Source organism: Amblyomma mixtum, chromosome 3 (assembly GCF_055824585.1).
Source record: "Amblyomma mixtum isolate Tamu chromosome 3, ASM5582458v1, whole genome shotgun sequence".
Classification (NCBI taxonomy): domain Eukaryota; kingdom Metazoa; phylum Arthropoda; class Arachnida; order Ixodida; family Ixodidae; genus Amblyomma; species Amblyomma mixtum.
The window spans coordinates 135661357-135805535 of record NC_143014.1 but is presented as its reverse complement, the minus strand read 5'-3'; the positions used below and the strand labels follow the sequence as shown (position 1 = coordinate 135805535).

General features: G+C 45.8%; 5 protein-coding genes across 5 annotated transcripts; 2 read left to right on the top strand and 3 right to left on the bottom strand.

Annotated features, from left to right (window-relative positions):
- Window positions 1–8132: 8132 nt before the first annotated feature.
- LOC149352040 (uncharacterized) lies at window positions 8133–9968 on the bottom strand. The gene has a single exon (XM_089577112.1). The coding sequence runs from the start codon at window positions 9587–9589 to the stop codon at window positions 8255–8257; it is 1335 nt and encodes a 444-aa protein (XP_089433238.1). The 5' UTR covers window positions 9590–9968; the 3' UTR covers window positions 8133–8254.
- Window positions 9969–36467: 26499 nt separating this feature from the next.
- Window positions 36468–91584, bottom strand: Hr39 (Nuclear hormone receptor FTZ-F1 beta). The gene is made up of 12 exons (XM_089581270.1): window positions 90976–91584; window positions 66871–67055; window positions 65756–66049; window positions 61957–62140; window positions 55934–56148; window positions 54493–54712; window positions 51768–52139; window positions 49836–49979; window positions 47185–47332; window positions 43036–43231; window positions 42323–42575; window positions 36468–40704 (listed from the first exon to the last, which is right to left on the bottom strand). Exons 2-12 carry the CDS (start codon window positions 66976–66978, stop codon window positions 40415–40417), a joined length of 2424 nt encoding a protein of 807 aa, XP_089437396.1. The 5' UTR covers window positions 66979–67055; window positions 90976–91584; the 3' UTR covers window positions 36468–40414.
- Window positions 60400–61009, top strand: LOC149352039 (uncharacterized). The gene has a single exon (XM_089581272.1). The coding sequence runs from the start codon at window positions 60403–60405 to the stop codon at window positions 60946–60948; it is 546 nt and encodes a 181-aa protein (XP_089437398.1). The 5' UTR covers window positions 60400–60402; the 3' UTR covers window positions 60949–61009.
- LOC149352037 (S-formylglutathione hydrolase) lies at window positions 91484–111355 on the top strand. The gene is made up of 7 exons (XM_089581273.1): window positions 91484–92224; window positions 92326–92424; window positions 95293–95417; window positions 95951–96015; window positions 100529–100748; window positions 103556–103657; window positions 111035–111355. Exons 1-7 carry the CDS (start codon window positions 92065–92067, stop codon window positions 111107–111109), a joined length of 846 nt encoding a protein of 281 aa, XP_089437399.1. The 5' UTR covers window positions 91484–92064; the 3' UTR covers window positions 111110–111355.
- A 110-nt stretch (window positions 111356–111465) lies between these two features.
- Window positions 111466–129994, bottom strand: LOC149352036 (aldehyde dehydrogenase, mitochondrial-like). The gene is made up of 12 exons (XM_089581271.1): window positions 129750–129994; window positions 126211–126315; window positions 125585–125725; window positions 124608–124734; window positions 121115–121176; window positions 120666–120908; window positions 119426–119528; window positions 117852–118036; window positions 112774–113099; window positions 112300–112374; window positions 112200–112239; window positions 111466–111725 (listed from the first exon to the last, which is right to left on the bottom strand). Exons 1-12 carry the CDS (start codon window positions 129786–129788, stop codon window positions 111693–111695), a joined length of 1479 nt encoding a protein of 492 aa, XP_089437397.1. The 5' UTR covers window positions 129789–129994; the 3' UTR covers window positions 111466–111692.
- Between the last annotated feature and the right edge of the window lie 14185 nt (window positions 129995–144179).

Below are 144179 nucleotides of genomic sequence, written 5' to 3'. Positions count from 1 at the left end.
CCGTCCGTTGTGTCTGACAGGGACGTATACTGGATGGCAGGGCGGAGGTTGCACTATGCCAAATGTCAGGTCGAGTTCCACACAGTCCTCTTATAGTCTCAACGAAATATACAATACCTTTATTTTTCTCCATTATCCATTAAAGCCTCTTTCCTTCCTTTCCGGATAGCTACTACCTGTTCCAGCAGGATCTATCACCTGCGCACACAGCCAAGGTTGTGGCAAGCATATTGGAGGAGCGAGGCGTTATATATCTCGCATATGGTGCCCAAAAGGTGCCGATCTAAGTATTACGGAGCACGTTTGGGGCCTTATGACAGTCAACCTTTCCAAGCACTCCTTGGACTTGGCCACAATAGCGAAACTCTGGGAAGCAATATCAAGAGTACTGGCGGCGCCTTCAGCAAGACACTGCGTTAAGTCTTTTTATCCTTCTCTGTCTTCGAGGATGAGGCGCGTAATTCAGGCCGCCGGTGTCATGACGCGCTATTAGGATATCCACTGCAAGGAAGCGTAGTAAGCATTGACAAGAGTGTTTTTTAGCAGTGCTTTTATATAACTTTTTTTCACACCCACAGACATCAATAAAAAAAATGGCTGGTGGTTTAGTATTGCGAAGCAAAAGGCGGAGGAGGAAAAACATTATTTCAGGCCTGCTCTAAGGCCCAGTGAAGAAGAGCGCTTGTTCCGCCAAAGCCCGCTGATAATGCCGAGCTTGAGTGACACCAAACACTCCAAGGAGGTGCAGGGTAAGCGAAATAAGAAGAGGTTGTCATGATATTGTGGGCGGCTTGATGGTTGGTTGGCGCCGAAGTTACAATTAATCGGACCAGCCTGCCCACCACTGCATTCTCCGTCAGTTTGGAAGGGGAGGAGCGACAAACTTCACCCCGCGTGCGAAAAATGAGATTAGACTGCTTACCGGCGGTAGGGGCACGCCTGATTAGCCGTTGACCGGAGGCATGAGGCGTAGATAAGTTCCTTAACAAACCCCTTCAATTTGGCAAATAACAAAGACAAAAGGTTACAAAACAAGCCCAAGCAAAGTTAGCGTCAATACACAGGCGCAACGCATGTAGCAAGCACAAGATGAGGACGCAAACTATTAACATGAGGAAAAAGCCGCCGCGGTGGCTCAGTGGCTATGGTGCTCGGCTGCTGGCCCGAAAGACGCGGGTTCGATCCCGGTCGCGGCGGCTGAATTTCTTTGGAGGAGAAATTCGAGGCCCGTGTACTGTGCGATGTCAGTGCACGTTAAAGAACCCCAGGTGGTCGAAATTTCCGGAGCCCTCCACTACGGCGTCTCTCATAGCCTTAGTCGCTTTGGGACGTTAAACCCCATAAACCAAACCTAACATGAGGAAAACATCACGGCAAGAATATACAACAACGTTGCAAGATCAAAGCAATAATGCACAAAAGGTTAGGGCCGCACTGCGACATGTTTCTGAAAAACAGAGGCGCCTTGCCTACCTCTGCTGCACAAGTAAAAGACGTACAAGGCAAGCATGACTTTGTGACAGAGGTAATGGCAATGTTACATGAGTAGATGTTTTTTAGTCGCCTAGTTAATCCATTCATTGCTATGTTAAAGAGCAAATGTGAGATGATTGATCCTTGTGGTGTCCCTCTGTTTGGCGTCAAATATCAAAGATTTATAACATTCAGTTTATGCGGACGACATAACAGTGTGGACGACAAAAGGATCGACGGGAAACAAGCAAGAAATACTGCAAAGAGCGGCGGATGAGATCGGTCAATTTGCTTTATTTAGCGGGATGCAATGCTCCCCAGAAAAATCGGAATTTATTAGACTTCACAAAAACAAAGCGGACAGAGGAACGATAGAATTAGAGATAGATGGTATGGGGGTTATTCTTGTAGTAACGCTCAAAGGGCTAGAAGCAGTTGTCGCTCTCTAGCACCAGCGTGCCAGCCCTAGCAGTCAGAGCTGTGACCCCCAACCCGCGGTGCGGTGAGTCGCAACCACGGCGGGTTCGGGCCAGAGGGGACAAACACGAGTATGCTACTCGGAGGAGCGTTTATTGCTCCCGAGCAATACAATGCAGCAGCAACAATACAACCGCCGTAACGAGGGCGAGTGTTCCGCTCGCGTACGGGGGTGAAAAACACAAAGGGCAGAACGCACGCAAAAATGTGGGGGAAGAAGGTTCCGCTCACCTCTCGTGGTTCCTCGCTCACGGCCCGCGGCGGTCAAGTCACACACGGTGGCCGGGCGATAAGGGCAGCGGTCTCCGTGACAGATCTCTGATCCGTGCGTGTGCACGGCTCCCGCCAGAAGACGAGCGAGCCTCGGGAGAATCGCGTCTCCTCCCGGGCTGTGGAGAGGAGGTCTCTCCGTTGTAAGAGGGGAAAGAGGGAAAGTCTCCGCGGCGGGGAGCGAAAGGAAGCGGAGGTGGCGAGAGTGCCCTCCCTCGCAAAACCTCCCGAACGGCGCGCACATAGCATCGCGTGATAATTACGCGCGGCCGTTACAATGGGGCAGGTAATTCATGTGTATCCCCACATCCCCCCCTCCTTAAAACTGCCCTACGGCTGAAAAGTGACCGCGTTCACACAAAAGGGTATACCGAGTGGGGCCGGCGAAACGCCGTTTAACTTTAAAACGAATTAAGAACAGATTCAGCTCACAGCCAGCAGTGCCGCCGTCGAAGGCCGTGGACGCCAGGGCAGGAAGGCAGTGTAGACGACCGCCATGGACGACCGTGGAGCCCAGGGTTGAAGGGGGTCGATGACCGCAGGTCCCGTGAGTCGGCCAGGGCAGCTTTGCCGGGACGCGCGGGCGGCAGGCAGGCTCAGGGCAATTACGCACCGTGTCGTAGCGTACGGCAGGCCCCCACTCAGCTGGATGAACCGCTTGCTCTTGGCTCGCCCTCTTTTCCTCTCGTTGGGGGGCGACAAAGGCGCGCCGACCCATTTTCCCTCTGCCGCAGAGGACTTGCGAGGCGGGCCCAGCGGGGCACCAAGCTTCTCTTGCGGGCGAAGCCGCTGCCGCGGGGACAGGGGGACTCCAAGGCGGCCTCTCTGCTGCAGTTTGCGCCATGGTAGACACAGGCCCCGGATTCTCCGAATTCTCGTTCGCTCGTCCCGCGGCCGACCGGAAGCTGTTCTTCTTCTACGCAACTTGGTGGCGACAGCGGGCTCTTGGCTCCGGAATGCGGCCGCCTTCCAAACGGCCTGGCCCTCGGTGTTCGAAGCAGCAACGGTCGTTGCGGCGCCCGCTGGCTCTCCTCCGGGCACGCTGTGAAGGCTGGCCTGCGGCTGCAAGGCTATCTTTTCTTTTTAGTTACATTACCAATTTACACATTTTTTTTTTTTTTTTGAGCTAGTCTAACCCCGCTCGGTCTTTTCCGACGAGAAAGCGTGTGCTTGCTCCGGAAGCCGTGCTGCGAAATATGGAAGGGGTGTTCCGTCCATATTAAACAGGAGAAATTACTCCCTGCGCGTTGGTCAGAGTTGTTTCTGCCGTGGGCGCAAGTTGTAACGAGGCGCCGGGCTCTGTTGTCGAGCCTTGCCTCTCGGTGCGGCTGCCTGCTGGCGGGGGAGGGTGTTCTCCACAGGCCACTCGTTCCCTCTGTCAAAGTAGGGTTTGAGATCACAGACATGCACTGGCCCGCCGGTCGGTCTTAGCGTCAAGTCCGCCAGCCTGTAGACGAGAGAGGAAAGTTTCTCCCGAACTACGTATGGTCCCGTCCATTTCGGCGCCAGAGAAGCAAAAAACCGCTTACTGGCATCGCTCAGAACGTGACTGCGCCTCAACACCAGGTCACCCGGTTTGTAGTGAACTTCCCGGTGAGAGCGGTCATACTGCGCTTTCTGCTGGGCCCGAGCAGTGCTCAGATTCCGGCGTGCTTTGTCCAAAGCCTCCGTCATCCTCGCGCGCAGCCCGGTCGCATAGTCGGCGCGTGCCGACCAAGCAATCGGGGTGTTGCTGCGAACCTGTAGAGTAAGTTCTAACGGGTTCGGCAGCTCCCTGCCAAGGTTGAGAGCGGCAGGTGTGTACCCAGTCGAGCGGTTCACGGTCGACCTGAGAGCAAACCCAATCTCGGGGAGACAGGTGTCCCAGTCGATGTGCGTCTCCGCAAATGCAACGAGCATGTGCTTGATGTTGCGGTTCACGCGTTCCGTGGGATTCGCCTGGGCGTGGTACGTGGTTGTTCTCCTGTGCTTAAGGGGACAGGGTAAGCAAAAAATCTGAAAACTATCAATTTTTAGTTTTTTGCTAAATATGAAATTACATTCTTTTCTGCATCGTTTGATGTATCACACTTCATCCTGGGCAATTTATATCAACCAGAAAAAGCTATCTGAAAACAAAGCGGTCAGCGACACACCCCTTTACCAGCGATTTGTTTTTTTCCGTTTTTACTAAAAACTAAAGAAACACGAAATGTTACGGAATTTAGCTGCAAGAGAAAGCTCTCCGGCAACCATCCAAGCTCTCTGGCTACCATTCAAGCTGTCTGGCAACCATCCAGAACTCAAACGAGTCCTTCAAAAACGTCGTATGAGAGTGTGCTCAAAAAAATGTCTTTGCGGGCCTACAGACAATGAAGATTGCTACATTAGATGTTGTTCTGACCTTCAATGATGGCGCCATCGCAAGAACTAAAGTTCTTGAGGAATGTGGACTAAGTCCGGGCAACAACACTGTCCGCTGGCTGAAGCAAGTCGATCAGCGTCGAGTTTACTTTGCTGATCGAGCTACGCAGCAAGTGACAAAACAGGCACGAGAAGCTAAACGGCAGGAAAAGAAGCACCAAGCTGACCTAGATGATAACTATGCAGATGGTGCCTACTGAATAAATTGGTCAAAATGAGTTGGCTAAGTCGAAATCTTGGGATTTAAGGTTTTGTTTACTTTAAACTCAGTTTTCTCAAAACAAGATTTTTTGTTACGTCGGTACCATTATTTTCTAAACGACAATAGCTATCAAGCTGATTTTTTCTCTGTATACAGTAAATATATGTGGCAATTTACTGTACCAAAATTATCAGCGTGGAAATAATATTGTTTGTTTTAAAATAAAAATATATACAAAATTTGGTCCAAATTAGGGTGTAGAAAGTAAAAAAATCATTAATAATTTCATTTCTTGTATACTAAAATAATTTTGGTACAGCGGCTAGAAGATGAAATTCTGAAAAAAATGACATAATTACCTTGCTGCTATCTTTATTAGTTGTTGAGAAAAGTGTACCACAATATGCCCCAAAATACATGGGAAAGATGGAGCTTACCCTGTCCCCTTAATGCCAAGGGCCGCACAGGAGTCCACGAAAAGTTTGGCAGTGAAGTACGATGCATTGTCCGTTATCAACTGCCCGGGGTAGCCGAATCGTGTGAACACCTCGATCAGCTTCCCCATGATTACGCGTGCCGTCAGCTTTCGAAGTGGGAACAGTTCCACCCATTTGCTGAAATGGTCTGTGACAACGAGCAGATATTGGTTTCCACTCGGAGTCCTGGGGTAAGGTCCCATGACGTCACAAGCCGCAATTTGCCAAGGACCCTGGCTATTGATCGGCTGCATGAGCCCAGGTGGGCGTCCACCACGTGGCTTGACCCTTTGGCACACGTCGCACGAGCGGGCGTAGCGTATCGCATCCCGCTTCATGCCAGGCCAGGTAGCGAGGCGGCACAACTTGAGGTAAGTCTTAGGGCCACTCGCATGCCCAGCGATGCACGTGTCATGAAAGTAGCGTAAAAGTGCTCCTCTCAGCGTGCGTGGAATCACCACCTTGAAGGACTCGTGTGTATCCTTCTCGGAGGGGATATATCTCAGCAGGATGCCATCGGAGTCGAGCAGATAGGAATCCATCGCGCTCACAGCATTACCAGCTGTGTTCGAGCGCCCCGCACGGACAACAATACCAGTTGCCTCCATGTGCGCCGCGGCCGCGCCGCCCGGCTCCCTGAGCCCGTCGAACAATTTTCGACAAAATGGATCCTCCCGCTGTGCCTCCAATAGCTCCCTTCTGCTGAAAACGCTCACCACTGAACTGATGCCTTCAAAGTGGTTTACGCTTTCGCCCTGGGAAGGCGGGGTGTCCCTTCCCTCGGGGCGTTGTGTGAGCTGCGCGGCAGTCGCGCTGCTCTGGCTGTCGGGCGCGGCGGAGTGGGCAGTGTTGTTACTTCCCAAGCCGTCAACGGGTGCGCGCGAAAGTGCGTCCGCCACCACGTTGTTCTTGCCTCTCCTGTAGCGCACGGTAAAGTCGTAACGCTGGAGGAGTAGCGCCCATCGCGCTAGGCGTCCGGACGGCTCGCCTAGGCGTCTCAGCCAAGTGAGTGCCATGTGATCAGTCTCAATCACGAAAGCGACTCCATCGACATAGTAGTCGAACTTCCGCAGAGCGAAAATAATCGCGAGACATTCTTTTTCTGTCACGGAATAGTTTCTCTCTGCGGGAGTTAATGAGCGGCTGGCGAACGCCACCGGTCTCAGGCTACCTCCGTGCTCTTGAAGCAGGACTGCTCCTAAGCCCAGGTCGCAAGCGTCCGTGTGGATCACAAATTCCCTGTTCAGGTCAGGCAGCCTTAGCTCTGTGGTCTCCGCGAGCGCGCAAGTGAGATGGCGTAGTGCCGCCTCTTGCTCGGGTCCCCAATGCCACTTCACACCTTTCCTTAACAGCGCTGTTAAGGGGGCTTGCAGAGCTGCGCAATCTGGGATAAACTGTCGATAAAAGTTCGCCAGCCCCAGAAAGCGTCTCAGTCCGCCTATATCTGCCGGCGACGGGAACTGCAAAATAGCCCGCAGCTTGTCTTCGCACGGCAGAAGGCGTCCTTTGTCTAGCGTAAACCCCAACAGTGTTATTCGGGTCGCCGCTATCTGGGTCTTGTTCGGGTTCAGAGTGATTCCCGCAGACCTCAGCCTTTCCAGTACATCCCTGAGATGGCGTAAGTGCTCATCAAAGGTTTCCGAATACACGACAATGTCATCCAGGTAAGCAAGAGCGTGGTGCCACCTTGCATCGCCTAGGACACGGTCCATCAGACGCTGGTACGTCGCGGGCGCGCCGACCAGGCCGAACGGCATTCGGGTAAACTGGAAAAGTCCCCGGTGACAAGTGAAGGCAGTTTTCTCTCGATCACTGGGGGTCATCTCCACCTGAAAGTATCCTCTGCTAGCATCGAGCGTAGTGAAGTACTTCGCTCCACCAACATTGGACACTATCGAGGGAATGCTCGGAAGTGGGTATGCGTCCTTCCGTGTCACCTCGTTCAGGCGTCGATAGTCCACACAAAGGCGGGTTGTTCCATCCTTTTTGGGCACCAGCACCACTGGAAACCCCCAGGGGCTGTTTGATCGTTCCACAACGCCTGTATCGAGAAGCTCGTCCAGTGCGTTATCGAGCGCTTTCCTCTTAGCCAAGCTGACTGGTCGAGGATTGCACTTCCATGGAACAGCGTCGCCTGTCTCAATTTTGTGCCTAACCAGCGTAGTGCAGCCAGGCCGCTCCGTGAATACGGCGTCGTACTCGTTTAGGAGCAGAGACAAACGCGCTTTTTCCTCCCCCGACAAGCTGTCTGAGTTGTCCAGCAGCGGGTGGGGAGGCCTGCATGCCGCCGCGGCACAGAGTGCAACCGCAGGGGGGACAGGGGGTCGCGCGGGAGGGGAGGGGTTCCCTTCCGCGCTTTTCCTCTCGACGCAGTCGACAGGCTGGTAGTTCAGCCGGGCCGAAGGCGTTTCGAGGCTCTTTTTCGGGCGATCGTTGCGTACGTCTGCGCGCGAAGCATCGGAAAGCGAATGTGCTTTCGACGCTTTTTGGGGTTGAACGAAAGGTTTCAGGGTGCCACATGCTCGCTCCCTATATCCTCCGTTGCAGACGTCAATAACAATGCCCGTCTTGGCGAGGAAGTCTCTACCAAGAATAATTGGAACCGATAGGCCGGGGAGGTGAGCGAAGCGCTGGCGCCTCACTCTTTTCTCCCACCGCACCACAAGCCGCGCGGCACCGCTCGCGTGCGCAGTGCCGCTGGCTAATCGGAACGTGAGGTTGCTCGCTCGCAGTCGGAGTCCGTTCCGACGGAGATGCTCACATACCTCGTCGCCAAACAGGGATGCGCTCGCTCCTGTGTCTAGCAATGCCATGAACCTACGTTGTGCCACTGTAAGCTCAATAAGCGGTACTGGCGTGTCGCTGGGTGGTTCCAAACGACAAGCCAGCGGGGCTAGGAGTTCGTGTGACTCACTGAGCACCGCTGTTGACGCCGCCGGCTGCGAAGCGTTGCTTACCGGCGGCTGCGTTCGTTTCCCGAAAGCGCGTGCTCTCGGTTCACGGGGCGTCTGCACTCCCGGGCGTAGTGCCCTCGTTGGTTGCACCGGTAGCAGAGGGTATTCGGCCATTGCCGGGCGGGGCAGTTGTCGCCTCGCGCCGGCTGACCGTTCCTCCCTGCCGGGCGAACCGTCGCAGATGCCCTTTGGTCTAGCGTCCTCGGGTCGGCATGTCGGTCCCGATTCTGCATACCTTGGCCACGCGCAGCGTGTGCTGACCGCATAGCATACGTGTACGGGTCGAGAGCTCGGTCTGACAGTTCCCAACCGTTTCTCAATTGCCCGTCACTGAATGCAACCATTTCGGCTCCCCGGGAACGGTTTCGAAAAGTGTCTCCGTTCCAGGCGCATCGCGGCTCAAGTGCCTGCGACGCTGGCGGGGGTGGCCGATACGCGCGGGAGGCGAGTATGTCCGCCTGTATGCGCTTGGCTGCCGAGGCGAGTTCGTCCAAGTCCCTGAACGGTACGCCTCGTAGGTAGGCTGCGAAGGTAGGGTGCGCTTGTCGCGTGACACGCTCTACCTTCTCGCCGTTCGAAGCTGAGGGGTCTGCAAAACGATAGAGTTCGTCCATCGCCCTCACGTACTCAAGCAACGATTCGTCCGGATGCTGAGTACGCAGCTCCAACTCGCGCCGCAGACGACGCTCGTAATCTGCGGGCAAGAACTCCTCGCGAAACCTCGCTCGGAACTCCTCCATTGTGCGAGACCGATGGCCAGTAAGGCGGAACCAGCGGGCAGCCTGATCAGTCAGTGAGATTGGCACGACACGCGCCAGAATCTCGCCATCGGAAAGCCCTGTCGCCTGCTGGTAGGTCAGCATGCGCTCAAGGTACTCGTTGGCACTGACAAGATCGTGATAGCCGCCGTAGCTGGGAAGGTCCACCCTTAGCCTCGGACTCGCCGCTGGAGCGGGTGTTTGCAGGTTGTTCTGCACGATACCCGTGAGGCTCTCTATGAGGCGCAAGGCGTTGCGCAACACAGCCTCTTGGGCCTGGCCAGGTAGTTCTGGCTGAGGGGCCCCGTGGGATGAGCAAGATTGCACATGTCGCGCCATGCTCTCCCTACCTGGCGGCATAGCGCTTGGCGAGAAGTGCCTAGCGTCGCCGCTCGTCTGAGCCGGTGTGTCGTGTGAAGCACCGCTCGGCTCAAACGATATAAGATCACAGGGGCTAGCGTCAGCCTCTGGGAACACACCTGCAGTAGTTGTTACTGCCGTGCCAAGATGTTGCTGCTGAGAAGCCGTATTGGACAACCACAGCAGGGACTGGATGTCAATCCCGCTCGCCGCCATGGCTAGTCTGTGTGTCGGCAGTCGCTCACACAGACACTCGGTTTGTCACACCTCTGGCCCCACGTTGGGCGCCAAGAATATGGGGGTTATTCTTGTAGTAACGCTCAAAGGGCTAGAAGCAGTTGTCGCTCTCTAGCACCAGCGTGCCAGCCCTAGCAGTCAGAGCTGTGACCCCCAACCCGCGGTGCGGTGAGTCGCAACCACGGCGGGTTCGGGCCAGAGGGGACAAACACGAGTATGCTACTCGGAGGAGCGTTTATTGCTCCCGAGCAATACAATGCAGCAGCAACAATACAACCGCCGTAACGAGGGCGAGTGTTCCGCTCGCGTACGGGGGTGAAAAACACAAAGGGCAGAACGCACGCAAAAATGTGGGGGAAGAAGGTTCCGCTCACCTCTCGTGGTTCCTCGCTCACGGCCCGCGGCGGTCAAGTCACACACGGTGGCCGGGCGATAAGGGCAGCGGTCTCCGTGACAGATCTCTGATCCGTGCGTGTGCACGGCTCCCGCCAGAAGACGAGCGAGCCTCGGGAGAATCGCGTCTCCTCCCGGGCTGTGGAGAGGAGGTCTCTCCGTTGTAAGAGGGGAAAGAGGGAAAGTCTCCGCGGCGGGGAGCGAAAGGAAGCGGAGGTGGCGAGAGTGCCCTCCCTCGCAAAACCTCCCGAACGGCGCGCACATAGCATCGCGTGATAATTACGCGCGGCCGTTACAATGGGGCAGGGGATTCATGTGTATCCCCACAATGGACAACCCGTAAGAATGACAAATAAGCTTCGCATCTTGGGAATGTGGCTGCAGGAGAAAGGCAAACGGGACCGTACCATCCAGCTCTTGGAACACTCAACGAAACAGATATGCAGGATGCTAAGCCGGATTACGAACAAGAGAAAAGGGGTGAAGGAGCGAGATGCGTTACGGATCGCTTCTGCGCTCATCATACCGAGGATGACGTACGCGCTTCCGTACCTACAACCTAACAAAGGGGAAAAGAACAAAATGGAAACATGCATCAGAAAGACGTATAAGCAAGCCTTAGGCGTCATGACCTGTGTCTCGACAGAGAAGCTGATGAACATGGGGGTGTACGGCACCTACGAGGAGCACAGCGAAACCATGCTCAGATTTCAACTGGAAGCCCCAACTCCAACGACACATCCTGGGCGTACGCGCTCAGCGTCGGCGCTCTTGGCGTACGCCAGAACAGGTCTGCGCATGCGCACTGCAGGAGACGCCAGCGAACCTCGGCGAGGCGCCGATATCTGTCCGTGCTAGATATCGGCGTCAGCGCACGGGCGCTGGCGCACGCGTCGGAAGCGGGGTCCGGCTGACAGCAATCGGAGGACCGCGGGGCTCTCGGGGACTCTTTTCTTCATAGCTTCGTGTTCCCCGAACTTTTCTTCGCGGTTTAATTCGTCCCTTCAGCCCCCCCCCCCCCCCCCCAGCCCCTTTTCTTCACGGCTTGAAATTCTTTCCTTCCACTCGAGAGGGGGAGCCAGCCAGCACCGGGGACTAGAGTTACTGTAACTCTACCGGGGACTAAATTTAAGTGGCTTTACCGGGGACATACCGACTGTTGCGTAAATCAGAGAAAATCGGAAAAAAATTCTCTCGGTCTAACCGCACGTTTGTTCGGGCTCAAATTTCGCACAGAGGTTGCATTTGGCGGTCAGTTTTGTTTTATACTACATTTAGGTGGGGTACTTGCCTGATTCGGTCAGAATTATTTGGAAATCCCCATCGTCTGTGGCGACGGAGAACCAAAATCGAAAGACTTCGCAGCAATGGTACGCGTTGCGCCATCTCGTAGCCACCGGAGAAACGAGCCCTCTACCGAGGACGGCTGCGCGGTAGAGGGCTCGTTTCTCCGGTGGCTACGAGATGGCGCAACGCGTACCATTGCTGCGAAGTCTTTCGATTTTGGTTCTCCGTCGCCACAGACGATGGAGATTTCCAAATAATTCTGACCGAATCAGGCAAGTACCCCACCTAAATGTGATATAAAACAAAACTGACCGCCAAATGCAACCTCTGTGCGAAATTTGAGCCCGAACAAACGTGCGGTTAGGCCGAGAGAATTTTTTTTCCGATTTTCTCTGATTTACGCAACGCGCGATAGAGATGCATGCCTCTTTTCGACGCCCGTTCCGGCGTACGCCAAGAGCGCCGACGCTGGGCGCGTACGCCCAGGAAGTGTCGTTGGAGTTGGGGCTTAAAAAAAGAACAGCCGCTGGCCGCGCACTACTGTTAAAGCTAGGATGCCCGGCAGAAGACGAGGGCGAAGATAAGACAGACATTGACAGCCAAATTAGGAGCACTTTCTTGGTTAAACCAGTGCCCAAAAACATGGACCCGAAGAACCACGAAGAACCACCATTTATCACGGGCGGCGAGATCATCATCATCATCATCATCATCATTTATTGTCCCTTAAAGGCCCCTGTCGGGGTATTACACAAGGTTGATGTGGAAAAACAAAGGTCACAAAAATATAACAATGCAATATAGGAACATAAAGAGAAGCAAAGAACGCGATAGTTAGAACGGTGCAGGTAAAAAATGCCTTTAGGCCACAAGCACCACACACGTCGGCGAGAGGTTAGGGCAACAAAACTCAATACAGGAAAAAGAATTTCATATAAACACAAATCGAAAAAAAATTATCGGAGTTGGACAGGTTCCTAAAGAAGAAATAGATGGTTTTGTATGTTGACGCGTCCAAGTACAGAACGTACAGAACGGAGGAAAACGCTAGGGCGGTAGCAGTAGTGAACGCCAAAGGGAAGATAATTACTGGTGCATCAGTGCGCACAAGCACAACACAAGCAGCGGAAGAGATCGCCATAGCTCTAGCCCTGACTGAAGCCAATCGCCAGGGACTGAGTTACTGGATAGCGACGGATTCGCAGGCTGCAGCGAGGGCATACAGAGACGGAAGGATCGGCTGAAAAGCCGCAAGGATCCTTTTCGAACAAAATCAACACAGACATGGATCAAACAACACAAACATTCAACACACCATCATTTGGGTCCCTGACACTGGGGCTGAGGGAAATCTCACGGTAGACACCGTTGTCCGAGGGTTCACGAACCGGAGGGCGGGTTTGCCGGTCGAACCCTTCAGCACGCCAGAATATTACGGGGAGGCAATGAAGGCGTTGTTGGGAGCGCGCAAGAAGTACTCGGCTCCGGCGGATAACCTCAACAGAGAGCAGGCCACCACGCTCAGACGACTACAAACAGACACCTACCCAAGCAGAGCCATGTATCATAAAATGTGGCCGAACAGATACACGAAAGAGTGCGTGTGGTGTGGGGGCTACGCCACAACGTACCACACCACCTGGGGCAGTGAAAAAAGCCCTTTATTACCAAAGATAAATAGCCCTAGTCTAGAGCAGTGGGAGGCCCTCCTAACTGACTCCGACCCGAGCACACAGCTTATGCTGGTGACGAGGGCCAAGGCAGCTGCGGAGGCCAACGGAATCCTGGAATAGGGAAGACCGACCACTGATGCTCCACATCTATCTATCCCCCACCCCCTTCTCCCTAACTCTTCCTTTTTCAACAATAAATGTTTTTACTACTACTACTACTACTACTACATGAGTAGAGAATGTGTTCTATCTCTGCCTTGATCTCTGAACAGTTGGGACAGTGAGCTGTGTCACGCCATCCAGAGCTGTAGAGCATTAGTGGGGTGAGGAGAGTGTTAGTTTGAACTTTGCGAATAACGTGTGATTGTTCCGTGTTCAGTGGCAGGTGAGGTTGCCGAAAAAATTCCGCGATTTCCCTGGTGTTCTGGTATACGTGTTCAGCAATTTGCTCTTTGTATGTTGCGGCGTTTTCCATTGACGCTGGATTTGGCCAGGCGGTTGAAGGCACCCGGATTTTAATGTCGCGGGCCCCTTGGTGAACCAACTCATCCTCGATCCCAGCATGACCAGGTATCCAACGAAGGATGATTTTATTTTTTTGAAGGAACCAAGTTGCGCTATAAAAAGACAGCCACAGGAAAAAGCCAAGGAGACAGACAGAGCGCAAACTATCAACTGAGTTTATTTGTGTGAAAGTGCCTTATATAGTCAGAATCACAGCAAAAGAACAAGGGGAATGAGAGAGGGGGTACAGCCAATCAACTCCTGGTCAACAACAGGTGCGCAGAAAATAGTTTTCCTTATTATACAGTTTGACAGAAGTGTCGCTTACACATTTATCACCGTTTTCTTTTATGTGATAGGCCTTTATGTGATATGCCTTATGTGATAGGCCTTTATGCGGCCGAGAATCTTCTCAGGAAGATAAAAAGAAGAAGTCGAGGTAGTGTGGATGAGCCACTGCCAAAAAAGAAGATCGTGGTGGTGCCTTATATACACAAAGTGGCGCACAACGTAAAAAAAAAAGTGGCCAAGAGGCATGGCGTCCCTGTTGTTTTTTCTGCCCCACGGAAACTCGCAGCCTTGTGCCCGAGAACTGGGAACCAAGGAGCTAGAGGCAGTGGATGCGACATAAAACATGCCGAAAAGTATGTGAAATGTGCCACTGGAGTGGTGCATGAAATCCCACTCAAGTGTGGAGGCGCCTACGTGGGCCAGACAGGGCGATGCGTGAATGAACGCGCAGGGGAACATGCCCGATCCATTCGGAATAAAGAAGGAGCGAACTTGCCTGCTCATTGCCTTGCTTGCAGTGGATGCGAGCCTCTGCTTAAGCAGATTAAAATTCTAGGAAGAAGTAAAAACAGCGCGGGAGCTTTTGGAGGCCTATCACATAAAAGAAAACGGTGATAAATGTGTAAGCGACACTTCTGTCAAACTGTATAATAAGGAAAACTATTTTCTGCGCACCTGTTGTTGACCAGGAGTTGATTGGCTGTACCCCCTCTCTCATTCCCCTTGTTCTTTTGCTGTGATTCTGACTATATAAGGCACTTTCACACAAATAAACTCAGTTGATAGTTTGCGCTCTGTCTGTCTCCTTGGCTTTTTCCTGTGGCTGTCTTTTTATAGCGCAACTTGGTTCCTTCAAAGCAATGCACAAACTTGCCCAACAAGAAGTTCTTCTAAACTAGGTGATTTTATTGTTCGGATTTCTGTTATAGGATTCTACTAGAATGTCATGTAGGTGCATGGGTTTCCAGTAGTCTGCGTTGTATATTGCGGATGGCTTTGCTGCAGTCGGTATACAGATGTTGATGTTAGTGGTCTGGTGTTTTGTGAGTAAAGATGCGTCCTGTAGGCATATATTATCGCGTGAGTTTCTCGACTGGTTATGTTGGGAGAGTTGGAAAATGTCCCAGCTGTGCGGGTGATTGGTTCTGTCTGTCGGGGTGCATATAAAGCATACGCGTATGACCCCATATTAGATCTTGTGGCGTATGTGTACATCGTTATACATGTGCTGTCTCTGCGGTGATGGTTTGCATGATGGTTTGATGTGCTTGGCGTCGACCGTCATGGAGGTGTGGCGTCATGTTTATTGGTACGTTTGGAAACGCGATGTTGTGCGGTAGCTGAGGGCATTGACTAACTGATGTCAGGTTGAGGGGTATGATGCCTGCTCGGTTCAGGATGTCGCATCCCTGCCAGTTATACCAGGGAACCAGTTATGCGCCTTTTCTTTCCTCAAAATCAGTGGATTGATTAATAGATTGCAAAACATTTCATTCGTCGGAAAGAGCTTGGTGCTAAGAGGTCGCGTTAAGCGGTCGAGAGTACACAGCCCTCGACGACTTTATCAGCTCACTTCACCGCCAGAAGTTGGGTTCTGGGGTCAGAGCCAGCTAGCACGGTATCCCACGCTCGAAAGAAGGATTGCTAACTAGGTCCCCTACGACGTTGTCAACGCCAACGCCAATGAATCTGTAGCGAGGGCTTCGTCCACACTGCAGGATAAAAAGAGACGTGCTGACAGCGTGGACATTCCGAGCAGACATTTTATTCTTCACAAAACAGAAACGAATTCGAAAGGAGCGCGGGGGCAACGTCGACCCTCGACCTTGCGGTCAGCAGCCTAGCGCCAACGCCATTGGCATACCGAGGAAAGGTAAAAGAAAAAAGATTAGATCTGAGTTTAGTGCGCTTCGCGCATTAATCAGCGAAGGTGGACTGGTATTAGCGGCCGAGACGTTTGGAGTGACAGACCCATTTTGACGTTTCACAAGTGGCTACCCGGCTGTCTCACAGGCCCGTTTTGCCGTCTATAGGCTCACGTCATACTTGGCCTTCTTACGCTTGCTGTTTTCGGTTCGACCGCGTTCCCGGCACACTTCACGGACTCCAGGACCCGCTTACACGAGGCAAATAGTGTAGTTCCCAGTGTTTTCTTATTGGCAGTCTAACCCCTCCGTTGGTTTTGAGGAAGGGAAAGGCGCACAATTGGCTCACTGGGTCAATGGACACCTGATGATATTGATGATTAAACCTTTTATTTCCACCGATGTAGGAGGCCCGGCCCTACTCCACGCCCTTGGCACGCTGGCCTAGGGGACGGGGGCCAAGACTTCCGCGACTAAAGACTGGAGAAGATATATTGGTTCTTCGCGGCTTTATCCGCCAGGCGGATAGCTCGTTGCTGGTCGGTAGGGACCTCGCTCTGCAGCAGGGCCCCCTCAGACTTCTCTACCTTCAATATTGTCACGTTGTAGTGACGGTAGTCCAGCGGTCACGAAAACACCAACAAGACTTGGAAACGAAGCTCTTTATTTGGGCTGACTTGCGCCCGCAAAAGAACTGAATCACTCGGCGGCGGCGTAAGCAACAAACGTGCTCGTCAGTTCGAACTACGAATGCCCGCTGCTCGCGGCATCGGTCAATTTAAAGCCGGCAAGGAAACTTCGAGATAACAGGTCGAGATCATCTAGAGTAATCTGGAAACACGTAGATGCAGCTCTTCATGGCTGTGATCAATCAAGATTAGTCCGGTCGCTTCTCGCGTCACGAACAAAAATGATAACACCCCTTTCCTGCGGCCTTGCGAGAACGAACGGACACTACATTGATACGTGGCATTACCCCCCTCCCAAAGAAGCATCGTCTCGATGCTTTAAAATGAAAATAAACACGGAGAATGCAAACTTCGAGTCCTTTAGCGTTCTTAATATGGCTTCAGGCCTACGACATGCACGACTTCCGGGCGTGTGCGGCGTCGCTGAGATGCTGTCGTGCCGTCGGGGATGACTTTATAGTCGAGGTCACCGATGCGACGGAGAACCCTGTATGGGCCAAAGTAGCGTCGCAGCAACTTTTCACTCAATCCACGGCGGCGAACTGGCGTCCATATCCAAACACGATCACCTGGCTTGTAATGAGTGTCTCGTCGGCGCAGATTGTAGCGTCGGGCGTCGGTGTGCTGCTGGTCTTGAATGCGAAGCCGCGCAAGCCTTCGGGCTTCCTCGGCGCGATGAAGGTAGGCGGCGACGTCGAGGTTGTCTTCGTCGGAAACGTGCGGGAGCATTGCGTCGAGTGTTGTCGTGGGCTTCCTGCCGCATACCAGCTGGAATGGGGTAAACCTGGTTGTCTCCTGAACGGCAGTATTATAGGCGAAGATCACGTAGGGCAGAATGGAGTCCCACGTCTTGTGTTCGGCGTCGATGTACATGGACAGCATGTCTGCGATGGTTTTGTTCAGACGCTCTGTGAGTCCGTTGGTTTGCGGATGATAGGCAGTTGTCCTCCAATGGCTTGTCTGGCTGTAGTTTAAAATGGCTTGTGTCAGCTCCGCTGTAAATGCCGTTCCTCTGTCTGTGATGAGCACTTCGGGGGCGCCGTGTCGCAGGAGAATTTGTTCGACAAAAATTTTGCGACTTCTGTTGCGGTACCACTAGGCAACGCTTTTGCTTCAGCGTAGCGGGTCATGTAGTCGGTGGCCACGATGATCCACTTGTTACCTGATCATGAAGTCGGAAGGGGCCGAGGAGGTACATCCCTATTTGCTGAAAGGGCTTAGTTGGAGGTGGTATGGGGTTCAGGAGTCCTGCTGGTCTAGTCGGAGGCATTTTGCGTCGCTGACACTCACGGCACGTTCTCACGTAATGGGAAACGTCGGCAGCTAGCCGCGGTCAATAGTACTTCTCCTGGATGCGGTGAAACGTGCGAGCAATCCCGAGATGCCCTGCAGTCGGCTCATCATGTCATGCCTGCATAATTTCTTGCCTGAGATTTTTGGGCACGACAAGAAGATGCACTGTCCTGTTGGGCGCGAAGTTCTTCTTCACGAGGACATTATTGTGAAGGACGAAGGACGACAGTTGACGCTTGAACCCTCGGGGAGGCGATGCGGTCTTGCCTTTCAGATAATCAACTAGGCTTTGCAACTCAGGATCCGAGCGCTGCTGCTGCGCGAAACTGCTGGCGCTTACCGGTCCTAAGAAAGCGTCGCTGTCTTCCTCTTCCGGTGCTGTGTCGACGGGGGCTCGCGACAAGCAGTCTGCGTCGGAATGCTTGCGGCCAGATTTGTAGACTACAGTTATGTCGAATTCTTGAAGGCGCAGGCTCCAACGAGCAAGGCGGCCGGAGGGATATTTCATATTGGCTAGCCAGCACAGAGCATGGTGATCGCTCACAACCTTGAATGGTCGTCCGTACAGGTAGGGGCGAAATTTCGACGTGGCCCAAATAATGGCGAGACATTCTTTCTCGGTGGTCGAATAGTTGGCCTCGGCTTTCGACAGTGAACGGCTAGCGTACGCGATAACTTTCTCCTGTCTGCCATTTTTCTGAACGAGGACCGCTCCTAAGCCCACACTGCTTGCATCGGTATGAATTTTGGTTTCGGCGTTTTCATCAAAGTGCCCGAGCACAGGCGGGGACTGTAAGCGGTGCTTAAGCTCTTTGAAAGCTTCCACTTGCGGCGTTTCCCATTTAAAGGGCACGCCAGCCTTGGTAAGTTTGGTCAAAGGTTCAGCGATGCGCGAAAAGTTTTTGACGAATCGCCGGTAATAAGCGCACAATCCAAGGAATCTGCGTATAGCTTTCTTGTCATTAGGCTGGGGAAACTCTGCGATCGCAGCCGTCTTCTGAGGGTCTGGGTGAACTCCATCCTTGCTTGCGACGTGACCAAGGAACAGCAGCTCCTCGTAGGCGAAGTGGCACTTCTCTGGTTTCAGTGTTAGGCCTGAAGACTTGATTGTTTCCAGCACTATCCGAAGCCTTCTGAGGTGGTCTTCAAAGCTTGAGGAGAAGACAACAACGCCATCTAAGTAGACTAGGCAAATTTGCCACTTCAAGCCTGCGAGCACCATATCCATTACTCGCTGGAACGTCGCTGGGGCAGAGCAGAGGCCGAATGGCATCACTTTGAACTCGAAGAGTCCGTCTAGTGTGATGAATGCAGGCTTTTCGCGATCTCTTTCGTCGACTTCAATTTGCCAGTAGCCGCTCTTCAGGTCCATCGATGAGAAGTACTTAGCGTTGCATAGCCGATCCAATGTGTCGTCGATGCGGGCGGGGGAGGGGGTAGACATCCTTCTTCGTAATGCTGTTCAGGCGGCGGTAATCGACGCAAAAACGAAGGGTGCCGTCTTTCTTTTTCACTAGGACGACTGGTGCTGCCTAGGGGCTCCTCGATGGCTGGATGACGTCGTCACGAAGCATTTCCTCAACTTGCTTGCGGATAGCTTGGCGTTCTAGCGGCGATACGCGGTAGGGGCTCTGTCGCAGTGGTCGGGCGTGTTCGTCTGTGACAATGCGGTGCTTGGCAAGCCTGGTTCGTCGCACATTCGATGCTGATGAGAAGCAGTCGCTGTACTTTTGAAGAAGACTCCTTATTGAGGTCTTGTCTGCTCCGGGTTAATGCTGGGTTGATATCAAAGGTGGGTTGATGGCCTTGGTCAGATGGTTCTACGGGTTGGTCAGGTAGGGCAAATATGTCTCTGATGTCTGCCAGCTCGTCGAGAAAAGCAATCGTCGTACCTTTGTTTAGATGCCGGTATTCTTCGGTAAAGTTAGTTAGCAGCACTTCGGCTTGGCCATTCCGGATTTGGGCGACTCCCCTTGCGACGCCCATTCCTCGATCCAGGAGTAACTGGGTGTTGCCCTCGACGACGCCTTCGGCAGTTTCGATGTCTCCAGTACCTATGCAGGCGACGACACTTAATCTGGGCGGCATGCTCAATGCTTCGTCGAGGACGTTTAAGGCAACGTGATGAGTCGCGCTCGTCGTAACAGGTATGGCTTTGTCCGTGGAAAGCTTGATCGACTTAGATCGAAGGTCGATGATCGCCCGATGTTCATTCAGGAAGTCCATTCCCAAAATCACGTCTCGCGAGCATTGCTGCAGGATCAGGAAGGTTGTAGCATAAGTTCTCTCATTTACAGTAACTCTCGCGGTGCAACGTCCTGACGGCGTAATCAGGTTGCCAGCTGCGGTGCGGATCAGCGGGCCATCCCAAGTTGTTGTTACCTTCCTGAGTCGGACAGCGAGTGGGCCGCTCATGACAGAGTAGTCAGCTCCCGTGTCGACCAAGGCAGTAGCCGCGTGACCGTCGACCGTAACTTCAAGGTCACTTGTTCGCGTTCTCGTATTGTACGTTGTCTTCGGTGTCCGATCTCGGCTTCGTCGAGCAGTGAGGCTGCGGTGGGCGTACCCCGACGTTACTTCACTGAGCAGCGGTAAAAGCTTGAAGTCTGGCCGCGTCGTCGTCGTCGTCGGTGTTGTCATCGTAGCTGAGGCATGGTCTTGCGTTTTCGTCGATGGAGGATCTTTGTTATTGCGCTTAGAAGCACCTCACCTCCAGAGGCTGCTTTATTCAGTTTAACCTTCGGGGGCTGGGGGAGCGTCCACGCACGGCGTAACCTCGGCTAGGAGATACAAAGCGCGGGGACGATGGCGACGGGGAACGTGATAGGCGGCTCGGCGATGAGCATTCTTCCCGACGCAAAAACTCTTCGATTTCGGCTGGTCGCTGGCCGGGTCGGGGTCGTGGGGCGTCGTAAGAGAACCCGCGGATGCCCATTCTCCTGTATGAGCAGTACCGGAGAATGTGACCGGCTTCACCGCAGTGGAAGCACAGTGGGCGGCGCTGGTCGGGTGTTCTCCACTCGTCGCATTTCCTCGGCCGTGTGCGACTTTCGTAGGACGGGCGGGTTGGGGCGAGAGGGCGGCGGTCCAGCGCAGCTGGCTGAGGGCGATAGGGGCTTGGGTCCCGTCGTCGAGGTGCAGGACGGCGCACTGCTGCGGCGTAAGTCATGGCTGGGGGCTGCAGAGGCTGCGTGGATGTCGGCGTCACACCCAAGGCCTGTTGAACCTCGTCCCGGATTACGTCAGTGAGCGGTGTAAGCTGCGGCTGCGTTCCTGCTGGCAGCAATCGTCGGAGCTCTTCTCGCACAACTTGACGTATAACCTCCCGCAGGTTATCGTTGTTAGCGGTGTCCAGGCAGCTTGCTGAAAATACGCGCTGCTGGCGGTCGTATTGGCGGGCTCGGGCATCAAGAGTTTTTTCCATGGTGGCTGCCTCTTCTACGGATTCCGCGACGGTTTTCGGTGGGTTCCCTACGAGGCCAGCAAAGAGCTGCTCTTTAACTCCTCGCATAAGCAGCTTTACTTTTTCTTCTTCCTTCATATTTGCGTCGGCACGCCGGAAGAGACGCTTCATCTCCTCAGTGTACATTGCAACGGTGTCGTTTGGATGTTGTACGCGAGACTGTAGCAGCTGTTGGGCTCTCTCCTTTCGCACGACGTTCGTGAAGACCTTCAGAAGCTGCTCCTTGAAGGTTTCCCAGTTCGTGAGGCTAGCTTCCTCATTCTCAAACCAGATCCTTGCTGGTCCCTCCAAGGCGAATAAGACGTACCATCTTTGTCAAAAGTAACCAGGCTGCATGGTTTGCTTCTAGCTTGTATAGTTGAGCCTACGTGGCTTTCCTAACGACCGAAAGGTGTTGGAAGGTAAGAAGTACCCCAGTCCTTACGCCTAACGACCATTTCAGCTTCAGGTAAGCTGTAAGGGCTCCACTGTACGAGCTAGACGCAAACCATGCAGCCTGGTTACTTTTGACAAAGACTGTACCTAAGTTTCGTAGCATCATCCCAGTTGTTGAAGACAGCCACACGGTCGAACTGTTACAGCCATTCTTCGGGGTTGGCGCCAGGCGAAGCGTCGAAGGTTGGTGGCACCCGGGGCTGGTGAAGAATGATTGGAGTCGTCGTCTGGGGCAAGCTCATGGTGGACGTTGCTACTGGCTTTCGCTTCCGGGTAAGGTAAGGCAGAATCCCGAACTCAGGTGCGTCTCCTAGCAGACGTCGGCTTGCGCGGTGGACTGGACTCAGGTCCTGCGGTAAATGACTCAGAGGGCTGGCGTCACGACTTGTAGAGGGTGTCGGAACATGGGAGGCTACCCAGCACCTCCACCAGATGTCACGTTGTAGTGACGTCAGTCCAGCGGTCACGAAAACACCAACAAGACTTGGAAACGAAGCTCTTTATTTGGGCTGACTTGCGCCCGCAAAAGAACTGAATCACTCGGCGGCGGCGTAAGCAACAAACGTGCTCGTCAGTCGTCGAACTACGAATGCCCGCTGCTCGCGGCATCGTTCAATTTAAAGCCGGCAAGGAAACTTCGAGATAACAGGTCGAGATCATCTAGAGTAATCTGGAAACACGTAGATGCAGCTCTTCATGGCTGTGATCAATCGAGATTAGTCCGGTCGCTTCTCGCGTCACGAACAAAAATGATAACACGCCTTTCCTGTGGCTTTGCGCGAACGAACGGACACTACATTGATACGTGGCAATATTGTCCCCAGCGCCAGGGGATCCAGGGCATTCCCAAATTATGGGATCGAGGGTCTCCCTCGCTCCGCAGGTTTACATTTATCGTCTTTCCTATCGTCTGCCTGGGTGCGAAAGAATCAGACGGGGTTTGCAAAATTTTCGGCCTGTAGTCGTCGCCAGGCGACGACCTTTTATTGTTTAAGCTTGGATCCGTTGGTGGCATCAGACGTCTTCCTAACCTATAGTTCTCGACGATTTCCGCGTATGTTTGCAAACATTCGCCCACCCCCTGGCAGTCGGAGGGCTCTACGGTTACCCGGAAGTAGAGATCTTGGGCTAACGCGCGGGCCGCCTCGTTACCGGGGACGTATGTGTGTGCTGGGACCCAAATTAAGGTCATCTTGCGACACCTCAATCACGCCGTGAGGTGGCGGTGGTGTCCACCTACAAATTGAGGCAGTTATGCGCCTTTCCTTTTCTGAAAACTAACGGAGGGAGAGAGAAACAACTTTATTTGCCACTTAAGGCTTGGGAGTTGTGAGCCGAGTGTGGCCCCCAGGTAGGGGTGACGTCTTGCATGGGCCCACGAGACGAGTGCCAGTTGTGTCCTTTTGTTGGTCTTGCGAAATGTTGGTTCCAACCCTCTGCGGAGGGAGCTGGCGGTAATGTTTGTGGAGGCGTGTTACCATCGCATTCCCAGAGGATGTGTGCCTTAGTGGCGAACACTCCGTGGTCGAGATTATAGGACAGACGGGGTCGTATTCTCCGCCAGTGATGAGATAGTCTAGAATGACTAAGAATGGAGTTGGTCCGCAGTCTGCGAAGCATGGTGGCATGCGCTTGGTCGCGGTCGGGCTGTGGAGGCGGGTACACGCGTCTCGTCTCCTTGTAGAAGTTGATTTCAAGGAATGGAGGGCCTCGAAGAGAGAATCCGAATTCGAGGGGCCGGCCGCCCGGTTGGTTAGGCCTCGAGCTAATCTGCCGACCTCTTCGTTCCCAGAGTTCCCTCTTGGGCAGGTAAGCGTACAGTGCGATCGAGAGTGAAGCCGCGGAGGATGTGTGCGACGGGGAGACAAATTGAGTTTGTCGAGAAATTTTGAATGGCTCGTTTAGAGTCACTGATAACCGTGCGTGTGCGGGGATATGCGATGGCCAGCGCGATCACGACCTCTTCAGCAGAGGTGGGGGAGTGTGCACACTGTGGCGGCGTTGATGAGGTTCGTGGTTGGTGTGGCTACGAAGGCCACGTATGTGTTGGAGTCTCATTTTACCGCGTCCACGTACAGAGGGCAAAACACATGTCTGGAACCACCTAACTGTGTGTTCCGCAGCTCCCAAAGCCGCTGCGAGCAAGAAGGCAAAAAATGTCGATGAAATTCTATGAGTTTAACTGCATGCTTACATCCAGACCATCTTTGACCAAATGCATCGCTAGATATCGCGTGTTCAGCCCGAAACACCCCAAAATGTGTTCTAGACGAGCGTTTTGCCCTCTGTACATGACGTGTTCGTCGGCGGGGTAGATATCGTCTAGTAGTAGCAAAAACATTTATTTCGGAAGAGTTAGGTTGGTTGGTTTATGGGGTTTAACGTCCCAAAGCGACTAAGGCTATGAGAGACGCCGTAGTGGAGGGCTCCGGAAATTTCGACCACCTGGGGTTCTTTAACGTGCACTGACAACGCACAGTACACAGGCCTCTAGAATTTCTCCTCCAAAGAAATTCAACCGCCGCGGCCGGGATCGAACCCGCGTCTTTCTGGTCAGCAGCCGAGCACCATAACCACTGAGCCACCGCGGCGGCTCGGAAGAGTTAGGACATTGGGGGAAATATAGATTTGAAGCTTCAATGGTCAGTTTTTCCCTATTCCAGGATCCCGTTGGCCTCCGCCGCCGCCCTGGCCCTCGCCACCAGCATATAAATTGTATGCTCGGGTCGGAGTCAATCAGGAGGGCCTCCCGCTGCTCTAGGCCAGGGCGTTATCTTGGGTAATAAAGCGCTTTTTTGACAGCCCCAGGTGATGTGGTACGTCGTGGCGTAGCTTCCACACCACACGCACTCTTCCACGTATCTATTCGGCCACATTTTATGATATATGGCTCTGCTTGGATAGGTGTCTGTTTGCAGCCGTCTGAGCGTGGTGGCCTGCTCTGTTGAGGTAGTACGCCGGAGCCGAGTACTAGAGCCTGGGCCTTGAGTTGGCGGGGCGTATCGTGGCGGCCGGGCAACATGTTCTTGGACATGGGCTTGATGACCAGCCGACTGTATACTCGAATCGGGAGGGGAGCAGTGGAGTGGATTTCACCTGTAGGATTGATGAAGACGGTCGAGAATGTAACCACCGTACTTGGTGCTATAAAGGCGGTGTATCTGGGCAGTGTTGTGTGATTCGATAAACTCTGTGAGGATGTTGTATACTCCGAGCAGGATCGAGGAGACGCTGCGTGCTGGCGAACTGAGGCACTCCCATTGACGCCTTGTACGCCACGAGGATGATGCTATTTACCGCCTCTTCGTCTTTGGGCGGAACTGGTAATAGGGGAGTGAGTAGACAATCCAATAAGGAGGGAGGCTTGTGTGAGGCGGCAGAGGTCAGCCTCCCGCATGCCTCTGCTGGGAGTGGCGATGCGGCGGACGAGGCCGTTGATTTGGCGGGCGGTGGTTCGAAGGCGTTGGATAGCTTCCGAGTTCTGCGTGCTGTTCTGCACCAGCGTGCCTAACACGCGGATGGCCTGCACGGGGGGGTATGAGGTGGATGTCGATGTGTAGCGTGATCGGCTCTTCGCGGTCGGGGACAGGTCGACGAACCCGTCTATCCCAGATGAGTAACAGTTCGGATTTAGTAGGCGAGCAAACGAGTCTGTTTGCCAGCACGAAAAGCGTGGACGGTGTCGATTGCCTGTTGGAATGAATCTTGTATCTCCCCGTCCAAGCCAGAGTTGGTCCGGAGGGTGTCCTCGGCGTAGATCTAGTCGTTGTTTGTTGTGGGGTATGGTGTTCAGAAGTTAGGGGAGGCCTCGCATAGTGATGTTGAAGTGGAACGGGGACAGGACTACTCCCTATGGTGTCCCACGGGTGCCCATGGTGATTCTGTCGACGAACAGGCCCCCAAAGTGGTGTTCTGTAGTGTGATTGAGGAGAAAGATGGCAATATAGTTGTAGGTGCGGGTGTCTACATTCATATGGGAGAGGCTGGTAAATACAGAGGCGTGCGACACGTTGTCGAAAGCATTACTGAGCTCGAGACCGAGAATGGTGCATGTGGCCCGGATGGAGCACGGGTCGAGTATGTATATGTCCTGTTGTATCTGCCACATAATGCCCTGGGTGTAGAGTCCAGCCCGGAAACCAATCATGGTGGGGAGAGGAGGTCCTCCTTGTCTGCGTGGGTGTGGAGTCTGCTGAGATTACGTGCTCCACAACCTTCCCCAGGCAAGACGTGAACGAGATGGGCTAGGTTTCCCAACTCGAATCGCTTGCCTGGTTATTGGGTATGAGGATTACCTTGGAATGCGTCCAAGAGTCTGGAGGTGACCTTCATGCCAGTGGTGGTTGAAAAGGTCCTTATAAGTGCTGCGACCATCTGGTCGTCGAAGTTGCGGAGCATCTTGGTGATGCGGTCGTCGCCGGCGGCCGCGGTAGTCGATGTGGTTGAGGGCTGAGGGTGGCGCGGACTTCCGACGCAGTGACGTCTCTATCCTTGCCTGGGTTTTGGGAGCCTGTGTATTCCGAGGGGATCAGAATGTCGGAGGAGGTGCCTTTCAAGGTAACGAGGAGTTCCTCGTTGGTGCCTTGAAAACGCGTGTATAACGCTGTTGAGGTTCTTGTGGGATGCAGACTTGGTGTGCATCAAGCAAGTGCTCAAGCAGAGCCACGTGTTCTTGCATCCCAACTACCCGTCAAGGAAAGGTGGGGCACATAACTGGCTCCTTGGGTCAGCGGACATTACAATCATGCTTTGAGGTACGTAGCGGTGGTGTCCACCTACAAAAACGCGTTACGTATAATTCGCGTTCGTTGTACGCCCCAAGTTGCTTCTCCTAAATGGCTTGCACAAAGCTGTTGCAGCTTTGGCTGTAAAAGTTACAGAAAGGCGAGACCAGCATACATGGCTGAAGAAAAGCAGAGTGAGCGGAGCATGCAGAATGTGAAGACATGAAAATAGCGCGAAGCGCATTCGTGCCGCAGTTTCATTCGAAGGAAACCTTTAATTGCAGTCTTCACTTCATATACCACGCGGTTAGTCACTCTCGAAACAAACCGTCTACCTGCAAGTCTTGGCCTGACATCAGGCCACGACTTTCCTATATATTCCACTCTGCAGTTCATAATAAATTGTTGCAGGTTAGCGCTCGTGTGTTCCTGCCTTCCCCGTCCTCGTCTGGTTGTGCGCTAAAACTTTTGTCATGTTACACCAACACGCCCAAACTGCAACGGTGCACCGAATTTGCGTTAGACGAGACCCAATCCTGATCACCAGCAAAACACAAACATGCACCCATGCACTTTCGCTGGAAGCCAAGCGGTTCCGGCCGCTGCAGCCGTTTTCCGCCCATTTTTTTTTTTTTTTTCAGTAACGCATCACGATGGTACAGCCTTTGTCAAAAGTTTAGAGCCCAGGGGGTCTGCTTCTGGGCCACATTGCTTTGCTCGTAATGCGTCCTCAGCGTCCATAATCTCCTGAAGGTAAGAAGATTTTTGGCCCTGCTCCCTCCGATGCGTGGACTTCCATTAGGGCTACAGGAGTGCTACAATAGTCCTTAGAAGCAAACCCCCTGGGCTCTAAACTTTTGACAAAGGCTGTACATATAGCAACCATGACTCCCGTGGTGCGTTGACATTTGAAGGGCTAATTACAGACCTTTCCATCAGGCGACAGAGATATCGAAATTCCTCTCCCGGCTTTTGTAAACAGATTCCGCTGCCACGCCCGCCGCACAGCCCAGCTAGCTGCACAACTATAGTTGTGCAGGCAAAAGGCGGAACCGTCTCGTTTTTTTAAACACAATTAGCGATATCCCGACATTTAAGTTGCGTGCGGTTGGGTGAGCCGCATGGCAGAAGAAAGGAAGCGGAATAATTAAGTTTAGACAAGTGTACGCGGTCAGATAGGGGCAAAAGCGATGAACCCACGGTCCACGGCGTCTTGTATTAATCCGCTGCCCAATCACAACAGTAAACGAAATCAGCTTTTTAATGTTTGACCCTATCAACAATCCACATATCAAAATTCTAGAGCTCATGATTTTTTTTCTTGTGATAAGCTTCTTGTTTAGGTAATAAGAAACGTATTAGCAGCGAACTACTTTTTTGTCGTTCAGCTTCTAAATTCAGCCTCTGTGCGCAGAGGCTGAATGTGGGCGGAGCTGCCCTGCAGACATAAGTTGTATCCGACAATAGAATTTCATTTCTGCATAGAAATCTGATAGTTTGCACCTCTTCACCCGCACGGTTGATCTTCAATCGCGCGGCGAACAGTGCAAGAATCAACGCTTGTAATTCGTTTGCGTACTGTCGGGCTATCATTAGAAGTTTAGACTGTGGTCGTAAATTGAACGCAGGGGCCCCTTTTCAGATGGCAATCATCCGGATTACGTGCCTGGCATCTCTTCGCACAAAAAAAGGCAAAACTTCAGAGTTCATACCGCTAACCACTAAGCGCGATGCTTGGTTGGTTTATTGGGTTTAACGCCCCAAAGCGACTCAGGCTACGAGGACGCCGTAGTGAAGGGCTCCGGATAATTTCGACCACTAGCGGTTCTTTAACGTGCACTGGTGTCGCACAGTACACGGGGCCTCTAGCATTTGGCTTCCATCGAAATACGACCGCCGCGGCCGGGAACGAACACGCATCTTTCGGGACAACAGCCGAGCATCATAACCGCTCAGCCAACTCAGCCACCGCGGCGGCTAGGCGCGACATATGCAGCAGTAGACTCGGGTAGTAGTACATACGACACGTATTTTTTTTTCCCCTCTATTTTCACTTTCGCGTGCCTGGACAGGTGTGCCTTTTCAGCACCGGTCCTAGAAGGTGATTTAGCATCGCTGTTATCGGCAAAGTCACGCAGTGTTATTGCCTGCATTTTTCCATTGCAGGTCGAGCAGAACCTGGCAAAAACCGCCCAAGCCACTCGATCAAGCAGAATAAGGCGCGTACCTGAATCCAAATTTTAAAATAAGCAGAATGACAAAATATATTTAGCTCTGCAGAGCGAACGCAAACTTCATTGGAAGCTCGAGGAAAACGCCTGTATGTATGCGCTTGTGTAGTTATCCAAAAGCCAAGAGAACAAAAAAGCATTCTTGCGGACATTACAAGTGGAATGAGATCTCAAATTCTGCCACAAATGTCTATTTCGTCAAGAAGAATAAGGCATTTAAATTCGCTGTGCACTCGACAAAGTTCCAAAGAACAGAGAAGTCGCATTTGCCTTATTCAAAGTAATTGTATGACAAGTGTCCAGTAACGTTCCGCATTTTCCAGGGTGAAGTGGCTCGAAGAAAACAGGAATCACATCACAACCCAGTAAAAAAAAAAAAAAAAACATTAGGCCCAATTGGATTTACAACTGGTTCCAATTGGGTTTCCAATTGGTGAGCCCAATTGGTCTTACCAACTGCACCCAGTGTGTCCATATGAATGTTTGCATATATTACAAAGCACAACTAATATGGTTCTTATAATAAGAACTATCAGCAGCTTAAATTACTAAATTGTATTCATCATCTACCACCACTGTGGTTGAAATTAAATGACTGGGCTCAGTGGGCAAGCGCCACTGGCTCCAGATGTACATATTGAGCTAATATATGCAACTAGTGTCTGAAAATGTGTAGCGTTCCTTGTGTGTAATGTGTTCGTATCTGTTGGCCTAGATTTCAAAAGCACGTGAATTTCAATTTCATAGTAAAAATGTTAATCGGCACCAGGCAGTGTCTCCTTGCAGTCCTCACAAATTAGAAGTTGTAGAAATATTTATCCTACTGTGTATTTTGCAAAACTTAACTGCATGTTATATTTTGTGAATATTTCCTGGATGCAATAACTGCCTGGCCTAATGTGTCCAATTAACTGGAACCATTTGGTTCCAATATTTTTATTGACTGGGAAGGTTCATGTGAAACAGCTGCTTTGCGCCGTCCTACTTCTTGCAATTAGCAATCGGGTATGCTGTATCGGCCCAGAAGTTGAGACTGCAGATGATTAGTTTCCCTGTATACCTTGTGGCTCGTCGTGCCACGCTGTTGCTGCCAACTAGGAGCAGAGAATGAAGTCGATGCAGCGCTCCGCCTGTCAAATCTGTTTGGCGAACAGGTTGAAACAGTGCAGAACTACTCTCTGGGGATCTACAGAAATGTTTCTAACCTCATGCGACACACTCGCTTTGAAATATTTGCATAGCGAGTTGGTTTTGATAGTAGTATAGGCATGTTGGGTTTTTGCCTACACCCCGCATCACTGCCGACCGCAGCGCCGCCTTTGTTTACAAACATAACTATTGGACGAGGACAAGGAAAGCGGAATGAGGGGCTCGTTATAAATATGAGAGAAGCCAACAGCCAAAGAAACCAAGGGGCACAGGGGATTTTTAATTTATTTATTTTGTGGTGTTGATCAATTTATAATATTACTGAATATGTTATCGCTTAAAGCTAATTGATTAGAAAAGCAGAAGAAAAAACAACCACATGCCGCCGGTGGGATCCGAACCCACGACCTCCGAATTACGCGTCCGGTGCTCTACCACTGAGCTACGGCGACGGCTGTCAAACCTTCTGCTTTCGGGGGTATTTATGTTTACAAATAACCTAACCTTGGGAGTGTTCACCAGCGTAATTCGGAGGTCGTGGGTTCGGATCCCACCGGCGGCATGTGGTTGTTTTTTCTTCTGCTTTTCTAATCAATTAGCTTTAAGCGATAACATATTCAGTAATATTATAAATTGATCAACACCACAAAATAAATAAATAAATTAAAAATCCCCTGTGCCCCTTGGTTTCTTTGGCTGTTGGCTTCTCTTATATTGGACGAGGATGATGTCGAAATGCCTCCTCTTTGGGCTGTTGCCAACCAGTTTCGCTGCCGCTTCCACCGCGCTAGTGCCAAGTGGATGCAACAGTCCAGCGAGCAATCTGGCAACGCCCAGGGAGTCCTCAATGGTAAGGTCTACAGCTAGTGACATGCACGACAGGTGCAGGAATATGCAAAAGTGGTGCTTTGTCGTCAGAGCTGGGTGCACAGCACCAATGCAGCCGACTTTCGGATATTTTTAAGGCAGCTTGGGAAATATTTTTAGAAATACCCCGTGCAGCACTCATATACCATTGACAAATATCGGCTGCTACTCCCTACCTACCTTCAGCTGCTATACAAATTTACAAGAATTTACTAGACAAGCATAAGTGCTGCATTACCCGACAATTTCAAATATGGAAAAAAATAAAGGCTAGATGTAAACAATTGCACAGGGTTATCCAGCAGTATCTAATAAATAAGGGTTTGATTATCCAGTTCAAAAATAATTTTGAGGTATCGCTCCGCTACCTTGCACACCTGTGCAAACTGGGAGGCTCCACCTCACCACCAGATGTCAGCTAGCATACTGCCGTTTAATGTCATCGCTCAGTAAGGGCAGTTACTTGGTTAAGCACAGTTTCCTACTGCATGAGAGTACACTTGAAACCATGCATAAGTGTCATGAAAAAGTGCCATGCTCTGGCAACTACGACAGTTCAGTGGCAGTTCCATCACTGTCGCCAACATCCGGACCATGGATTCCCCACACCCTTGCTCAACATCCTAGCGATAACTTGGCAAACCACCAACTTCCACTTTTTTTGTTCAACGGTTCTTTCACTTAACTTCCGATACATTTTTTATTGGTGACAGCATTTCCTTGTGCAATTAAGCACTGCTATAAGTGCTTTACCAGTAATTAATGACCACAAGTACATTAATTACAAGCAAACTGAATGCTCAGGTTAACAAAAAAGCCAAGTCGAAGTGAGTTTAGACCACAAAGGTGTGCCACATACAATTGAAAAAAGAAACAAAAAACTGATAACTGCATCTGGAAATAAACACAAAAAAAGTCCACTGAGTTTTCAAACAATAAAAATGAAAAGTCCACAACTCCTGCTTATAAAGCACTGAGAATAGGCAAACTTACCTAACCTGGCCATTTCAGAAGTGATGGCACCACACCCTTACATTTGTGGAGGCATTCAACTGCATGGCAGATCGAGAGTGCCCTGCCACGGTGGGCGTTGCTCCGAGGTGACCAGTGGAATACGTTCATCCTGCCCAGGTTGACCCTTGGAACATGCATTTTGTCATGCAGGAAAGAAAGGCTGCTAAAGACAGACTGGTGGAAATCACATGTTTTGAGGGCACAATACTGTGGTGTCATATGGCGCACAGGGCATGGGGATCTTCACAAAGAGGTTCCTCTGTGAGCACCAGGCATAGGCCCCAGCATGACATAGACATAAAGCACCAACCACTGCAAAGCAAATCTTTATTAAATTGGGTTAGGCCCCACAGTATACAAACTATAAAAAAGTCCAGAAAATAAGTGTACCATAGGCACACAGTTTCTAAATTCTTTTGCTTCGTTTTTTTTTCTCTCTCTCTCTCCCCACGCTGTTACCACTGTTATAAAAACACAGGCTCGGCGGTATGTCATTCATATATACAGATTAAAAAGACAAAAGGATGCTTCAATGATATGAAGAAAACAACAGGGCTGGTAAAGAACAGCAGGACGGGGCATAGAGATGTGTGTGAGAAGATTTTGATTTCTGATACACACTCCTCATACACATGCACTTGTGCACAGAAGAAAGAATGGGGAGAACAAGCTGCATTATGCACCACAACCACACACAAAGATTTGCGAACCAAGCAAAAAGAAGCACGAAAAGTAGAGGATATGCAAAAAGGCACCTCTATCAAAAGAAAATTCATGGTGCAAAAGGGCACCTTTATCAAAAGAAAATCCAGCGTGCATATATTAGCTCAGCAAAGACATCTTGGAGTTTAAGTGCACATCCACAAAAATGTATTGTGAACATGGACTGACACAGCGCACCTTGTAACCACAAATTTCAAAGCCATTTCTCACTACAGAAAATAGTGTGCCAAAAATACTTTGGCACATGCTCCAGTTGGATCCCTGCCCCTCAAAGAAAAGATAAGGCTACAATAGGCATAGGCTGCGTAGCTCAATACTCAACCAGACTGCTCGTCCTTTTTGAAAATCTGATACCGCTACTACGACTCCTTCAGGAACAGTATGTTTCAAACAATAGACCTTGGCATTTGATTAGCGCCACTACCTGTGTGCAGGTAAAAGTGTACGCATAAAGTTGCCCAACCAGGAAAAACCAGTGCTATGAAAGGTCACAAAGATAATTTGAAAATGTGAAGCCATGGTAGAAAGTTTGAAAGATGATGCTGCTTTCTGCATATCCTCATAACAGCACATCTATGCCAGTGCATTTTTCCATCATTATTCAAACAGCTCACATGTGACAGTAAAAAATGTCAGCACATGTGCCTCTTAAGAGGAGCAAAGAAAAAGACAATAATAGTATCAAAAAACAGCCACTGAGATTCACAGTTCCAAGCGACAACAATGGTATTGTGTTCGTTTCTAGATGCACAATATGCCAGTACAGAACACCCCCCCCTTCCCACACAAATTAAACATCAGACATGTAAAGAGGCAATAAGTTAGAGAAGTAAACAGCCAGCAATTACATCCCCCCTGAACGAAGAAATAGTATAACCTAAGTGCATATCACAATAAACAGGTCAATTCTGCACTTCGTTAAACATCTTCGGAATGAACACTCGACACCTACACAGCTAAAAACAACAACAAAAAAGAAGACAGGGGAAGGAGGGGAATATTAACAAATTTGTGGCACTACATTTCACGTAATTCCCTAGCACCGTGCTGCAGCATGTCACTGTCGCATAAATTTCAATGTGAATGCAATGGCTGCTCAACCTGTACAACAGGTTTCTGTGTTCACACCTTCTCCGAGAAGCAGTGCCTCTAGAATCCAATAATAATAATTATAGTAATTGTGAAAGCACATGCTCGCAGATTTAACTGAAGGCAGCAATTTCAGTAAGAACATGCACACACATACACATACGCACACAAAAAAGCTGCCTTATAAGCCAATAAAGCATGGGGAAAAAATTAAGCAAAGGTTTTGTAGAATAAGGCAATATGTCTGGTTCCTCAAATTTCCTACTGGCAGCCCTCGCATTCACACTATCAGGTCTAATTGAGAAAATCTTAGAAAATCTCCACGACTTTCAATGGCTTCTGACATGTATGAAAATAAAATATCAATAAGGAACAAAAACATGCACCGGGTCATTCATTTTCACTGGGATCATTCACCATGCATAAGAAAATGAAAAAATATCTTGCACTATTTTGCAATTGCGTTGCACCAACAAAGTCTTGAATGACATGTTTGCTCACAGTAATACTGTTGTTCAGGCCAGCACGGTTACTACACAGCTCCATGGACTGTTCAAGTGTACTTTATCAGCAAATAAGGCATTTCTTCGCATTACTATCAAATACATTTTCCCAGCCACACTACACAGAGCCAAGAGTTAAAGCAGAGCATGCATTTCTGTCTGCCCAATAACAGTTTCGTGCTTCCCATCTGTAACCAGACCCAATGCTCCATGCCCCTGCACAACTTATGGCTCTGTACGATGCTGGTAGGGCAAGGTGGCAATGATGCAACCAACTGAACATTGCACTCAATGATTGGTCTAGTGGTGCTGATGAATCAAGGTCACAGATCAGCAAACAAATACCGCAATCAATTTGCCAGTTTTAAAGCACACAGCCTGGCTTAAACTTTTATACTACCGTATTTACTCGCATAATAGGCGCACTTTTTTTCCAGAAAATCCGGCTCAAAGTTCGGGGTGCGCCTATTACGCGGGGTAAAATTTCCGGGAATGTTTCGACTCTCAAAATTGAACACACCGCGTAAACGCACTCGTGTACGGGCCGCACCCCGTTTTCCCGAAGAAAATATTTAAAAAAAAAAGATCCGTGTAAGGGCCGCACCGAAACTTTCCACGACCCAGGCGGGAATAGCCTTTGGAATGCACGCGCCGAGGCCTCTGCGATCGGCTCCGGCGGCGCGCAACGGGCGCTTGATCGTGGAGGCCACACACGCGCACAGGAGCTTCCAGACGCCACCCACGGAGGGCGCCCGATCATCATCATCAACGTTTTCCTCCGCTGCGAGCTTTAGCTATCCATATCGCCATCAGCATCTCCAGCTCGTTTTTTTTGTTTTGTTTTTTTGTTGCTGTCAAGTGCCGGGATCTACGGTCATGGAGGAAAAAAAACTAAGGAGGGAGCATGACGTCACGCGGCCAGCGTTCGCAAGCCGAGTGTTTTGAAGTCGTTTTCTCCCTCAGTTTTTCGCTCTCCGAGCCGGTCCTTTATGTTTTGATTCCGGTATGTTTCAGTGCGCGCGTATGCGCGACCCGCGGCGCGTTCGTCTACAGCAAGGAAGTTGATCTGCAGTCAGTCTGCCGCGCTAATCGGCGCATGCGCGCGCAGCGGGGCTAGACTTTACCGCACGCTATCACGTGGTGCGATCACGGAGGGGGGGGGGGGGGGGGGGGGGACACACTTTTTTTTTTTTTGCTATATCTTTCCTTGTTAAGACTAGGCTTCAAGGTTGTCGCCGGACGCTCCCTCCTCAGTTTTTTTTCCTCCATGTCTGCGGTAGCGCGATAGTTCGTGGTTTATGGCTTTGCCGCAGCTTATCATCATCATCATCGTTTTCCTTCGCTGGGAGCTTTCGCTATCCATATCGCCATCAGCATCTCCAGCTCGTTTTTTTTTGTTTTGTTTTTTTGTTGCTGTCAAGTGCCGGGATCTGCGGTAGCGTGATAGTTCATCGTGGTTTATGGCTTTGCCGCGGAGCGTTGCTGTTTTAGCTCGACGGCCAAGCACCTTAACAGCTACACGGCTGGGAGTTTGCTCTCGAACACGGCTAGCGTGCGGCAGGTCGGAAAATACGACGTTACCGAGAAGTGCGGCAGTTGCGACTGAGGCGTCCCTAAATTTTCGTACGCACTCCAAGCGCAGAGGTTTTCGCGGGCCTAAGTCGGGAACGTTTCCGGCTGGAGATGAAGCTTTCCAAACAGACGTTTAAAGTGAGCATCCCTGAAAACTGTGTGCGGCTGTTCTACGCGATGTCGTTGTACGTGCTGTGGGTCCGCAGCAGCACTAGTGAGGACTAGTAGTCAGTTCAGCGAAAACTTTGTTAAAATAAAGATTGGGGAGCGGGGGGTGGCGAGGTGTCGGCTTGCAATCGTGTAAATACAGTATTGATCACAGTGCCAAGTTCGGGGTGCGCCTTTTATGCGCGGAAATAAAAAAAATCTGATTTTTCGCGCCCAAACTAGGGGTGCGCCTATTATGCGAGTAAATACGGTACTAGCAGCAAGGCTAATTTCTGTTCATTTTGCAAACAAGAAATTTATGCTAAGATGCCTAAGGTGCAAGGCTATACATTCATAAACACTACAAGTCTGTGTACAGAAACACAAAAAACAGATGGATTAGTAGGCGGTTGTGCTCTCTGCTGCATTTTTTTTCAAACCAATCCCACTTTTTAGGACACACAAAGATGAGCAGATGGACGTTGTAAGCAAAATGTTTGATCAAACTATTCCACAACCAAGGTCATCAAGGCAGTATAGTACCAGTGAGACTGACATGAAACACATATTAGCAATTGAAAAGATCACAAGCCAAGCTGCCCTTGTAGAAAACATGGTGATGGAAACACAAGACAGCAATAAAGCAAACATGCACCACAAACAATAATGGTGCCCCAAGAGAGCTCTTGTCTGGTAGCACTAGGCAAGGCTGAGTCACCAGCTCACTCAAGGCTTCTTGGAAGCTTTATCACCACTGGCACAGTTCACCGGTAAGTTTTTGTTTTAACAAAGCACTAAAGTACAAACACACACACACACACACAAAACGGTATTCCTCATGAACATGCAACATTTCAAACTACAAGAGTGACTGCACTGTAAGCTAAAGTTTGACAAATGTGACTCGTAGCAGAATCATTTACAAAGTTTTGACAATGATTACAAAGTTTTGACAGCGAGGCACTGCGAACGATGCATACTTTCATCCCTTTCTTAGTCTGAGTGTTGTATCCCCTCCTTTGCAAGTATGGAAAAAAGTGGGTCAGTACATAAATACATAAAAAAGCAGTGACTGGGCTCTACTAGCAATTGACGAGTAAAAACTTTCAAAAACTCCTCAGAGTGCTGCTTGCACTGTGCCATCTTCCATAAAGATAAAACCACTTTTCTTCCACAAAAGCTGCACAAATTCACTTTAAATAAAACAACTACAGATCATGGGAATGTAAGACGGGTAGAACCTTGCTTCTTCAGGCACCCAAAGCATTGTATATAGGCTCTAATGTAAATCATTTCACCTGGCATCAGTCATGGCAATTCTTGTAGCCACTATCTATGCTGCTATTCGGACTCAAAATGCCACATGCACTGCTACAGATTCCTTTCAGCACATGCCTCTCTACCACTCCTTTAAGGCATCCAAGAAAAGCACAAAATAATCTGAAATGCCATCATACAAAGGCATTAATCTTCACTGAGATGCATTTCATAGGACAGAACAGCATATGCAGAGAAGTGCACTGATCAAGTATGCTAGACACCATGCAAATCTCACAACAGTCACACAGGGGACATGTTTGGGGCATTATCATAGCAGAGAGGTGTCAACTGCCAAGTTTGCTGATAGTTAAACACGCACAATATATGACTGCAAAACAGCCCTCCAATGGTACTCTCCTCTTCAATGTAGAGTAGAAATGGAAGTGATCACCTAAAATTGCTAAAAGTGTGCTGTTTTCCTCTCGACTTGGCAAGAAAAAGAGACAGAGGCACATGTTCACTGAGGGGAAGCAATGAACACTCTGCATCCAGCTGGACAAGGGCAGCTCATGCTGCTTACAAAAGTGTCATGAGAACTTGCAAAACACTGCTTTACAGCCACTTTGGTCCCTGACAACAACACAAGGACAGCACACGATGCAGTGATGAGCCTAGATGATGATTCTCGTGAAGCAGAGCCAAAAGACAGGAGGAAGAAGAAGTCGGGAGTGAGAGACAAGAGCTTTTTCAGACATGGATGATCGATGGTGCCAGATAATGAAATTATCTTTCAGTGTCTGCATAGTTTGAGTGTTGTTCTAGAACAGAAAAATTTACACTCCTCACCCTTGCTGTACAGCTAAACACGAGGTCTAATAAAAAAAAATGCACTGAAAACAGTTTAAAAAATCTAGAACCTTTAAACACTAATAGCCAAGTAGTATCACCTGACTAACTGACTCCTCTCTAAAGACGTTTCTATGTACAATAAATACAGCAGGAGTTTTGGCTTGCGGCTGTGCGAGACCGCTTTTACAGGCACACAAGACAAAAAAAGAGCAAAGTTTCAGGCCAAAAGGGTTGGAACGCCGGCACAAACACGACCAGTGGACACTCAAAGGCATAAAGAATACAATCCAAAGTACACTTCAACAGAGCGCAACAAACGCAGCTTTAAAGTGATGATGCAGTAGAAAGCTTCACCAGATGGAAATCTTGCCTGAGGCACTGTTCACGCATAGAGATAAAAACGAAGAAGAGTAAATGAAGGCAGCTGTGCCTAAAAATCCCACTTTCTGTTGTTGCCACCGAGTATAGTACAAAAATTCATACAAAAGCCTCCTTGTTTCTTGTGCAATGCAAACAAGAAAGAAGGAAGACAGCTCTAAAGTCTAAAAACTAAAGAAGTGATAAAACGCAAAGCTGGAAAAGCAAATCCTGCAAGTCCATTTGACATCAATTCAAATGTGCAGGAGCATTCTTTGCTACTTTGCACTGCAGATATTGCTTGGACACAGGTCTGTGCAGGCAATGTTCAAACGTGTGCCCGTGTCTCCTACGAAGGAGCAGTGAGCTTCAGGAGCACTAAGAAAATGCAACCAAGGCAGCTCACAGAGCACAGAGGAGAGTAGGCACAGCCATGAGCACACTGTCGAAAAGAATGGAAAGGCAAGTATGTCGTTTTCTTGGAAGTGAGCTAAGTGCAGAACAAAGGAAGAGAAGGAGCAGGGATAGGAATGCAAGGTGTGTTTTGGCACAAGCTGATGATGTACGGCATCCTATACATGAGCATTTTATACGGAAAAAAAAAAAAAAATGCAGGCATGTAGAAACACCCAAAAGCAGAGCTCCTGCACAAGCACCTTTCTCACTTTTACGTGCATACAATGCAACACTGTCTCAGTCGACTATATAATATATGGCAAGCAATGGCAAAGATATGCAAGCCTGGTTCACCTTGCACTTTGCATCATGAAAACCCAAGCTTGGAAAAAGCACTAATGTTGCAGCACTGTCCTAACAAAGACAGAACTCCGTTCACCTAAGTGAGAGGATGTTATCAGGAACAGCTAGACGAGAATTAAACGAAACAAAAGTGTAGGCAGAAGTAAAGTATGTAAAACCCTTTTTCGCTGAGTGCCAGTAAACTAAAATGACAAGATGTGTCAAAGAGGGTTCTGAAAATTTAACGATGTTTACATTTCTAATAAAATAAAGAAAAAATGACGTTTTTATGCTCACCACAGGTAGAAAGAAAGAAAAAAAAAGAAACCACTAAGTAAATGCCCCCGTAAAAATCGAATCCAAGTAATCTGACAACTTTTACTACTTATGCATAACAAGAAACCCTGGTTTGAATCCAAAACCTACTGGTTGTTTGTTTCTTGTATAGACAACTATTCCATCATTTTTGGATCAACGTGGTTAACTTGTTCGCTCCTACCCAAAATGCAAACCTGCTCTAAACAATAACATTACCAGTTAACTATTAAATGCAAGGAAATCTTTTAGTGGAATGGGACCTTAATTTAAACAATGACTGGGTACATGCTTGCCATTTTGGCATTGAAACAACCATGTGAGGATATTGGTATGAGTTTTGAAGCACAGTTGCAAGTACAACGAATGTTGCTTGATTAGCTTCAGCCAATCACTGGCGCAAGAATGCAAAAAAAAAAATAAAATAAAAACATGAATTAGTATAGCTGCCATTCATTTCAGTTGCCATTGGAGTGATAATCTGGGTCATTCATTGCATTGAAGTATAAACAAGCACAACACTAAAAGTTGTAAATAGGACCGAGTCCAATGTGGCCACAGCTAGTACACCTTTCAAGTCTACCTTAACTTCAAATGACATGAGGCAAGATGCACCGTGACGCAAAGCATCAGACAACTGAAAGCTCTCTTTGCAAAAAAAGAAGTGATGTGAGATAAAAGCAGAGACAGATCCGTGAAATGAAGATATTAAGTAAGAAAACTCAGTGAAAGGAATGGCAGATGTGACTGTCTAGGACAGCATTCTTCAGCAATATTTTGCAGGGGAAAAAAAAAAAAAAAATGCTGAACAAAGTGAATTTGGCGTACTTGTGTAATATGCAGAAGTATTTGCCCAGCATCTGTTCTTCTGGAGGAGGTAAATCGCAAGAAAAGAAAACGCAGCAACGATGATGGAAGAACAGAGTGGACACATCTTTACGACAGAAACAGAAAAGGTTATAACAGCACTAGTCCTCACTTGCTCTTCCCCTAGTTGGTATCACTGTCATAAGATGCCACTAGCTAGCAAAAAAGAGCACAGCAACAGGGGAAGACTAGGAAAGACGACCAACACTAGAACAGCAGGGCACCGTCACTTGGAACAAGCAGGAAACAACAAAATGCAAGGGGGAAAAGAAACACAGCACACCATATGCACAGCAGTATGATCAAATGAGAAAAGAAAACTGGAAAGCAGGTGTCACACCACCTGCCACAGAACTGTCCTATATTCAGGGAAGAAGAGCACAACAACACATCACACAGGGGGAGTATGAAAAACAAAAAAACCACTGTCCGCCTGTCCCATGGTCTCTGCACATTCACCAGAGGGCACTATGTACAGGTGCACACAGAGGAGCACCCTGTGGCACTCAGTGGTCCCCCCGCAAAAGTTCAAACAGCAGGTTGAAGCTGGGGGCCTGTGGGTCAGCCATGGGTGCAGACGAAGATGATGCTCCCGCAGAAGAGGCGATGCGCCGGGACGCTGCCAAGGACTCTTTGCTCACCTGGCAGGCACGCTCGAGCTCGGGCACACAGAGTAGCAGCTCACCAAACTTGGACGGCTGCGATGGGTAGTGTGAAATGGTGTATGCCTGCAGAGCTTCCAGCACTTGTTTCTTACAGGCACGAACCTTCTCCGGCTCTTTCAGGCCACTGGCATCTGGAAGGAAGCATCACGAAAATTAGCTACCCTTCTCCACAGGGCCCGCAACACATTCATTCAATTCAATTCAATTCAGTTTATTTCTTTCCATGGAAAGAGGAGCTGAGGCAAAAGGCTGACTTGCCTGACGAAGGCCTCAGCCCCCATACACGGTTGGCAATGCAGTGGCAAAGTAAAACATTTGAAAAAATCTTACTTGTAATACAAGTTACGAAAAAAAAAGAGGACGCATAGCAGGTTGTAATACAATAATGCACAAAAAAAAAAAAACAATTTGCAACACACACTTCTGTACATAAAGTTCACAGAGCAAGAGCAGGCAACACAACCAAGATTTACTGATCAGAATACATAATCATCAAACAAAGTAGCATGATTCACAGAATACACACAGTAGCTGTAAAGAAATGTCGAGTGAAGTATTATGGAAATTTAATGTTACTGCTTATTAAGTAATTTTTAAGGTTCTTATTGGACCAAGATGCGGAAGAATTGAAGTCAAGAGGTGGCGGTAAATTATTTATGGCTGTAGGAATTTGGTAGTGTAGTGTCTGTTTACCGTAATTGGACCGGATTTTAGGTACCAGTTTTCTTTGCTTTCGGAAGTGGTATGTTGTGGAAGAGTTGTCAGGAATAGAAGCGTATAGTCGGTTCTTGTGAATATATTGAAATAGTCGGAAGAAGTATATCTGATCTGCCTTCAGAATGCTATGTTTGATGAATAGTGGCATTGATGGGAGGTTTTGTGGTCGGCCGTGATATCGTTCAATTGCTCTCAGTGCTTTCTTTTGTATCTTAATTAATTTTTCGTAACTACCGGAAGTTGTAGTACCCCAGACGAGGATGCAGTAACAGACATCCAGTCAGCAGTTCATATTTCAACCTTGCTAACGACTGCTCGACATTATTTCATTCTGATGGTGCCCTGAGAGAGTCTACAGCATGTAGCTAAACCTCAATGATTTACTTCTGCAGCACAGCTTGTGACTAGTAGTTTAACTTGAAGGTAGGGGTATGTGGCTGCACGAAGCTTCGAATAGCTTTCAGAGTATCTGAAACACAGCGATCTGCTGCTGCTGAGGCTTGCCTTGTACGAATGGATGGTGGCACGTGCTACTCTGGTGCCATTTCTGGGTGAGTGGCAGTCACAAATGGCACTCCTCGCGATGCGATCGCTGCCTACCTTACCGATGACGTCACTGGTGAGCAGACGATGCAGTGCTCTACTCTGGAGCTGCGGGTTGCCGCCACGCAACCTGCCTTCACGCTACCATTTCACTCTCGTTCTTCATTTTCCTCCTTGCACTTCGCTGCACTCTAAAATGGGAGTCTCATAAATGATTACAGGTTTCCTGTATACATAAAAGATAGTGTTCCCAAATGCTCTCTGCCATAACAACACCAAATGTGACTAATTTTCTTGGCCATTATTTTTCAGTCCCCATTTCATTTATTTTGGCCTTTTTGAGCATCTCCCAAGTTTGAATTAACCAGCTCTTGCCATCGGTCCCCCCCCCCACTCTAAAGCCCCATTACTGTTCAGCTTTTTGGGCGCTCAGAGAAACAACAAAGCATGCAGACCAGCTCGAAATTGTTGAGACTGCAAACACATTACCTGAGGTTAGCAGTATGATGACCTTGAGGCAGACAAACTCGCGCTGGTCAACCTGGAGGCGTCGCAACAGGTCAGTGAGGCCTAGCATGCGCTCAATGACAGGTCCCATGCCCAAGTGCCGTGCCTGGCCCAGGGTGACTGATTTGCCCATGGAGACTCGTATTTCATTGGGCGTGCCCGTGGACCGGTAGCAGCAGCTCAGCAGAAGCAGCTCACACCATGAGTTGATCAGCAGTGCTATTTGGTCATCCACCTGCCAGATAAAAAGACCCCGCACTTCTGCCTACACAAGTTTCGCAACAAAGTTCGACAGCCTTAACTAAGGCCCAACTTCTAGTGCTGACACATTAAAACTGGAAGAAAGGAGAACATGGCAGTGTTTACCTTGCATCATGACATTACAAGAGCAACATGATACAACAGAAATAGCAGTGACAGCTCATATAACAGCAGAGGGTAAGACAGGTCTCTCTCTCTCATGTTTGGAATAAAAGTTATTGCATCTACTTTTACATGCAACCCAGTGCATCTACAACATCAAAATAATCTATGCCGCCAGTCCAACTAAGTGTCTGCTAAGAAAATTTATGAAACTGCAAAAATAATGTGCTCCTGCTATTCTAAACAAATGTGAAATCATGTTGGCTGCACAGAACCTTCAACATGAATAATTTCTATGGCAGCAGTGAGCCAGAAACAACAAAGACCCATACCTGGATATCCCTGAATAGAGGCAGGCTCTTGCACCATTTAACAATCTTGTAGAGACGATGGTCGGCGATGTTGCAGAGGCTGCTCAACAGGCTTGGGCCTCCGTCTGCTCCCAGGGCACCAGGGGAGTCAGGGCCACCAGCATCAAGCGCCGTGGCTCCAGTAGCAGACACCTTGTGGCCAAACTGCTCGGACAACCTGAAGCACATTTTGTAGAACACATGAGAGAATGCATACTACTAGGCACACACATCACATAAAAATATACAAAGTACTATCACTGGACAGTCCTGAGGTTTCAGTTAATTGCCCACCACAATTGTGACACGCACAGATGCCAGGATGACCAATGTGAATCATATAGAATGAGCGAATAAACCTGTTCAGAAAAACAGCCTCTAAAGCCTTTCATCCCACGAAACAAAGTGCCACCAATGGATGCATTTTTTCTCCAACAGCACTACTACACACAAATGGCCAATGGTTGTCCGCATTCCCCGCGTTGCAAGAACCTGTCTGACTAGTTTAAAGCGTCCTAGAAGAGCTGACATGAGAACAAAAGTCTCAGCATCAGAGAACTTGCGCCATAAATGAGGGATAAGACGTACAAGCAAAAGAAACCTTTTAGGCCCCTATGCTAGTTTGCCAGCATTTGGGTCATTCCATGCCAAATGCACCGGAGTTTGACTCGACCCTCCGATTTTTTTACACAAAATTTGTGGCTTTTTACTGAACAGTTGAAAGCAATTTCCCTTAATGTTTCTGGAAAAAAATTCTCCTGTTTTGTGACTGCCCTTTGAGCTTTGCAAACTAATGCAAAACATAGTCTCTGTAAAAAATTTAGAAAAAAATATTGCCTTTTTGTAGTCAAAATTTTTTTATGAACAATGTATATGATTTGTACTTTTGTATCATGCAAGAAAAAATTGCCAGCAGGAAGATTTTGTGTTCTTGAGTTCATTCGTTTTTTTTTAACCCTAGGCGCATCATTTTCAACTTTGTTTAAAAACTTCTACACGGCATTAATGGGCAATATAAAAGCTTTGGCTGTCTCTAATATGTACTACTTTGCAAAAACGTTTACACTAAAATTGAATTCAATAATGTTCAGTGAAAATAAAATGCAAAGTTGCAAAAAAGTATTCATGTACAGTCCAACCTCGTTATAACGAAGTCGCATTTTGCGCGGAAATTCGTTCGTTATATCCAATATTCGTTATAAAAGTATGCACTCAAATTCCCGCAGAAAAGGTCGCTAATAAACCCAAGTAAAGAGTACTTTAAGATGGACAGCACAGGGTTGAAAAAATGCACTATCTTTGAATTTAACGCGTGGTATAAGCATATGAAACCTCGCCTTGCATTTCGTACTGGAAAGCAAGAGGAAACTCACAAATCGGGCTGCTGGCCAGGTGCGAAAACTATGTTATTTAAAAAACGACGTAATCTTCGTTTGGCGGCACTTCACACTGTTTGACAGGTTATAGTTCTCGACGAAATCAACACAGAGCAGCGCTTTCCCGATGTCAGCTGATTTGGCCACAGGTAGGTTCCCGAGGTACCCCCTGAACTTCCTGGCCATGTCAGCGGCCTCGCCGCTGCTGAGAGCTCGCACTTCGCCATCTTCACATGCATCGCTGTTTCTAGCATCATCTGCAGAAACCACCTGATCAGCAATTTCTTGGTCGGTCAGTTCGGGCGCCACAGCCAAGTTGTCATCTGCACAGATGAATTCCTCGACCGTAACGTTCGGAACCGCCAGCTGACGCCATGTCGTCTCGCCGAAATTGTCCGCTTGCCTCCCAGTTGCATGCGGAAGCTTTCAGCCTACTTCTCGCAGTTCTCGGCGCCAACGGCTGCTTCTTCGCCAGACATGACGTGGCAAACAATCCGATGGCGGTCATTAAATCGCTGCAGCCAGCCACTGCTTGCATGAAAGTCATTGTGGCCTCAGACGGAAGTGAGACTTCTCGCCTTCATTTGAAGGGCGGCACCAGACACAGGCAGGTTAACAAGGCATCTTCAACATCCTGTCTTGCTGTCATTCTTCACAGCGCCTGCAGAGTGGGCGTTTGCAATCTTCTGCCTTGCGCTCAAGATAACCATCTTATCTAGATAGATAAGAGTGCTAGGCGCAACACCAAAGTCTGCGGCAATGACTTTTCCTTGCGCCCGCTGTTGCGCCCTGAACATCTTTATCTTCGTTTCAAGCGAAACTGCTGTTTGTTAAGACGCGTTCCGCTGCGGCGTCTACAGATTGAACTGCAGAGATAGCGCGCGCGGGGCGCGGGTCGGAAATTGAGACGGCGGGGGTGGCCGGGGAGCGGGCGCATGAGCGGGCGTCGGTTCGATCACGTGCCAGTCACGTGCTAGGCAGCCGTTGATGCTAGGTTCTATTCGCTCTCCCTAGATGGCGTTGCGTGCGGAAGCGCGGGTGATTCAAACACATTTTAGGTGCGCGCGCTTCAAAAGATCAAAATTTAGCGTGTTTTGAGATTTTTTCCTACTTGTTTGAGCATTTTGAGCCCCGTGAATACAAAAACTGCTTCGTTATAACCGATACAGTGTCAAATTTTGAATTTTTCGTTTCGTTATACAGATAGAACTCCCTTAGAAATAAAGCATGTCCAACCAAACTTTTATTTCACTTCGTTATATCCGATAATTCGTTGTATCCGTGTTCGTTATAACGAGGTTCGACTGTACTTTGTTGAGTGAGTTGGTGAATGAACATTATAAGGTACACAGTGCTAAAGAAATGTGACCGTATGGAACGGGACAGCGTATTCGGCCAAAAATTTCATACTGATATGGTCCTAGCAAAAATGTGAACGACGACCACACTAATAGCCCATTTAATTTTAATTTTGCTCAGCAATTTTGTTGTCTTTTTGTTTTAGATGAGAAAATTTTTTTGCACCCCACCACTGGTCATAGCTGCTCCGTACTGTCACTTCACTACCCAACACAGCCTCAGCGCTGCTCAAACTGCCATCCTTCTATGACTTCATGACACCTGCTAGGCGCATGCACCGCGAGCCCAGTGCCTAGCACCATCCCGCATCAGGGGTCGGAAAGGGGCACCCATCTCCAAGTGTCTCGTGCTGGGTCCCCTTCATGCTCGCGCCGTCACGCTCATTTAGCAAATTTCACACGGAGAAGAGACTCTGCAGTACGTGCAGTCAGCTCAGAGTTGTTCTGCGGAAGTCAAGGGAGCCGCGCGTTCTCCGATTAGAAAAGATTTAGCATTGCAACCGCTTCCACGTGGAGCCACTGCGCTTGCGCAGATTACCCTGAGGATGCCACAAGGCGCCAGGCGCTGTCCGGCTGTTTGCAAGCCTGCCCTGTTGGGACCAATCAGCACATGCGCACTGGCGGCACCGGTGTATAGACATAAAATGCAGTACATTTACTCCAGGTGCCTGCCATATTAACTACAATTAGAGAACAGAGCGCGACACTACCACCTGCATAATCTGACTTTCTTCGGCATTTTAAAATATAAATTCCTGCCTAAACCACGAGTTCTGCCATTGTTATTGCCACCATGCAGTGTGATCTAATCTACCAGAACATGCCAATGTTATTACACTCGTCTCCAAAAGTATCAGTCCCTTTGAATGAAGCCTGCTGTATTCGATTAGAAATTATTCGAAGAAAATTACAATTAACTTCGAATCTGTTCCAAATCAAAAAACCACTATTTGCACAGGCTTACAACTTCTTAACGACCTTGTGCCAGTGAGGCGAAGCGCGTGGCCACTTCTGTGCAAAAGGATGCATGCGTTACGCTGGAGGCTTTACATGGAATATTAGATTTTTTGTTCTTGATTCACAGAATTAAAAATTTCCTGCTGCACAAATTAGGTTTCTGCTCAGTTATGCTTAGCCCATTTACTGTGAAAATAAAAACATAATGAATGAACGGTGCATGACAGTCACATTGTTGTAAGCATGCTCGACTGTACGTTTAAATGCTTTATTTCTGTAATTTGTGAACAGAAGCCACATGATGGTTACGATTATAATGTTACTAGGCTTTATACACATTCAGAGAGTTATGTAACAACTAACAGTGGCACAGTCGGTTAAGTTACTATTTGCTCACATGCGCCAGGTTCGAAATGCCAGACGCACTTCTTCCTACTTACCGACTAATTTCGCGGTCAGTGTAGTGCCACAGGTGCTCCACAGAGACAATCTCCTGCACAAGAGATGGCACCACAGGTGGCTGCTGCTGGCCCACAAACGGCTGGGGGGAGCCTTCTAAGGGAGACCCTGATGACAAGCTCCGGGATTCTGCATTCACAAGTAGACGCCACTGGCTGAAGTGCTAGCAGGACTAGATTGTGTCCATCCAAGTAGAAGTGCGTTACTTTCCCGAGGAAACAATTAACACTAACAGCACTGCCATATGTCATTCAACAACTGCTAAATTCCTTAAAACGACTAAACTGCGATATAAAGCAAGTCTATACTGACCGATTACATTTTTTAAAAAATGAGGCCTTAAGAATATTGATTTCCCTCCTCAATTGTCACTTGGCTTACCTCCTAGAGTTTTCTCTAAATATAAGCCCACTGTGGTGGCTGAGTAGTTAATGTGTTTGGCTGCTGAGCCTGAAGACGCAGGATAAATCCCCACAGGGGCAACCACACTTCAGTGAAGGCAAAATGCAAAGATGCCTGCGTGCTGTGCAATGCCAGCGCATGTTAAAGAATCCCAGGAGGTCAAAATTGATCTGGAGCCCTCTGCTAGCCCTTAACAATGACACCCATTTTCTCTCTTTCTTCTTTAATTCCCTCCGGCATCCCTTCCCTCACAACGTGGCTCAGATGTCCACTGAGAAGTGAGACAGTTAAGTGTACCTCCCCCTTCCTGAAAAAAAAAAATGTCAATTTCTTTAAAGGGGCCCTGAAACACTTTCTGAGGAAAGTACATAAACTTGCTCAATCACTGCACTGTGTTGTCATGGGCACCCGAGCCAAATAATACATTTCTTTCTACATGCAGCAGAGAACCCACAATCATGCGAAAAAGTTGGCAAGCCCTTTCCAGCAACTTTTTCAGGCTCGTGCCTTTCTCCATTTCACGCTCCTGCATATGCTGGTTAAGAGATGGCTATTAGTTAAGATTCTTTCAGAAATAAGCCATGTCGCTCCAGTGGGTCAGGAAGCTCCGTTCTCGGGGAATCCCCGCGTTTGTCGTGGGGGGAAGCGTCGAGAGGAGAGGGAAAGGCGCGAAGAGGATGAAATCCAAATTTTTACTTCAGACAACTCAGCTTCTACAAAGCACATTAAAATTAGCTTGGTGCATGATGGCCTTAGCTGCCTATGTGTTGTTAAACCCAACACAACACACTTAAGCTCTGCCTTTAATGGTATGAAGTGATAGCATTAATGGCTCCCTTGAGCTGCTTCTCTTCACACAGAGTCCCTGTTTTTTGTTCACAGAGATCACAATACAATCTCCACAGCCTTGTCTTTGAACTCTTCCACATTGCAATCTACACACATAATGTTCCTTTTATATACATATGCACCAATTAGTACTAACTGCACTACACACACTATCACATGGCCACAAAGAAGAGTTCCAACTGGAGGCAGATTCCACACCGATAAAATTTTATACTGCTCGCGTCACCTGTTGGGGCAACGGTGTACATCAGATCGCTGGGCTCTCCAGTGGCCGCCGCATGTCAGCGTCACTATGCCACTTCAAGCAAAGAGCATATAAAACCCCAATGTGCCCACTGCTATTCTCTTAATTTTTATTTCCGTAATTACAACTTCTCTACACACATACTGAATAGCATACACTCGTAAGATACCACTTTACGTGAAAGACCACAGCGCATACATATAAAGCCCCACTGATAACTAAGCTGCACAAGCATGCCTTGGAGGCCTATTCAGTAGTGTGCCTTGGAGAGCCAAGAGTCGTGGGTTAGACTCCCGACTGAAATTTATAGAAACTTTTATGTAAAAGCAATTACTTTATAAAGTCAAGCTGTTTGAGAAATGCGCTGACCTATAATTCACTTTTATGGGTACCCTTTTCAATTGTTATTATTTTCATTCCAGGCATCCACGCATGATGTGGGTTTCTCGACACAACACAGACACCACCTTTTCCGCTGAACGGGAGCCTTAAAGCTATCACTTGAAAATATTCCTGCTGGAGGATATTCGTGAAATGGCCTCCTCTAACATCCTGGGCATACATTTATTGAGAGACCCTTTCAGAATCCCTTTAATATAAGCTGCTTAGCATGCTCTGCCTAGCTCCACTTCTAGGGCCACATGCAGATTTCTTGATAACCAATGAAATTCATTGTATGGCAGCAGAGAGTATGAATGACTCGTGAAAAATCCTAAAGGCAGGAATGTGAGCACAATCCAGCACTTGCAACACTTGATTTGTTCCTGAAATTTTTGTACCCATGTGTCAGTGGTGCCAGACTTCAACAGAATGACAGAATTATTTTTTTTTTTGGTACACCAATTTTCTGAGTGGCTATTTCTACTACATAGAGGAACCAAGCACACACTGAAGTCTACGGCCTCTTGTTCAATATTCATACCAGTTGCTTCATCATGCACAACTATAATGCTCACACACACGCAAAAAAAAAAGCTTTCAGACAAGGCTACAGTATTTACTGCAAACTTCACATCAAAACCGAACAGTCAACGTTATACATGCTTACTTGGAAAAACAAACAAATTAGGAGTCCAATTCAGCTACATATAGCACACACGATGCCACAACAGATTAAATTCCAATGCAGTGACAGACCTTTCTGCAGCAGCGGTATTGGCTCCACAGGCAGGTCACCGGAGTCTGAGGCAAGTCGTGCATCGCCACCAAGGAGCTGTGACGGTAGGGAGTAAGAGCACTGGTACGTGCTCCGTCCACCTCGAGTCCTATCCTCGCGAATCGCTGTGTAGAAGAAGAAAACAACTCAGCATACTGACCAGATAATGCCTACTATTAGGTTGCAAGGCTGGCAACCTGACACAATTATTTCCAATGGATTCTGTTCCACTCTAATCTTCTAGTAGGCGTACTGGCTGATCCAGGCAGTACCAGCAGCAGAGTACCATATAAGCCAGTGATGAACGGCGAAAAAATTTAGGCTGTGAGTACGGCCATTGTTCAATACCAGCTTAAGTCAAACCTTGATATATCAAGCGTGAATATAATGAATTACTGGCGTCATCAAACTATTCAAAAAATTTTTAGCAAATACACACGATTTTTACTTTATAGAGTTGATTCCGGACACATTAAACAGCAAAACATCCCCTTGGAAACCCCATGCAAAAGTACAGCACTACTGTTCACGTTTATCGAACTCCTGTTCAGTGGAACAATGGATACATCGAACGACGCACCACGCCCCTGCACGTAGCTGTAGCTCTTCTCCTAACGGCACTTCTACCATACATTTAAGGGTGTGCGAATATTCGTATACAAATTGAACATGCTGACATTCGACAGAATTGACATTTGGCAATCTTTTAATATTCCCAGTGATCGAATACCGTGCTGCCTTTAAAAAATATGACTGTGCCAAAACCATAATATCTGGGCAAATTATATGAAGACCGAGTTAAAGTGCCAGGAAAACATCAACGGCATCCTCTTCACTTTCTTCTCCGCGCTTATCGTGTGGACTGGCTCCATTTGCACACTGCTAGGCTTCGACCTCATGTGAAATTCTGCAAGTGGGCTTTCCTACGCATGTGCCTGGTGAGAACAAGATGGCTGACTCTTCCACTTTAACAATCACAAGAAAGTGCTCGTTTCTTAAGCGAAAGCTTCACTACAGGTCGTCGGGCTTCAATCGCAGACCGTGTAAATTTGACTTTCAGCAGAGTCGGAGGTCAAACCATGAAAAAAAGAAAAAGAAATTGAATCAATATCCAAGATTCAGAGTCAAGCAACTAGGATTACAAAACTCACTAGGGATTGTGTGCAACCTTTTCGGTGGCCAACTACTGTTTTCAGGCTGGTGCGCATTTTTTTTTTTTCCATGGTCCCGTGAAAAATTAACAGTGGTGTTCTATGGTATAATATCTAACACAACTGCCAACTTCCAGCGCTGAAATTCGAGAAAAAGTTTTCTTGATTTCAAACAAATTTACTAGGCACGTCTAGTTGCAAGAAGCTTCAATACAATACAGTGCCAGCTCCTCCAGTGACGGAATGAAGTTACCGAGGGAATAGCAATGCACCAGGTGGCCAGACGTGCCATCACTGTTTATTGCTACGCATCAGAGGCTAAACGGGAAAAGGAAGGAGACTATCCTTTGTCCCCGTGCCATGGGGAGTGGGCTCCTCAGCACTGCATACTCTCCCCAACTTCCCCCCTTCAACCCCCTGCAACCCTAGTCCAAACAATGAAAAACACACTTCTCACAGCACATAGATAAAGGACAGTCTCCTTCCCTTTCCTGCCTAGCCTCTGCTGCATAGCCATAAAAAGTTGTCCATGAGTATAGCATATAGAGTTCGTTATAGCAAGGTCAACTGCCGCAACACCTTTGTTACATGGAGTTCTCAAATACACACTTCAATGGGGGCAGCATTGGGGAAATGAAAAGCTTTGTATATTGAGGAATTCCCTACATAGAGGTTCGCTACATACATCCAGGATTAACTGTATCAAGAAGCACATGCCTTAAACAAAATGAGCTAAAGGCGAAAAGCAATGGCAGATGATACCTTCCAGCTTCATGCCTGTCCTGAGGCATTTGTCAAAACGGCAGGCAGGGCATTTTTTTCGCGTGGCCACGGCAACTGGGCAAGCTGCCCCTCGGAGACAGACGTAGTGCTTCTTGTTCTGCACAGTCCGCTTGAAGAAACCCTTGCAACTCTCGCAGGAGAAGATTCCATAGTGGAAGCCCGAGATACGATCCCCACAGATGGGGCATGGCCCACTGAGCAGTTGCTGTCGAGAGACACCCCCGGGGGCCTCTCCAAGAGCCCCCAGTGGGTCCCCTCCTCCACCTTCTGCTGAGGGGCGCCGAGTTGGGCTGGACAGGTCAGAGGCATTCGACTCATCCGAGGCACTTGATGCCACCGACGCACTCGATGCTGCAACAAATGGGGACACAATTTGCAACATAAAAACACTAGGCAAAGCTTTCACCAAGACGGACAACTTGCTAACAGATGTAGGACATGCATGCTCTTAAAATTTTCAAAACGTGCCCAAATTCTTCACTCTTGAGGGAGGCTGTCTTGCTGTACAGGAGAGTAGCTAGATGCTTATCGGAGGTCAAGGCTACCTGCTCTCCTCAAATGCATGGCCCTACATTTCTCAGGTCATTAAGCACAGGGTAGGTCTATACTTCCCATATATTTTGAGGCACACAGTGGTGCAACTGACAAGCTTCTTGTAGCAGGAAAAAAAAAAAGAGCGTTTCGTAGCAAAATTTCAGCTATTCAAACCGTCAAGTCCAGAGGTCCACTGTGATCACAATAAAGAAAAAAAATAAAAATCCTAGACCCAAATTCCACCATACACAGTGCTGCTTAAAAAACAAAAACTGAAAATTAGCAATAGAAAAAATATCCTGACCACAGTGTATCTTTAATCACGGTGGACAGTAATAAGATATGAGAAAAAAACCCACACAAAATGCAAGACTGATATCTTTGAAAATTAACCCTGCAGGTACTACTGGTCTTTTTTCAATGATTCTAGCTTAGACAATGCCACCGGCAGAGTAACATCAGAGGTCACTATCGAAACTAAACATGGCAGACTGCGCTGTTACAAGGCGAGTGGCACCATCTTTTCTGCATTCCCTTGTAATGCCTGAAGAGTAGCGCTAGCAGAGGAATTCCACCCAAATTCGGCAAATCCGCCCCCGCATTTAGGCCTGGAAACAAAATGCAAGTTTTCCTTCTTCGATACAGTAAAAATCTGGATGTAATGATCCTCCACATAGCGAACTCCTCAATAATATGAAGTTTCCCCAATACCGCCCCCATAGAAGCGCGTGTAGGTGCTTGAAACCTCCATGTAATGAAGGTGTTGTGGCGGTTCCTGCTCCCGCCATGCGTCACTATCGGGGTCCGGATCACATCAGCTGCCGAGTGGCAGTGATAGGTGAGGACTGCTCGTCCTGTGCCTTCTCTGCTGTGTCCTGCTGTTGCATGCTGCTTCTGGATATGAACTGCCCTAGTTCTGCTTGGCGCGAGGCTACAAAAGCAAAAGCTGTGGAGACTGCTGTGTTTGCCGCGGAGAGGCCAATCGCGCTGGAGCAAGGTGCGTTGAGTCACCTACACTTGCTCGCTGCAATTGTAGAGGTTTATCTCAAGGTGGTCTGTGTTTTATTGTCATGAAACTTTCGCGTGAATTGGCTGATTTTCAAGTAATGAAGCACTAGCCAATAGACAGTTAGCGCGGCGAGTTCGTTATATCAACGTTGACTGCAGCAACACTTTGGTTACATAAAGTTCCCAAATACACACTATTCAATAGAGGTGGTTTTGAGGAATGAAGAAAGTTTGTAATATCGAGGAATTCGCTACATAGAGGTTCGTTACATACATCCAGGATTAACTGTATATTCAGAATAATAAAAAACACCACTGCAACTAATGCATTTCAGTAGAACTTCCACGCACGTTTCAGATTTAAACACTTCATTCACACTGAACAATTTCAATTCTGATTCCAAAAACTTGAACATAGGTGTTCAATAAGACATCACAGTAGGCTGAAGGGCATAAGTGTGAAATCAGGCCAGCTTGCCAGACAACGGTGGTGAACAGCACGAAAGACAGGGACAAAGGAGACACAACAGGCGGACAAGCGCTTGTCCTCCAGTTGTGTCTCCCTTGTCCCTATCTTTTGTGCTGTTCACCACCGTTAGCGTGTCAGACCAACTCGCCCATTTCAGATGACAGACGCCCCAGCTTTGTACTTCCCTGTGGTCTACAAGCCATAGAGGATACATGCACATTTTCATTTGCTGTAAAATATTACGAGTACATTTTAGTGACATCTATATCAAGCACCAGAGACTACAAAAGTAATCAAGCTTGTAGCAACTGCACTTATGCCCTTGATCCACTACCATGCTCAGAGAGCTACTAAGGGTGACTGTCCAAGACTGATTGATATCACAGCAAAAAGAACTATGGATGACAAACAGGAGACAAAATAATTTTGCACATCTATGCTGTCAAGTTACCACTGAATGCAATATAGCTCCAGCAAGCACTAGATAGTGCGATGAACCACCACATAACAGAGACAATTATTAAACTCATTAAGCAGCAATTTCTGCATTGTCATCAGTAATTAGTGATTATATGAGTAGTATTCAAGAGAAGGAAATACAATATCAATTTCAATGTCTCTACACCTCTGTAAGCTTAAATGGTTACAAGGTTGCTTGCAGGCAATCTGCTAAACACTCCAAATGCTGCGCACCTGTTGATCGAGTGTCAGGTGTAGGCTGAACCACGAGGTAAGGGTAAGGAGGCTCTGTGCTGGCTGGTGTGTATGGCACCCCACTGGTGCTTGTGCGGGACACCGAAAGATTGCGTAAGTGAGCTGCTGTTGGGGAGAGGCCATCAGCCAACCGATGTCGGCCCTGGCTTGGGCTTTGAGAGGGAGAGTAGACTGCCTCGACCAAGGACACATGGCGGCCCTGCAGTGAAAGCAAGCACAACAGCCATGGTACACAAGGGTTCCAAACAGCTCGAGCCAGGCTTCATGGTGTAGCAGCACTTTGCATGCAAAACACGGTCCCAAATTTAAACTTACTAACAGGTTTCCAGCACATATCTAGACCAACAGTCACGTATGTGCTTCAATTAGTTACATGCACGCACACATGCATGCACACACGTTATGGCTTCAATCAAATTTCCAATATTTTTTAAAAATTCCAACTGACCACCAGGCTAACCACAATACAGTGAAAACTGACTTATTTAGACTTCAAGGGGCAGAAAAAAACATTCAATTATTGAATGGCCCCCCAAAAAACTGCCCCAAACCATATATGTCACAGTAAATATATCTGGTGAATACATGGGCAACTGTCGCCTGCTTTTCAAATAAAAACTGCACAGGAGCTACAAGTTTTTGCAGTTCCCCCAAATGCTTTATTGAGCGTCCACCATTGGTGATGTCAAAGCAGGGATGCTGCAGAACAGTAAAAGCCTTCATGGCCTCTTTCTCAATGAAATATGGTCGCAGTGGGTCACCTGACAAGCAGTGTCATGGCATGAGAGGAGGCTTCACTGCACAATCAGCGGACAGTGCTTGGTGAGCGCACAGTTCCAGCACGGCAGAAGATTGGAAGAAACACGTGAACCAAAGCATGGAAAATGTGTCAGAGTGGGAACAGCGAGACACCTTATAAAATGACAAAGAAATTACTCGCAAAGTGCCAATCAGCATCCAAAACGATGCCTGGCTAGACTGCCGATGCGCAGCCAATAGCCCCGATCACCACGCATTGGCACAAAGCTCAGAAAAGTGGAACAAAATCTATGCAACTGGTCTATTTTTCAGTGATAGCAGACGTCACACTGACCACTGCGTACAAGGCAGAGGTGCGCAATCAAGACTTCACCAAGCTATTCGGGCTTGAGGAGGGTGACTTGGATGATCACTTGCTGCGCCACTCCCATTTTAACACGACCTCCCTTGGGAGCTCGTCTGAATTAACCACTGTCTGCGTCTGAATAAACAGGTCCTCGACACTATAGATTTGAATGGGCATTGGCTTGGACCATGTCGGCAGTCCGAGTTATCCAGATTTCAGAATTAATGGGGGTTGAAAAACGAGATTTTACTGCACTGTCAGAGTGCTTCCAACATTTTTAATATACTGGTCAAAGACATGACAGAAAAAACTAACCTGCAGAGGGCTGCTGGTGGGTGAGTAAAGGGAGCCATCAGAGGAGGCAGCCCCGTGGCGTGGGGGCAGCCCTAGAGGTCCCCCCCGGCTACCCCCAAGAAGTGGACTCTGGCTGGGTGAGTACGATGACCGTGAGCTCGATGAGCTTGTGGGGCGTGGGCTCTCACCAAACGGTGGCGGCTGGAACGCACCACTCCCACCCAACCGTCCTTCCCCTGTGCCAGTGATGCCATGCAAAAAACAGACCTTTTAGCAAGGCAGGCAATCGGGCTAGAAAAGCACACCAATGACTCGCTAAAGAGCATGAGCAAAGTAAAAACAGATAAAGAACCATCATGAGAAGTACAATTCATGGTTTGTTCCAATAAAATTTTACATGCTGAGATTTGAAAGCCCGCCCTAACTTCACTTTTTACCTCTGAACACCATAATGTATGCCAAAGCTTCAAATGAGGACCTTCTTTTTTCTATGCCACCATCTACCTAGGAGGTCAGAAAAGTCCACAAGTTAGCGGCCTGAGCTATCATGCCCGTTTCAGATCTGCTGGCCTGCTTTCAGTCTCCCTGTGTTCTCTGAAGCACATGGTGCACGCTTTTCCAGAACACGGCATTTTTCACGACCTAGAGGGGGCGCCACAATCGATCCAAAATGGCCGTGCTACGGAGGACTGCTTCTGAGGTCTGCCTAGGTAGAAGCCCTCTTGTTTTAAAATTTCACATAAACTCATGCTTGTTCACATAAACTCGTGCTTGTTCATCAGCAGTGACAGCCTTGCGAGAGCCAAACAGTCTTGTTTTTTGAATGTGTTAAGGAATAAACAAGAAATAAGGAAGAAATAGCTGTCTGGCATTTGAAACCACCCAGTGTGAAAGTGGAGCATTAGATGGACAACGTGCCTTAAACAGAATTCCAAACCTATGACATCGGCAATGAAGATTCTTATAAAAGTGGTCAATGAAAAAAACTAACAGAGCCATTTTTGCATTAACTCTTTCCTTACCATGAAAAAAAAAAAAAGACTGATTTCAAGTGTTTTAATCTAAAAATTATTGCTTCAAGAAGTGCCAAATGTACTGCACACTGTAAGGCATCAAACTGTAGCTTATTGGTTATACTTCCAAGCAAAAAGACTTCAGAGTTGTGCGTGCAAAACTTTTTGAAAAATTATTAGTTAATATGCTGGTCACACGCATGCACGCACACGCGCGCACACACACACACACACACACACACACACACACACACACACACACACACACACACAAAACAATACAATACAAGCAAACCAAAATAAGCTCCTGCACTGAGCCAGAAGTTGATTACGAAAAAAACTGAAATATACAAAACGTTGTACATGTTCTTAATTACCAATCTTGTCATTTTCAGCTGCATAAATAATACACCGCACTTTCTGTAGCCTCTCAAGTTGGGGAATATGACTGCTGTGCCAGTAGAGAAAGCAGTTGCGTGAGGACGTGAAGTGGAGATAGATCTGAAATGTGCTGCACATTGTACTTTTTCCGAGCTCTGTTCCTGCTTTTAACAGCAGAGCTTGCAGTTCCTCCTTTTCTCCAGTTGGTAGTGAATGGGCTAATGGGTGAAGGGGTGTGGCCTTTCTTGACATCATCAAATGAAAATTCCGCCAGTGCATTTAGTAAAATATCATGGCAGTATGTTGTGGAGACTAAAGTATCAACTAAAATCACTCTCATCATTTACAAATCAAGTGCACTACAAAAAAAAAAAGAACAACAATGTTAACTGTAAAACGAAACACGTGCAAGCACGCGCTTATGTTCCGGGCCTCTGAGGGAACTGAAATTCGATCATTTCACATTGTTGTCTAACCCACCACTCCTGCTCTAAAAGAGTGCATTAGAACCAAATAAAGTGCTCAGTGTAGCCTTTCACCTTCAAGGAGCGCGCAGCAAAACGGATGTCATGATCACCAACCGGCGGAGTTTCATTTTTCATGTCACCTCCTCATGTTAGAAAATGATAAAACAAAACTGAAACCAGAGTTGGTGTTATAGAAGCAGGCTAGATGGTGTAGCTTGCCCGGGAGTGCCGACTTGAATTTTAGAGCGGGTTTAAGACGTCGGTCACATACGACTGACTGATGGCCTACAGTGCAGTGGCAAAAGAGTTAAGCATTAAGGGGGGACCCTGGTCTTGAAAAAAAAAAATTTATTAATGAAGTCACAGTTATGAGATTTTCAGGCCACATGTATTTTTGTGCGCTGATTCTAGAGATGTCATTTAATTACATGTAAAACAATTCCTTGAGCACTTGTGCAATTTTTATGCAAGTATTCTGCGGAAAGTTCTGCAGAAAATTTGCTGCAGGAAACTCGCTGAAATGCATGCCATTGGGTTCTCTTGACACCAAGGAATGCAATAAGGGTAAAATTATCATCCTGGCTATCATAGAACCTGAGTTATAGGGTTTTTAAGTTGTCGCTTCAGAAATGAGAAGAAAAGTGTGTATTCCTGTTTCTGAATTGGCAGCTTCAGTACCCTATAATTCAAGTTCTATGAGAGCCAGGATGATAATTTTACCCTTATTGCATTCCTTGGTGTCAAGAGAACCCAATGGCATGCATTTCAGCAAGTTTCCTGCAGCAAATTTTCTTCAAAACTTTCCACAAAATACTTGCATCAAAATTGCACAAGTGCTCAAGGAATTGTTTTACACAAAATTAAGTGGCATATCTAAAATCAGCGCACAAAAATACATGTGGCCTGAAAATTTCATCACTATAACTAAATTAATAAAATTTTCTTTCCAAGACCAGGGTCCCCCCTTAAAGGCAAGTACGGCCTAGCGATTGTCACACTGTTTGCACAGAAAAAAAGAGTGTAAAATGCCATGTATGAGTGATCTACTGAAAAATAATAACTTTACATGCTGCAAGCATTACAAGTTTCAAATCTTGTTAAATTTAAATAAAGGTAACAGGCTTGAGCAACAAAGCTTTGCACTCCCTTTGACTCATTTTTTCCCCGGCAATTCAAAATAAAAGTCGTTTCAACTATTTATCGCAGTCTGAGAGGCACTGAATTATTGAGGTCGAACTGTACTAGAAACTGTTCCACAGCTAATAAGAACCTTGAGTGGACCTGCACAAACTATTTTCGCAATAAGTGAAAGCTCGTTAATTCACAACTCGTTAATTCGAAATTTTGGATAATTCGAAATAGTCGTCGTGGTCCGGTCTGCAGTGCATAGAAGTCTATGCGCTTAACAGCTCGTTAATTCATTCAAAAATTGGCGCCGCCACCGATAATTCGAACTGCGCGCCGCCAAGCGTCGCTGTTGGAAACCATCGTTGGAAGCTTTCACGGCAGAACGATAGATGGCGCAACCATCGGGGCGCCGCTACTGTGCTGGAACAAGAACCAGCCAGTCTTTTGTGCAGCAGCTCCTTCGGGAAACGGCGTAGTTGGAACTCGTTAGCCCTCGTTTTTCACGTCGCTCGCAGTGAGTTTGTGTCCGCGAGATGTGTTCGCGTGGGAAGTACTGCGCCAAGACGGTGAAGGAGAAAGTTGCGATTTTACGCGAAGTGGACGAACGGAAGGCCAGCAAAGTGGAAATCGCGAAAAAGCACGGAATTCCGCCTAGCCAATGTCGACGTACGTCCGGAATCGAAAGGCTATCGAGGATGCCTACGAAGCCGAAGATTTCGCCAACAGCAGGAAAAGGCTCCGATTAGCAAAGTATCCAGAAATTGAGACTGCTGTCATCACGTGGGTGAAAGAAATGAGAAGCGCGGATATACCGCTGAGCGGCCCAATTATTATGGCGAAGGCGGCCGATTTCGCCCTGCGCATGAATGTGCAAGATTTTGTCGCCTCCGAGGGGTGGTTTCACCGCTTCAGGGACAGACATAATCTTGTCTTCCGGGTGTTGTCCGGTGAAGCAAGAGAAGTAGACGCGGAAACGTGTGCGACGTGGCGAAGCGGTGCCCTGCAGCAGTACTTAGAGAGGTACTCGGCACAAGATATATTTAATGCTGATGAGACGGCTATATTTTATAAGCTTCAGCCTGACAGAACAATAACATTTAAAGGGGACAGTTGCGCTGGCGGCAAGCGCAGCAAAGAGCGTATTACTGTTATGGTCGCCGCCAATATGACCGGGACAGAGAAGGTCCCACTTTTTATAATCGGGAAGGCACATAAGCCTTGATGTTTTAAGAACATCCGAACACTGCCGACTGAATACGCCGCCAACAGCAAGGCGTGGATGACGGGCGATTTGTTCAAAAAATGGCTGCACAGGTTCGACCGGAGGATGGAGCTAGCAAAACGACAAGTTCTCCTCATCGTGGACAACTGCTCGGCACATAAAGTCGACGCCGAGCTGAAAGCCACAAGGCTAGTCTTTTTACCTGACAACACGACTGCGGCCTTACAGCCGATGGACCAGGGTGTCATTAGAAACATTAAATGTTTCTATAGGCGCCACATGCTCGAGCGCATGGTTTTGTGCACAGAGAACGACAAAAGCAGCACCATCACATTGCTCACAGCAATGCATATGTTGGTGCGTGCATGGGAGCAGGTCACGCCGACCACAATTACAAACTGCTGCCACCACTGTGGCTTTGCTGCCGAAGATATACAAGACAGTGGCGATGACGGAAGTCAGGAGCCTCTGCCTGCGGCTGTGCGTGCCGTACTTCAGGAAGTCAGTTTTGCCGATTACGTCGAGGTAGACAGCGGTGCAGCAGTGTGCGGTGTCCGAAGTGACGATGACATTGTCGCTGAAGTTGTTGGGGAGCAGTCCGTCCCAGAAGAGGCAGAAGACGAGGACGACGACGAGGAGCAAGAGCCCGTGCGTCCGTCCGCGGCTGAAGTTATGGGAGCGCTGAATGTCGCGCGCCTCTTCTTCAGCTTTCAAGAAGGGGAAGAAGACTCCCTACGTAGCATTCGCGCGCTGGAAGACCGAGCGACTACTCTGGCTCTCAGAGAAAAGAAGCAGAAGAAGATGACAGATTTTTTTGGTAAATAAATGTTTTCCATGCCCTCCGGTCTTCAAACGCGTACATTTTTGCTCACTTTCATTAGTTCGAATTCGGGTTAATTCAAACTGACCTGGCGGCCCCGTGGAATTCGAATTAACGAGCTTTTACTTAATGGGTTTCAACTAAAAGTTGCTTGAGCTTCATGTTTGCACAAACACTGAAAAAAAGAAAAGTCGAAATGGAAGCTTAACTGGTTTTTGTACGCCAAAGCAACACCGTGGGCTATGAGGCTCATCTTAGCTTAGGGTTCCGAATAAACTTCGACCACAAGTGCCTCCATCGAAGAGGCGTGTGTACAGGAACTGAAAATAATTATCACTGAACCCTCAAAAGTCAGTAGTGAATAGCATAAATAAATTAGCCTCTTGAACACAGCTGCTTGGAAGAATGAACCATATGACATGGTATGGCATCTTTTCATTCTGCCAGAAAAAGCTTGCATGCTGTAAACCATAGGAGGAGAGCAAAACAAACTTCTCTCCAAATGGATCACAGAGAAAAAAAAAAAGTAGAAGAAAAAGGACAACTTTTCAAAATTATATTCTTCAAGAACTGTAGAGTCCAATGTTGAAGTGCACGCATCTGAAATGGCAATGAAATTGGTAAATTGGTTTTCGAGGAAAGAAAATGGCGCAGTATCTGTCTCGTATCTCGGTGGACATCTCAACCACGCCGTAAGGGAAGGGAGGATGGTGGGAGTGAAAGAGGAGAGAAAGAGGTGCCATAGTGGAGGTCTCCAGAATAATTTCGACCACCTGGGGATCTTTAACGTGCACTGACACTGCACAGCAAAAGGGCGCCTTTTGCGTTCCACTTCAATCGAAACATGGCCACCGCAGTCGGGTTTGAACCCGGGTACTCCGGCTCGGTAGATGAGCGCCTTGACCACTGAGCCACTGTGGCAAGGAAAATCTGCTAGCTGAAAAGGTACCCAGCAGAAGCTAATGAACAGAGAAGGAAAAAAGCAGAAAAACAAATGCAGGCTTATCACTCACCAAAGGAGCTGTTGTGAGAATGCTGCTGCCGCTCAGGGAAGGCAGGGACAACTGCGGGTGTGGCACTGCCATAGGGCGTGGACGGCGCAGGAGATACAGGTGCCACATATGTGATCACATGGTTGGAAGAACTCTTGTCTGCCAGGTTGACACGAGATATGCACTTGTCACTCGTGCCATTGCCCTAAAAAAAAGAATGCAAGCAAGGTAAGTATAAATTCAGGGTGCACCCAGCATCTTTATTCCCAAGGTCAAGCTCTATCTCTGAATCAGCTTCTCAATAAATTAGTTAAACCTGAATAAAACGAAATTGAAAAAGGTCTGGATTTTTCACTACATCCAGGTTTTCGTTACATGCAGTTTTCGCGAGAAGACCCGGAAGGACAATTCAGAACAGAAATCAAAATAAGAAATAAATGTAGGTGAAACAACCTTTAAAATGTTTGCAGAAAGCACTGTTACGTGAAGTCATAAACGCAGAGAAATGATTTGCGATTGCACTGATAGTGCGACTGCAGCAGCAGCTGCCATCACCTCCGCCGCGGCTTGCTCAACGTCGCTACGAGTTGGGCGGCGAGAGTGGGGAAGGTGGGGGCACTGCGGCTGAGCAAGAGGAGATTGCGTATGCAGACACCTGCTTCTTCCCGCATGTTCCCTTTCTCGGTCTGTCCGCCGCTGGTGCCCGAGAAAATGAACAGCGCGCTCCGTCAACTCCACTCCCGACACGCGAGCTACCAGCAGCTCTGGAATCACATGAGCAGCCGCCCGGCAGCGATTGATGCGCTCTGCCCATGCAACATCTTTTCGTTATGTCCTATTATTGTTCGCTGCTTTAGAGCATGAACTGCTGTAATGCCACGTGGTATGATGTTGCAAAAGCGAAAGCAGCAGAGATGCGCTGACGGCACTGAAGCACGGCCCACTGTGTCAACTGTGATCGCTCTTTGCAATTGCAGACGTTCCTCTTATGTCAGTTCGTGCTTTATCGTCATGAAACTTTTCTGCCAAATTTCGTAACTCAGTAGAAGCTAACAGATATTCGACGTAGTGAGTTCGTTATATAAAGGTCAACCGCCGTAACGTCTTCATTACATGGAGGTCTCAGATACACGTGGTTCAATGAGGGCGGAGTTAGTGAATTGAGAAACTTCATAATATCGAGGAATTCGCTATATGGAGGACCGTTACATCCAGGTTTAACAGTAGGGGATAAATGGTCAGGCCTTTCTTTAGAAGATGCATCACGACATCTCTAAGACAACTTCCCCTCATCCAATCAATGAGAGAATTAAAACGCACTCCACCCTTGGGCAGCTTTCACTCACCATGCCAGAGGATGGTATTCCATGGCACATCAAAATGAAAACCCTGGTCACCCCCTCCCGCCTCTTTCTCTGTCGCTATCAGTCCGGCCCCTCCTGTCCCAACTGCTCCTCTTCCAATGCTGACCTTCCCCACTGTCTTTTATCAGTCGAGCTATCCATCTTCCTTTCTATTACAACCAGGCTCAACTGGCTTGGCACTGAAGGGGCAGAAGAACAGCGTCGATTGGCCACCCGAGAGGTTGACACGCTCGGAAAGTGATTCTTGGTCGAATAAAAGTATGCCGACTGCTTTACGACTTTCGTTCTGGCTTCTTCGTCATTTCTTGCATTTTTCCTTCTCCTTCAAATCTTAGCCGTGGCTGTTCGTGCACTTCCTTTGTTTGTTTTATGGGTATGGAGCGGAAGAGGCGTGCGGCTCTTCACCTTTCGTGTTCACCTCGTGTACTTCTCGACTACAGAAACTAAGCCTTCCCCGGGAGCCTTCGTTAGCCCGTAGGAACATTAGCCCGGAGTACAGTTCTCCTCCCTCCCTTACCCCTCACCTCATCACGCCTTCCCTCCCTCACCATCGTCCTCACGAATTTTCATGCACCGATCCCCCCTCACCTCACCAAGTGAAATCCTCATGAGGTGAGGGTGAGGACACCCTCATGAGAGTTCACCTTCAAGAGAATGTCCACCTCTGTTCGCAACATTCAGTTTAATATCAAAATGTTCTCAGTCACAGCGCTTCACAGGACAAAATGTTTGGCATCACTATGAGGTAGCTCCGTGAACTAAAGGGGGATGAAAATGAGAGCTTAGGGAAAAAATTGGCAGTGGTTTAGCTCTGGTTAAACCTGGAGGATTGCGAAAGCAACGAGGAGAGAGAGAGAGAGGTGATGGAGAGTGCGCAGCAGCGACGCCGGCCTCGGCACACTAGCGCGGCGGTGGCACCTCTGAGCCACCTGCGCAGCGATAGTGGCGGCACCTCAGCTGTGCGCCGTGTGATGTCCCTGCTCCTCGCGCGTGCACAATATGGCCTTTGATCAGCTCCGCAAAATGGCTTGGCAACTCGTGCAGTGTTGCTTTCGCAACAAAATGGGATCACATTCACTGGATAAAAAATTAGGGCCTTCGAGTCCATTCAAGGCCTTCTAGTAGGTTTTCCACACAACTAAGACTAGCTGCCCAGAATGGACCTATAAGTACCACATGTCCACTACTGGCTGCCAAACTGCTCTATTATCTTATTTGCATAATCCCATACCCTCTCTGCCACTGTCGAGGAACATGTGAGCAAGGGATGAAGTAGGCAGTGAAAGAAACGAGGACACTAGCTTAGGCACAAACATCACAGAGACTTCTAGCGAAGCGCATACCGCTACTGCATCGCACACCGCCAGTGCTCACGTGCTGTTTGGTCAAGATGCATCGGGCGTGCTGCACCCAGCTTGTCGGCAAGTGGTGCCATCTGGTGCCCTCACAAAGATTCTGACTGGTCTCAAAGTGGCAGGAGTCGGCCCAGGTCACAGGCACGCGGCGTCACCGTCGCTCGAGCAGGCCATGGTATATGCTGTTTCTGCCTGGTCTTTTCAGCCCAACAATAACCTTTGTGATGCCGTGCGTACCTGCCTTCGCAACTTGGTTTCTGTAGGTGATAATTTAAAACCCCGCCTAGTTCATACAGCTCAAATTGATGCTACAGCTCACACTGACAACAATTTTCTACCCTTGTTCATGCAGCACCCTGTGCACTTACGCAGGTCCTAAAGGATGGAGGACGAGCGCAGATGGGCGGACGGGTGGAAACCAGACAGACAAATTTTGTGGACAAAGGGAGGTGAAAATGTAGCCGTCAAATGCATTCCTCCATTAACAATAACTTCTGATTTGAAGTTCACACTGTTTCACAAGCATATGTTATCAGGGTTCTACAGTCACAAGCGGAAACACATGCTGTTGAACAATCCTGCTATTTTGGAGTTCGAGATACCATATACAATATAAACCTTTATCCATGGGCGCACCCGTAAAATTAACATATTTTTGCACTCAAGCACAACGAAATGCTGCCCATGGTACTGATCAGGTTATGTTCTGAAAAAGTCTCACTTAAAACACTTTTAAATGTGTAACAAATTTTTAATTTTGTCGGTGTGAAGATGATCTTCAAAATAATACCCCAGTAGCTCACTTTCTGCTCCCATTGCACGTGTAACAGCCTTTTTGTGAAAATCATCACCGCAGAAGGACTATTAGGTTGACAACAAGGTAGCTGTACTAGATATATTGGTATATAACCTAAGCTCCAGACTTGCCAGGATTGAACTAAGGTCCTTTGGCTCAGTACCCGAACATCCTGAGCACTGAGCTACTAACAGGGAATAGAATGCTATGCACTGTCACACAGTAACCAGAAACACAAATGGGAGCAGGTAAAAGCAAAAAAAAAAGGGACGTGAAGCAAGTCTTGTGGCCAACAGTAGACTCACCTTGGAGTCTGCACCTGAGGATACAGTCAGACTGATGGGTGAGGTGGCACCATCATCTCTCTCGACCAGCATTGGGCTGTTGCCTGGCCGCACCACTACCACCCCTGATGCTGCAGCTGCTGGCTGTGCAGCCTGGGCCCCACTGTCGTCATCTTCTTCATCTGAGAGCTCACCCTCCCAAGACATGGGTCGCTCCCGCTCCTCTGTGTCCCCCCAGGTGACCCCTGGCTGGCTGGCCCCATTTACTCGCTGCTTCTTGGGTCGCAGGTGCACCGCCAGCCCTTCACCCGTCACCTGCAAGGCCAATATCTCAGCAAGGCTAACACAAAGTGCCAAACAAGTTCAGCACAGAGTCTCACAAGAGTTGCTACACCCTGAACAAAGTACAACATCAAAGCGTTGCTTGTCCTCAACTTCAGATTTTGCCAGCATTTAACAAAAGATACTTCCATAAAAAATCTTCCTCTTCAAAACAAGAGAACTTTTCTTGCTCTCCTCTGCACAATCTTTTCATGAGGTGCTTATTGCTGGTCCTCTTTGCAATTGCCAGTGCAGCCACTGTTTACCTAACAGCTGTCCAAACGCAATGCTCTTATACAAGCACCCATGACAAATTTCCATTACAGCCCTGAGGACACGAGAAAGAGTTATGCACAATATTCTATTGGCTAAATCCTGTTTCAGACAGTTTCTCAAGCTGCAGTGTAATCCTTTCCTAATTCCCTTATAGCGTAAATGTGCGCTGTGTTGCTGCACTACAGGTCATTTCACTAACAACAGGAAAGTGTAAATTGATTGAGTGATTGATCAACTGGCTGAATTGATGGGTCAGTCAGCCAACTAGCCGATCAATCAATCAATAAAAAGTATTGCATAAAAAACTCACCACATATTAAAGCTTAAAGCATCTCTTTCAGTTTTTATTCTTAACCAACACATTGACACTATAGCCCAGTACCAATGCAAACCTGTGTCCCCCTTTCCTGCTGGTTTTTCTTTGGGAGAAATGTCACAACCTCAACCTGGACCCTCTGTACTCAAACAGCAGAGCTACACAAGGGACCAAGAGCCATCCTTTAGACAGGCACAAGATGGCACACAGTTCACCAGCTTACCTGCATGACCTCTGGGTCGTCCCCGTCATCCTGGGGGGCAGCCCCCAGAGGGGGAGGGGGCGCCACGGGGCACACGCGCACTTCCTCCATGCCGCACTGCACCACCATGAAAGCACTGGCGTTTCCGGGCCCTCAGCTGGCAGTTGCCCACAGGCTGGGGCCATGTTTGCACTGCTGCCTGTCACCTGCAACAAGCACACAGCCACCAATGACGACTCAAGCTGTTTTGCAAAAGCTGTCCCAACCGGCCCCTCTCTATTGTGCAAACTGCTTTTTACAGATAAAGCAGCTAGGCCTTCCTTCGAAAAAAAACTGAATGCACCAAACCATACTAAAAATTATGGGGACGATCAACGTAACTGATGCGTCAGAATGTAATAGCATTCAATTAGTGGCTCAACTGTTCCTTGTTGTTAGATGTGATCCCACTGTGGTGGTTAAAATCTCCCGCAGTTTCTTTTCTGCTCCATGTGACAGAGGTGCTTCATTGCCCCTTTACACATTGCGTCTGGAAGTGGATGAAAGTTTATAAAGACTACAATACCCTAAGCACAGCGTGAGAAGCACACATGAAAGTTGAAGATCCTGCGCCTTTTTTGTACACTGCATTTGGAAGGGGATGGAAGCTCTGATGAAGACAACTGCCAAAGAGCAGTGCGAGGGACTGGCAGTTAAACACGCAAGACGGTAGGCTGCATTAAAAATCATATTTGGTTTGGCTTATTGGGATTTAACGTCCCGAAGCAACTTAGGCTATGAGGGACGCCGTAGTGAAGGGCTCCGGAAATTTCGACCACCTGGGGTTCTTTAACATGCACTGACATCGCACAGTACACGGGCCTCTAGAATTTCGCCTCCAAAGAAATTCAACCGCCACGGCCGGGATCAAACCCGCGTCTTTCGGGTCAGCAGCCGAGCACCATAACCACTGAGCCACCGCGGCGGCAAATCATCTGCCATCATGTCGTCCTGTTCCTTGGCTTGCCACCTCATATCAATATATTACTTCACTGGTTCCCGATTAGAATTAAAGCAAAAATTTAAAAAAGAAAAAGTTGCTCTTGAAGGAAGCATTCCCTCAGTGCACGGCACAATAACGGGTTACAAGGTACAGAAATGCACGACATTTATTTGATCCAATATGGTGTAGTACACTGCAAAGTGCACAGATGTTGCTTAGTCCTAACAAAAACAGGGTTTTATCATTAATAAACGTGCACTACCCAGTGCATCACCACTGGCAGCATCGCTACTGCTCTTGTCGTCGTCTGAAAGCCTCCAGCTCGAAAAACGAGGCCAGAGTCACTGCCGGAAACAAATTTTACATCGTCAGCATTGATGCTGTTAGAACTGCTCCGAGAAGTAGCTCTTTTTCTTGGGACATCGCCACCACTGGCATTCTTCCTGCGCAACGCCATTATAAAACGACGGTTGTCAGGCTTAACACACGCACCAAAGGAGTGAAATTAGTTTTTTGACGGACAACTACTGCCATCCAGTGTTGAAAACTGCACGCTATGCAACTGTCAGCCATAACATGTCTTTGGCGGTGGGAGCAGCACAATGTCGAGCCGGACGAGTGCGACTCGTCATTGGAGATATTGGTACAGTCCCCCACAACGAGTACAGTTCGGGGTTGGCAGTTACAGGGTTAAGCAAGGAATGAAATGCTCATACTTTCAAAACGCCATCATGAACTACCTTTTCAATTATTGCAATAAGTGCTTAAAAAGTAGTTGCAACACTGCTCAAATACTTCAGGGACTATTTTTGTCTTCCTTGGCCCTGATTGGACAAGAGAGCTCTAGCTTTCACAGTGCTCCAAATGACTTGTGAGAAAGTACGGGTGTGTCCGGAAATTAATGAAATTATTTTTTTTCTGGCCCTGCTGTCAGTCTTACCATGCTCGGATTGGTTGAGTTAGGTGGGGGGGACATTCAGCTTTTCATCACTGCCCAGCGCAGTCTGCTCCAAGCTTTGGGGCATCAGGTTCGCTGTTTCCGTGTACCTACTGACAGCGCTTGAGTCACAACATGCGATGGCATCCGCACAAGAACAACAGTGCACGATCAAATTCTGTGCTAAACTCGACAACAGTCTTGCCGACACCTACCTAATGATTCAACAAGCCTACGGGAATTCTGCTTTGTGAAATTCTCAAGTTTCAAGGTGGTTGAAGGCATTTAAGGCGGGCCGGGATGACGTCGATGATGAATCCTGCCCTGGACGGCCGTCAACGAGCAAAAGTGATGAAAATGTGTCTCGTGTTCGTGGTCTTTTGAACACAGACTGTCGAATGAGTGTGCAGATGATAGCAGAGACTGAATATTCCAAAAACCATCGTGCACGACATCCTAAGTACATGGATGCGCTCGAGAGATTGAGAAAAACGGTCCTGCGAGTGCGAAAAGAGATCGCCGATACCTGGCAGTTGCACCACGACAATGCTCCCAGCTACACTTCTCTCTGCGTATGGGAGTTCCCGGCAAAGCACATTTGGTTACGCTGCGCCCGTCCCCCCCCTCTATGGTCCTGACTTGGCTCAGGCAGACTTCTTCCTGTTCCTGAGAACCAAGAGTGCCTTAAAGGAGTCCGTTTTGGCAAGAACAAAGCGATCCAAACCGCCGTGACAAAGGCTCTAAAGAAAGTTCTTGTCGATGCCTTCCAGGATGCGTACAGTGTATGGTAGAATTGCTGGCGAAAATGTGCGGATGCCAAAGGGGACTACCTCGAAGAATTTTAAACGTTTGTAACGATATCTTGAATAAATTTTTTTATACGGATAAAATTGCATTACTTTCCGGACACACCCTGTATACTCAAACTTCACAGTGGTTTCATGTTTAGTGATAGTACTTGACCGATGAATGTGAAACAGTAAAATACATGGCACGGCATGCTACCTGTTCAGAAAACAGTGAAACATTGCTCATTGCTAATAAAGCAGACTAAGTGCCACTGCCCTCGACAGGCGGTGTCACAGTCTTTGTGAACAGTACTCATGTGTTCAGCTAACCCTTTCCAGTAACAGTGTCATATTCTGATATATTGCAGACAAAATGGAAAAGCCCCATTATTAAAAGGGGTGTTCACAAAATCATGCCACTAAAAGCATATTGTGTGTGAGATCTGACCATGGCTGAATGAGGATCAGGCAGGAAAAGTTTATTTTTGCCTGCAATACTGACAATACAAAGTGTTGTGTTTCAGACTTTTATTTTTTCCCCGCGACATTAGGACTTTACTGGACACTCTGGACACTTTGTGTCTTGAATTCTCTTGTGTGAACTTAGCATCTTTGGTACAACAGATCACATGCCAACATGGCCATGATCAAAGCAGCAACAGCTCAAGAAGCAAATGCCGAAGTTCCATCTGGTAATCACCACTGACAACTGCACTTTTCTGATTAGTACTCAGATTAACAGAGAAATATATAAACCATGTTAAAAGAGTGGACTCACATCACAATGACACACAAAAATATGTCAAAATTTTGCAAGCTTATGTAGGACTAGTTCAGAAGGAGTGCATGTGCTTACTTATGATGTCCAAAGATTGCATACTGTGCCTTGCTCATAAAAAGTGAGTGTGCTCACACTCAAGTAGCTCCACTGCCTGCTACTGAACTGGTAAAAGAAATAACTCAAGGAGGTAAATCAGTTCACTGAAATAATAATGAGAGCAATGCTGTACATAGTAATCTTGCTACATTCATTGTTGCTCTTCTTAAAAAAAAAATCGAGTACTCTACAATAATTTGCAAATGTACTGAAGGAGTACTTTAAAGCCACTACTGCACAGTAAAATCACAGTTTATTGGATAAACTCTGATGTAATGCATTTTATCATTCACTTAATTCATTTTTTTTTTTAAGTTACAAAGCTACAAAGAAAAACTTGAAAAATTACCTGGTATAGCCAACAAAGAAACTCTGGAATAAATCCACACTAGTAAAGTAGTTCATTTTCAAACTAACTCAGATGAATTGATTCAAAATGCTTTTCACTTGAAGACTAAATGCTCTTCTACTGCCAAGAATTTATAAACTATGGCTACTGGGTACTGGGGCGCGATTACGAGTTGCTCAAAATCGTCTCAATCGGAAAGTGTCTCAAAAAGTGTCTCATTTGCCCCGTTCCTATTGGTCGGTCGTGACCAGCGGCCATATTGTTTTTTTGCGTCACCGGCCGACGTCATAAGTGTGCAAAAAGTGTTGACGTTGATCACCTAATTATGCGAGCCGATTGAGACGATTTTTTGAGACTAGAACGAGTGGTCTCAAACCGCTCGAGACAGAAAATGGCGGTTGTTTACATGGCCGGTGGCCGCGCGAGCAGCGGTGTAAGAGGGTGCATGAAGACGGTTTTGACGTGCCGGACGAGTTGTTTCGACGTTTTGACATAGGAAGGAGCATAATGGCTGTGCGACGAACTCGGCGTTGAACTTGGAGGTGTGCGGGTGAGTGCGCGGTCAGTGGAGCGGTAAGTGCCTGTGCGCGCCTTCGCCGCCGGTGGGTTTCAAGACACCGTAGGAAATGAAGTAAACGTCGGCGTAGCCCAACCGACTGTGCAAGTGTTTGCGGTGAGTTGCGGAGACCACTGTCAAAGTTAAGTCGCAGAAGGTGCGCGCTTTCCGGCGAGACCCCTCAAGACAAGGCGGCGGCGAAGGTGGACTTCCTTCGAATAAACTTTCGCCACCGCAGTATCCCCGGCGGCGTCATCCGAGCATCATCCGAACGGAACGGCACCACCAACACGAATATCAAGTGCTTAACCCGAAGCGGGCGGCATGAGTTGGTTACGAGGCGGAAGAGTGATTGTTGCCGCAGTGACCGGGCGTGCCGGCTCTTAATTCCCGCAGTGAGATTGCAAGCTCCCATCAGCTGCACCGGTCTGCTTCCGTATGTCGGCAGTTGCTGCAGTGTGATTATTCATGGTCGCCGGGTATTTTCTGAACAAAAATAAATATAATCACGCATCGCCCTTGGAGCACATTTGCCATCGATAGCAGCAAGGTGAGTTCACACTGGCGAGTCGCGGAGGTCGCGCGACAGGCTTAAATCGATTTATTACGCTCCCTCCCCGCTTTACATGTGCTTCGCAAACCGTAACTAATTGACCGAAATCGGTCGCCTAGAATACTAGCGCGACGATTGCAACTCGCCAGTGTGAACTTGCCTTGAAGCTGCCTTCGCCGGTTTTCGAGCCAAGCGCTCCTTCCAAATTGTTCTCGGCAGACTCGTAGCAATCACTGCCTTTAAACAGATTTTTCCGCGCACTTAAGACGTCTGCGCAGTACTTTGATTCTGCGTAATGTGTAAAAAAAGGACAGCCGTCGAATCAGCTGATTTTTTTTCTGGCTGCCATGTTTACGATGGCTGAGTATGTGCGTGGAGGGATAAGGCTGAATCGGTTGAATCAGGCGGCAGCTCACGCCGCCTAGCCGCCGCAACCGACGCTTTTCCAGCGTCAGCGCACCCTCGCGGCAGCAAAAGTGACTGAAGAGCAAACTTAATTGCAAAATTGAGGACGCTTCTTCTTTTGCTTCATGTCGTTGAGTTTGAAACATAGTTTGTTAGCGAAATAAAACATTCTTCAAATTATTAACGGCGTGTTTACAGCAAAACTTTAGTATACGGTCCCTTATTGCGCAACTAAATGCTTCCTGGGTGGAACCCTACTATTAGACACCACAACCTCGCTGCTAATTGGTTGATTCCGCGGTCAACAACTCGCGGTGTCGTCATTTTGACGTCAGAGTCTCAAAATTGAGACGATTTCTCGTAATCGCGCCCCTGAACTCTACCTGTGCTGATTATCACAATGCAAATGCAGAAATCTGCAGACACCAGAATTATTAAGGACTTTACAGCTAATGAGCATGCCAAGTACACAAGAAGTCAGCAGAACATTCTTATGTTCAATGCTGTATGATATAACACTAAACTCAGCCTACCTAGTGCTACTGCGCTATGACTGAAGAAACAGACAAGAACAGCATAGACTGAGTCAATGCTACTGTCAGATGCATGATAGTCAATGCAGTACATATAAACAGATCAGATATTACTAATTCTCGAAAATTTGTTCAGCAGAAAATTTTAATTTTCAAGGAAACTATCGTGTTTTCATTTGACCACATCCCAGGATTTGGTTGCACTGAACTTTTTGTATTTCACCCTGCCCCTTTTCCAAGTTCAATAAAAGTCTTCTACAGCTGTTTTGCTGTATCAACACACTATCTGAAAGTCGAATTGCATGTGGCCAAAATAAGGCAAACAAGAAGCTCAAAGAATTCCTTGTACATAGCACCACAACTCACACAGCGTGCCATTCTGAGGCCTCCCTGAATAAGGATCACTGAGGTTGTAGAGGACAGCCAAATAAAGTGTAAACAAAAGCGAACAAATAAAATGGACAAAAACTACATGTATAATGACAAATTTTAAGCTTTCTTGCTGAGAATGTTGCATTTTCTGATAGCACATGCTACCAGCAATATAAAGCCACAACAAGATGAGCTATCCCTTTATGCCAATCCCAAAGCTAAAGCCTTTTTCCAATGTTCTTCTATGAAGCACTACTCTAACAAAACTGCCTACAAAGTGCTGGACACCACAAATGCTGAACTGAGCTCACTCATTGAAAAAAATAATGGTTGTCCTCCGGAGTGCAGGCATGCCTGTTTCATTAATAGAAGCAAGCAAGAGGAATAGGAATGAGACTTACTTAGCCCTGCTTTCTGTGGGTCTTCAAATGACAGCGTGGCTTAATAACACACCAGGTATATAAAAATAAGCTTTCAAATTCAATTATATTCTTCCAGAATGACCCACAGTATGTACGGTTTTCTGAACATTAATGGTTGATTGACTGAAGATTCATCACCTGTCAACTCTCGAAAGGTCTACTTTGTGCTTCAAATTATAAGTTGCGTCTCCCATGAAAAATTAAAGCTGCATCAACAGCATTCATCAACACTTCAAGATATTTTAGGATAGACGGAAAGTAGTTTATGTACAGCAAGACGAAAATAGGTCCGAGAACTGAACCAAGAGGTATACTAGCAAGTACTAAGTGCTGTCTGTGGATGAGAAATTAGGTTGGTTGGTTTATGGGGTTTAACTCTTTCGTTACCACGCCACTGTGCTTCGGTCACCGGTGATCGAAAAATTCGAAGCGCTACGGCAGCGCGACCGCGGCCGCTACGGTCTTGCTGAGTCATTCGGTTTGTTGTTCACACATTAAACTTCAACTTCCTGTTTAGTTTATATTTTTGCCAAGAAGCGGCAATTTTTGAGACGCGCTTGAAGTTGGGTGTGCGGCGTCGGGCGCTCCGAACATGCCGTCATCATCGGGAATGGCGCTCGCTCGAAAAAACCCCGTTCCACTCAATTCCGCTGCGTTTGCACCACATATTTTTGATGTATCGATTAGCACGGACCCTGACGACGATGCTGTATCGTCAGGTATTGTTTCGAAGCCCAAACTGGGCAACGAGAGCCCAGAACGCTCGCCTGTGCGTTCAGATTCCTCGTTCCGGTCTGTTTGTGCGAACCGAAGCTCCTCATTGTAGCCGTTACGGTGATGTGGCGCCATCTAAGTTGTTCTCCAGAGACTACAGTTTCGGTTTCTGCGTGGAGAGCAATTTTCCCACGACGCGCAAATTTTTGAAACGCCCTTGAAGCGGAGGGTACGGCGCGGACGCTCCGTGCATGGCGTCGGGCGCGCAGACGGCGCGCGCTCAGAAAAACCTTGCTGCGCGCAATTCTACTGCATTGACTGCAATTATTATCTATGCTATGAGTAGTAGAGCCTCTGGTGACGATGTTGCATTGTCAGATTTTGGTTCAGACGCTGTAACTGCGCAAACCGATCCCGGAACGTTGGCCTGATAGTTTCGCTTTCTTTTTCCTGTCCGCTTGTGCGGGCGCATCTGGTTTGTTGTTCAGACGGTTAGTTCCATTTTCGGCCTAGTTCGTAATTTCCCCGCCAGTCGTGCATTTTTGAAGTGCCCTTGGAGCATAGGCTTATTGCGACATAATACGCGGTGAGGATGGCGTCGCGTCGAGGTCGGGCGCTTCGCGCGCTCGGAAGAGTCCCGCTGCACGTGATTCTCCAGCCTCTGCAGCTGATTTTCAAGATCCTCCGAGCAGCAGTGACTCGGACGAAGATGTTGTAACGTCGGATTTCGATTCTGCAGCTACATCGCAGCTATACTTATCGCATACTATATATCGCAATATCACACCTATACTTGTTGTGTTTTATATTTTTTTTTAATTTTTGACGTAAATTAAATAAGTTTTGATTTGTATTTTTTAAACCACGCTTACCAAGCTTTCGTTTGGCGCATAACATTACACTTCCAATTTTTTTTTCTTGGACTGTAAAAATCATATAAAGGGCACTCTCAAACGAGCCTTTTCAAGAGGCATGAAGAAAAAAATTCTAGCTCGAAAACTATTCAAGTTACAATTTTCAAACTTTAATGCCATGTTTTAGAAAGAATTTGAATTGTTTTGTATATTCTAGAATTTTTTTAGTACAAGTGTTTGGAAAGTTATTGTCATATAAACACAAAACTTTTCTTCTTTTTTACTTTTTGTTGTGATTACTGATTTTTTTTCACAGCATTTCAAGCAGAATAGGTGTTCAAATAAATTTCATTATAAAGCACATTCTATCTGAATTATTGTTATGCATTTTATATAATTTTATCTATCACACTTTTCCTAAAAAAAAATGTTGTCTGAGACATATGAAAAATGGTCGTTTTTCCCGTGGTAAGGAAAGAGTTAACGTCCCAAAGCGACTAAGGCTATGAGAGACGCCGTAGCGGAGGATGAGAAATTAAGACTGTTAAGTGCAACACACTGCTGCAACAGACCCCTTTTTTATAGTCTAAGTTGGCTTTGTCACGCTGCACGCTAGCCTAACCATGGTGTCACTGTCCATCAGCAAAACGAGGCTAAGGTGCTGAAATCGCATGTTACTACTCCACTGGTGCAGGTGATGTTGCCATGGGAGCGACGCTGACATATTCCACCACGCAAAACATGATTTACAGCTGTAATGTTTCGTATTAAAACACAGCTGCTGCCATTCATAGGGCGTGCAGCACTGAGGTGAAGCCAACTTGACATTCATGGAAAGGGTCCAGTATAAAAATATTTACACATATTATGGAGCTCAATTATTCACATTAACAATGCCAAATGCCTCTGTAATGTCTTAGTACATCATCATAGCAACGTTGTTTCCAAGAAGAATAGTGGATGCTGTTGATCACTGTGACACAAATTTTTTTACAATGCAGTCAAATTTTCTTTTGTGGATCCAAAGTACTTTCTCAAAAACTCTCATAAAAAAAAACTCAAATTGGCCTGCAATTACATGGCTCTGACTGAGCTTCATCTTAATAGTCACTTCGATTGGTGATCTTTGCTGTGTGAGTTATTTAGTAACTGGTGCTAGAAAATTCCTAGCTCTCATTGGACTGCTGCCAAGCTTCTAACCGAAGATTACGAGCACCTGCCACAATAAACGTGAAGGTATTGATGGTGTTCAAGTTTCTCCGAAGAGTACCCAGAAGTCAATAACCCATTCACTTCCAAAGACAGTGATACGTCATCCTAGATTTAAAATTAAAATATTCGCTTGAAATACGCATCAAAAAATGGTGCCACATGCTTGGATGCTAATTTTTGGATAGTAGGTTTTGCGTCATATGACGCTACTCATTAGTTCACTAGTTCTGAAAATATACTGCAGGAAAAAAAATTATTTTCTCACTACTTCTTTAGAACACTACATGGTGTTGCGGGAAGACTGAAGTTTCAGGGGTGCTGAAATTCATATGCTGCTTTCTGGCAGTGAGGGGAATGTACACCACAAATACCCTAAACTTTCATATGATAGTGAAAGCAGTGAGTGTGACTTGGTCTGCAAGGTGCGGATTATTACTCTGGTGCTGAGCCTGGCGCTTCAGCTGCAGCTTGAGTCCTGGCTTGGAAATCCGAAAGTGTACAAGGAAATATTCATAAATGAGATATATCTGGCTGTTTACATCGGCTATATATTGTACCAAAAAAACAGATGAGAATGAATATGCTACACCGAGAGAAAATTTTTGCTCATCGAAAAGATCATTCAGGTGGCTGTGTTGTTCCGATACAAGAGCACAGGCAACCAGCTGCAGCTCCATCCCAAATAGTCTAGAGGCTTGGCAATGGCGCCATTTTGACCAGCAAATACCTCTGATTTTTGGCATTACAGAAAACATAACGCAACTATTCAGTTTACAAAGCCCAGGACAAAACAGTGAAAGCTGTCAAAAGTGTGAAAAGTGCCACTTCACACTTGACACACCTGACTGCCTGAAGTTTTTTCACAAATAAAAAAATTTTACTTGCTCTAGATTTGGAATTGTTTTTAGAGCTGAACAAAATAAAAATTTACCGTATGCAACCTTTTCGGCGCGAATTATTGCTAATTTTTTTGAGCAGTCCAGGTCGTGCTGCGTCACTGCAGATGGACCACGGAAGCAAATAGGTTAATCTGTGCCTTGCCAGTCACTGCTTCACCATACTCTTCTCCCCCTTCAGAATGAGAATTTTCATTTTTCATCACACATTCCTTCCTAGGTCAACTCCCCGAGCTAGCAACATCTTCCCCCATCTTATAAAAATTAATTGTACTAGCTATATCTTTGCATATTGTGTATGATTATAATGGAACTGTAGGTTTACAATGATTGCATAGCTAACAGTTCAGCCCAGAACGAAAGGGGAAACTGTGCTTCTGAGCACTGTGAAGTCTTGCAGTGCACATCAGCAAATTCGTACATATTAGAAGCAAACATACCGGAACCAATAGGTAGCAATGACAGCTGAACTGAAGACTGCCCCAAAGACCAACACCATGCATCACCAATTGCCCATCAGTAATGCATTTAAAATTTAATGGCACCACTGGGGTCACCAGTATACAAGAGATTTTTTGGACATGGCTGCTTACTACACACTCATCACACCCGAGCGAAAGTTGTTAACCTAAATATATGGTCCTATAAATGTACATAAAATCGAAGCAACGTCGGTCCAACAGTTCTTCCCGCATGAGTTTTCTCCATGCTCTCTGCTATGGGCCTTTGGGCCTACATAAACATGCAACGTTTTATGGTGTACATTTAGTTAAACACATCCATGAAAAAATCCGCATTTAAATCCAAGTTACAAGATATCTCATGCAAAAGCTCGAGAGACTTCGGAGCTGTTAGACCGCTAGGAACAGAAATCTGGTTTACACAAAGCGAAAAACTTGGGAGGCTGCTAGCTTTGTTGAAAAGCATACTACATGGGAGCACAGCGAGAACTCTCTTAATTCCAATGGCACTTAGGCTGCAGAAGTGATGTGCTTTTAAAGACTTCAGCAAAATACAAATGTGCATTATAATGAGCCGGGGACTAAAGTGGCCATTAAGAGTTTTTCACTGCCACAGAAAGCATACGCAATCAATCAAACCTAGCACTTTCATTTACTATATGTGGAGTTACTAATATCAGACTTCACTCTAATGAGATGTGTTTTGTTTCAGTAAAAATACTGCAGTACAAAAGCACGATTTATTTAATACAAAATACTAAAATCTAGCAATATCTCTGTAAATATAGGCCCAGTGCATCTTGTTCATAACTCTGAGGCGAAATGTAGTTTATTTCTTGCTTTTTTTTTATGTGTAACTGCCTACATTCCTTGGTATGTGCAAAGGTGCATTAATAATCCGATTCAAAATGCACACATTTTGCTTTCTTGCTGTTATTATTCCTGTCAAGTCTTGTCTTGCTAAAAGCCACAACAGATAATTGATTTATGTACACATTCTAAACTCTTGCTACCCCTTTTCTGGGAAAAAAATTTTAATAGCAGATACAAACAGAAAATTATGGCCTACCTTAAAAACCACACAAATGTCAAAACAGATGAAAATTCTCTTTTTTTATACTTTGATTTTCAAAAAAAGTGCTAAACATACATCTTACGCCAGCAATTACAAATTTAATCTAGGTGATCACAAGACAAATTGTTTTTGCAGTTATATACATAAAGGCTTGGTGGTGGTTGTGTGACACTTTTATTAAAACAGCCTTTATGTTAGGCTTTTAATAGGTCCTGGGTCAAGGTGACGAGGGCATGTTGCAGCCTCAGATCCAGGGAGGCGAGCCAGATGGGCCACGGTGGGGGTGGGGGGAAAGGATAGGCGGGGGACTGGAAGGCTGAGTGGCACTGTGTGTGGACAGTTTGGGCACTGAGGTGTGGAAACGTACCGGTACAAATAAAGTTCTTCGCTGAATACAGTTTAATCTCTTACATACACCAGCCAAACTTTATAAAGGCTTGAGTTGCACACTGAACCCATGATATCATGAACTGTCATTGTATAATATTGGAATATTTGAATGGTATTCATATGGTATTCATATAAGCATCTTTTGAGCAAAAATGCAACAATAACAAAAATTATTGCATGATTTCACTTATTGTGGTTGATTGCACACCTAGATATGTAATAAGTAAGTCAATGAAGTTTCATTAAAAACTTTGCACAGAAATGCAAAAAAGTCAGTTTCGAGAAAAACGAGGCGGTGTCTCCCCCTGACATCCTCGGCCTGCGGCCGATGGTGTTGGGGCGCGCACCTTCTCTGTTGGACATTAAATGTTTGTTCTCTCTCAAGAAAAACGACAAAAAAAAAAATGGAATCACTACAAATGCCATAGCATCCTTCGGTTGCCACTGTTGAAATGATACACAGCATTATATAAACTTGAGTGTTGGTAGGCTGACATAACCAACCAATATGTTCTAAACATTGTGCGTCCCTCTTGTGAGTGTTTTGGTTATTAAATACAAACAAAAATAGACATAGTAATAGTTCAAAATTTGTTCATGCTGCAAAGTTTAGGGAATTATTTTTTTGCTAGGAAGCTTTTAGGTTCAACTTCACGGGATGCACAGAAGGTTAACCTTTGGGTGTAACTTTGGAATGGTGTTAGAGACAAAAACTTTGTTGCAATTGTTTCAGGAATCAATGGATATTTTGATGAAACAAAATTCTAAAAATGATTTTTCAAAATGCTGAGTTCTCAAAGTGGCCTCATACCTTAAGAATAGAGAATTTCTTCACTGTTGATTTGCACAGCATAAACACCTAAAGTTAGATCCTTCCCTCGCTAGCCTCTGGCAGTGAGGCTCATCACCCCCTCGTGAATTTTTTTTAAATGCAAGAATGATCACATTAGTAGAGCTGCAATGATCACCAAAAAATAATTATAAATGAGCTTTTAGTACTCCATACGGATTACTCCCTGGACAACAATTTACTAAATAGTATGAGATTTCAAAACATGAACTTTTCTTTCAAATTTGCATTTGAAAATGAAACTACAGTATGCAAAAGGCATACAGAAAGTATTCACGCAGAATATTCCTGGAGACAGCATGTCAAAATGCTCAAGGACTCTGCAAGTTTTCTTGAAGCAGTCAACATGGCTTTTACAGTAACCCAGCATGAGTAAATAAAACATTCTGCGACAAAAAAATAGTGCGTTTCCCTACAGTGATGAGCCCAACCGTGGCCCTCAATGCACAGAGCACTTGGCCACCATTACCCTCACCTACTCAGAATAACCCTCACTAATGTTCGTACTCTCTTACCCACACCAGCAAGATGACTGCCAAATTAGCTCTTCGTTTATTTTTGTTTCTCTCTGCAAACAGAGAATTGTGCAATAATTACATTATGTATATTGTTATGAATGCAACCTAAGTAGTCCCCTGAACAGTATTTTGAACTGCTGATAATCAGTTTGGCAATCAAATAAAGCATATTGTTACACTCAAAAAAGAACAGAAATATAGTACTAAGCTAGTACATTAGGTTAGTAAGCAATAAGTTAGTAAGCATATATTATTAAAACCAGTAGGCTAAACGTTTCACACAGCAGAAGGTTTTCATATGTATCTTCTGATTCCGCAGTAAATGGTCCCTCTGAGCTAATGGTCTACCTAATGCCTTATAGATAACACAATAAAATTCAGAGTTCAAGATGAACAAAAGCTAGTAATGACTGATTCGAGCTTTCCAGATGCAAAATACAAATGAACACTGACGTCTTTACACTCAGCCACAAGTGGCTCAGTGGTTATGGCGTTCGGCTGCTGACCCGAAAGACGGCGGTCGAATTTCGATGCAGGCGAAATTTTTAGTGTGCGATGTCAGTGCACGTTAAAGAACCCCAGGTGGTTGAAATTTTAGGAGCCCTTCCCTGCAGCTTCGCTCATAGCCCGAGTCACTTTGGGACGTTAAACCCCCATAAACCAAACCAAACACTCAGCCACAAGTTGGACGAAAAAAATTCATTACGTTACCAAGTGAATTCAGGAGACGTTTATCTTGACAGACAGCAAAAACTAGAGCACTGCACGGGCTGGGGCTTACCTGAAAGCCCGGGCCCGGCCAGCGGGGACAGAAATATTTTACCGGGCCTGTGTCAGGCCTGTATACTGACGGGCCTGAGCCGGGCTTGGGCTTGTGCACTGAGCGTGTACTTTCACTGAACGCTCAATTCTTATGTTCTCATGGAATTAACAAAGGGCAAGTCAACACAGGGCCACTTTTCAACTATTTCCAGATTACGAACTGATTAATCTTCGGTAATATGTCATCTGATACGCTGAGTGTGCACACAAATAAAAGCATGAAAACAACACAGAAAATGCAAAATAATTCAGGCAAAACAGCATATATACTATTCTGTATTCCTTAAGCTCATATGCACTCTTTGCAAAGCTCTCAGGTTCTGAAATACTGAAAGTCATATCGACACAGTCCTTTTGCTTGCCCACTACTTAGCTTTGCGAAATCATTTTGCATGAATCTTAAGTATGGCGTCTGCACACAAAATGAAACATTTTTCTTTAATCATTCAGATATAGTCCAAGATAAACAGGAACTATGAGGGTGTGTTCGCTGTTTTGGTGCTAGACTTTAAGCTCTGAGTGCATCACACTTACCTGCACCCCAGCAGATGCCTTTCTTCTGTAATGTTCCGGGCTCGATATTAAAAAGTCTCATATTTCCTGACAATTGTAGAATTATTTCTTCTGTTTGGTAGCATACTCCCCTGGGTTTCCTGAAGCAAAGAGGAGGCTGCGCGTGTGGGCAAATTTGGGCCTTGGAGGGTGCTTCCAGTAAATGCTTAGCTCATACCACTCATGTAGTGTGGTTTCTCTTGTTTCGGTCTGTCTGTTCGTGCTATGCAATTTTCATAATCCATGGGACAGTATCTATGAGCCTTCTCTCGTTTGTCTGTCAAATCCTGCCTTTTTTTTTTTACAACTGTTTGTGTCTTTTAATCTTACAAAAGCTGCCTAAATTAAGTGTCGAAGATGCGACAGCGTTAACAATCAGTTTCAGAAAAGTATGGAGCACGCAAAAGTTGACATCTTCATTGCATAATATATCCGAGCCCAATTGATGCTTCTGAGTTTTGCTTTTGCTGCATGGTAAGAGACAGGGGCAGAAAAAGCAGTGTGAACAGATGCGGATACCTTGCTGCCTTGTCGTCTTGCTTGACTCCTTACTTCTCATGTGGATGCAAGATAAACCTGCTCATACTTTCGTACACAAGGTGGATTTCCATCTTTGAATTCCACACCCTTAATATTTTGACCCTCCCTGTCAAGTTTGTGGCACCATCTCTTGCAACTATAGCAAACAAGCAAAGATGGACATCTGGATGTTTTACGGCAGGACAAGCAAGCAGCTTTTATTTTTGCATGCTCTCTTTTCTCATGGTCATGAATAATGCAATTTACCATTCAGACTGTGTCAACGGGTTAACGCACACCAATTTTCATTATCATATAGATGAGGAAAAAGTGCTGAGGTGGATGTTCAGTTTCGGTTCCACAAACGTGGACATGGCACCTTAATGCCAAAAATATCTAAGTGGCATTTTCTGGCCTCGATACGCTGTTTTTTTTTGGCAAGTGTGCTACAAAATGGGCTTGCTTACAGGTGCTCAAACCATGCTCTAACAAGAAGATAGTTGGATGACTTGAGTGCTGAAGCGTTGTTCATGACAGTAGCCAATGCAGATGTCTCGGATGGAAACTTCTCCTATGATGAAATGGAAGAATGCCTAGGCGAAAACACAGTAAGCTGAATGATATTGGTTAACTGTGCATAGATTGACTAATTCTTTAATATTCCATCTAGGATCCAAATGCTGGCAGCTACACATTTTAGGCGACAGTAGCAGCTCCCAGCACTTCGTCAGCTATCAACAAATATCCCCAACACTTCGTGCCAGGTGCCAAGCTTTTTCAGTGAAATGGATCAAGGGGAATTTGTTTTAACCAACCCACACTGAGATTATAAAAACACAAGAAGATGATGGAAGCAACCGTGGGCCCCAACTTTTGAACACACCAAATACACAACTGTGCAGATGCGAAGGCTGCACCTGCAAGAACCGCGTTTAGTGTCGGAAATGTGGAATTTTCCTCTGCCTGTAATCACAGAACGACTGTTTCTACCTGTTTCGCAAGTCATGAACTAAAGAATAGTTCCCTGAAGTGTATATATTATTCTCACAGCTAAACATTTATTCACGTCTAACAATCAGTTGGAAAAGGCAAGAAAATGCTGCAGTGTATATGTTCATGCAGCAGCTTTAAGGCACTATGTTCACATATGTGGACATGAATAAAATATGCTCAAATGTGAAAATTAGGGTTAATGAGGCAGAAGGGTGCATAAAAAAAAGACCCAGGTCTACCTGAAAACTATTTTTAAGGCAAGGTTTCTGATTACTTCAAATAAATGCAATTAGTAATTAATGCGAAGATTTGTTGTAGGATGCCACATTTTCGATTACATATGCTCTCGGAGTGTCGCATATTACCCGTACACTGTTTACCTGCACGATCGTCTGGATGTGCACCCAGACAGCCCCCACTGTTTTCGAATTGTACGTACTGCCGGTTCACCCAGACCCAGACGTGCGTGGATCATGTTAAGACTGCGCCGGTCGGCTCAATCTGCTGGGATCAGGTTCACATAGACCTGGCTATTGTTTTCGCTTGTGCACTTTGAGATGTGCCCTTGAGGTGACTTTATATTGTGTGCGCGGCCCTTCTCGTACCTGTGCTCTTCAGGCATAGCAACAAGGTTGAAGCGATGACAGCGCCCTAACACCACCAAGTTTTTCACTCAGTCAGAACCCCATATTTAATTGGACTAATAATTTGTAAACATGCGTCCCTAGGTAAGCTCACTAACACTCAACATGAGTGAAGCAGCTGCTCAGGACTTCAGGATGTTTTGACATCAACATGAATAGCACCTGAGACCACATACTTCTTCACAATCATAAAATACACATGTGGCCACATTCACCCACACATACAGCCAAATGAGTTGTCTGTGAAGTGCTTTTTGAATATGACATGTGCATGCATCTAGGCGGGATTTATATAACCACACAAGGAAATGAGGCCACACGAAGAGGCACCATTCAGTACTCTCTAGTAAGCAAAAGCAAGGTCCAAGCAACCAAACGACTGCAATGCTGTCTGAATGCGTGCGTTTAGGAATGCAAGTTCCAGTCTATGTGGTGTATGGATGTTTCAGGGTTTTCTATAATGAACATAGGCAGAAGATCTGTATAAACTGGCGTTATTTAATAAACATCAAAAATGTAGGGTGTTTCTTGAAACTGTCTTCAAGAAAAGATTAATTGATTATTTTAAATGAGTAAAACTGGTAATAAACTCCCTAACGGACATTGACAGGCCAGGCTTGTCACAAGGCACCAGTCATTTTATGTTATGACGAGTTCAACCCATCACATGTTTTGTGGCCCTCTCTGTCTGGTTTACAAGTACGGCTTGTCTAACGCAATTTTTTGCTCAGAAACAGGTTCTGAAATACTGCTGGTTTTTATGCAGTTCAAAATTTTCTATGGTGCTTTCTGTGCTTTAGGTAAAGGATATTACCATTTCCTAAAGTGAAAAAAAAATATGTATATATTTTGTGTGCAAATCTCATTTCAAAAAATATCCGTTAGCAGGTTAATGCCGCACGAGCTTTAGGACCCACATTTTGTACTCACACAAGCTTCAATGACATTGCAAATTGATAAAAATTGCTTACATATGAAATCCTCTGCATATTTGCAACATTATTCATAAGTCTTCAGGCTACATGGTTTACTTCTCAGTCATGTGATGGCGCAGTGAGCATGAAGATTCTCCAACTTTCAAAACTTTACATGGCTGAGAAGGAAACCATGCGGCCTGAAGACTTTTTAAAAAAGCTGCACATATGTGTGGGTCACAGTCAGAAGGCTGCTATCGTCGACAGTTGATTCAACCTGCCTGCATCAAGTTTACAGATACTTAGCTACTGTTTTCGCAGGTGCACTGCAAGATGTGCCCTTCTCAAGCCCCTGCACTTCGGCACAGTAACAAGAACGAAGTAGACAACAGCGCCACTTGTTAGCCCTCTCAAACGAGTGAATCATTAGAAACAGCATACAGAGGTTCATTCAACAAGTTTTTATGTGCCAAAGCAACACTGAGTGCAATGAGACCAGCCATAGGGAAGGGCTCCGGATTAATTTCAGTTGCCAACTGCTTCAAATGCACCAAAACCTCAGTGCACTGCCATTTTGGCCACTCATCTTCGAAATGCTGCAACCATAGTTGGGATTGTACCCACAAGCTCATGCTCCCAAACAGAACACTATATCCACTAAGCGATCAGGGCAGGTGACACCACACACAGTTTGAATAACTGATTACTACTCACTTATGGTGGCACAAATTTTGCACGCCCATATATATATGGGTGGACCAACTACTCATGACAAGATCTGATGTTGCAACCTCTACATGCTATACTACTACTACTACCTGATGCCATTATGCTCTCCTGCGAAAGGCACAATGTATTCCACACCTTAAAAGTCCAAAAATGCTGCTTACAAATGCTTTTCGAACTTCCACTCCACAATCACTCAGCAAGTTTAAGTAATGTTCCAATGAGCTTTCTCACAAAACAACCCTGCTCTGTCCTGAAGGGACGGAGCTCCAGCAGTCAGCCTTAACAGCAAGCACACCACAATACTGCAACTTCACAGCTCACCACAGATGTACAGACTTCTGAATGCCTGCCAAAACAGCTAAATGGGTGTCCCACAATGTCAATATTCATGCTCTGAAAGTGCAGAAAACCCACAATCACTGGTACAAATGCTGCTTGCTACAGTGAATCTTAAGTGCAAGAGTCCTGAACTTTCAGTCATTTGTAGTGCTTCTCATTCATTGGCAAATGTTTCTCTATTTGTTTTTCTTCACTTCCAGGAGGCATGTGCACAAGTTTGGACCTACTCCCACATAGTTCTTACCCGCTGATGCTTCCATTTTTATTAGAATTTTTAGATAATAAACATAGTGGCAATTCTGACTACAGCACCACACTGCACAGTTCTGATTTTATTCATCACAGGTGTTAGTCATCAGCACTGTGAACATAGAAGTAAATAACGACTAGCATTGGCCAAGAAGAATTTGTGCTGATAAAAAAAAAACGACCAAGAAAGGCCTCATATGCTGCATCACACTGTATCATTTTCCGATTTTCTGCACACATTTTTTTTTCAAATACAGATGCCCCTACAAAAAGCCTCATTCAATGGAGTCAGAAAGAGTGAGAAATCAAGCGTTAAATGCTACCTTTCATCCAGGTGGATTTAATAACTACTGCTTTCCGCAGAACTGCATTATATGGAACACAATAACAATTGTTACGCATATACTGTACAATTTAAAAAATTGTATTCTGACAGAATACAGCTTGCATATGATGATTTCCAGCACACTCTCTCCAAAGATGAAGACCAGGACATCAGCGCCAATCCTTACAGCTGATAAACCTCACTCCCATTATTCCTGTGACCTCAACTAATAATTACCTGAAGGTACAAGGCAGTGCTGCATATTAAAAACATTTCCATGCTAGTAAAACTCACACTTCCATAAAATGTGCCCAGACAAGACAGTACATGTCTGAAATATACAATGAATCTAGCAATGCACATGAAATAACTGCGCATCATGCTACTAGGCCAACAAACGTGGTGGTACCTCAATCGCGAGCGTCCACCTTCCAGCTGTCTTCTTTGATGTGCAATGCACAATTTTTCTTTACACACTAATTTAACCATTCATCAAGTCCACGTAACAGTAAGCAAAAAATAATGCAAAGCAGCCACACATCTTTATGGCTATTTCGCAGGTAGGAAAAAAATAAGAAATTATGATTCATTTCATTGTCAATAAGCATAGAGTGCTTGCATGTGTATGATAAGATGGATTTTTCTCTAAATTTTAAAGCTAAACAACACTTTTGAGATAATCACTCATTGGCAACACGAGTCACTGTCATTATTATTACAACTGCCACAAAACGTGGTGAAGAATAGACGGCCCTCCATCCCTTATTCCTCTTGCATTTCACCTTTATGAAACTTCACAGCCATGTCATAGACTTTTCAGGGGCTATGTTATGCAATCACTGATGACTTTCAATCTTGTTAAAACCTTATCTTCTTCATACAACACGTACTAAAGTGTTGCCATTTCATGTACCTCTCATGTTTTATGTTATTTACTGTTGTGTTTCAATCCCGTTATAGCCTTTATCTTCTATATACAACCAGTACTGAAGTGGTGCAAGATAACTACTTATTTCCCCTTTAAAAACAGTCAGGTTCTCCTCATCTACCATTTAATTTCTTTGTTTTCAGCTTAATATTATGCCTTCGAGTGATTTCACATACACAGCCTTCACTGATGTCCTTTGCATTTCATACTTTATTTATTTTATTTATACCGCAGGCCTGGGCCCAAGCAAGAGGGGTGTACATGGCAAGTAAAGAAAAAGGTTTATGGGATATACGGAGTGTTCCGCATTTATCTCTCCGGGTTGTAAAAAAATTCTCCTGCGCAAACTACTGGCTGTTGTGGTTCCAGCACAGACCATAGAGTAGCTTATGATAGTCTTGAGTTTTTCAATAAATAATTTCAGAACTTGCCCGAACTGCCCGGAATCAGTGAAAAAAACTGGAGTCGTCTATGCGCAGAATTTTTGTCTAGGCGGGTGGAGCAAGAAATTTGAGAGGCTGCACCATTTGGGCTACTGCGAGACCTACCCCAGCTCCGAGCAGGAATATTGGTCGCCTTGCAGTTCGCCAGATGGCGCAGCCTCTCAAATCCGCTATCCCGCTCACCTTCACGAAAATTCTGTGCGTAGACGACTCTAGTTATTGACTGATTCCGGGCAGTCCATGCAAGTTCTGATGTTACACATTAGTAACTGTGTACAAGAGTTTAAGGAAATGTTTTACTACACGTGCACTACAGCCAGTAAGATTTACAATAACTGCGATGACTCACAAGGCCCAAAAATGACAACCACTGTAATGTAACACACTGTAACTATGTCTGTGAATTGTTGTCAGCCTGAGATGTCCTACAGCCATGAAGAAACAAACCAAAATACTAGCAAATACCAGGCATGGATCTACCCGATGGACTGGGCTAATCTTGCTGGCTTGCTATCACAAGAGCACCACCTAGGTTTGCCACTACCACAATTAATATCAAGCAGTTTCCCTAATTAATATGTCATTAAAAAGCTCTTGAACTGATATCAGGTAACTGTCCAATTTTTCTGTATTACTAAGCTTAGTAAGTAGTACAGTATGGCAGTGATTAGGCAATAAGCATCAATGTTTTCCTACCAACGTTTTTAGGAATCCTGGCCTGCCATGAAGTTAGCACGTTCCTGTGACCGCTGCTAACATTTTAATATTTCATAAATGACAACCTGAACAATCCTGACCTTAAAAAAGATTGTTTCCATTTATAACACAGAACGCTTTCTTTAAAAATCTCCTCGGCGTGCCACTTGCCAGAGGGCCTGACAATATTTAAGCTTTGCAGTGCTCATTCACTATGTGAGGACAAAGAAACAAACTAAGTGCAATTGAGATATAAAATGATATACAATCTGAGGTTACACCATAATTAAGGAAAAAAATTTAGCAACAAATTCATACCGTTATCTTATTCAGTGTACCAATTTAAGAATCAGCATAGGTTGTTCATAAGTGCTACACAATAAATTAATACTTTGACGAATGGCTGCAAGAGCATTTAAGACAAAAACAAAATACAAGACCTAAACTTGCTTAATTAATGCACTTAATGCAATGGTATTTCAGCTTATTAAATACGCATGGCATTCAAAGTGGAAGACTTTCTAACAAATTCTTTTTAATCCCGCATGAGGTCATATTATACAAAACCAAAAATACTTGCATACAGTAAGCTCCCCAACATTTTTGAATGCAAGGCCTTAACCGTTTGATTCGCGACATGGATGATCTTGCAGTGCTACCGTTATCACCTGTATTTCTAGATCAAAAATAAAGTAATAAGAAGGCCTAGCACTGGTGCAGAACCAATACATTTGTAATTTTACACAAACATAAGTGACACGTGAGAACAATGCTGAAAACAGCATGGAGCAAAATGTAAAGCTGCTACAGAATGTTTGGAGAACCATTTTTGACACGTCGAGATGAACTAAAGCAAGTCTGGTTCCTGAGTAGACTACAAAACCGCAGGAATGCATGTAGTGCACAGCACAATACGCCACTTGCAGGAAAAGGTCTGAAACGGGGTCTGGTACCCGGTTAGTTAAGTGCGTGCGAAGCACGAGCTACTAGTTTCCAGCCATACTATACAAGGCACAGGTTGAATAAACACATTAATTCACGCTAACGACATGTAACGAAACTTTCGATTACATCACTAGCCGCAAAATTTTGATCAGCACAGCATGAACAGCTAACGCTACAATATTCCGGCAGCACGAAGAGTAATTTAGTCAATGCACGCCAGACGTTATTAACGTCTAACTTGCGGCCACCAGGCCCACCTGCATTACACAGGCACTGCATAGGTGCGAAAACTGTTCCAGGTTTTAACAACCGCGTATATGTGCACCCGTTTTTGAGTTTCTGCAACAACTGTGGAGCACGACTCGATCACTCCTGGCGTGGCGTCACAGCACCGATCGACGTGAAAGCAAACCGATTCCCATCGAATAACCCGTGGACGAAGAAACGAATGTGCTACCGCGGCGCGTTGCCTAGCGGTGCCAGTTACACATTAAAATCGTTTTTACGCTAGCCACACAGCCGCGGAGAACAAAGCCACTGCCAGCGAAAGACGTCGTGCTTCGTTATCAAATCGGGTCAGATGATTTTTCTCCAAGAGCAGCCTGCACGGCACAGTGTCGGGGCGTGAACAATAGGCAGCACGAGAAAAAGGAGGGAAGGGGGTGCCGGAAGCGTCAACTAGCAGCTAGGATCCGTGATATCAATACTGTCATAAAAAGGGCCCCCTCAAGAATGCCAAGCATCTGCACCGGCAGCCGACGAGACATTGCTCAAGGCACTTTCCCAAGTTGTCGTGCAGCTTACGCTGGCGTTCTCATTTGTAAAACAATAAAAAAGAAAGAGAATTAGGCCGGCAAGACGATCGGGCGGCACTGCAAAGCGCCGATGCAATTTTTCTCTTCTGTGTTCTGAATCATAACGAGTTCGTATAACCGACGCGTGATCCTAACAACGGGTGCTCATTTCACCACCGATTGAAAGCAGAATACCTGAGGAGCGTCCAGATTTTCAACCTCAATCGTGTTGCGATCACCACCGATCATGCTCGGTGTTGCTCACAATCAGTATTTCGGGTCGCTCTGGACAGTCGAATGAACTTAATAAGCACGTGGAGTTTTTTTATAAAGCTGCAAACGCAAAGCCTGCGTCAAAAAACTCGCTCGGCAGGGTCAGTACCCTTGCGCTCCGGCGGACGACCCAAACAATATCGATCGCTCGCTGTGAAGACTAGCCCCGCCAAAACACACTGTCGAGACGGCGGTAAAACTAAACAAAGGCACTCACCTTTTTCCATTACGATTCGCGTCCGGCGGCTCCCTCGGCGAAGCAGTAACTCCTTGCTTCTGTCAGTCTGCATAGCAGCCAACTAGGCCTAACGCGAATGTCGGCTGGCTGACTCTCCGAAACCGAAAACTCCACATTCACGAGCTCACAGGACGCTTGATGAAACCGATCTAGCAAATGCATCGGTATGCCCCGTCTATTAGAGCCGCGCTTCATACAGAGCCCACGACGGCATCGTAGCACACTCCGGTAGTGATAAATTTGTGTAACGCCAAATTGCAACACACTACTACCACAGGATCACGGCGTTATGCACCCTCGCTCAAGGCAACACACCGTTCCAGCTTAGTCATACAGTTCATAGGTGTCGCGACGCGCTTTTGGCCAGCCACCTCTTTGGCCACTGTGCTGCTCTCGGCCGATGCAGCCGCCTCGGCTTTGCTTGCGGTTCTGAAGCTGCGCTGTGCGCCAACTGAGCGCAAGGTACGCGCGGTGGCGCGCGCGTAAGGTGGCGATCGTGGGGATCTCTTCCTCTCGGTCTCGGCCTTCTGGCGAAGAGCAAAATACGCGCTGCAAGGAGTAAAGCAAGAGCAAATCTCACACCTCAAGAACTTGAACCGCTGTTACAGTGAAGCAATCGATAACTTTTCGTAACTGCGGTCATAAACAGTGTCAGATGATCGAAATTTTGCTGAGCACAACTTTTAGCAAAAGTTAAAAAAAAAAATACTGAGCTAATTTGTGCTATACAAATATATATTTTATTTACTGTAAGTACAAGAATATTGTCAAACGCTGTCATATCGATTTGAAGAGAGGGCAGCCTTTGTTACGCCACTACAAAGGTTGTCAATCATAGTATACGTACTACTTGCAATCTATGCTGCAAGGAGTTTACATACAGACCACGTGGTATAGACCAAGCAGCCGAATTCCGGCTTTTATCAGAACTGAACAGGCTTTGTGGGGCCAGGCGCTACTTGAGCTCACGCTGGGCTGTGCTGGGCTGTAGCTGGGCTGTTTCCGTTCCGTTCGCAGCATTTGGTGGAGCCGGAGGGAAAGAGCTGAGTGCGGCTTTGAACTTCAGAGATGGAGGTGCTCACGCTGGTATCCAGCAACAAGTGTTTCAACGGATTTCAGAAAGTGTACAGCCACTTTAGCGAAACGCTGAAATGCTCGATGAAGTTTGCTATCTACCTACCGCCCAAGTCCGAAGTTACTGCAGTGCCTCTCCTTTATTGGCTTTCTGGTAAATATTTGGTCGCCTCTGCATTTGTAGCAGTCACTGCTAGCGTAGACTGCGCCTATGCTATTAGGACGTGTGCTAACCTTGTTTCGTTTCAATTGCAGGACTGACATGCACGGAACAGAATTTTATCCAGAAAGCTGGAGCGCAGAGGTGCGCCAGTGAGATGTCTGTCGCTATAGTTTGCCCCGACACAAGTCCTCGTAAGTTTTTATTACGATCTTGACTTGTGCGTAAAGTTACGACAGGAACTCGTTATGTAAGTTTTTCTCGTGTTGCCATTTATTCGGCCAACCCAGCTGTGGCGGTCACGACCAAATCAGTGGCCGTGATTATTACTACAATGTATTTGTGTTTGTGGAAAATTTGCTCAGGGCACTATAAAACACAGCATAGCAGAAGTGAAAAACAATTTTTTGGTTCCTTATGTTTCTTGTTCAACCATACTGTTCTTCATAGGTACACGTCATGTATGCGATGAATGGACATGTGCATGTTATACATCATTGCATGCCCCTGTTTGTATCGGGTGATTAAACATTTTCACAACTAGATTGTTGCATTATGTGATCTTTGTATCAGAATTGTGAACGGCAACAGCTTAAAAGCACGTTTTGCAGACATTATTGAAGTATTTGGTATTGACTAAATTTATACCTAACATGTTGCTGCAGACAAATAATAAAAAATTACATCCCCTTTTGGTGCATGTGCAACATTCCTTATGCTTCCCTTTGTTTCGATGACTGTTGTCTTCCTTAATATGTATTTAGAGATGTGGTATTTTGCTGGCACTGAATCTTGAAAGTAGTCTACCTCTCGGCAATCTTTTTCCTCAGTACTTTCAAAACTTATGCGCATATGTTGCTAGTGATTGAATGTTCAAGCACAGATCAGCTATTGGTGCTTATTCAGCTGAAACAGAGGCCTACAAATCTTTTGTCCAGAGGGTCATATTGTAGGCATGCCACAAAATTGAGGGCTACAAAGAAAGGATACGAATACTAAAACAAAAATATCTAACTGAAGATACTGAGGCAGTTGGAACTTTTCGATGTGCTTTCAAGCTAGTGTACAAAACTTGTTGTGAACTTGTTGTGAACTTGTGAACTTAATGAATTGGCTTCATCATTGGATCTGACCTATTTCATGCTGCAAAATGTTTACTAGTGGGAGCACTTTCGGCTGTAAAAGAGACTTAAGGACAAGCGAATAGCTTCTAGTTTAGATTTTCCAGATTCCTTAGTACCAAACTTCCTTCTGTGCATATGTCATCTATTTACTTGTAGCTTATAATTTAACTGTAGTTCCTTTGGTCAAAACTTGCTGAGAGCAGTTGAGAAAACTAGAAAGGCAACTACATTAGCTGGGGAAGCTGCATAAACATTGGCATTCACATGTGTTAGAGACTGTGCATTTATCATGCAAGAAAAACATGTAATAATTAAAACCACAGGCCCGATACTGGTTGCCATTTTGCTGTTTGCTTTGCGCAAGCAATATTGCATGCTCACAAGTATTGCCTAAAATTATGTAATAAAGGTATATTACTGTGGGCATTGATCCATCAAGCTGCCGTGGCGGCTCAGTGGTTATGGCGCTCTGCTGCTTACTTGAAAGACGCGGTTTCGATCTCGGCCGCGGCGTCGAATTTCGATGGAGGCGATCTGAGCCCTTCACTACGGCGTCCCTCATAGCCTGAGTCACTTTGGGACGTTAAACCCCTGTAAAAAAAGAAACAAAAAATGATCCAGCAAAGCAGCAAAGGTTCACTGTGGGAGCAATTACACAAATCACTTTCAAGTCCTAATTAATGCCTGTGTAGTTGTCTTTGACTGCAGCCTTTTTGCACTTTTTGCACTGCCAACTCCTTCACTGCATACCATCCACTTTCCACCACTTTCCACTAGTAATGTTATGTTTTTACCTCTATGGTGTAGTGCATATTTATCTCCAGTTCACACCAACTGACACACAACCAGGCATCAACCATGGGAATAAACAACTCTGCTACCGTGGTTATTGACAGGTGCATGAGCAAGCAAAGGTGGACACTTGGCCATAAATGCATTAGCATGGAGGAAATGGAACAGGTAATCAGTAGAAGGCCCAATGTTGCAAGCTCAGGGTGTTACAACTGGAGCAGCGCTTTCAGTTGTGAGGGAGGAAAGGCTAGGTGCCACCATGTCAGGTGTCAGCAGCAACCCATGGACTGATCTTCTGAGCACTGCAGGCCAAATACGATCATCTGGCTAGGAGTTTAGAAACAGGTTTGGTTGGTACATTCAGAGGCTCGTAGACAAAGGTTCTTTTTAACCCTACACCTTGAAGCCAAGTTTTGTTCAAAGGGCTATGAAAAGATGTGGTAAAGAGATTATACTGCATTCAGTATGCATTCATCATGGTAGGAAAGCCATGTTTTGTGTGTTCCTGTTGCTTAGAGATATAGTCCATCTTGTTAAGGTAATAACAGGCTACAAAACTTAAGATCCTCTTCTTGTGTCTTGTTGACAATAAGTGGCCGAAACTAATCATACAGTGTTTTTCCCTTTAGTAATATAGCATCAGCTTTTGTATGCAAGTATTTGAACTTTGGTGATAGAGCTTTCTTTTTGCCAGAAAACTAGCTGCAGGGGGTAATGTGTACTGACATCGCACAGTACACGGGCCTCTAGAATTTCGCCTCCATCAAAATTCGACCACTGCAGCCGGGATCGAACCCATGTCTTGCCAAGGAGAGGAATTGGCTGAAGCATTAGCATGGAGCTTCCGAGGGGTTTGTGGGGTTTTTTAACCATTTTGTGTTTGTGGCAGTGTCCTCATGTAATGCTGAGATTGCCTATTGCACTGTTGATTAGCAGTGTGTTTCAGTAAATTTCTGAATTTAAACAGCGACGTAAAAGTGGCCTCCTTTATTGATGTATGTGTTATATCCATTTGTGCAAGCTTATTGGATTTATTCCATGCTTCCATTGTGCTGTAAAAAAGTTGTATTTATTTAAATGCCTGCACTCATTCAAAGCTTGTTGTGCTTGCAGTTGAGTGCTTTTTCAAAGAGTAATTGTCCCCAGGTGGATGCAACATTGAGGGAGAAGATGACAGTTATGATCTTGGTACCGGTGCTGGCTTTTATGTGGATGCTACTCAAGGAAAATGGAAGGAGAACTACAAGATGTACTCGTATGTTACAAAAGAGGTGCTGCTCTTTTCATTTTTTTCTACACTTTTCTTTCTGACTTGGCTGTCATCATTTCTGTAATCCTTTACTTTTGACTAAGCCCGAGTTTTCTCATACTTTCGCAGTGCCAATGTTTTTGTTGAAATGATTGTCTAAGCAAGTGGAAACAAAAACAAGTTGAAAGCATGGCACAGGCTTTTGCACATCATAACAAAATATTCTTGTGGAGGAAGGTCTTTCCACAAGTGCCTGTGAAGTTTAAATGTAAGCTAACCAACAGTCTAAATAGGTTAGTGAATACCATTTCTTCTGAAAACTCCACTTTCAAGATTTAATCACTGGCCCCATGTTAAGTGCTTGTACTGAGTAGTGAAGTTTGAATGTGAAATAGTTTACCCAAAACATTTCAGTGGGCATAGCAGAAGTAGGCACAGCACTCTCAGCTTCTTGGTTCTGGTCATTAGACGTTAGTATTTAGCAGTGTGGCAGATTTAATGCTAACTGTCCCTTCTCCTTTGTTTGTTGAATTTTTTTCATGCTGTAAAAATTAGTTGCCAGCCATAGTCAAGAAAAACTTCCCTGTGGACACCACCAGGCAAGGCATATTTGGACACAGGTATGCTGCGCTTACAAGTTGCCATTTAGCTCGATTATGTCCTTGTTTCCTCTCCTTGGGAGGATTATGATTTTGTTGCTTGTACTTTCAACATACTTTGGTACTCATCTTTGCAAGTTACTTTCGTGCACTGGTCGTGTAAGGAGCTTTTGGTCGATCGCTAGCTGTGTGAAATTTTTCATCTTTGCTTTTTCAATTGTGCAAGGCTTTAAAAGTCTTTATGAAACTGTGCTCCATTTGTATGGCTTAAACGGACTCTAAAGGCGATTTCATGAGGAGTCTCTGCTTTATGAAAGGGAGTTTGGAGTCCTTCCGCATGTTCCCATATGTTTAATTTATGTGTTTAATGTGCATTTAGAGTATTTTTTCTCAAGAAAACTGCCTTTAATAAAGCTACTTATACATCCTGTGCTTTCAACATGACTTGAAGCACCGTCCATGACGTCAATGTAAAAATACTGTTATGCAAGGTATGAGTTTTGTTTATTGTGATCGAGGCCAGCTGGTCAAATTGCAGACGGTACCCGTGGCTGCCTCTGGTGCCCACGAGCGCCTTGTATGTTTTTAAAGGAGTATAGACACCTAACTTCTGGGTGCGTGTTTTCTTCTTTGTAATGATGCATAAGGCATTATTAGTGGTATTCTCCTACAATCACTAAATAATCTATTATCGAATTTCTTTCGTGCGGTTTTGGTTTCAACAGCCAAACAATGACTATGACGCCAAAGTGTGGTTATAGGTCACGTGAGGCAAGAAAAAACTGCAATATAATCACTGTTTCTACTTTCTACATTCGTTGTCATTACGGCTCTTGAGGAAGGCTGGCTTCAGCACTGTAGTGAATTAAAACGATCAAGCAGCGGTTATATCGGAGTTTTTTTCATGCTTTGCATGACATATAACCGCACTTTGACGTCACAGTCATCGTTTGGCTGTTGCAACCGAAACCAAAACAGTGTGACAGAAAAGTTCGATTATATAATATGTAGTAGTCGCAGGTGAATACCACTTACATGATGATTCATGCATAGTAATGTCTTCCGCATCATTGTAGAGAAGAAAACGTGCCACAAAAATTAGGTGTCTATACCCCTTTAAGTTTTAATCAAATTATTCAGTAAAAGGTTGCATCCTTTTGGCTGGGACCAAACTTCCTTCCGGCTTGTTACTTTGGTGGCATGTGATCGCCATTGTGTTCACCAATCATTGTTTCCAGCGTCAGTACAAATAAAATAACTGATGCAAAATTCTTATTTAAAGCAGTTATTAAATATTAAAAATAATCTAGCCATTATGAGATTGGGCACTTCGGACCCCAAGCGTTCCATTTCACCAATAAAGGTCAGGCTATTAGAGGCCACTTGGGATAGCCGCCGCGGTGGCTCAGTGGTTATGGTACTCGGCTGCTGACCCAAAAGATGCAAGTTCAATCCCGGCCGCGGCGGTTGAATTTCGATGGAGGCGAAATTCTAGAGGCTTGTGTACTGTGCGATGTCAATGCGCGTTAAAGAACCTCAGGTGGTCGAAATTTCTGGAGCCACTCACTGCGGCGTCCCTCATAGCCTGAGTCGCTTTGAGACGTTAAACCCTCATAAACCATCACTTGGGATGGTATGGTATACAGTTTTTAATGTGCCAAAGCTCGTGCATGGCTATGAGAAGCACTGTGTTGTATCAGCCAAGGAGGGTCCGACATGGGTTTATTTAGAGAACATGGGGCTGCTGCCTGTTGCCTTAAATTGCTGTGCGAGCACACAGAACACAGGAGCATGCGCATACACTTCATCGTCGTCGCCAAGCGCCAAAGGTGCCACATGGCGGGATATCCGTTTCAGGCGCAATTTTTTGTTTTGATTGAAATCAATTATTGTTTTACCTAAGTAGTATATCCAGGTCTCAAGAAAGGGAAATTGTTAGTTTTCAAGTGCGAAAGAGCAGCGGATAAGTTTTTACAACGATGTGCAGAATTTCTTACAAAGTGTAAGATTTGTTAGAAATAGCAACATGAAATGTTCTCATGTGTCAGGTAAGCACCCTAGGGATTGTGGAATAGCTTTGTGTTTCAAAGGCACACATTACACTCGAAATTGAGCAAAAACAATCCATTATTTCACTCGAGGCAAAATCTGTCTGCACAAAAATGATGGACAAAGCGCTACCTAGCTCACTGATATGTGAAATATTATTTACTGTGATTGCTACATGGCTCAAAAAATCAATTTATTTATGACTAGAGGGGTACTCAATTCGACTGAAACAATGAAATCGCTGCTAGGTGCACCACTCTCTCAGAAAAAACCGCGAGTTTGTTGTGTACACAGTTGTGTATAAAGCGCCTGGAAGGGATAAAACACACTTTACTGGAGGGCTCCAAATTAAAGTAGACTGCCTGGTGTTCTTTAATGTGCACAGACTTCGCATAGCACACAGGCGTTTTGCATTTTGTTGCCGTTGAAATGCCACCACCACAGCTGGGGTATGATCCTGCATCCTCGTACCTCAGCCACAGTAGTGGCATTTCATTCAGCACATTGCTATTAGTAACAGTTAATGCTCTGTGTAGTTAACATTGATACGTAATTATCCGAAAGCGATCTCTTCAGGCCGCCACGGTGGCTCAGTGGTTATGGTGCTCGGCTGCTGACCCGAAAGACGCGGGTTCGATCCTGGCCGTGGCGGTCGAATTTTGATGGAGGATGGAGGCGAAATTCTAGACGCCCGTGTACTGTGCGATAGCAGTGCACGTTAAAGAACCCCAGGTGGTCGAAATTTCCGGAGCCTTTCACTACGGCATCTCTCATAGCCTGAGTCGCTTTGGGATGTTAAACTCCATAAACCAAACCAAAAGCGATCCCTTCATTTATTGTGTGTGAGTGGTGGTAGTGGTGAAAAACTTATCTTTATAAAGGATGAGTGGGAGACAAGGTAAGTTGTGGACACGTTGGTGATGATGTTCCATATCTACAGTGCGATAAACGGGACAAGATGAGAAGAAACATATAAAGACAAACCGTTTATCGCGCTGTAGGTATGGAAGTGAATGGGAGACCGTTCCTCGTGGGTGGAGTCTTCAGTCTAGGACTCCGATAGCTTCTGCTATTGTGTAGGCTTGTGTGATCAGCCGTTGCTGATTGCACAGGCTAGAGCTGGACAGGGCAGCTTCCCATGAGGAGGTAGTGGGGTGGGGTATAGGTGGTTACTGGGGGTAGGTTTGGGCACTCCCACGTGGAGTGGTACCCACCGCGGTGGCTCAGCGGTTACGGCGCTCGGCTGCCAACCCGAAAGACGCGGGTTTGATCCTGGCTGTGGCGGCCGAATTTCAATGAGGGCGAAATTCTAGAGGCCTGTGTACTGTGCGGTGTCAGTGCACGTTAAAGAACCCCAGGTGGTCGAAATTTCCGGAGCCCTTCACTACGGTGTCCCTCATAGCCCGAGTTGCTTTGGGACGTTAAACCCCAATAAACCAAACCAAACCAAGTGGAGTGGTATAGAGTGGGTTAGGAATCAAACTGCACAACTTTGCGTTGAGAGCGAGATGTACTACTTCTCACCAATGCTTATGTATGTGTTGTCAGTAATTTAGCTTAAAATAACAATTATCCTTAAACAATTTTTGAGGGACAGAAGGGTCACTGTGAGAGATGGATAGAGCTGGGCTGATAGATTAGCAGCTAACTAATTGGTCAGGGAAAAGGAAGGCGTAGTTGGTCAGGCTTGTATTCAAGAAATTTAAATGTAAGAATGTTATGTGCTTTGTAAGAATGAAGAAATATAATGAAGTAGGTGTGTTGATTTGGCAGAAGCAGTAAGTGAATAGTGGAAAAAAGCAACTTTACAGCAGACAGGCCCTTGTGAAGTGGCAGATTCAAGTTTAGTTAGAAATGGTCCATTTCAGCAGCAGCTTTATTTGTTGTGCTGAAAGCATAGGGCCACATCATTCGAATAATATTTGCAGTCAGTTCCAAAATTTTGGCACTAAGCCATGTTAGCGCTTCAATTATACCAGACTAGATACAAGATCTTAGTTGAATAGGTTGTGACTGGCTTTCTGGCAGCTACTGTCATGACCCAAACCAGAACAGTTTAAAAGCTGTGTAGTCCTCGAGAACTTGCTGCTAAATGCTGAGAATACCGTTATACTTATGCTCTTTTTCTAATTGGGGTATGCTTGATGGGCATTAATTTTGTAATGTGCATTTTGACACTTAAGCACTAGGTCTCTTGCGTTTTCACTCTATTTAATATCTGCACTTTGCACCATGCATTCTGATACGAGTACCAGTAGTTTTGTTCTTGACGACAAACATTTTCTGTGGAAAGGAGGCCCTGTTATGAAACTGGAGTGTAGTAAGTAAAAGTGCAGCCTGTATCTTTGTAATGCTAACCTAAATCTTTATAATGTTCTACAACTTTCCTTGTGAGCACATTCACTGGGAAGAGTAATTGATATTACAGTCAGCTGGGGTGATGTTCTAGCAACACTACATTGATTTTGCTAATTTGCTTTTGCAGTATGGGTGGTCATGGAGCTCTTATCTGTGCACTGAAGAACCCTGGCATGTACAAGAGTGTGTCTGCATTTGCACCTATATGCAACCCTATTGACTGCCCTTGGGGCAAGAAGGCATTTTCTAACTACCTGGGCGAGGACCACAAAACGTGGGAGGAATATGATGCCACTTGCCTTGTGCAGAAGTACAAAGGACCTCCTCTGTGGTTCCTCATTGACCAGGTAGGATATCATTTTTGCCACTGATGGCTTATTGAGGAAACGTTTATATAATGGCCCTAACAAGGAGCTTGCTTTCCGAAGAAACTGCAGATGTGCTCAGTTTTGGCTTCTTAGAGTTCTTTGCACCACTGCTGTCAAAAGTTCAAGGGCTGGCCACAGTACTGAGTTGCTGTGCACAATTTTTTCAAGCATAGTCAAGGTATAGGTAGTGCACTTGCCTGTTAGTGAGGTGGGGTAATTGGTTTTCAGAATTCTAATTAGCACGAGCACATGGACCATATTGTACAAGGTCGTCAAGAGCCATCAGTGAAGTGCATCATGTTGCAGCTTAAGCGGCAAACATGCTTTGAGGTTTGCCAACAACTTGGCAAATCAGCCTGCAGGATATTGCAGTTGATGCAGCAAGTGTGTAGTAGCAGTTTTATGACTCGTTCTTGCGTGTTGGCGGCAGCATTTTGCAGGAAATGGTATGCATGAGGTTGCACTTTGCTGTTGACACTTCACCACTGTATGTGAAAAGGGCCTGTTGTGGCTCTGAACCGTAGACTGATCGTCCCACAGAAACAAGAACAAGGACTTTGAAGGGAGGCTGTTAGTTGTGTTAGTTGTTTGTTGATATTTATTTCATGGAGTTGTAAATGGTTTTTAAGTATGGGCCTCAGAAGACAGTTGCTCTAAACAAAGGAAGTGTTGCCCAGGCCTTTATGCCTTTTCATGCTCTAATCAAGAAATGCTGTGGAGTGCAGCCATTAGATCTTACGTTAATTTAGGATGAAAATTTTGGTGAGTTGGTGAATGTTTTTTTTTTTCAGTCAACAGTTCTCCCATGCTTCTTCTCATTAAACCACCCCTCTGGGCAGTTGGAGCAGACTCCATGCCTCTAGGCTTTGTCATTGGGTTCTCAGCAAAGGCATGCAGCTGTTGCCAGGGCATCAGCTGACGCCAAGGTAGCAGGCTTTCTGGAACCCCCCACATTCTTCCTAGGCTGGGAGGGTGTCGGCAGACAACTTGCCAACGCTACTTTGCTCTCCTCCGTCCCCTGTCATGGTTGCTTTCCTTCCAGTATTTGCATCCTTGGTGGGTTATCTGCAGAGTGAAGGCATGCATGTCCCAGTCAGCCACCGCATCAAAGCCACAAGGGAGGGTGGTCAGGGTCACAATATGGTGACAGGTTTTATCATCTGTGGAGATCGACCCCTTTCATCTTCACTGCGATCTCATTGGTTCATGCAACTTGCCTAAGGTAATTGTTGTAGCACAAGCGTCAACTTGAGGCTGCCAAACCTGTTTAAAATGCGAGATGACAAGCAATCCTATGCTAATATCTCGCCTGCAAACCAGTTACCTTGCTGTCAAGCAAATGAGTGTCACTGTGTATACCTTTCATAAATTTGGAAATATTGTGCATAGCTTAGCAGTTCTGCACTGCAGCTAACCTTTGAACTAGCCTTTGAACTACCCCTTATGCTAGCCCTTGAAAAAATTCACAAAGTCAGTTCCTGTTGGCAGCATAATCTGCAAGTGGCAAAAAACTGATCCTTTGGACTATTTAAAATACAAACTGTTATAGTGGTTCAGTGTGTTCTCTACCAGAAGCATGCGTGATAGTAGAGGACGGAATATGTTTGTTCTTTTCAACTGCAGCTTCTTTTTTTTTTTTTTTTCATTTGCAAACTTGACTCGTTTTGAAAAAGTGTCTGAATACGTCATGTTTTAGTCTGCAGCTAAAAGGAGCATAGGCTGACAGTACTTCTGGTTATTGACACATCTTTGTCTTTACTGGTGGCAGGCAGTTGTTGGAACTTCAATAGGAGCAGAAGAGTTTCAGTCTCCTCGCTATCCTCTCTCTGTCCCTTTATTTCCACCGGCTGTAGGCCGGGTGCTTAAGATATTACATAGCAGTTGCCATAACTGGCAACATTTTTTCCTTCCTTTTTGTATTTTTGTAGTATAATTAGCTAAACGCATGGTCTTGCATGGGTGAGAAAGGTGTACTAACTTGAGGAGGTCATGAGAAGAAATGCATGGTAGCATTTGGACACTTAAGCTCAGTCACACTTAGTGTAGCGGGAAGGAGGAAGCTATGAGGAGAGGAAAGGCATTGTAACTGCCGTGGAAACCTTCTGCCTCTCTTTGCTTGGGCACTTTTAGTGTTGTAAGGAAAAGCGGGTTATGAGAAGTTGAAAGGCACATGCATTCCTGTAGTAGTCTCATCCAGCAGTGCAGAATGTACTAACTCACGGTTATATCCAGCACATACATGCAAATTAAACACTCTTTGGTGACCACAATGTCAGGCACATGTTACCAATACTTGCATTCTTAAGGCAAGAAATCCCTTCATATGTTCAATATTTGGCCTATTTTTTTTATTTTATCATCAAAAATTTAGTTAAAGGTACTATATGAGTCACACTTCTCAATAGTTTTAAATTTAGGTAGAAACGGTAACTTCAGTTCTTTTTTACTTTCAAGAATTGAGGCACACGAGTGCTCAATTATAATCCTGAAAAATGTAGCAATATTTTTGTGAAGTTGGTGAAACTCGTGTTCGCTGCATACTGTAGTGCTGTGGCATTATCTTGCTCTGCATCTGTTGGTAATTGACTGATTTATGAACATGAACCACTGAGTACATCTGTGAGTGAAATTTCTGACAGCTGAACTGTTTTCATGCACATAGGTCACAGTATGTGCTTGTAGTTTGATATTGAATGTGGGAGTACTCAGTCCTTCAGAAACTGGCTGTGGTTAATGAAGGATGCCAGCATTGTGTAAATGTACCCTTCCCTCTTCTCCTTCCATAGGGCAAGGAGGATAATTTCCTAAAGGATCAGCAACTCCTTCCAGAACATTTTCTGGAGGCAGCACAGAAGAGTGGTGCGGGCATCACACTACGAATGCAAGAGGTATATAAAGCACATGCATGCAAGTTGTGGTAGTCTACGTTAATGCTGTCCCACATGCATTCGTTGAGAGAAAAAATGTTGCGGTACAAATTTTAGTGTGTGCTTTCACATGCCTTGGATATGTTACAGTTTCAGTCTGCACTCAGTGTAACTTGCTGCTTGCCGAGGTGCCAGACTTCTGCTCCTGGCTTTCTGTGAAAATTTTGTTATGCTGTTTATTCTGGGCCTGTTTTCTTAGTATCCAACTTCATTTGGCAAAAGAGGTGGCCATTGTGCCGTGGCACATACTTAGCAAAAAAGGCAAACGGTCACTGTGGCCAGGCATGAGGAATGTTCATTCTGGCTGTGCAAAATGTGTCTCAGTGACTGTCATGTGATGCACCACTGCACAGTTTTCCACCACTTGGCACAAGGGTAGTCACGTTAGCTTTGCGACATACTCAACCAAAGTCTGGCATAGGGCGTCTGCAGTTAGCTTGTCATTTGCAGTTGCAGAGTAGCAGAAATCACATTGCATCTTGGTGAAAATCGCTACATGTGAAAGATCCTTTAAGCCATTGCAGCTTATCTCTCTTCTCTTTTTGTTTTTTTTTAGGAAACAGTATTACAAGTAACACATTCTTCTTATGACACAACAACAGAACCTAGAGCTACAGATAATGATTATGATTTAGTTGAATATAAAATAAAAATAAGCATGTGAAAATGGCACAAATAAGCCATTTTAGCACTCTAGTGTTGTGATTTGGAAGATTTTCCTAAACCACAGTTAAGAGTGCAGGAGGGGGTCTGCTAGACGGAAGAGTACTTTTGCAAACTCCTCTTTGCTTACCCTAATAACTCTGTCTGAAACTTAAAATTTATTTTTAGGTGCAAAACTAAGCTTCTTGTGTCCAAACGGTGCATTCTAGCAGTCCGCAAGTGTATACATGTGGCCATTAATCCAGAATGGAGAAAAACGGTTGCATGCCTTTCTTTACATTACATGTCTACTTGGACCCTTGCATAGCTGGGGCTGGTAGAGTAAAGCTCTGATATTCACTTCTAGCAAACATCAGTGTATGTTGCATGTGGATGCCATGCAACATGCAAGTTCATTGCAGACTAGTGCTGATTGTACTAACTGCCAAGCGACTTGAGCTGTCATAATTGTGCCCATTTCTCCAGTGCAAGCATGTATTGTGTAAATGCAGTGGAATCTCATTGATACATTCCTAGTTGATTAGTTCAAAATCATGAGGAGTAAAATGTCTCCTAGAGTTACACTGTTTTTCTTCTTTTTAATATATTCCTGGGCAATACAGTGATCATATTTTTGTCAAATTCTGGCCATATGGTATGTTTAGTAACCAACAGGAGATGCTCTAACATACGAGGAGGCTGAGCTGGGGAGCAGGCGACGCAAACAGAAATGCAATGGTGTCAGCTGCCAAGGCGGCTTTTTCACAGTGCACAAGTGCTCTGGGGCAAAGAATCTCAAACGGCAGCAATCAGCTGACTTGGCCTGAAAACAAATGCAAAGTCAGATGCCGGAATGGCTTCTCTACTGTGCATAATTGCAGTGGGGCAAAGCATTAAGCGGCGACATTAGATTGACCCTCTACTGGCCAGTGTCGCAAATTCGTGACATACCATTTGCATGCTGTGTACTCATTACTAACATAGCTCGCATACAAAGTTCGATGTTAAAGGTGCACTGAAGAGGATTCTGAACTTGTCTTTTGCCGCGGGAACTCGATCTACACGTTCCTAGCATTCTTAGAAACTGCGACTTATTGCCCTCTGTGGCCGATTTCCCCAATTAAATCGAATTAACGTCCGGCTCCCGCCTTTATTTTTTTAATTCTCCGCGTACGGTGGGCGGAGTCGACCAACGCGTGAAGTGCCTTTCAGCCAGCTCCGTGGAGGTCTTGCTTTCTCTTTATTTTGTTTTTTAGGTTTCCATGAATAAATAGTTTCATTAGCAGATAATATAGCCGCAAAATAAGCCGGCAGAAATAAAAATACGCGCGGACTGTTTGCTACTACGGACTACTACGTATTACTCCGCCGATGGCAGAGCGGCAAGCCGCCACGGGACTGGGTGAAAGGCGCTCCACGCGTTGGTCGACTCCGCCCACCATACATGGGAGAATTAAAAAAAAAAGGGTGGGAGCAGGACGTTTATTCGATTTAATTACGGAAATCGGCCACACAGGGCGATAAATCAAAGTTTCTAAGAAAGCTCAGAACGTGTAGATCGAGTTCCCGCGGCAAAAAGACAAGTTCAGATTCCTCTTCAGTGCACCTTTAACATGTTCTCTGTAGCCAGCATTTTCCAGTCAAAATGTTTGACTTAACTGTAAGGAAGCTGTGTGAAGAAAAATTGGGCGCGAAGACCTAAAAAACTCGGATTGTCATGAAAATTTTGTGCACCGTGAAAAATCAGAGAAAACGACAGGCTGAAATTAACACAATGGTCTGCTATGAATTGCAACAATACAGTGAGTGCCTAGCATGTAATCCGTGCACATTAGCATGACATCATTTCGCTTTGGATACATATCATAAGGCGTGAGATTCTGCGTACCTTCTGCATATACTGGCTAGTTCTATACTGGTTGCCACAGTCCTCACTAATTTGGTTTAGTGGAGGTCAAGAAACATAGTTACATTCAAAAGGATTTTTCACATAAATACCCGGAACCAGCAGTGTACAGAATTTGTGCCCTTTTGGCTTTCTAATGTGAGGCACCACACTGCCCTACTGTGGCACCAACGTCGTTGTTCTGGAAAGCTTACTCTTTGGGCCACACCGATCTCTGCAGCCATGCATAAACTGAAACAAACATACAGGCTAGTCGCTCTGTGGTTTGAGCCTTGTTGACAAGGTCACAAAAAGCTGCTATTTTTTTGTGAAAATCATCTTGTGCTTGTCTCATGGCAGTGCTTCTGTCAGAAGGCACATCTGTGTGAACAAATGGTGCCTTATTGAAAGCCTGAAAGTAGTATCTCTGGCAGCTTGAAGAGTGGTTTATGATGCCCTTATAGGCACACAGAGTGTCATTTGTAAAATTTCTTAGTTTCTCAAACTGAAGCTTTTGTGAAAGCACGAAACACCATATGACATGACCACTACTCTGATGACCCATTAAAGCAGCATGAAAATTTGTAAGCGTGGTTTCTCAAGAGCTCAGTTGGGTGCTGTTGGTATGCTGAAGAAAGTGAAATCACTGCGCTGACTGAAATGAAACAGCATTTATGGTCCCATTATTGCCAGGGCTTTGCACAGCAGAGAAACCAATAAGCGATTGCTAAACAGACTGTGTCCCATCAAGAACACTGTGTTCAGGGGGCAATTCCTTAGCTGGAGCTGTACCTTAATTAAGCTATTGTGAGGAATCGTAGAATGGGTTGTCTTGCTGAAGGTCTTGTTTGCTCTGTAGCCCAATCTGTCTTTATCTTATGCTCTGCACCAATGTGCCACAACATGCCTCTCCAACAGCAAGTTTGACCTTACTCCTCCAGTGAGCAGTCATCTATCCACATGAGCCACTAGCAGGAAATAACCTTTTCTTTGCCTGAACTGCAACAAGAAGAGCATCTCTACTTGCAGAACATGTTTGGCAGCTCATTGGGTTTCATGACAACGTTCAGGAAGTCCCTTGTAGTGCAAACACTAAGCCATATTGTCTTTTGACTTCTTCCTTTTGTATCCGTGCTGCATTATACCCCTCCCCCTCATTATGCGATGTCTAATAGTTGTTAAGGATATGGTAAATGATGTGAGGGAGTAAAAAAGCAGTGTGCAATAAGTCGGCTTCTTTTCATTTCTGTGTTTCATGAACACATTTTTCGTTTCATTTTAAACTGTGTATATTTGATTCTCTTCGCTGCCAATTTTTATTACTCTTATCTGCTTAAAAGTGGTAAATACGATTCAGTAGACACCCTCTAAGATGAACTTGAAGGGACTATGAAAATTTATTCGTGTTACGAGAAGGTCATCTTAACAGAAGTGCCCCCCAAATAAATATGTGAGCATTCTAGGTGTGTAGAAATATGTTACATGAAAACATTGAATAAAATGGCCTTTCAGCAAGCGGACGATCAGTTACCTACAAATAGAGCATTTATTGCACTATGGACCTTTTGCAAAACTCTGGAAGTCAGCTTCTCTGCATAGCGCTAAACCCTTCACTTTGTGGCCAAAACCAGTTTTGGGGGCAGAAATAGGGCGCAGCACTCGAGACATCTGTAGTCGAGCCCACTTAAAACGGCCGCCGTTATAATGGAACACTCACTTATTACAAACAAGGGTGGTGCTACCATCAAATTGTGTAGGGCAGTGGCACTGTGTTTCAAATACAGTGAACAGCTGTGGCCACACAACTCTGTTACAGCAAACGAGGAGGCACTGTAAACTCTGCCCCGCATTCCAAAACCTTCGTTTCTAGCAGTAGCGGAGAGCGACGAGCATCTCCAAGCCTCCGTGACACCCCCTCCTTCCCTCCTCCCCTTTTCTGCAAAACGAAGTGCCTGCCAAAAAGAAGCAAAAAAAAAAAAACAGGATGTATGGAGTGTCTTGAAACATTATTCCTGATGTGGCCGTCAAAAACACATGCCTTGAAAGGCAGCGCCTAGCGCTGGTGGAGAGTGCAGTAAGGTTTGCGTTACCATCCTTCTGTGCAATATGGATGGCAGTGACTGGAGGCTGCCATTTTTCATCGTGAAGACTAGCAGGCTGCTTTGGAAGACACATTCTTGTATATGCTGCAGGCATGACACAAAGGCTTGGACGATGCGCAATCTTGCTTTTTATATAATACGAGTACGAGTATGTGACTTCCCATAAGTTTAGAGGGGGTATGGGGAAGCCAGGGGACTTGTTCTTTAAGTGGTTTGTTGAGAATCTGATCATAACATGAGGAAAAAAAAATAGAAAGGTCCTGCTCATGCTCGACAACTGTGTGGCACACCAGGTGCTACCTTCCGTGGCTGCGGTGACTATGCTCTTCTGCCACCGAACGTGACGAGGCACTTGACGTCGGCATAATTAACGTGCTAAAGGTGTCCTATCACCAGCGTGTCACCAGCGTATGCTGATAGCAATTGACTGACCAGGTGCCGACGTCCCATTTCGGATCATTCTCTCCCCCACAGTGGAATAAGGTCACCTGGGTAAAATAGACTGCGGAGTGCATCAAGAATTGCTTCGAAAGAGCTTGGAAAGCACTGTAATAGGGCCCAATTTGAATAAGCAGAGGCACTCAATGGACCTGCACTGTCCAACTTTGTATTTTTGGCTATAATGTTGGAAGTCCACTTGCTACGAACCTCGGATACAACGAGCACAATCAGTGTGACCGGCAGGTTCGTTATAAGGAGGTTCGACTGTATTGTCAGATTAATGCTGCACCCCTCCCTTTCGTGCATGCTTCTGCCCTTTGTTGCTGTCACACTAAGGGGATTAAGCTCCCAAGCCATTGCTTTGACCCTCCCCGCTGCAGTCACAAAAGAAGGCCGATAGGTAGCTGTGTCAAAGTACTGCTGGTCAGTCAGTGTGTGCACAGCATAAAGCATGGTATAGAAGTCTTGAGCTCTGCACCGACCGTCTCCTCCAAGGACTGTTCACATCGCTATGGTAAAGGGGTTTTTGCTGTGCAGGAAAGCAGACTTGCGGGGTTTTGCAAAGGGTCTATGGTGCATGAATTGAGCTGAAGAATGAAGGTCGTAAACCAAGCTTGCATTATCGTACTTGGAAACAGCATTAGTCAAGTTTCATTATTCCACTGCCTCTCTATCTCTTTCCCTCTTCCGTAGACGGGTAGGTGCACCACGCACCTTTCTGTTCACCGGAGGTAATTCACACGCAATGCCATTACTGGCCATCTCTACGCTGCGATAACCCTTGTTGCGACACTGTGTCAGTTGAAATTTAAGCCGCAAGTCAAAGAGTATGTGCACTCTGCACCTATGTGGCTTTTAGGATAGCCACTTTTATTAATGAGCTGGAAAAAAGGAAGGAACATTAGTTTCTTAGGTATAAGTTGGACTTCCTGCTGAAGAAAATAAGATCACTTAGACAGGGAGAGCAAATCTGTTTTCATTGTAGTGTTCACAGTTCGAGTAAATAGTTTTTTTTCTGTGAATGGGTTATGTTGACTATTCATTATCATCGGCCATTACACTTTTCTGCCTCTTCAGATGTCAGGCAATTTCAACTTAGTCTGGTTAAACATGGAAGAGCCTGGGAACTTCAAAAGCATAGCTTGCTATACACCTTGTGCAACTTCAGTGAATTGAGCTTTTTGTCGCTTTCGTGTTCCCAACACTTCTGTGGGTACCCACACATTGGAACAGTATGCCTTGTTTTATCATTGTTGTAGTGAGTTTGCATGTTGCCTTAATTAATATAATGGCTGTGTAGTCATGTCCATGTCTCTGCTTTAAGGCTGTAGTAAATGGTGAATGCTGCCTGTGAACAGAACACAATCTTTCCCCTTTTTTATTCAGTTACAGTAAGAAACTAGTGCTGTTCAATACTCCTCAAAGAATCCTGTAAGTGCAGATGTTCACCAGCCAGCCACAGATTGATGTCGTGATACACACTCAGCAACAAATGTCGTGCGCACACTTGAGGAATTCCATATAGCAGTAATCATGTTTGGCTTTGGCCTGGTAGTACCACTGATCTTAGTAGAAAAATGCCTTTGCCATTATGCTTCTGCCTGCAGTTTGCAATTTGAATGATGCTTTGTCACTGTTGGGGAAACTCTGGAGACAGTTCCTGAAATCGAACTCGAGTATCAACGAAACTTCTCAGCCTAGTTTGCAGTAATTAGCAAACGTTTCTCTGCTACCTTCGTATTGCTGTGTGCAGCTGGGAAGTCACTCATTTTGTAAATACTAAATGGTTGCCTTTTTTTTGTGTGCAAACCTAAATATGCAGTACTACTTTCCATTTTAAGCACATATACTCTGCTCTTTGATGGGTGTGTATATGTTGTGCTTGTTTATCGTAAGTTTTGTGCGCAATTTGCTCAAAGTAAAGTTTGCGTGGAGTTGCATGTATCGAGCTTTGGTAGAAACGCCATACTCATCATGCAAATTTTTTTGGCAACAGTATGTTGTGAAGCTGAAAACTAATTACCTTTCGAGCACATCAGTTGTGCATTGCAAAACTGCTAATCAGTAGTTTGCACTTCATTTTCTGCATTCACTGCCAAAAAGTTCCACATGCACAATGTTTGTGGTGCCTCTATCAGTTGTACTAGTAAAACTGTTGCTTTATTTCAGTAGAAATAATGAAGAGCCTACTTGTAGTGGTCCCCTTTTCCAGATACAATTTCCATGGTGCTGATTAACTTACTGTGCTTTTGGTCCTTTTTCTTGCAGGGTTATGACCACAGCTACTTCTTCATTGCTTCATTTATTGAAGAGCACATCAGGCACCATGCCACAGCCTTATGAAGAGACTGCCAGGTGTCCTTTCTTTAGCTGTACTGCATGCCATAAAAAGCTTCAGTTTTCATTTTTAGATGTGTATTCCTTCTCGTTACTCAGTGGGTGCAAACAGGTAGTCCAACAGTCTTTCCAAACTAAAGGGCATTTTAGCTGTAAAGCTGAAACTTCTGCCCATCTATATGCACACGGGAAATATTCAAAGACATTGTTTTGGTCTTGCGGTTTTCTTAATAAAATGTGGAATGGCCACTATCTTAAGACTAATTTGTTTTGTGCACATAAAATTTCATTTTTCCATGACATAGGTGTGAAGCGGTAGTGACATGCTTGATAGTATTAAAGGCACAACACAAACCAAAACGTTTCAATGTAATGTCAGTCATGTTTATTGAAAAGTTGTGAAGACATGTAAAATAAAAATTACGAATGGATATACACTGATGGTTATACATAACTTCCCATTATACAAATGTTAACTTTGCGGCAGTGGATATCACTTCTCATCTGAAGTGTAAATGTAAAGCTTTTGTGACTAAAGCATTATACTAGCTTCTCTGAATGTTTACCAAGTTAGAAGAAGCATCTCAGCTTATGAATTCTTCTGGGGAACCTGCATTGTAATCTGGAAAGGGAAAACAACAGCACAGTTAGTTCATTAGTCTTCATCAAATCTATTTGGAAAGACAAGCTTCTTTGGCGATTACATACTCATGGAAAATGTGAGCAAGTGCCAGTCATGTTCATGAAATGTATGCAAGACTGGTACATTTTTTCATAACACTTCATTGCAGCTTTTTGCATGTTTCAACTATGCTGTTGTGGGATGCTATTGGCATCTGAAAGAGTACTATGGAGACTTCAGTGACCTATTTTCAGCCTGCTCCATCATGACGTACACAACTAGGCCATGATCAGAGATAGAGATGGTTCCCCTTAGATTCAAGGTAGTACTTCTCATTACTGTGCCTGATACTAAAATTGATCACACCATTTATCCTTGAAAAACTACTGTGTACAGGAAATTTATGATAGCAATCAACATAGTAGTGTTGAACATGCTGTTGACTTAGTATGGTAGTGAAAATAGGATACTCACTGTTTTTATTTCAACATACTCATTGATCCCGGCATACCCACTGAAATGAACAGATTTTTTTTAGTTCACAAGCTCTGAGCTATAAAGTTGAAGCACTTACAGTTCACGGCCTTGTCCAGACATCTTAAAGCCCCCAAAGGGAGTCTGTGGCGTTGTAGCATCATAGCAGTTAATCCTGAAAGAGATGAATTAACCAGGCTTGTGGGGGTCTGCATATGTGGCGCACACCTCAGTCTAGTACACCTCTCCCTTTTTTACAGCCTGTGCTGCTCCCCTGTTATGCAGTGACTTTGCTAACATCATTACTGACAAGCTGGCTGTGTCAGTAAATATAAAGAACAAGAAATGCAATTGTTATTGCAAAAGAAACTTTCGGCTGGTAAAGCTGTGCTAACCTGGTAAACAGTAGCAGCCTGAGAGCTAATTGGTTACTGGCTGCGCGACCAGTTATCTTTTTCATTGTGGGAGGTACGTTAAAAACTTTTTCATTGAGCAAATTCTTAAGCGGTTATAAAGGACATCAGTCAGCATGAAAGAGGCAGGTGAGGAAAATGGAGGTTGTCTTAGTACTTACCAAACAGAGCCAGCCTGCACACCCTGGGCAAACATCATGGCCTTGTCAATGTCCTTAGTGAGGACTCCTGAGCCAAGTCCATAGGTGGTGTTGTTGCAACGCTCAATCACTTCATCAAGTGTTTTAAACTTCAAAATCTGCTGAACAGGGCCGAAAATTTCCTCTTTTGCAATGCGCATATCATCTCTCACATCTGAGAAAACTGTTGGCTGGATGAAGAGGCCCCGGCTTCCTGGCACAGCATCTCCACCACACTCCACCTTGGCTCCTTGCTCCTTGCCAGACTTCAGTAGGTCTAAGATCTTGCAGTACTGCTCTTTGTCAATCTTGGCAGATAAAAAAAAAATGCACAACAAAGTCAGTAACATCACAGGGGCTTCAGTGATAACAATCATACAGTTGTTTATGAGGAAAGGAAAGGTGAAGTGCAGCAACTCTCATTTTGGTTGGACACCCAAGCCACATCTTGAGGGGAGGGATAAAGGGGGGGTGAGAGAAGGTTGAGAGAAAGAGCTGCTGAAGTGGAGGGTTCCAGATTAGTTTCTACCGCAAGGGCTTTAACATACACTAACATCGCAGAGCACACAGGTGTCTCACATTTTGCTGCCATCAAAATGCAGCCGGGATTCTATTCCATGACCTTGGGCTCAGCTGAACACCATTGCCGCTGCGGCGAGTCATTTGGTAAGGTCAGCAGGCTTAGCAGTACTTGTTTCTGGGCGAGTCGGTTCATGGTTTATAATAACAAAATGCAGGCTTTAGAGCACAAGAGAACTCCAGGCAGCTTGTAACACTAATGCATTATCAAGCATGACAAGCATTGCAGCAGCATATGAGTGCTGCTAACATTACCCCCAGCTGTAGGATTAATTGTTTCTCATATGTTATCATCAAAACTATTTTTGTGTGTGAGCTGTGTTATGACCTTGCAGAAAGTCTCTGGTCCAAATACTGCTGGAGATTCGAAGTAACTGTTGAAGGAATGCCAGTCGTAAAACTGTGCACTGACATAATGGTGCATTAAACATCAGTGTCAAGGCTGATCACATGCTAAATGCTGGATTTATGATGGCATATCTCTTATTAAGTAAGCTGCACCTATTCATTGTTTATGTGTGAGTACACCCAAGAGCAAAATATAGAAGCTGACTGCACAGCAACAGTAGCATATCTGCAGCTCATTGAAAGTAGGACCTTGCAAGAGCTGTGAGCAACTCGCAGCCAGTCCCATTAGAGCACTTGCATTTTCTGCAGTTGTGTGCATTTTGAAGTTAAACCTCTGCTCAGAGCAGGCAAATGGCTATACTTTCTGCTGGCTAACTTGAGTGACATTACTAATACAGGGTACAACCCACTAGCCTCACAACCAAGGTGCAAAGAGGCCAATTCATCAATTAGCCCAGCACGGTTGGTAAAATGCAACCCGTGTGCATTTCAGAGTCAACTGAGACTAGCAGTAGCAGCTGCATGCCTTGAACAATCCAGCCAGGCCTCCGCTTCTACTTGCACCCACACTGCACGTTCTATAATTCTATTCACGGCTTCAGAGCACCAATATTCATCAAATGATTATTATTAACACTAGGATAGATAATTGTTTCCAGTTGATACTCCAAGGGAAACAGGCACAAGCAAAATCCTGCGCTATTCACTGCAGAACCTGGAACAATGGTGCATGAACAATCACAAATTGGCACTTGGGCTGGGAGCTCTCAGTTTCAAAAGTGCTGCCTATAGTTTCCTTTACTATATCTGATCACAGTTGCATCTGTTTGTGTCAAGGCAGTGTTACAATAAAACCTTGTTAAACTGTAGTTAGCCGGAGCTCAGAAAAAGTATGTACTAAACGGTAGTACGGATTAACCGAAATGGCATAAGATCCTGCACTTCCTGTATTTACTCGCGTAACTTGCGGTCTTTTTTTTTTTTTTTTAAGCTAAGGCTTAGAAACAGGGGTGTGCAAATTTTGCGAACACATCCTAAAGAAAAACTAGAAAGGTCATTATGCGCAATATGCATCTTAAATAAAGTTGACTCCGAATAAAGTCTACACATTTCCTGCCCCACCCCACGTTGTATAGCTCCCCGCAGGATGGCATGACAGCGCGTGCTCAGTGCAAAGCAATAAACACGCAATGATACAATTGTAAAGCTGGCAGTCTGAGGCAAATGGAGACAAAAGGCAATAAAACGGCATCCTCCTGTGTGGTCTAGCTGACAAAAGGCAAACCAAACAGCTAACGGTTCAGTAGTTTCGGATTCCAGCACGTATCGGAGGTTACCTGAAGTTTGCTCTGCAACTGTTGATCCAGAAAGTGACCGCCAGCGCGAGCTAGCCAGGCTAACGGTACGCAATTCGTTTTTTTTTTTTTGTAGCGAAGCCAATTCACAAACGAATGGACTTTTTTTTTTTTTTTCCATGTATCCTGCTGGGAATGGGAATCAGCACGGGGCGCATACTGCCCACAGCTCGGGCAAAACTATGCCAGACCCTGCGTATAGGCTGGCACCACATACACATTGACCCCCGGGTACGGTTTATGCAGATACAAAATTCAGGGGGCACTTTGACTGTCTAAAGTGGGTAGAGGCGGAAGCGTTTTCCGCACCACCTTCGCTGTTTCTGTGGCACCGGTGGCGTCACATATATTCGAGTACTAATTACTAAGTGATGACAAATCACTAATCAATGGTTAATTACTGATTAATGCCTGAATACTAATTAACTGCTAATTAATTATGCTTAAGCTTTGCCTTTAGGAGTGGAACGCGACAGCGCGTTGTAGCGCTGCCAGGGAGTCCACGGAACGCCACCACCCGTTCGGCGCGATGCCTTGCCCTTTGAACGCAACGCTTTTTGAGGAAAGGAAATGGTGCAGTAATTCTCTGTCATCTCGGTGGACACCTAGAGGAAGGGAGGAAGTGGGAGTGAAAGAAGATAGATAAAGAGGAGCCGTAATGAAGAAAATGAAAATTGTATTTGAGGAAAGGAAATTACGCAGTAACTGTCTCACAAAATTCAGGGGGGCACTTTTTTGACCTGAAGTGTTTGGTTTGGTTTATGGGGTTTAACGTCCCACAGCGACTCAGGCTATGAGAGACGCCGTAGTGGAGGGCTCCGGAAATTTCGACCACCTGGGGTTCTTTAACGTGCACTGACATCGCACAGTACACGGGCCTCCTGAATTGGTCACTGATGTGTGGTTAAGATGTTAAGCTTCGCCCCTAAGAGTGGAACGCGACAGCGTCTTGCAACGCTGCCAAGGAGTCCATAGAACACCATCGCCCATTCGGTTCTACGCCTCGCTCGTCGGTAAATTGGTTTTTGAGGAAAGGAAATGTATGTCTCTCATTTGTCGGTGGACACCTAAACCTCGCCGGAAGGGAATGGAGGAGGATGAGAGTGAGTGAAGACACCGTATTCACTAGACGCGCCTTTGTTAATTCCAAACCATCGAGCTGGCATGGCGGAGTGGATAGCATGCTCGTCTCTCACGCCGAAGACCGGGGTTCGATTCCTGAGCTCAACGAATTTCTTAATCGGTTTTATTTATTTATATGGCCTGACTAGTAAAGCTAATTAGGCTAATTGGGTAATTAAGCAATTAGCTAAGCTCAGTCCCACTTACTTGGAGCATCACTATACGATCCCTTCAATTGGTTGCATGGTTACTAGCCAAAGTACAATTGGCCCCGTTTGAAACTCGCGCACTGTGACATCACGACCGTTTCCACCAATTGAAAAGCGTGACATTTTCTGTCGACAACTGCTGCTTACAACGATGAGACATTAAAGGCTTCCGCCTTAAAAATTAATTATGTTCAACGGGCACAGAGTCTGGGATTTGACTTTACTACTATTAAAAAAAAACTGCTGTTTAAGCGGGTACGTTTTCACGAGGTTTTACTGTATCACTGTCTTCTTTTTTGGATCTACCTGCTAATGTTCGCATTGGTAAAACAGGCAAGCTATGGGAACATTGAACAAGTAGCAGGTGTTACTCTAGTAATAATCTACTCTTCTAGGACAGCATGGCTTTTTTGGTTGCCAGTTCATCAGGTCACTAAAATCAATGTTCAGAAAGATGTCATTTACCTTTTTATTAAACAAAAAAATTATTAATGGATTTTTATATGCCAGAGTTATTATACCCAGCCCATGAGGCTTGCCATAATGGAGGCTTCAGATTAATTTAGACTATATAAGGTTTCTTTATCGTGTATTGAAATCTTAGAGTTTGCGATAAAGTTGAAAGCTTTTAGCATATGTTCTAACACCCAACAAACCCACCTCTGTCTTCATCTAAAAACATGGCACTTATGTCCACTTTCTTACATGCCCACTCTGCATGAAGTTTGGCCAGTGTGGCATTAAATCATACCTGTTAGAGCACAGTTAACTACAAATAGGGAAACATTGTGATAGTGAATGAATAATACTAAACTAACATTCAAGATGGGGAAGGGGGGGGGGAGGCTCTGCATAATAGTGAATCTACTTCAATGATAATAATGCTTCTCTTTCATTCTTAGTTGTGCACTCGGCAACTGATTTGATACAAGCAAACTTGTCAGAAATAACAATGTATAGCTATGCCTTTGGCATCTCTTGGCAGCAAAAAGGCTGGCAGAAGGTGAGAAATAAAACGCATGTTAGACTGGTACTGGTATACTTAATTGAAAGCCTTACCAGATTCAAAACTTCGGTATGCTTATAACAATGCCAGTAGCACTGCTGGCTTTAGCTATGTTTTTGGTCATGTTAGAAACGTGGAACTGAGGAGGTTGGCATGAGGCTTGATTTACCTTGCATTTCTTGGGACCTCACCTAGTAGCCACTGAAACCAGCCATGATTCATTACACAGTCTGCTGCCTCAGGCATGTTCAGTATGGTGGGCACTGTATTTTGTTGTATTACGGCCAAAATTCTTTAAAAATTATATCCTTCTATTCACCATGAACATTTAAAATAAGAAGTAAGAAGCACAGCAGCTTTTTTTTTTATCTCCTCCTCTATTGGCTTTATTTCACACCTTCACTGAGTAGCAAAATTTGAACTCTCATTGAAGCTGCTCACCTGAGGCCCCTGCATAGTCTTCTCATCAAAAGGGTCACCAACAACTCGTTCCTTAGCCAGCTGCTTGGCCTTCAGCACAAAGTCCTTGTAGATGCCCTCTTGGACGAAAGTTCGAGTGCCAGCACAGCAGCATTGACCCATGTTGGCAAATACAGCTGCGTGAGCAATCTCTACAGCCTGGTCCACTGCAGGAACAGAGATATTTTCTCACTTTCAGCATGGGTGCATCAACACTGCACTGGCTTTCGTTTTTGCTTTAACTTTGCTGCGTTCAAAAGCTATTCAAGTCATAAATGAGAAAAAATGTGCAAAGGTTATGTGAATGTTTAACATTTGGATGGCTGTGATGATGATGAGCGTTTTTTTTTTTCTCCCCCTTTTTTTTACTCTTGTTCAAGCAGGTTATTTTCTTGCATACCCTTTGCATCGCCTCAACAGCTTTGCAAATGAAGTGGCTGTTAGTACATTCCTAGCAGATGCAAAGGTTGCCCAAAGCCAGAAGGGTGGCACAGAGTTCACGAGAGTGTGATATGCTCAGTGTCGGTGAGGTGCACAGGTGCTTGAAAATGGAACATTCCCTTGGGTAGTGCGTGCAAGGAAGAAGAGATGATGATGATTGATGGCATTTGTTGGCACAAGAGCATTTAAGGCCATAACGCACCAGAAACTAACAGTGGACGATACTCCTGCAGAAGCACGGCAAGCTGCAGAGCCAGCCCTGAACATTCTAAAATCAAGTAGGTAACCAAGGGGCTGTGTAGCCACCACATGGTGAGGAAAATGGGATCATTGCTTGCCCCTGCCAGAACAACTGTTTGCTGATCATGATGTAACTTACCCACAGTTTCTGTAACAAAGCCCCTGCCAGGCAAGGAAAGCCACAACTAGCTTCACCAAGCAATAAGCTTCAGAAAAAAAAGAAAACTGAATTCCAATCACTTGAAATTGAGTGTTGCCTGGGGCTGGCTAATCTGTGCAAGAGTATTTCTAATCTTGGAATTACGAGAATACTGAAGTATTTAGTTACTTGAGATGAGAAAAGTTTAAGTTAATCGAGAAAGTTAATACCTGTGATGCACATGACAGTATTGCACTGCCAAAAGGCAATGCAATAGATTAAGACAAAAAGAACATTCAATATTTTTTATACCCCATCAACTAGTCCAAAAGTTTTGGCCAGAAAGCAGCCTTACTACATAATTCTTCAAAGTGCCAAACATCAGGCAGGAGTACCTCACTTATTTCTGCTGCACTTGGCAACAGCAGCTTTTGGCCATTGCCATAGATTTGCCCTATCTTCCGCCAATTTCACAGTTTAAATGAATAAAGTGTCTTTTCAGAGAATTTGCCGTAAGTGCTCCAGTTTGCACTGCACAGCTATAAAAATTTTACTCAACAGCCATCTTCATTATTTAATACTAGTTTATTACTGTTAGAACAGCAGCCTCACTTGTGGCTTCACTACGGTGCTGCTGTTAAGATGGCTGCAAGTCAGCTCCATTTAAGTTTCTCATTGTAACATGCAATATAGTTTGGGAAAGTCACACTTCAAAACAAATTGGAGGAATACTTGCAGTCAGCATCATCGAAAATGACCAATGGACTCTTCCCACCCATCTCCAGGGTAACTCGCTTAGTGTTCGATTTGCCTGCAGCTTCTTGGATAAGCTTTCCAACCTGAAAGTGACGGAGTTCACTTTAGTTGTTAAGCCCCCATTTTGGTAAATAAATTTTACAAAGGGTTCTTTATGGGCAGGCCATAACACCTGCATGAGTTCTATACTTGCTACAGTATCATTTGATCTGGGGGACATCAATAGCCGAATACCATATTTTTTCACGTAATGCCCACTCCCGTAACAACCCCCCCCCCTCCTCTAACTCTGGTCCTCTAACTTGGCAGTGCGCCGAGACGCTGTGTGCCCTTGATAGGAACACGCTGACGGCAGTGGCTTGCTCGTCGTGCCCAGCTGTGCCAGTGTGCGCTTAGAGAGTCAGCAAGTGCTCAAGCATCGGAGAGGAGCATAGCTGTTTAAACCAGGACAATACAGAACATCCTCTACATTATCATTACTTGTTCCTTTATGCAATGCCCACTTAGGCACTTAAGACCTTTAGGGTATGCAAATAAATAAGTAAATAAACAACATGTGACACTGGACACAATTGTGCAGCGCTTGTCACTGTCAGGTGCTGGTTAGGAAACATGCCACTGCCACTTCTAGGGGTGCAGGAAGCAGTCAAAACTGCACCACTTTTACGTCACTGCTTCCAAGCAAGTCCACCCTGAATTGCCAGAGGTAGGACTTGAAGCTGTCTGGCAAGAGGTCTTCTGTTTCCTTTCCTGTTTTCACCACAGGACAAGCTAGAAAAGGGTGCACGTGCAAGGGGATGCGAAAGTGTAATGTCCCCAAGGTGTTTCAACAAGTATCTGCACTGACAGTGGTTGTTTAACAATTAACTTGAGGCTTCCTATAGTAGCACTACTTATCCCTCACTTTGCCTTTTACCGTCAGGTCTGTAAGGACTAAAACGTGACGAATTTCTTGCATGACATGGCCATGGATAGCAAGGAAAGCAGTGACTTACAATGAGACAGCTTTGTTGTTAGTACCAGCACCCTTGTCCTGGTATGTGCTGAGGAGCCTGTTATGCCAGGCTCATCCTGAACACCTCGTCGAGTCACTAGCTGGCATTTGTATAGTCTGTGCCAGATAAGCTGATCTGATTTCCATGATGTGAGCCAGGCAGACATAGGAATGTCCCCACCTCCAAGCCTTAGCAAAGCATTGCAGGTCACAGTGCTGGGCATACCTCGGTAGAGCCAGTGAATGCCACCTTGTCAACGTGAGGATGGCTGGCTATGGCACCTCCCGCTGTTGGACCATAGCCGGGAATCACATTGACAACTCCTGGTGGGAAGCCAGCCTCTTTGATGAGGCTGGCACAGTACAGTGCTGTTAGTGGAGTCTGTTCAGCAGGCTTCAACACCACAACATTCCCAGTGCAGAGGGCAGGCCCCAGCTTCCAGCAAACCATAAGCACTGGGTAGTTCCACTGGAATGTGTTACAGAAGACCAGTATTAACTCAGCTGCAGAGAAGAGAAAAAGTGGTCACTACTAGTTACAATGAGTAGAGGACTTCCAGCTTGCACCCTATGGTGCAATGGGCAAGGTGCGAAAAAAAATGGTTATCCTCCCTGTTGTCATGGGAAACTAGAGTATCCTTGCACAACGGCCTGTACACAGTGCACCGTACTTACTGGAATGATCTGTCCGCATACTCCAATTGGCTCATGCCGGGTAAAGCTGATGTGGTTGCCATCTGAAACATAAATGTGCATTCCAATAAGTTGCATGTGGCCAAAGTATCAATGCTAAAACCTGCTACGTGACCCATTTGCTAAGTTGCACGGTGGCAATAAAATTTAGGACAGCATACAAACTCTCTGGCAATGCAGCTTGCGAACTATCATCGCGCTCATTTTTAACGTAATTCCTTAAAATGGCCTTGAAACGTCTTCTGAGTAGAGTACATAAACTCAGCCAATCGCAACATTGTGTTGTCATGAACACCTAAGCCAAACAAAGCACATCTACATGCAACAGAGAACCCACAATCGTGCATGAAAGTTGGCAGGCCCTTTCTGATGGCTTTCTGAAACTGTCACTCTCCTCTGTGTCGTGCATCTGTGTATGTCAGTCAAGAGATGGCTGTTGGTTAGATTCGTTCGTGGCTGCGGCCGGTCAGCCACGACACTGCGGTGGGTCAGGAAGCTCCACCCCCCAGGGAATTCCTGCACGCATCTGCAGCTGGTGTTGGGGCTGAGTGAGTGCAGCCTGCAGAGCAGCGCCAACCTAAAAATTCTTGCTGAACTTCAGGATGTTCGTGAAGCAGTGTCCTTTAACATTCCAAGCATACTGCAGCTTTATTGAGAAGCCCTTTTAACATAAGGTGGTAAGGTGCACACAGAGGGTGTGTGGTAAGGTGCACATGGTGCAAACAGAACACTAGGACAACAGTAGACAAGTGTCAAAGGCTCGCATCCTGCAAGTCAAGACATAGTTTAAGGGGGGACACTGGTCTTGAGAAAAAAAATTTTATTAATGAAGTCACAGTTATGAAATCTTCAGGGAATATGTGTTTTTGTGTGCTGATTCTAAATATGTCATTTAATTTCATGTAAAACAATTCCTTGAGCACTTATGCACTTTATATGCTAGTATTTTGCAGAGAGTTTTGAAGAAAATTTGCTGTGGGAAACTCGCTGAAATGTGTGCCATTGTGTTCTCTTGACACCAAGGAATACAATAAGGGTGAAATTGACTTCCTGCCTATCATAGAACTTAAGTTATAGAGTTTTGAAGTTGTCACTTCAGAAATGAGAAGGAAAGTGTGTATTCCTGTTTCTGAAGTGGCAGCTTCAGAACCCTATTACTCAAGTTCTATGAGAGCTAGGATGATAATTTTACCCTTATTGTATTCCTTATTGTCAAGAGAACCCAATGGCATACATTTCAGCGAGTTTCCTGCCGCAAATTTTCTTCAAAACTCTCCGCAAAATACTTGCATAAAAAGTGCATAAGTGCTCAAGGAATTGTTTTACATGAAATTAAATGACATATCTAGAATCAGCGCACAAAAATGCATGTACCCTGAGAATTTCATAACTATGACAAAATTAATAAAATTTTCTTTTCAAGACTAGTGTCCCCCCTTAAGACTAGGGCTTTTTGGTATGCTAGTTGGTGCATGAAGTCATGTGAAGGGAAGAGTGCAAAAGACAGAGACGTGACACTACACAGGCGCACTGAGAACCACAACTGACGCAGTAGCTGTATCGCGTCCCTGTATTTTGCGCTGTTCGTCTAACATAGTTTAGGGTATGTCAGCAGCTACACTAGCACTTATGAAACTGCAGTTGTAAAATTTACAATTAAGGAGAGAATGGGCCTCTTTCACGAATATTAATCTGGCTTCGCCTCAATGTTGCATGCCCTACTAATGGTGGAAGAGTAAATCTTCAAAACAAAACATAACCATAGCATTTGATGAAACGGAATATATTAACACTGTTTTCGTGACAACATTACATGGCACCTGTGAAGTAGTAACATCAGTGTTCAGCACTACATCCTCATTTTACTGATGGCTAGTGACACCATTATCAGAACAACATATAACATGGGGAAGTCAACTTAACGAATTATAAAAGAGGCCCATTCTGTAATTCACCTATAACTGCTCATATATTCTGCTCTTCTTTCCTTGTTTCCCCTTTTCATGGCGGATTTTCACTGAATGTTGTTCGCAACACCTTTTTATAAGGCAACACTCTCGCTTCACTAAGTCCAAGCATGCCAAGAAGGCCTTTTCTTACAAAAAAAAAAAAGTTTTCAGACAGAAATTACGTTAAAATGAATTTTTATTGTGTTAAAGCAGAATCCTGTGTTAAAATGAGTTACGTAAAGCCCTGTAAAGTAGGAATGCCAAAAATGTCACACTCCACTTGAAAATAAAAAGTCTGACATGTAACATGGAGGTGTTAGCAGCACACAAAGCAACATAGCCATTTTTAGTCTCGCATATAGGTAAAAAGCATGTAAGCTATGGCAGCTTGAAATTGAATTATTCTTAGAAAAAGTTCTATATACCTCTTTATTCTTTTTCCCGGTCTTCTTTCCCCTCAAACTGCTTAGTGTAGCGCAATTGAACATTTCATGCTGTTGCGATTATGCTTTGAGTTCAACTGAATCTAAACTGAATTGTTGGTACCTAGCATCCTTGAAAAGCAAATGCTGAAAAGTAGTAATTTGTATTTAAAAAAGATTATCTTTTTCCACTTTGCAGTGAAATATCAAAATATTATTTCCATATTTGTTGTCAAACTTAACAACCCTGTAAACAGGGGAAAGGTACAATTTTTTTCAAAATAAAAACACTGAGACCATTGTTTAGAGTAATGAGTGTTCACCGAGGCACAAAACACTTCTAGGGGATGCTGTGGACTCTGCATTACTAAGAAAATTTAAGTAGCAGTCTTATGTCTCAGGTTCTTCACTTTTACCCCACCATAGACTGCAGTAATATCGAAAACAAGAAAGCAACTCTGCAGCTTTTGCTTTTGGTCTGTCGCCACCAGAATTTAGACGCTTCAGAAGGAGAAAACAGCAGCAGTCCTGCAGCTGCTTTTAAAGTTTCAATGAAATTCAGAAAATTTTTTTTTTCCTTTACCAGAAATGACCATCAGTGTGCCGACAAACGTTTTGCACCACAAAAACACCAGAAACACGAGCATACTATATGCTATTTGAATAAAAAGTTCAAGACTAATATAACCTCGCAGACAGTTACCACATCTTGATTAAGTTGTGGCCACTAAGAGAAGTTTGCCAGTGACAAACTGTGTTAGCCTTGCAAAGATTGCCAAAAACTGTTTTAAACAAGTGCCACCTGTTTCAAGCTCTTGTACAATTATGCATCATCACACTGGCAAAATAAAGCTATAACACTGCTGCACTCAACTTCCTTTAAAGTGTACCTTCTCTCAAGGTGCTGCATCATTAATGGAAAATTTTCTTTACACAAGAACGAATTGTCAACAGCATTGTATTAGCTGTTGCCAAGTTAATTGCTACGAAGGCACCTTTTTTTTTCTTTGTCATACAGCTGATGAAACTACACACTTTACTTGTAAGGAATGCTTAGGAGTCGAACAATATATGCAGTCATTATGTCACAAGCTGCATGCATACCTATAGGAATAGTCTTGCCATGGATCTTATCACTCCAACCGGCATAGTAGCGAATGCAATCAATAGAGCAGTCCATGTCAAACAGGGCTTCCGCATATGGTTTCCCATTGTTCAGGACTTCAAGGCTCTGCAAATGCCAGAACATATGTGCATGAGCATCTACTCATGAAGCTGCACTAATTCTGAAGATACTTGAATTTGTTGAAATTTTTTCAGTAATATTAAGCTGCTGAGGACAACACTACTGAAATTGGCAGAATATAAAAATTATACCCCCACACCTTGTAATAACAAAAACAAAAGAGCATTTGAACCTTATTAATGAGGGATAATGAATGTTACCCACAAGCGGTAACTGATGCCAACTAAATAGTCAGCAAAAGTTGACAGCAGGCACCTGCTAGTATCTCGGAAAGATGCAAGAAGCTTACGTTGTAACTCAGTATAAACTGCAGCTCTTCATTATGGGGTGCTAAGCTAACTGATACAGCAGCATTGCAAGAACTGAAGAGCTAGCCTCTAAGCAGTGCAACCACGTGGAGTCAGTGTAGTAAACAGGTTTTTGTATTCATATGACAAAATGTGCAGTGAAACATGCAACATATGCATGGGCATTGGCATGTACATGCAGGAATTGCATGCAAGACATTCTTTCTATTGCACGCTGAGATTTTTTGAAGCTACAGTGTCCAAGCATGTGCAACATATGAAAGAAACAAGTACATGGTTCAGCATTTTTCCTGCCAGTGATTTCATTAAAACTACGTGAGTGCACTTGGACCTCTAATTTTGGGCAACCACTTTAGCATGCACAAGTGTTCTTTGAAGGGCCAGTTGGTGCCAAGCTCAAAATAAATCAGTTGGTAGTCGGCGCTTGTCTCGTCCTGCTCATTCCTTCTGTTCGTGTCCCTTTCACGCCATTGTAACTTCAAACTTCAAACACTTTAGCATGCTAGCATAACAGAAATTTAACCCACTGCCAAGTATTCCTTGTCACGCTGTAGGAGGTCAGCAAACTTGTTGAGTAACAGGCCTCTCTTTGAAGCATCCATGGTCCGCCATGTTGAACCAAATTTGAATGCTTCTCTTGCTGCTTTCACTGCCTTGTCCACGTCCAGCTAAGTAAAGAAAAGTAATGTGTATCACTGGCCAGCACAAGTACAGGAACAGGGTAAAGAAATTTGCAATCATGCACAGTGTAAGTTTCTATTTCCTGGTTGTAATATGCAATTGCTTGAATTCATGAAGCAACAGATGTTGTATATATGTGTAATGTCAGAAATAAGTCATTTCTGCAGAATGATCTGACAGACATTTACTGCTTTGCTGTACTTGCCTGCACATTTTATTATGGTTCTCTCATATAGCACTCAACCTAATATTTCATTCAAGGACATGGGATTGAATTTTGGCCATGGCAGCCACATTTCGTTGGAGCAAAGTGCAGAAATGTTTGTGTTGTGTGCAGCCAGTGCACATTAAAGAACCCCAGGTGGTCAAAATTAATCTGGAGGCTTCAACTAAGGCATCTCTCTTAGCACATATGCAACTTTGGGACACTGAACCTCACATACCAGACCATACAATAATAGTGTCTACATACCTTATCACCTTCTTGAACTTCTGCTATTACATCGCCAGAAGCTGGATTCAACACTTGAAATGTCTTCTTGCTCACGCTGTTCACAAACTCGTTGTTTATGAAGATCTGTTGGAACAATGGATGCAAGGAGGGTACAATCAAGCATTCTGCACCATTCTTTTGAAGTGAAGCCTTGTACAATAAACATGGACAGTCTTGCATGAAAACATGTAGGTATTACTGGTAAAATGCTGAAACAGTGCACTCCATGTCTGTACATCAGTCCTTCCACCAAAAGATACCGTGCATTCCAGAACCATCCTATCCAGTCACCACATTGTTCACTCTTTGCTTAGGAGGCTTCACTGGTTTAGTTTTGGAACACAACAGAAATAGCTTGCCATGTCATTTGCCACATTTACTGACTTTATTTTCCCAATGTTTTTTTAAATGTGCAGCTGCAATTAATAATATAACCTGCAACACATCAGCAGTGTCTATATAGTGGAACCAGAGAAAGAAACACCCTCACTAGAGAAATAAGGACAAAGGATAGCGCCAGACTATACTACAATGGACACATAACAGCAGCGACTATACTGAGGTTTTGACTTTATAGGAATTGAATGTACCATGATGCAAGCACCAAATACACAGACACTGCAGGTAGCTCTACTTTTTCCAAATGATAGCCAAGTCAGGTGTGGGACAGCTGAAACAGGTTTTGGAGCAGTTCATGAAGCAGAAAGATACTGATTCTGGAGCAGGTCGGGAGCAAAAATATAATCATTTTGGAGCAGTAATACTGGCAATTTGGAGCAACTTGAGTGCATTAATGCAGTAAACTTTTATTAAAACAAACTCTCTTGTCTGAAAATATTGGTGCAGTTGAAAGTGTCCACACCACACAAGCTAAGAAGTGCTGTGTTTGTTACCATTTATCTCGAAAGGTTTCTATGGCAAGATTTGGATATGTGGAAATCTGGCCTGTCAAATTATCAAAAAGAAGGCCATCAGCCAGCAGTAGGCGCAACAAGAGATGGTGCCAAAGGGAGGTGTGGTGCGGCGGTCGCCACCACAAAAATTTGCTGAGCGCTTTATTTAGAGCTAGACCATGAATTCCTGGTAATCGAGTATGTGCATATCATTTATTTCTTTGATCTTTATGAATAATAATGTTACAGAAGCATCATACCTGCCGAAAATTTAACTTTCTAGCCCAAGTCATTTTTGAAATACCATCTTCCAAGTGTTTAAAAAGAAGCCAGCAAGCCGCGGGTGGGATCCAAACCCACGACCTTCGCATGTTGTGTATGGTGCTTACCAACTGAGCTATGGCAACGGCTGTCTCACCTTCTACTTTTAAAGGTATTTATGTTAAGTGTAGCCTAACCTTGACAGTGTTCAGAAGACTCACTGTTGCGACACACTACAGAAAACGCACTGTTGATAACAAGCCCCCTGAACATTTGGAAGAATTGCAAACAGTCGAGAGCTATTCGTTACTTTACTGAAAGGACTACATCAATTATATTACTGTATTTCGACAGGCTTGCATAATTGTTCCATGTATTGTTCCACTGTTTTACTAAAGAAAACCTCCGAACAATAAGCGCAAAAAAAAAAACCCTGTCCTCACACAGCATCATTCAGCACTGCACCTATGCCTTCTCAAAATACATACAAGCATAGTTAAAATTGAATTGCCGTAAATTATGCTGTCACCAAAGCATGCAGAAAGAAAATATTCCATCTCTCCTGGAAGCGCACATCTGCGGATTGTACGCAGCTTTCCGTAAGCACACAAACCAAGTACTGAGTGATTCACCCAGGCAGCTTTTGTATTATTATTTAAATGGAAGTTTTACGAAGTGTGGCATAAGACTAAACTGCTAACTGCACGTGCGCATTACACGGCTTCATACCGGGGACAAAAAATAAGCTCATATAGAAAATATCGGGAGACTGAGTTACAGGCGATATGATAATGAAACACGGTACTGTAATCACAAGAAAATGCAGCTCACTGGCCTTTTTCAAGTGTTTGTGTGATTGCTGTGGTTCTCCCACCTATGTCAGAAAAACAGGTTTTGGCTCATTTGAAAAAAAAAAAATATATATATTCATTTGCTATTCAACTGTATGCATTGTTAACACCAATTAATGTCGATATGAGTGCAGTGAGCAAAAAACTTAAATGCATAAAACAATTCTTTTGTTCAACTTGCCAGCTCACATGAAGTTTCTTGGAAAAACTGCAGCACCAAGAAGAGGGCTGCTTCTGCAGCATTCAGGTGAAATGTTAATCAATGTTGTTGTTAATCGCCGTAAATGCCAAGCGGTTTTTGTACCTAGCTGATAGCTCTAAAAAAGGCCAAAAATGACAGATATTAAAGTCACAACAACTTCCAGTCTAACTGACAGAATGCATAAATGTTTTGGCTTTGAGCTTCACTTAGTAGTTCTTTAGTTTTCGTGGTGACGGTTAACTGTTCAATTACTAAGTGCAACTAAAAAAAATTTTGTGCACTTAATGAAATATGCACGATGCACAAATGCACGAAATATTCTTGCGTATTGTCGATTAGACTGGAAGCTACTGAGCCTTTAAAGCCGTATAGACATTAAATTTTGGTGGCATGTTTTCTTCTCTACATTGATGCGGAAGACACTACTATGAATGAATTATCATGTGGTATTCACCTACGGCCGCTAAATAATTTATAATCGAATTTTTCCCACATGCTGTTTCAGTTTCAACAGACTAATGATGGCTGTAACGTCAAGGTGTAGTTACATGTCATGTGAGGCATGGAAAAATGTCGATATAATCGCTATCGTTTTATATCACTACAGTGCTGAAGCCAGCCTTCTTTAAGAGCCGGAATGACAACGATTGTAGAAGAAGCAGCGATTATATTGTAGTTTTATCATGCCTCACGTCACCTATAACCACACTTTGACGTCACAGTCATCGTTCGGCTGTTGAAACCGAAACAGCACGAGAAAGGAATTCGATTATAAATTATTAGTAATCGTAGAATTACTACGTGGTAATCCATGTATAATGATGACTTACGCATGATTACAAAGAAGAAAACATGCACCCAAAAGTTAGGTGTCCTTTCAGGTATTTTTTAGCGTCCCGGTTCTAAATAACTATCCACTGAAGCTAAAAACAGCTCGGCATTTATCGAGTAACATTTCACCAAAACGATGCAGAGGCAGAGCTCGTTTTAATATAGTAGTTTCTCAGAAAAACTTCACGCAAGCAGGCAAGTCAACAGAAATGCTTTTTTTGGTCACCTCGCATTTTGCTCATTTCTTACATACCAGCTGAAATTGGTATTAATATCGCATATCACTGAAAAGTAAATACATTCCTCTTTGCAATGAGCTAAACACTGTTTTTCTAGCGCAAGCGAAAGGGCCACAGTGATCGCGCAAGCATACTCAAACGATTTGAAACAGTCACTGGCACGGGACCCATTTCGTTTTTCGCTCGCGCGGTCACGGCTGCCCAGGAGGCGCCGCACGAATCGGCTGCGCAACGCACTCACCTGTGTGTACTTGATTGGCGGGTTCCTGTTTGGCGGCATCTTCGAGGAACTGCAAAGGGGAACGAACGAAACGGCGGTTCCAGAGCTCGGCTGCTGCGCCTGTTGCCCCGCCGACCTGCTCTCAGAGAGTGCAAGTTCGTCGGCTGTTCCGCAGGGATCTGCACTCTCTCCCGATGTGCGCCGGGGTTGCCGGGGTGATGTCCTCCGAGCGCTCTGCCTTCGGTTGGGTTGTCTGCATGGGTGTCTATTGCGCTGGCTGGATTTTCGCAACGCCGTTGGACAGCTTGTGTCACGTGACTGGAGGGCGCGCGTGTCGTCACGGCGCGTGGCAATCACGCTGGGCTGGGCGGCTGTTCCATGGGACGGCTCGGAACGCGCAATGAAACAAAAAAAGTCTGTGACGGCCTGATCTGGCGTCCTTCAGCGAGAGGAAATCGTTAAACATACCCTCGAGCGTGCACTCGCGACGACGCGCAGACTAAAGTAGTGAGCCCTCGGTCGCATCCGTCGCAGGACCAAACACGCTCTGGACAGTGCGCGGGCATGGGGTTGCCGCGTGTGGCTTGAACTGTCACTTCGGGCAGGTGCCTCAGGCTCGTATCGATCAAGCCAGCGTGCATTTCTAAGCTATCTTCATGATTGCCCACTGATGTTAGAGAATGTAAATCACCGCTGTAGCATAAAGAATGTGCCCGTTTTGCCGTGCGGGCGAGGCGATATTTTTATTTCTCTTTTTAAATGCCCGCACTATGAATGTACCGTAAAGAATGGAGGGAAAAGGAAATGCGTAAAGAGCCTACATGTCGCGCCAGGCGACAGCCAGGCGACATGTAGGCTCCCTAGAAATGCGCGGATGTGAGCGCGCCAATGTAATTGGCATATAAAAATTTTGCACAGACTATGGTGCGTGTTTGCGAATATACACAATGTTGCTAGAGGCCACATACAAACTTTATCGCACCAAACATAACGTTCTGGTTTTACAGTGCAGCTGTTTATGGCCGATTTGCTGGTTGAGCGGCGGCGGTGGTGTATCAAATCACGTGACCACCTTGCATGTACGTACCGTCTTTGTCAAAAGTAACCAGGCTGCATGGTTTGCTTCTAGCTCGTACAGTGGAGCCCTTACAGCTTCCCTTAAGCTGAAATGGACTTGGGGTCTTCTTACCTTCCAACACATTTTGTTTGTTTGTTTTGTTTTGTTGGGGTTTAACGTCCCAAAGCGACTGAGGCTATGAGAGACGCCGTAGTGAAGGGCTCCGGAAATTTCGACCACCTGGGGTTCTTTAACGTGCACTGACATCGCACAGCACACGGGCCTCTTGAATTTCGCCTTCAAGAAATTCAGCCGCCGCGGCCGGGATCGAACCCGCGTCTTTCAGGTCAGCAGCCGAGCACCGTAACCACTGAGCCACCGCGGCGGGTCAACATATTTTGATCTTTAGGAAAGCCACAAGGGCTCCACTATACAAGCTAGAACCAAACCATGAAGCCTGGTTACTTTTGACAAAGACGGTACATCGCACTGCCGGTTGTCGTCTTTGGGTGAGGTGCGTGGTTATAAGACGCCTCCAAACGGTTCGAAACGCCTTGCTCTGGGCATGTCTGTGCCGGAGTTATGAGTAGGGTTCCGACTTTTCGGTTTAAACTGGGGAAAAAAAAAAAAATACGCTCAATTCTATTCTCGAAATTCGGTTCTAACCGAACAAGGTCAGTGTCTTTGACATGCACACCGCAGCTAGCTGGCTGTCGAGTAGGAGTTACACTCAGCCATAAAAGAAAATAAGTGCGGAAGCCAGGGGTGTGTGAGGCGGTGTACTGTGCGTTTTCGGCTACGCCGACTGGGAGGCTCCTACTCGTCACCAAACGTCGTCTGCTAGCGTAGCGCTGTTCACTGTCATCGCTCGCTAGACAGTTACCTGGTTAAACAGGTTTCTCTACTGCATAAAAGGACACTCGAAATCATGCATAAGCGCCACGAAAAAGTGTCATGTTCCGGTTACCGCGACAGTTAAGCGGCAGTTGGTTGCATCGAAGACCACGTGATGCTCCGCCCTCTCGCTGCACCCATAGCGCAAGAACTCGGCGATAACATGGCAACCCACGTTTTAGAAATCTACTTCTGCTTGCGTTTTTGTCTCACTGTTCCATCATTTAACTTTCACGACTTTTTATTGGCGATGGCACTTGTAAACACAGCTAGAAGTTCTTTGCGAGGAATTAACGATTATTTATACGTTAATTACTGGTAAATCAAATTCAGAGCCTGAAAAAAATACAAGGTAAAGTGTATATGACTCCCCACCCGCCCTCCGTCCACAGCCGAAGATTTTTCTACGGGAAACCAAGGCGAAACCTTTATTTTTTTTTTTTGCGCAAGAAGCCCTGAAATACATTGCGCAAATAAGAATCCCCCCATCCGCCCCCTCCTATAGTAACTTACAAATCCACCCCCACTGCTTCAATGCTTCGGTGACATTAAAAAAAACATATTAACAACAAAACTTCATCCAAACGCAAATATCACCTTCAGCAGGTGCGCTGTAGTAACGCAGTACCGAATATCGAATCGTGCGTCGAATTTTTTCATCTCGGTTACACGTGCCTCTGATCGCATCGCGACCACCTTCTTACCCCCTTGACAACAGTCAGCAGTAAGGCTGCAGTCGGCATCCGTGGAAGACCATTGCTCCCGCGGGCTTTATCGCGTCGCTTCCGCTGTTGTCTCTCGTGGCAGTTTCCATACTTGTTCGGTGTATACGCGGCGCCCGTAACAGTGTGTGCTTTCTCTCTCTTCTTTTCTTTCTTTGAAGCGCCAACACCTGTACCAACGTGGCATATGCTTAAGGTGTGTGCGCGTCGTTCCAGAAAATTGGGCAATTAAAAACTAACCATATAGTCATCTAAACTATTCAGCCCTCACCTACTTGCCTCAGAGTGTTTAAGTGATGCGAAGGGAAAAAATACCAAGCATAACTGGTTTTGCTTTTCTAAGCCTGCTGCAATAAAAAAAAAATTGAAAGGGTGGGGAGTAACCGGAGGTAATGACCAAGTTATTCCTGCTTTTCTCCAACTTCTGCGCTCCATCGTGCCAGCAAATTTCAGGAACTCCTAACTCCATTTGGTTCTTGTTCATGTATCATGTTTTTCTTCTCTTCGTACCCACTTTATTGATCGACCGCCGCTTGTCAGTTCTACCCTTTAACATGTCCCGCCCACGTAAATTTCTTTTTTAATGTCAGCTAGAAAATCCTCCACTCGCGTCTGCTGCCTCATCCGCAGTGCTTTGTTTTCCTTTCCTCTAGGCAATATGTCACTGACCTGAACACAGCTGGTTGAGTAAGTCAGTCAGACAGTCGAATTCATTCGTCCATCTATAGACTCAGCAAAGTGACAAAATAGTCAGGTGGATGACACGAAGGTACTGGCAGCGTTATTTGGAATGGCTGACATGTCTGGTGCGCAAAACTTTTTTTAGAAAGTGTTGTGCTTTCGGCGCTCAAAAGTAAGTGCGAATTGTTGGGTTTATCGTCCCGCAGCGACGCATGGGTTATGAGTGGAGGGCTCCGGATTCATTCAGGCCACCTGGAGTCTTTTAACGTGCGCTGACATCGCGCAGCACACGGGCGTTTTTCCGTCGTAATGCGGTCGCTGCGGCCGGGATCGAACCTGCAACCTTGTGGTCATCAGCCGAATGCCAAAGGCATTTTTTTTTCGCCGCCGCGGTGGCTCAGCGGTTATGGTGCTCGGCTGCTGACCCGAAAGACGCGGGTTCGATCCCGGCCGCGGCGGTCGAATTTCGATGGAGCTACCTGGCGAGTGGTGGAGCCACCGTGGCGGGAGGCGCTCAAAAGTAAATATCCATCAATCACTTTGCTTGACGCTCAAGTCAAAACCAGCCGACGAAAAGGAAGCGATAAGTACTCTTTAATCTGAAATAGGCTCTCTCGATGTGTTTTAGGCTACCGAAAATTCATGCGCGGCTGCAAATGAGTTGGCGTGAAACGCCATTGTTTTGTGTTCGACGCAGTTGTCAGGAGTGGGACACAGAGTGGATGAAGGAATGGGGCATTGTCCCTTCCCGTCTCTTGGTCTCATCCGTAAGTAGCAGCGAATGGCTAAGATATTTTTTAGAGGACTAAGGGCACAAGATTTTTTTTTTTTTACAGCGAAATCTGTAATAGCTTAAATCGTCAAACACCAGTACAACAGCAGCCGTGTAACCCATCAGCATCACACGCGTATCGCGGTCTAGCCAGCGGCACAAGTTGAGAGGAGGAAAGCCTTTTTTCCTCATTGCGTAGTTCAAGTGCCCACGTCGTGAGTCAGTTATGCGCCTTTTCTTTCCACAAAACCAAGAAATGATTGATCGCGAATAAGATTAGACGTATCTATTCTAATAGATCTTATTAGACTAGACAGATGTAATAGTTAATGAGGTGGATTGGTGAGCTAGTTGGTTCATGATCGTATAATTGAGCAGCAGAAGGTGAACAAGGACGTTGAAGAAACATACAGACGAGGACGATGCTGCACTGACAACTGAAGAATTGATTTGAAAAACCACATATTTATCCTGAAGAACAGGCATTCCTTCGAAAGATAATGATGCCTTGCTGACGCATTGCTCTCACGAATCACGGATGGCCCAGGCTTCCAAGATCTCTCGTGCCAGCTGGTCTTTGTTCTTTTTCAGCACCTGCACGTGGTGATGGTCAGCGGGGCTTCTTTGCTTTTTGCATGATTCGCAATCCCTGCACTGGATTGCAAGGTTTGTGCCGGACTTCGCTGCTATCGCTGTGGCGTGTTCTCTCGCTCTGTCATTAACACACCTCCCGGTTTGTCCGATGTAATGCTTTCCGCAGAAAAGGGGTATGCAATACACGATGCCTTGAATGCACTCAGAAAACTTCGTTCTGTGCCCGATTTTACATGCGGATTTGTTTTCTTCTCCATTCACTCGCGCACACATGCTCTTCGATTGCTTTTCGAATGTGCTACGGGAAACGATCGAGAATCAGGGGGCAGTATCGTTTCAAAACGCCGCCGGAGTATCAGTAGCCACATTTCTGGAGCTGTTGGTAGCTACCTTAGGTCCACCATCGCTTCCCACGAAGGCAAGCTGTATGTTCAGAGGAGTGGAGTTTGCATCGGCTCCAGAGCCGCTCCTGCACTTAGTGATCTACACCTCGCGGCCAGCGACCAATGAATTCACGAAGCTACCAAGGACAGACGCATCGTGAGGATCGTTCGATACGTCGACGATTGCTTGATGCTATGCGAACAGAAAGGAGGTGACACGGAGATCCTGAAAGACAACGCATTGACCACCTTTAATAAGTGACGTCCTGGGCTTAGATTCACATCGGAGCTTCCTGAGCACGGCGTCCTACGCTTCCTAGACTTACACCTTGAATTCTCGCCAGGGCACCTATGTTTGTCGTACCAGCCTCGAGCTAAGAAACGGTTCCTCCCACTCAACCCGAACCACTCCAAGACGGTCAAAAAAGGAATTGCGAGGGTGGCGTTGCTGTCTGCCCTAAACAAGTCCTGTCCACATCAGATGAGCCAGAGCTTCCAGCAACAAATTACTAGGCTGCAAGAAGCGAGATACCCGGAGACATTGCTATGCAACATAGCAGAAAACATCGTGCTGCCGAAAAAAAAAACGGCAAGAAAAAGAATAGCGCTCCCGAGGAAACCACGGAAAGAACGAATTATTCCATGTTTCCATATATCCATGGGCTGACTCACAATCTTGAAAAGACTGGAAAGAAATACAACATCAAGATCATTCTCTCGGCGGCAAAAAGCGAAAAGCGTGTGTGCGCGAGTGAATGGAGAAGAAAACAAATCCGTGTGTAAAATCGGGCACAAAACGAAGTTTTCTGAGTGCATTCAAGGCATCGCGTTTCGCATACCCCTTTTCTGCGGAAAGCATTACATCGGACAAACCGGGAGGTTTGTTAATGACAGAGCGAGAGAACGCGCCACAGCGATAGCAGGGAAGTCCTGCACAAACATTGCAATCCACTGCAGGGATTGCGAATCATGCAAAAAGCAAAGAAGCCTCGCTGACCTTCACCACGTGCAGGTGCTGAAAAAAAACAAAGACCAGCTGGCACGAGAGATCCTGGAAGCCTGGGCCATCCGTGATTCGGGAGAGCAATGCGTCAACAAGGCATCAGTTTGCCTATCGAAAAAAGAGGTGAAGTACCTGCGCGGCGATGCAAGCAGAAGACGATGGATTATCTTTCGATGTAGTGGCTGTTCTTCAAGATAAATGTGCGGTTTTTCAAATAAATTCTGCAGTTGACAGTGCAGAATCGTCATCGTCTGTATGTTTCTTCAACGTCCTTGCTCACTTTCTGCTGCTCAATTATACGATAAGATCTAATAGATATGTCTAATCTAATAAGGCTAGATTCCAGTCTAGCCTTATTTGCAGTCGGACCCTCCGCCAGATTTGCGGAAAGGAAAGACACATAATTGGCTGATATTTTGCCGGTGGACACCTCAACCGCGCCGTGAGATAAAAACATGAACGGCGACTAAAAATTGTTTCCAGCTAGCGTTCGTGTTTTTTTTGTGTGTGGTTGAGCTGTCGAAGGTATTTATCTTTGCTATTAAATAAATTTTATTCTCTCTCTCTACTAGTAAAATGAGGCAGTTATGCGCCTTTGCTCTCCTCAAATCGAGCAGAGGGTCAGACCACTCTAGCACCGTGGTCTAAGCTGCGGACAAGGCTCGAGTAGGCTGTCTAATTTGCTTCGTGTGAACGGTCCCTGGACAGCCGGGAAGGAAGGATTGAACTTAAGGCGTGTGTCTCTCGTCGTGCACAGCGCAGGCCGCGGAAGCCGCGTTTGAAAGGAGAAATGTGATCAAACTGACCTCTGTCACTTTGTGTTGCCAGCCGTGCTTTCGCTTTGTAGGTTAAGAATCTCAACCTCCCGGTCTTTTCTTTTCTTTTTTTACCTAGGACTGTGTTGCTCAGAAGACAGTTTTCATGTTAAAGTAGCTGGTCTTGCAGGAAATCACCTTAAAGAAAGACGAGAAACGTGAAGCCATAAGATAGTGCTAACTTGACAGTTTAGATACGAAGCAAGCCAACAGTCATTGAAGCCAAGGGCAGTGAAGGTGATTTTTTTTATTTGAGGTGTTGATCAACGTGAAATTAATGAAAGTTAGCTGATTAGAAGAAAAGACAACCAAATGCTGCCGGTGGGATCTCACTGGCGGCAGGTGATTGTCTTTTCTTCTACTTTCTTATTATCGTTCAGATAAAAATGAACATTGGACTATTAATGTTTGCATTCCCGATGATCACACACACGCGCGCACGCGCACACACACACGCACACCACCTCACCGGAGCAGTTGCTTACGAACAGAGTTAGACAGTCATGGTATGGAGTACAACAATAACTGATGGGCTTGTTGGTCTGACATGATTTCTTGTGAAACAGCGCAACGGCACAAGGCCAGAGGACAAGAAAGGACGATACACAGCGCTGACTAACAACAGAATGTTTATTCAGGAAGCCATGCTTATAAAGGCGCCAGCGACACTGAAAAACAGAAAAATACACAGAACCATGACAGATATCCCTCCGACCAGGCACGTATTTGACAACACAAGGCTAACACATGTGCAAAAATTCATGCTCTTTCTGCAAGATAGCGACAGAAGGGGTGCCTTCACACCTATGACCCAGCTTCAAGATCTCAGACGCTTCGATAACTTCTCTAGTCAGCTGATCTTTGGGTCTATCAACAATCCTGCTTTTGTCATACAGTTTTTATAGTTTTTGTAGTTTTTATCATCAGGTTCAGAGGCTCGTTAGTGCAGGATACCCCCTCAACGTCTTAGCAGCAGTAGCGGAGGGGATGTTGAAAAAGTTGAAACTTTCTGCCGCAGTCGACCACAGTACCAGAAGAAAAAGTGTGTCTGTCATGCCCTACATTCATGTTGTCTCGCATAATTTGAAAAGAATAGGTAAGAGAGCCGGAGTAGATGTTGTGTTTTCGGCTCCTGTGAAATTGAGAAGTTTGTGCGCGCGTGTAAATGGCCCCAAAAAGTCAAATGAAGGTGAACCCGTCTGTACAAAAAAGCATGAGGTAAAATTTGTGAAGTGCGTAGAGAATCTGATTTATTCGATCCCTTTGAGTTGTGGTGGTTCCTATGTTGGACAAACTGGTCGTTGTTTGAACGATAGGCTGAGGGAGCACAAAAATGATGTCAAGAATGCTGCCCGCCACATCGGTGTTCACTGTCGTGATTGTTCGTGCCAGCCTCTGTATGACAAAAGCAGGATTTTTGATAGACACAAAGATCAGCTGACTAGAGAAGTTATCGAAGCGTCTGAGATCTTGAAGCTGGGTCAGAGGTGTGTAAGCACCCCTTCTGTCGCTATCTTGCAGAAAGAGCATGAATTTTTGCACATGTGTTAGCCTTGTGTTATCAAATACGTGCCTGGTCGGAGGGATATCTGTCATGGTTCTGTGTATTTTTCTGTTTTTCAGTGTCGCTGGCGCCTTTATAAGCATGGCTTACTGCATAAACATTCTGTTGTTAGTCAGCGCTGTGTATCGTCCTTTCTTGTCCTCTGGCCTTGTGCCGTTGCGCTGTTTTACAAGAAATCATGGTATGAAGCTCGTGGCAGAGTTGATTAAGTATGGTGTGGCTTCCTTTAGAGCTGCACATCTGACATGGGCTCAGGTCCACGGCAATTCAGATTATTTTCCCGCGGAGAAAGTATACTCCACTTTGGTGTATTCTGTTGCTGCTCTGGACTATCGCAGGACTGAAAATTTTCAACCTCAGACATCAGATGCAGAAATGCTTGGTCCATATCATTGTGAAGGCGAAAATTTTAGTCACAACATGCCCCGGATTAAAGTGACCTATCGCATTTTATTCTGCAAGAGGGCTGAACAAAATGCCTGAGCATAGCTGACCTCTTGGTTCTTCTGTTTTATACTGTCACTTTTACATGAAATCAAGAGACCGCCACTCAAGAAAAGATATAATGGTCTTCTTCGGCCGCTATGCGATACTAATGACGTTCATACTGATCTTGACTTCAGGTTTCTTCGTGCGGGTGAATGTGCATCGTTTGCAGCTCGAGGAAAGACCGATAATACTTGTTCTCTGTCCACCATCTAACAGCAAACTGTGCATACTTACCCGCATCAGGAATGCTAAAGTCACGATCAATATCAACGTCATCGATATTGTGCAGTCTGCATTTTGACTTCCGATCGAACTTCGCGTGGTCGGTGCTAGCCATTTTCGCGATTCGCAGCCTACTTTCCAATCTGTGTGCCGTCATATTGCTGGCTGGACTGCTTTTTCCGCCTGGCGCTACTAATCCATAGCGGTTTAACGAACAATAAGGCGACGCCCAGGCAGCGCTTGGTAGCGTTAGGCGCAAAAAGCAGTTGGTTGGTTGGTTTTTGAGGAAAGGAAATGGCGCAGTAATTGTCTCACATACCTCGGTGGGCACCCGAACCGCGCCGTGGGGGAAGGGAGGAAGGTGGGAGTGAAAGAAGAAAGAGGTGCTGTGGCTCCAGAATAATTTCAACCACGTGGGGATCTTTAACGTGCACTGACATCGCACAGCACACGGGCGCCTTTGCGTTTCGCATCCATCGAAACGCGGCCGCCCGAGCCGGGTTCGAACTCGGGAACTGCGGCTCAGTAGCCGAGCGCTCTAACCACTCAGCCCCCGCGGCGGATTGCAAAAAGTACTGAGAGAAATATGGCGCCGGGTATCTTGGAAGGGCCCCTGAAACTTCCTCTCGCCGCATCGCTTTCTTCGCTCCGAAACACACAGATAGCGTAGCTAGTCTAGCCACCCTAAAAACACGAACGCATCGGTCACGACATCGATCACCCGCCTATGGGTTGCGCTGCGCCGCGCCGACCACCGTACTCAGGACCTCGATGGTGACGTCACCCTGCGGGCTGGCGGTTTTCGAGCAGGTGGCTTTGATCGTGGCCTGTCAGCTTCCGGAGAGCGGTGAGCAAACGGCGAGCGTTACGATTGTCGCGGTGGCCTCTGTGATTTAATTCGCCGACCAAGAACCGAGCGCTTCATACTCGCGCTTATGCACTCTGCGGCGGAAATGCTGTCGCAGAGGTTGGCCAGCAGCGGTTTATTGGTGGTGACTAATCCGCGCTGTACAGTAATGCAGGTGCGTTTCTCGGGATTTCTGGTAACGCGAAGTGGATACAGCTATAGTTCACGATGAAGCTTTGTAAAGTAAACGAACGCGTTTCCTCTCACGCTCGACGCAGCACGCTTGTGCAGTCGAAAAAAAAAAGAAATAAACATGGAGGAAAGGGGGGGGGGGGGGGGGGCAGTAAAAGATACAGGTGCGCTTTCCTCTCTGTTTATTCAGCGTACGCTGCGGAGAATGCACCACTGTGACAGCGCACTGCACGCCTGCTTTCATGTGCGCCGCTGACGTCGGCGCCTGACAAAGCAGCTGAAGCACGCAACCGGGAACACGCTGAGTCAGCAGCACTTTGCGCACGGGTGGAGAAATTCCAACTTTCGCACCGGTACTATCGAGCACGTGTCGGCCACGAAGTTGTTTTGAGGTTTGAGCCCATTTCGGAACATCTGTGTGCTCGCCGCATCGAATCATGTATTGGCGTTTTTCACGACCAAGAGAGGCGCCTCATTTGATCCAATATGGCAACACATGGCAGGAGGGAGGGGGGTTTATTAAAGGGGATACCACAGCTTAATCGGATTAACCGCAGCGTCATGAAAATCGGTCCAAGCCTTTGGCTCGAGGGCTCCTATCGCTTCGTTCTTGAGTTTGCTCGTAACCAAAGGAGGAAAGGCGCTGCACGAATGTCAGGCGACTGTGATACAGTTCTTTTCGTCCGATTCTATTCTTGCGATCCGTCCGTCTGTGTGCCCGATTTTAGTGAGGGCATGGGGCAGTGAAAGTGCAAAAAGAATCGCAATGAAATGTGATTCGAAATACATCATTATATCTCCCTTCCCCCACTCTACATGTGTTACAAAGCACACATCACCATGCATGCCGTAAGAGGCTCACAGTAACAGAGATAATCATGCGCATAACTTGTCGTGCTTGTAATGTGCCGTTAGTCATGTCTGCTCAGTGATGTGTCAACAAACAGCGCCTCGTGTTTACATAGGTCTTTCTATAGACTAGGCATATCATCTTTTTTGAGGTGTAGTCTGGGTACCTGACAATAACTACACTGCCAAGGTCCTGCAAGCATTCCACTGCAGCGCGCAAACCTCCTGCTTCCGTGCTCTTTCAGCAAAGCTCGCACCATGCAGAAAAGTCACGCCGTGGCGCTTAGCGGCTCTTCTGTCTCGTTAGCGTGCAAAAAAATGTATGCAACAGAGCTGTTAATATATACTAAAGCTCTGACAACAACGCCCGAAAATGGGAACAGTGATTGAACTGTCCGAAATATTTTTATTTCGCAAGACCGCATGAAGCACGGCGTAGTGCAAGGCGTCTGATTAATTTCAACCGTATAGGCTTATTAAACCTACATGGAAATATTAGCACTAACGGGCGTCCTTGCATTTGTCCTCCATCGAAATGGGCGCAACCCCAGCCCGTAGTTGATGCCGCGGCCTCATTCGCAGTCGCCGAACGCCATTGGAATAGCTACGGCGGCCATTCAAGAGCAAAAATGGATGAGCCCCGTAGGTGAGCTCGGAAAATAACGAACTGAAAACAGGGAAACAATACAAGCGGCACAAGGGAATAGTGCGTTGTAATGGGAAATAGTTGCCACGCGCGGAAGCTGGCAGTGAAGGTTATTGTCATGCATGCTTCCACGTCTGCCATCGCACGCCCGCTTGTCTTCTGGCGCGCTAAGTCCATTTCCTGGCGCTCTCCTTTCAGAATAGACAGGTTACAATGATTTAATGTTATCTCATGCCCGGTTTGCTGCTTTCTAGTTATCTTAACCGCACTCAAATATATCTTCGCTAAACGCAGGCGAGAGAAAAATGATCAGCGCAACTAGTCCGCCATCACCGCCTAATCTATAGCTTGGACATTGGAACGTTAGTCATGCAGTGCTGAAAATTGTTTATAGCTGTCAGCCAATGAGCTTTACGCTGCGTATTCCTCTTTGTTAGTGCTGGTTGGTCAGCGATTTTATGCAGGCAGGTCGTCCTGAGGTTGACATATAAGAGAGAATTCTTTCTGCCTTTTCATCTGCCCAAAAAAAGGCGGAAGGATTTAAAAGAACGAAAAGAGATTTTTGCGGAGGCTACTTCAGGAATGTCATGGAGCGCTAACATCTTCGACGGTCTTGTATCAGATGCCATACGAGTCAGGTTTCCTTAGGGAGCATGTAAATGAATACGCTTAACGTCGCGCGGAAATTCTTGAAGAACGTTCCAAAGCGAGAATATCTTATGCTTCGCTCACAGTATATCCAGCACAACTTGGGACTGCCATGAGAGAAATCATGCGTGTTGCTTTTGAGAAGTCAAATAATTTTTTATGTGAAGGTGATTTCGCCCTTCCGTAACGTCACTTTCTGTTTTGAAATTTGTGGGCTTATTACTGAAATTCGTTAGCATTTGAGATCCGGAGAAACTCGACTGCAAAAGGCGCATCAAACAACTAACCGCGCCTTTTCTGAAAAATACAGCTTGTGCGAGTGCCTTTCGACGGTTCGAAGTAAAACGCGCGAAAAGTTGGGGTAGGTCCAGAATCTAGCCGCTGCCGCGCCCAGCCAGCAAGCAGTACACACCAGTAAGTGCTGCACGTTCGAACCGTTCCTAAACATACTGCAATAACACGCGTTTTGTTTATCCGTGATTAATCTGAAGCGATGGCAACCCAAGCTTTCTCCTTCGAAATCATACCATAAACCTCAAGTGACTAGACACCTGAAAAAAAAAAAAAATTCTGAATAGTAAGTCAGGTTAATTGATAAATTAAAAAAAAATGCGCAGCGTTTATGCTAATTTGCAAAATACGCTAAAGCCAGGAAGAGCAGTGTTGCATGAGCGCGCTGTGTAGCTTTTTGCGCGTGACTTTTGTGAACGCTGCCTTTGCTAGAAGCAAGCCTACAAAGCCTTGCCGTCCCTTCCCAGACTACGCCGCGCTTTTTCTCACCCGCTCCCTGCTAGGAGAGCCGAGTGAGCCGGCCCTGTCAGTTCCCCTCTCAGCTTCCACCCTCAGTTGTTTACCCTCACCCGAGGGCGAACTTTCGCGTGTGTTTCAGGGACCCCGCTGCAAAGCAACCACAACTAATCTCGTTAACTTCAGAGTGCGTTCAATGTTTGCTAAGGCCTGGTGCTGGGTTCACGTTGAGCAGCTTAGCTATCCGAGACATGCCGGTGATTCTATAGCGCGCTAAAACTGGAGGAATACACTTAAGCTGGGCCTTAAAGGGGCTACGAAACACTGCTTGGGGGGGATACTGGCTATACTTCAGGTGGGTTCTTTACGAGGTCTGTTAGAAAAGTATCCGACCTTATTTTTTTTTTGCGAACACCTGATGGATATGAAACAAGCGCGCTTGCACCAGCAGACCTTGAACCGTCGTGCGCATGCACGAATTTTTTCCCGCCTGCCGATAGCGTCAGTCGCTGGGAGGCAGCGTTTGAGTAAGGTAGTGCACAATGCTCTCGTCGGTTTTTTAGTGCAAGCAAAATGGCGGTGCGACAGGAGCAGCGCTAATGCATCAAATTTTGGCAGAAACGGGGCGACAGCCAAGTGGAAACCATTCGGAATATTCAGACGGTTTTCGGTGATGATGCTTAGAGCAGCACACAAATTAAGCAATAGTACAACTGGTTTAAAGATGGCCGCACATTGGTGGAGAGCGAGCCACGCTCCGGTCGGCCATCAACATGCCGAAATGGCCACGTCATTGCCGAAGTGAACGCTCTGGTGATGCGGGACCGTCGTGTGACTATCCGAGAAATTGCGGAAGAGGTGAACATCAGTACTTTTTCTGCACATTCCATTATCACCGAAGATTTGGCCATGAAGAGAGTTGCGGCGAAATTCGCGCGGAAGCTGCTCACGGTGGAGCAAAAGCAGCTTCGGGTTGAAGTTTCACAGGACACGCTGGATTCCACAAACAGTGACCCCGACTTCATCAACACCATAATCACTGGTAACGAGTCTTGGGTGTACGGGTACGACCCGGAAACCAAATCCCAGTCGTCACAGTAGAAGCATTCCACGTCCCCAATACCAAAGAAGGCCTGCCAAATGCTCAGAAACGTCAAAGTGATGCTGACTGCTTTCTTGGACTCTCGCTGTGTGGCACACCGCGAGTACGCACGCCCCAGGGTCAAACAATGACCAAAGAGTACAACAGTACAACAACTTCGCACTCGGTCGCCTACGTGATGCTGTGCGGCACAAGAGACCGGAGTTGTGGTCAACAGGAAATTG

What these genes read in the sequence shown, in the direction of transcription:
- LOC149352040 (XM_089577112.1), bottom strand. Translation starts at nt 9,589, where the DNA reads ATGGCGGCGAGCGGGATTGACATCCAGTCCCTGCTGTGGTTGTCCAAT.
- LOC149352037 (XM_089581273.1), top strand. Translation starts at nt 92,065, where the DNA reads ATGGAGGTGCTCACGCTGGTATCCAGCAACAAGTGTTTCAACGGATTT. An exon ending in CAAGGCATATTTGGACACAG is followed by an intron (nt 96,016 to 100,528) that starts GTATGCTGCGCT and finishes TTGCTTTTGCAG; the next exon opens with TATGGGTGGTCATGGAGCTC. An exon ending in TCACACTACGAATGCAAGAG is followed by an intron (nt 103,658 to 111,034) that starts GTATATAAAGCA and finishes TTTTTCTTGCAG; the next exon opens with GGTTATGACCACAGCTACTT.
- LOC149352039 (XM_089581272.1), top strand. Translation starts at nt 60,403, where the DNA reads ATGCTCGAGCGCATGGTTTTGTGCACAGAGAACGACAAAAGCAGCACC.
- LOC149352036 (XM_089581271.1), bottom strand. Translation starts at nt 129,788, where the DNA reads ATGCCGCCAAACAGGAACCCGCCAATCAAGTACACACAG. An exon ending in GTGCAGGCTGGCTCTGTTTG is followed by an intron (nt 112,375 to 112,773) that starts GTAAGTACTAAG and finishes CATCTCTTTCAG; the next exon opens with GATTAACTGCTATGATGCTA. An exon ending in AGTATGTTGAAATAAAAACA is followed by an intron (nt 111,726 to 112,199) that starts GTGAGTATCCTA and finishes TTCCCTTTCCAG; the next exon opens with ATTACAATGCAGGTTCCCCA.
- Hr39 (XM_089581270.1), bottom strand. Translation starts at nt 66,978, where the DNA reads ATGGTGGTGCAGTGCGGCATGGAGGAAGTGCGCGTGTGCCCCGTGGCG. An exon ending in CTCTATTCAGGGATATCCAG is followed by an intron (nt 42,576 to 43,035) that starts GTATGGGTCTTT and finishes TTTATCTGGCAG; the next exon opens with GTGGATGACCAAATAGCACT. An exon ending in CATCATACTGCTAACCTCAG is followed by an intron (nt 40,705 to 42,322) that starts GTAATGTGTTTG and finishes GCTTCCTTCCAG; the next exon opens with ATGCCAGTGGCCTGAAAGAG.